The sequence below is a fragment of the Dendropsophus ebraccatus genome, chromosome 1 (genome assembly GCF_027789765.1).
Source record: "Dendropsophus ebraccatus isolate aDenEbr1 chromosome 1, aDenEbr1.pat, whole genome shotgun sequence".
Classification (NCBI taxonomy): domain Eukaryota; kingdom Metazoa; phylum Chordata; class Amphibia; order Anura; family Hylidae; genus Dendropsophus; species Dendropsophus ebraccatus.
This window is the reverse complement of record NC_091454.1, coordinates 74,906,073-75,027,968: the sequence shown is the minus strand read 5'-3', so window position 1 is coordinate 75,027,968 and position 121,896 is coordinate 74,906,073. Positions and strand designations below refer to the sequence as shown.

The following is a 121,896-nucleotide window of genomic DNA, read 5'->3' as shown; positions in this document are numbered from 1 at the left end:
ACTGTGTGTGCTGGGGAGGAGGGTGTGCAGGGTGGGAGGGCATGGAGGAGGACGCTGAAGGGACTGGGCGTGATTCTGTGTATGTGGGACTGTATACTGGATGGACCAGGATAGGTGACCTCTTTTCACACTAGCCCCAGCATTAGACTGGGTTCACACTTAGGTTTGGGTCTCGGCCCGTTTTCTGCTTCTGATCATTTTGGCATATATTGCATCATGTGATGCACGATGGAGCCTAAAAATTGTTATATATCCAGATGAATCATGTGACATTATGGCTCCATTCATACATTATCTCACACGTGCAGTTCATATGGCCCCATACACACATCTGGAGGTGTTACTGATCTGTTTTGGGACATGTTGCGTCACACAAAAAATTGTGCATCTGTGTCACCTATATGACAGCTACTGAAACACCTTCCTAATCCTGTGTGCAGGTGCAGGTGCGGGTCCGTAATCACAGACAGGGTTACTGATGTGTGATTGGAACCTAAGGATGCAGTCATACAGGATCTGCTGCAGATATCAGTGTAACTAAATGCATCAATTTACAGCAGATATCAATGGGACTAAATGCATGCATCAATCCCGCCAGCCTCAGTGTCAAACAATGTGTCTATGGGAGGACTTGCGCTCCTCTGCTCTCAGAATTTACATGTCAATTCTTTGAGCAGAGAGTGGAGACAGGCGAGCCCCCCCATAGACACACTGACACTGAGGCAGGCGGGATTCCACGGTGGAGAGCTCCGCTTCTTAATTCCGCCAAATTTGCTCAGTGCGAACATACCCTATGGGTGGGTTCACACTACGGAATTCTCGCGGATAAACTCAGCGGAATTCCGTCAGTTGTCCGCGCGCACGGCCGCACGCCTTTCCGCCGGCTCCATAGACACCATTCTATGGGCCGGCGTATTCCGCTATCCGCCGAAAGAACTGACATGTCACTTCTATCGGTGGATAGCGGAATACACAGGCCCATAGAATGGTGAAGAGTCAAAAAGGCCATTGTAGATCCTTCAACCATACCCTGTCCCCCTCTCTGACATGGGACTGGCCTTTCTGCTCCCTAACCACCATCTGCAGACTACACCTTCAGAAAAAGTGTTGCTTCCCTAGAAATGGATCTTTGACTTCCGTCATATACTGATCGTGTTTACATCTAATTTGTTGTAAAAACAACTTTTGCTATTGGTGGTTCATGGCCATTTTGGCTAGCTGTTTGCATTTTCCCATTTTTTTCTACTTTATTTCATTTTTATTTATTTATCCAGTTTTTTTCTTTTACTTTTTTGTGAAGCTGTTTAAATAAAAAAAATACTTTGCTTATCCAACCTCCTTGCTGATACACTAGAGCAGTGCTTCTCAAACTGTGAGGCGGGCCTTACCAGTGAGGCGTCCCCTAGTTGTTGGTGAGGCCCAGCTGTGGAGGCAGTTTTCACAAAAGTAACTATGATCTGCACAGTCCTTTTACTGTTTGCAAAAATCTTCATTTTAGCAACATTATTAATTCATTTCATACTTGCTTTATTAGTATATAGAACTTGGGAGATGGGTGAAAGGTAGCTCTGGCATTACTTTCAGCTTTTAAATGGACTTTCACCACGGATAGTGAGGCCCAGACACCCTCTTGGTCAGTCTGGTGAGGCCCCAGCATTGCCTTGGTCTGTTGGGTGAGGCTCCAGTAGAAAAAGTTTGAAAAGCACTGCACTACAGTAACTGTACCAAATTGGTCCTACCCTTCTACCTATTTCAACCACCTGATACTTTATATCATTGGGTCCCTTGATGCCATTGCTGTATACATTAAAGGGAATCTGTGTCTAGGTTTATTTTGCCTTAAATGAAGACAGCATAAACTAGTGACAGAAATGCTGAACAGATTGGTGTATTACTTGTATAATTCTGTTCAGCCGTTCTCCTAATATGCAGGAGAATAGGATTCTTGCCACACCCCTCCCCCTAGCTGCTGATCGACAGTTGACTGCCTGTACACAGAATGGATATATAACTGCCAATCAGCAGCTGGTGGGCGGGGCTTTTTGCTTCTCATGAATATCCAGGACTAATAAATGGTTGTGCACTTCTGAAGGGGATCAAGTCTATGGATCCTTAACTCCAATTGTGTCGGTCCTATTTTTTTTATGGAATGGGTTTGTCGCCACACATGGATACATTTTAAAATGGATGTGTGGATGGCCCTATAGAAATCAGTTAGTGCTTTTTTCTGTCCCTAAATCAGGATCCTGACAGAAAGTACAGATGTATGGATGAGGCCTAACTAATAAAAGTGTTATAAAAAGGAGACACATGATACCTTACTTAAAGTGACACTGTCACCCCCTTTGTGCATTCTGACATCTCTACACAGGTGTAAAGGGTAAATTTAGCGGTTTTCATACCTTATTTTATATCATACGTCATGGTGCTTGTTCAAGTAAAAAGTCATCTTTTATCAACTGCAGATTGTGTTAAGTGGGCGGGGCATAGCGGCATTATCACCACTTAGCCCCGCCCACAACGCTACAGTTGGCTCCGCCCCTTGTCGGCCATTGGAACAGGCTGGCAGAAAGGTCTAGACCCCACCCCCTTTACATCGGCCAACCAATGGGCGACGAGGGGGCCAATTGTGCTGTTGTGGGCGGGGCTAAGTGGCGCTAATAAAAATCTTTTTAGTACATTCTGGGAGCACAGACATATAAAAGGTACCATGTTTCTTCTTATGGATTCTCTTTAGGGGTTTAGGCTACTCCCTCTATAACTGCTTATGAGGCCCTTAATCTTATACCCTCTCCACAGGATAGAGAATAAATAAGAGATTGTGGAGGGCCTGACCTCTGTACCATAAAACTCTGTATAATGCCATATACATGTGTATACCCTTTTACATGCTTATTTCTTTCAATAAAGGATTAAAGAAAAAAAGCTCATATACTATAGCTAATGTAGCAGAAATAACATTGATAACAATTCAGCAAGGTTTCTTCTCACTGATTGAAATCATTCCTGATTGTATAGAAAAACACATAAACATGGAAAAATGTTCTTTTTTATTGTACATTGACTGAATTACACATTTGTTTTCCAGCTTTGCACCAGCAGAATCACTTTAATAAGCAGTCACCAACATGTCTAACAGTGAATTAAATATTGCTGTAGTTTTGCTTTTTTGAAGAAAGAAAACAGTGATCTAACATTCTTGTAATCTATCAATGTTACGTAAGCAGTTCAGTTCATTGCCAACAAGTCAAGTGCTGTGCTTCTCCGAGGAAGGATGCCAATAATCCATACCAAGTCTTGAAGTAGAAAAAGCCCCAAACCAAACTTTAAGCTCATCCATCCCTCTCTAGACCAACTCATGCAATAATCATATTAACACAGAAAGACAGCAGACAGAAATTGACTACATTTCTATAGATGCGGCATCAGAGTCAAACACGTTCACACTGTTGTCCAGATTAATGCAGTAGAAAAGCAGCTGAGTGTCTGGACTTGCTCATGCTCTCTCCTTCTTACTTGCATCTAGCTCTCGCATATAAGAGTCGATGACAGACAGTGGTACACCTTGCATTAGAAGGCGGAAAAATGTCACTCCACCTGCAAACCAGAGTATATAAGGGGTTAGCATCCTCCTGATATCTCTGTATAATCACATGCTGATGGGTTGTTGTCCTGCTCGGTACATGACATTAAAGGAGAAGTCCGGCTGTTTTGAAAATCCAGCAGCTGGCAGGCCAGGGGGAAATTTGAGACAACAAATACTAACTTACCTCTCCCCGTTCCCGCGGTGAGTGGCAGGATCGGGCTTGAGACCCCCACTGGGCTCCAGGATCTCCTCCGTTGACACATCACAACCTGGCTGATGGAGTGGCCGCTCAGCCAGTCAATGACTGGAGGGGGACGCCCCTCTGGTCACTGATTGGCCGAGAGGCCACTCTATGAACCAGGACAGGCCTTTTCCCCCCGAGTCGCGACGTCATCACAGCGCGGGGGAAAATGCCTTCCGGCATGGGTTCCGCCACTCTCTGCGGGCATGAGGAGAGGAAAGTTCATACTTGTAATCAATTTCCCCCTGTCGGCTGCCGGATTTTCAAGACGTCCAAACTTCACCCTTAAATATTGTAATCATAGATTATTTTATATAACTTAGTGTCATGTCCTAAAGATCCATCCAGTCCATGCAGTTAAGAAAAACATATCCATGCGGAAATTTCCCTTGGAAAATGAAACCTAATCCTCACAAAGGTAATGTAGACAATTGCCCAGGATTATTAATCTGTCTGAAGCCAAAACTGTACTTCCCCACAGCAACCACAGCTTAGGTTTCATTTTACCAGAGCACATTTAGCTAGGTAAGATAACAAGTGGTTGGCTGCTATGGGCAAAACCAAACAGTTTCAGGTAAATTGATAAATCTGGACCATTGTCTAATCGTAGCAGAATAAATTGGCCCACATTTCCAAAGTAGCTAATGTCTCTATGGCAGTTTTGCTTAAAGTGACTCTGTACCCACAATCTATCCCCCCCAAACCGCTTGTACCTTCGGATAGCTGCTTTTAATCCAAGATCTGTCCTGGGGTCCGTTCGGCAGGTGATGCAGTTATTGTTTTAAAAACAACTTTTAAACTTGCAGCGCTGTGTCTAACGGCCGGGGCTTACATTTGTATATGCATTAGGCACCACCTCTCCGTCCTTCCTCCCCACCCTCCTCATGATTAGGAATGCTCCAGGCAGATTGCTTCCTATTCCCCAGCTTTGTGCATAATGAACATGGGCTGGATCGTTAAGACACCTGTGCAAAGCTGAAACAGCAGTAAATGTTCCTGGATCATTCCTAATGCTGAGGAGGGTGGGGAGGAGGGAAGGAGAGGTGCGCCAGCCTAATGCATATACAAATGTAAGCCCCGGCCGTTAGACACAGCGCTGTAGGATTAACCCTTTGAGGACCAGGCCCAAAATGACCCAGTGGACCGCGCAAATTTTGATCTTAGTGCTTTCGTTTTTCCCTCCTCCCCTTCTAAGAGCTCTAGCACTCTCAGTTTTCTATCTAAAAGCCATGTAAGTGCTTGTTTTTTACAGGAATAGTTGTACTGTGTAATGGCGTCATTCATTTTACCATAACATGTATGATGGAATCCCAAATATATTATTTATGAAGATATAAATAGGTGAAATCGTAAGAAAGAATGCAATATGGTAACTTTTGGGGGGTTCCTGTGTCTACGTAATGCACTATATGGTAACAGCGACATGATACCATTATTCTATAGGTCAGTCTGAACACAACCATATGCAGGTTACACAGATTCTCTAATGTTATATATATATTTTTTTATGAAATCCTTTTTTTTGGCAATTAAATATTAATAAAATGGGCCTATTGTGACGCTTATAACGGTTTTATTTTTTCACCTATGGGGCTGTATGGGTTGTCATTTTTTCCGCCATGATCTCTAGTTTTTATTAATACCATATTTGTGAAGATCGGACGTTTTGATCACTTTTTATTGATTTTTTTTAATATATAATGTAACATAAAATCGGTAATCTGCGCACTTTTTCCCCTCTTTTCGTGTACGCCGTTTACCGGTCGCAATGGCGCTTGTTATATTTTAATAGATCGGACAATTACGCACGCTACGGTATATTATATGTTTATCTATTTATTCATTTTTATATGTTTTATTTATATAATGGGAAAGGGGGGTGATTTAGACTTTTATTGGGGGAGGGGCTTTGGGGTAGTGTAATAGTGTTTTGAACTTTTTTTTTTTTACACTTTTGAAGTCCCTTTGGGGGACTTCTACATACAGTACTTTGATTTATACACTGATGAATGCTATGCCATAGGCATAGCATTGATCAGTGTTATCGGCGATCTGCTCATTGAGCCTGCCTGTGCAGGCTCAGTGTAGCAGAGCGCCGATCGGACCGCATGGAGGCAGGTAAGAGACCTCCAGCAGTCCGTTTCAACGATCGGGACCCCCGCAGTCACACTGCGGGGGTCCCGATCGGTAAGTGACAGGGGACTCCCCCTGTCACTTACACTTAAACGCTGCGGTCGCGCCGCGATCGCGGCGTTTAAGGGGTTAATGACACGCGGCAGCGCGATCGCTGCAGCGTGTCATTACCGGTGAGGTCCCGGCTGCTGATTGCAGCCGGCCCCCACCTCCTATGAAGCGCGCTCCGCTCCGGAGCGCGCTTCATAGCGGGAATAACACCCATGACGTAAGGTTACGTCATGGGTCGTCTGGGGACAGACTTCCATGACGTAACCCTACGTCCAGGGTCGTCTAGGGGTTAAAAGTCGTTTTTAAAACAATAACTGCATCCCCTGCCGAACGGACCCCAGGACAGATCTTGGATTAAAAGCAGCTATCCGAAGGTACAAGGGGTTTGGGGGGTCAGATTGTGGGTACAGAGTCGCTTTAAATGTACTTGAAAGGAAAACTAACAGCAGGTTAGAAGAAACAGGAGGTAAATGTTTTTTTTTCTGTCTTCATTTTCCCTTACTAAGAAAGTGTTACACTTACCTTTTGCAGTGAACTCAAGCTGAAGTATTTGGCAAACCTGATGTAAGTGTCTTAAAGGGGTACTCCAGCGGGGGGGGGCACTTTTTTGCTGGGACTGGTGAGGAGGTGGCCGAGGGAAAAGACGTCCACTCACCTCCCCGGTTCCAGCGGCGGGCCCCGCTTCGGTGCCCGGTTCCTTGCCGCTTTCGGGTGTCTGACTCTGGCCCGAGACGTGACGTCTCAGGTCCGCTCAGCTACTCAGTGAAGGAGGAGGAATCCGTTTCAAGTCCGCTTCGGTGCCCGGTTCCTTGCCGCTTTCGGGTGTCTGACTCTGGCCCGAGACGTGACGTCTCAGGTCCGCTCAGCTACTCAGTGAAGGAGGAGGAATCCGTTTCAAGTATCGTCTCGGGCCCGCGTCAGACACCCGGAAGCGGCCGGGCACCGGAGCGCCGCGAAGCGGGACCCGCCGCTGGAACTGGGGAGGTGAGTGGACGTCTTTTTTTTCCTCGGCCACCTCCTCCCCAGTCCCAGCAAAAAAGTGCCCCCCCCCCGCTGAAGTACCCCTTTAAAGTCCTTTTATACGGCCCAATATGGGGCCATGCAAGGAAATAAATGTGCGCAGTGCCATCAGAATTTATTTTGTGTGGCCATTTAAATATATTGCTATCGGCTGCATTTCCCCTGTTTACACATGTAGATGTACGTTCGATAACTATAAATTTTGAAGCCACACAAAAGATGCGATCACCCGATGAGTAAGCGTTTTCCCACCTCTTGGCTGATCGCTAACACTTTCACATTTTCTAGCAACGCTCCATGCCGATAACCGACTTGTATAAGAGGGCCCTTAGGGTAGATTCATACGTAGCAGATTTTCTCACAGAATATACAACTATTACATCTGGCAGCAAGCACATAAACATCTGCAAGCTCCAATCAAATGAATGGGACAGTCAAAGTAATCTTTGCATCCACATGTCTTGTGAATGCATCCTTATGCTTCTGGGTAAAGGCTCTTCCATTAACAAAAATCCCTTTCAACTATTGTTTTTTTTATATCTGATCAGAGCTTGATGTCAACCAGTACGGTTGTTATTACAGCCCTCAAAAGTATTTTACTAGTGTTGAGTGGATCTGTCAAAATGTTAGGGAACAGCAACGTTATCCAAACCTGAGCGCTTGACATTTAATTCCATGTGCCTTCAGAAGTTGGATGCTGCCCTAGCTAGTTGTGCTTCTCTGGTGAGTACTTTATTCATACTGCTGATTATTTGGAGGGATAAAAATCTAGCCACTAGAAGTGCCAGCCTGATCAATGGTCCAAACACCAGCCTAGATCCCTAGATTAGGATATTAAAGCGACTCTGTACCCACAATCTGTCTTCCCCCCAAACCACTTTGGATAGCTGCTTTTAATCCAAGATCTGTCCTAGGGTCTGTTCGGCAGGTGATGCAGTTATTGTCTTAAAAAAAACAACTTTTAAACTTTCAGCCCTGTGCCAAACGGCCGTGGCTTAGAGTATCTGCGCCCTAACTTTGCACCACCCCTCTATCCCTCCTCCCCACCCTCTTAATCATAGGGAATGCCACTGGCAGTATTTTTCCTATTCCTCTGCAGTGAACACTGCACAGGTGCATTAACGATCCAGCCCATGTGCAGTGTTCTCGCAGCTGATAAATAGGAGAAAATCTGCTTGGAGCATACCTAATGATGAAGAGGGCAGGGAGGAGGAAGAGAGTGGTGGTGCAAGCCTAATGCACAGACACTCTAGGCCACAGGCGCTTGGCACAGGGCTGCAAGTTTAAAAGTTGTTTTTTAGTACAATGACTGCATCACCTGCTGAACGGACCCCAGGAAAGATCTTGGATTAAAAGCAGCTATCCAAAGGTACAAGCGGTTTAAGGGAGTCAGATTGTGGGTACAAAGTCGCTTTAAAGTTAAGTAATAAAACTTTTGCTGCATGGTGGAAGTTATAAGCTTACTGTTTCAGTATTGAGTTAAATGTAGACCTCATATACAGTAAGCTACTAATTTATCACTAATGATGGCTGCAGGCAGACAGAAGTCTATTATTTACAGGCTATGTACACTTTTGAAATGGAAAAAAAAATGATTTTTCCATATGTTTGTGCTTACCTTTAGTTATAAATGCTGCACTAAGTTTGAAGCCTGAGACTCCTCTTAGCCTGCTCTCACAGTAATATATGTTGGATAGAAAGTCTGTGTGTTCAGTAGCCTACAGTTTGCTATTGTTGCTCTGCTTTCTCTTTACAATTTTTCAAAGCCCATTGGATTCTCCCATGCAAGTGCCTTTTGTGTGCTTTACTTCCTATCTACAGTGTTTATAAAATACCTTCCAAGTATGCTCTCCCTTCTATCCACACTTTGTGCTGCTTAATACTACTCTGTCCTCGATTGCAGCTGTTCTTAAGGCTGGGTTTATGCATCTGTGATGTACGGCTCATTTAATACGAACAATAAATTAAACAATAAAAAAAAATCAGTGCAAAGGGGATAAAGAGACTATGAGTCACTTGCTTATGTAGTTTTGTTGTGTGAATTTCCTATGTCGCTTCACAGAGCTCATTGGTTCTGATACATGGAAAGTATATGTATTTAGGAATTAAGCTTAATCTACTGTATGCATATACTATGGTATATGTATATGTCTGTGTATTACATCTCAGCAATCCATTGCTAATATCATTACATGTAGATTAATCGATTAATCTACTATTATTATTTCATGTGGATGATACAGCTATTACATACACTACATGGCACATGTAGATGTACAGTATCAGCTGTCATGTACACATGATCTGTAGATTAATCTGCTACTTTAGATATCACATGTAGCTTACTTTGCCATCATGTCTATATCCCAAGCAGTAGCAGAAAGTTTTATCATCTACATATGTAAATTAAAATGGACATATGAAGATAGATAATTTTAGTTGAGAAATAAAGAAATTAATTTTAGAAGCAGGGTGTGTCATTAGAATATATAGTCTTCTTGGGCTTGTCTATATCAATCCAACCTGTAGAATGGACACGTAGCTCTTTTTAGGTAATATTAAAGAGTCTGGGGTCTTACTTGTACCTGGCCACCATTATGGTTCTGAAATCTATGGAATTTGTAATAATAGATAATTGAATCTGATTCTAAATTATTTCTAGAACATATTCATATTTATCTGGAGTATTCAGATATTGTGGAGGGAATATACAGAAATTCAAGTTGTCAAGTTTCCACATATTGTAACTTACTTTTGCAGCACCTTGTGACTGAGAAAACCAGAGAGAAGTAGTATTATTAGTAGTAAAATGTTGGATCATATTTGTAACAGTGATGCAACATCAACACTATGTTAGCTTATGATGCTGGCTAATGTTAGGTATGGAAGCAATGTTTTGCATGAAAAGACATAAGCTTCATATGACATGACCATATGAAAGCTTACCTTAGGTGACAATATACATTCAATAATCCTTATTGTGCAACTAAGGGAGAGAGAAAGAGAAGTAATGAACATTTAGATGCTAAGAAAGAACGTAGTGATTACTGAATGGAGCGGGCTATGATGTCATGAGAGCTTAGTAAGTATGGTCAAAGCTTATGAACAATGGAACCCAACAATATTTCATAAATTAATAACTGATATTATTAATACACACAGATAAAACTAAGCACCAGGTTAACCTTTCAGAAAAAGGTGAGTTTAATAAGATTTTATATATATATATATATATATATATATATATATATATATATATATATATATATATATTCTATTGTATAGGGACACACATCAAACTTAATATTTAAATATACATATATACTGTATTGTACTAATAATATATATGCATAATTTAAATAAATATATATATATATATATATATATATATAGATTCCTTTGTCTTTTAAATTAGAATTTATTTACAAAGACTGCATTTAGATTACCAGGGACTTGCTGACACTGTCTGACTTCAGTTAATTGTGGGTCAAAGTTATAAAAAGAAGCCAAATACAATTCTTTGGGATGGACTGTATTATCTTCCAAATTTCAGGTATTGTGCAAAATAATAGATCAATTTAACTTGATCAATAGTTAGGCTATGTTCACATAACATATAGTTTTGTAAAACCACGCCCGTTGTACAACGGCCATGATTATTATGAAAATATACGTGCCTTTGCTGCCTATGGGATCCCTGCCGGAGCATATGCACATAGTATACGCTCCAGCCGGGATCCCTAGCGGCGCCACAAACAACTGACATGTCATGGCATGAGAACTCTGCGGTCCAAAAGGGATAATGTTTTCAGAGACCGGCCGTTCCATGACCCGGCCGGGGTCACGGAACAGCCGGTCTATTACGCTATATGAACATAGCCTTACATTGTGACATTACGGGCCTGATATAGCATAAAATGTTTCCTATAGTAACCAGCCTGATTAAAGGGAACCTGTTGCATTGCACATGCAGTCCTGTCTGTGGGCAGCATGGTATGGAGTTTAGCAGATTGATCTATATATTTGTGGGAAAATATCATTTATATTTTGTTCTTTCTAATCTTAGGAGTGAGCGTTCCCACTTAGTAATATAGGGAACTGGACTCCTAAGCATAGAAAAGCAGGGATTTAAATTAAAAACATTTTTATGAACGTTTTCCCACAAAGGTGTATAATAATCATCATTTGCTTACCTGCTTCTGCTCTATAACATGCTAAACGTAGAATAGACACCATGTTCAACATGACAGGTTTTTCTATGTGCAGTGATGCCTCTAAACTAGGCTTGGCACATGAGCTTTATTATGTATTACTCATAACTTTGAACAAGGCATTGTCAACATGAATTTATTTGAAGCAATACATGTTGTGCTCATTTTTGCTGTTAAGAATCATACCAATTGTTATAAAAATTGTTCATGGTAAAGTAATTCGACAGATGGACACGTTTTACCATGAAACACGATTTGTAATCTGGTCTCGGATTACAAATGCCAATTTTACATGCAAGGTATGGCTTAACGTGAGCAGAGATTATTTATTTGCGAGGTATCAATGAATGTAATATTTGTGTGGTAAACCTGCTTCTGTTTCCATAAGCCGAATGGTTCTCCGCCTATTGAGCCTGTAGAATTAGAACATTTCAAATGATATATATGGAATTGTTTTAGTAGTTTCTGGCTAATAAGCCATTTTCTATAGGATTAACGTATGCCATCTGGAACACTCTATTTCACTCTTAACATGGGTAATCTTAGAAGTGCATAGCTCAATAAATTAGTAAATAAAATCTGAAAAAATGGGGAAGATTTATCAAACATGGTGTTAAGTGAATCTGGCTCAGTTGCCCCTAGCAACCAATCAGATTCCACCTTTTATTTTCCAAAAAGTCTGTGAGGAATAAAAGGTGGAATCTGATTGGTTGCTAGGGGCAACTGAGCCAGTTTCACTTTACATCATGTTTGATAAATCTCCACCAATGTGTGTTGAACTACTACATTCCTAGATGAGGTGATATTCTAAAATGGGGATAGTAGACTTTTTTTTTAGATTCTGTTTACACTTCTAGTCTATTATCTCGAATAGAACAGCCTAGTATATAACCTAGAAACCTAGCAATTTATTGGTGAATGGGATCTGTCAAGTTTTGTAGTATTTGATATGGATCCTATGAAGAACAAAAGTCTAAACAGATCCTTAAATACATATTTCAAGCAGGATCAGGTCCCTTAGCATAAGACGTAATAACTGAAATACTATAAAAGAGGAAAAGAGGGAAACTCTAAATATATCAAGGCAAAGATGGCTCTGAAGCCTTTTAGTTAAGTAATGGTTTAAATATTTGCATAGTGGCCATTTATCCAGTGATTCTAAGCCTGGAAAATGGCATTTGACCACCCCCATAGGGATAGTTTTCCATACCATATTGGGAGTAAAATCTCTAGAAAACACTGTGGGTTTTTTGCAGGTTAGTAGGAAAAGTGTGCTTGTTATATAGTTTTGTGTAGCTACAGGAAAAATAAATATTGCCCCGTGCATACAAAACATAGCATACATTAAGCAACTTGATATATTGATATTTTCACCACAAGAGACATAACCTGTCAAAATATATTTAAAACTGATATTAAAAAAAAAGCATTCAAAAGTTACTTTTACATGAAATACATTGTTAGGGTATGTTCACACTGAGTAAAATATAGGATACTGGGGCAGGCTGGATCCCAAGGTGGAGAGCTCTGCTGCAGAATTCTGTCGAATTTTCTCAGTGTGAACATACCCTAATAGAACTGCACTTAGCAGGGACCTGTAAAAGGAAAACAATGTCTACAAAAGATTGCTACCATGGCCAGATGCGAGTAGTGTTCAGTGATGGTATCATGCCTTTAGGTAGAAGGGTTACTAAAGAACCATATTTATTGCACAAAATATTAAATATAATTTGTCCCCTTCTTTGTAGCTATTTGGCTTAAAAAAATTCCTTCATGTAAATGCACAATTAAGAAGTGACATATAAATGGAATTTTACAGGAAAAATAACAAAATTCTATAATACTACCTAAATTTGTATGCGTCTATGCCTAAGATAATTGTGAGACCATTAATCTTAGAATAAATCTTACCTTTCACTTCAAGTTTGCAGTCAACCTCAGCCTCACCAAAATCATTGACTGCCTTGCATGTGTACGTCCCACCATCATATGGGCTTGGCTTACGTATCTCCAGTGTGCATACACTTTGGTTGCTAAACATTCTGTATCGGGGGTCATTCATTATAACCACTTTATTTTTCATCCAGGTAATTTTAGGCTACAGGCAACAGAAGAGATTACTTGAAAGATTATTATGTTTTTTCTGTGTATCTACACATGAGCCACACATGCTTCCCCTTATGTACTCTACAGTAAACTTTTTGAAAAACTTTTAATCAACTGAATGTTCATAGAAAGCTTGTGGCTTTTTTGATGTAATGTTTGTTTCTTAACACCTATTGTCTAAATCCTAAGTCACAAAATTTAAAAAGCTAACAAATATAAATGTGTAAATTTAGAAAACAAAGAATAAAATACATTCATAAAAGTTACTTTATATTTTACCTTTGGATTTCCACGTACGCTGCAGTTTAGTGTTGCATTGTATCCAGCAATGGCAACTGTATTGACTAAGGGGTGAGTAAATTGTGGAGCTTCTGTGAAGTCAAAATCGGAGTACTCTGGACGCTTATAAGGTTTACCTAGTAGAGAAAGTAAAATATGTCCATGGAAATCTACAAAATGTTATGATACACAGGTTTAATACTAGGGAAGTTCCAGTACCAGATTACATAGCTAGATTGTAGTAGGAATGATCCACATTACATAGGTAGATTTTACTAGGAATGGTCCAGACATCATAGCTAGATTATACTATGATTGGCCCTGACTACATAGCTAGATTGTACTAGGAATAGTCCAGACTGCATAGCTAGATTGTACTAGGAATGGTCCACATTACATAGGTAGATTTTACACGGAATGGTCCAGACTGCATAGCTAGATTGCACTAGAAATGATCCTCAATACATAGGTAGATTTTAGTAGGAATGTTCCAGACATCATAGCTAGATTATACTATGATTGGCCCAGACTACATAGCTAGATTGTACTAGGAATGGTACACATTACATAGGTAGATTTTACTAGGAATGGTCCAGACTGCATAGCTAGATTATACTATGATTGGCCCAGACTACATAGCTAGATTGTACTAGGAATGGTACTCATTACATAGGTAGATTTTACTAGGAATGGTCCAGACTGCATAGCTAGATTATACTATGATTGGCCCAGACTACATAGCTAGATTGTACTAGGAATGGTTCACATTACATAGGTAGATTTTACTAGGAATGGTCCAGACTGCATAGCTAGATTGTACTAGGAATGGTCCACATTACATAGGTAGATTTTTATTAGGAATGGTCCAGACATCATAGCTAGATTATACTATGATTGTCCCAGACTACATAGCTAGATTGTACTAGGAATGATCCACAGTACATAGCTAGATTGTACTAGGAATAGTTCAGACTGCATAGCTAGATTGTACTAGACACAATGTATGAACAACGGCTGTTGTTGCACTGAAAATCGAATTGATAATTGAATAATTGAATATTTCCACAGCCGTAACGAAAAAATGTGTTGCATTGAAGTCAATGCAAACAGAGGTCTGACAAGGACGGCGGTTGTTTTAATTGCAATAACAATTGCTTACCCACACTACTGTCCAACATTGTGTCATTGTGAGATATGTAACCAGACCTGGTGCAGCTTTTTTATTGAAGATTATTATGATAGAAAACTGATTATAACAACAGCAAAAATTTGTCTGTTTGCAATTGCAACAAGAATAGAACAGAAGTGTCAGCATCCACATGTATAATAGTTTTGTTTAATGACATTATGAGAGTAACCAAAGTCTGACCTTCCTTCTCAATAAGTGCACTGTTTGGTGTCTTTGTTGCTGTCTCACTGAGGCCACACATATTTTCGGAGAAAACTCGGAAGTAGTATTCATTTCCTATCACAAGATCAGAAATGGTTGCACTTGTTCTATGGTAATGCTCCAGAACTGTAAACCATTCCTGAAAATACAGCACAATGGTCAAACATGACAGTCAGTAATAAAGGAACATATAGTCATAGAAAGATGATTTTCAAATGATTATGATGCCGTGTCAAGGCATCCATAAAAAAGAATTTCTCTACAACTAGTGAACCTAGAGCCTCAGTCTATCTGAGTTAAGCAAGGTCATATCATGGATTGCACAGTCTGGGAGCCTAGGGTGAAAGTGCAATGACCAGATACCCTGTTAAGGCAGCAACACTACATAGTACATGTTACCACAGCAAGACTTTAAAAAGAGATGGTGGCAACTAGTGTCAGTACATTGTTGGCCAGAGTAGCATCTAAGATCTAACATTTGTCGGGATCACCTCTCCTATATCTGACATGTGGGATTCTGCTCTGCTTACACTGAGAAAACATAATGAGGGATGGCTACACATAGTGAAAATGGATGCAATCACGGATGGTTTTGAACGGATCTCAGATCTAGCTAACGACGTGAATAATGCCTTAGGGTCCTATTAGAAGAAGATATTTTTCCTTTTCTCCGAATAACAATAAACGATTACAAATGAACACTTTTGCTAATGGCCTAAAATCGTTCAACATAATACATGGAACGATAGCTGTTAGTTACTACGGTCATCATTACAATTATTCGTATACTTTATACTTCTCACTCCATCAAACAAACAAATGAGGTGTACATACACCGAAAGATTTGCGAGTGATTTTATGGTCAGCTCAAAAGATGCGATGAACGACATATGACCAAATTTTTATTCATTTGATCATTGCCTGGATAGACAAGTAAAAATTATTGCTTAAATTCTAACAATATAATGATTTTTCGCAAGTTAAATTTTCTGTGCCATAGGGTTCTTAGAGAAAGATTTTATATGCAGTTTACAATATACCATAAGATGTTATTTGCAGTAATTGTAAAGATTTATGTATTTATGAAATTGTATTGATTTCTTGCTTGTATTAAACAACAAACCATTGTTTTCTTATCAGCCTTCTGAATAGTGTATCCAGTGATAGCAGCATTGCCATTGTCTGTTGGTGGCTTCCATTCTAATGCAACATTCTCTCCCCAGACTTCTTCAATTACTACCGATTCCGGAGGTCCAGGCCGATCTAGATAAATCAATAAAGTTTTATTGATATTGGTTGTCTCCTCTACCTTTAGATTGCAAACCTGACAGGTCAAGGAACACTTTCAATCCATTTAAACTAATTAAATATATCTAAAAGATACAGGCAAAAGAAAGTAAGTCGAGAATTTTAATTTGTTTCTACCAAAACTATAACAAGAATATGTTGTAGGGTTAATGCATTGTCCATACTCCCATATTATGCCTCACTACCGAGTTGTATGGAGCAGTAATACAGCACCAATATAAGTCTGTTGAGTCTTACTGTACTTTTGTATACCACTGATCTGATACAAAAGAATACAGAGGTTTTTTTCAGATGGAATCCCAAAAAAAAACAAAAATCATGTTTTCCATATTCCATTGCTTCTGGTGTGGAAGGTTTGTATAATTCCATGCTGTACAAAGGCATCAAAAGGCCAGTAAATGATGCTTATGGGTTTATAGCTTTGGAAAAACAGTTCTGTAATATATAGCATATTGGTAAGAGTAAGATAAATACATACCAACAATCTGAATGTAAATTGATGCCTTATCTTGGAGGTTCTCAACTTTCACCTTCAAATCATATTTTCCAGAATGACTTTTCTCAGCTTTGCGGATGAAGATGATAGTATCACATTCAGTGTTGCGAATACTTATTTGTGTCTTGTCTACATGTGATCCATTCTTTTTCCAAGATACCTTAGGTCTAGGTTTACCCTGGTAATGAATTTATAAATATCATGTTACCCCCTGTGATCTATGATTCGGGAAGTGAACTAGAATTGCTGTGAAGCGCAGAGCTAGTTTTATTGGCCCATGCCATCTAGATAAAGATACTCATTGCACATCTAACTGAAACAGGCAGAGGGGACCCGCTGCAAGTGTATTTCCTATGGAAACTAGGCCTGGGAAAGAGTCATATTAAAATTTAAAACATGGTGTCATGCACAGAAACTATGCCACACTATTGTGTGTGAAAATGTGAACCTGCTGCTTCCCTTAAGATTTGCACATTCAGATGCTGCCACTTAGCAGCATTAGTGTCTACCCAACATATTTAACCACAGTTGTGGTGTCATCAGGGGTATGTGACACATGATACAAGATAACAGGTGTGCAAACTATAGTTATTATTTGGATGGCAGATCTGGCAACTAGAGATTTACAGTAATAATGAAGCAAAGCACTTTATTAGCTTGGCAGTAAGCTTATTGCTGGCTGCCATTGAAGTCCATGCAGCTCCGCTTGGCTGCTAGGAAAAGCTGGATCCAGTCCTGGGAAGAAGTTTCCCAGGACTGTGTCCAGCTTTACCAGGCACTCAGGGAGAAGCGGCACTTCAAAGGCAGCTGGCTGATAAGTTGACTGCTGAGCTTACGAAGCGGTTCACTTCGTTATTACTGTAAATTCAGTCATCTCTACTGGCAACTGTTGGAGTGATAAAAGTTAGAGCAATGTATCAATGCTTATTCAAGGAGATTGGAGAAATTGAAAAACAAAATACCAATGACCATGTTATTTTATCTTAATTTGGTATATGACATTGGTCACCACCCTCCAGTATTCAAGGTGATTACAAGAGATGGAGAACTGCAGGATGAAGACCATTAAAGGACAATACCGGTGAAAAGCTTTTTACCAGTAATTGAAACACATTACAAAGTTGTATTAGTTACATCAGCCCCCCCCCCTTCCCTATCTTTTCCCCCCTCAACCTCCCACCGGGAAGTGAAGTAAACTTGTTCTTCCCTAATGACTATTGACCCCAGGCTGCTTTGTGGCAGCCATTTTGTGACAATAAGAGAAACAGAATGGTGATCTTAGGGAGACCAGCCAAACAATAACACTGCCGGCTGCTAGTGAAAGTGCTCAATGCAGTGAAATCCTAGGTGCATTGCTCCCTGGGAAACATAAATATGCAAAAGAAGAGCCCGCGGAGCCTCATTGAAGAGTCTCGAAACACAGGACTAGCCAGAAATCCCTCCGGGAAGGGCTAGTTCTGTGTTTCCAGACTCTCCAATGAGGCTCCACAGGCTCTTCTTTTGCATATTTTGTGACAATGACATCATCAAGAGAGAGGCTGGTCTAAGCCCTGTTAGGCCAGCCTCCCTTGTCAGATGATGTAAGCCATCTGACAGTTCTTCAGAGTCAGACATCACAGGAGACAAAGCGCATCATGGGAAAGCCCAGACCAGGAAGTGAAGAAAAAATGAAGACACCAACTGGAGGTTTAGGGACCTGCAAACAGCAGGCTCAGGAGGGATGGTAAATGTGAAAACTATGTTTATGATTGACTGTTTTTTTTTTAATCAGCACCAGAGTTGTCCTTTAAAGCCCTATTACACAGAGCGATAATCTGCCAAATCAGGCAGGCTGATTGTTGTTTTTTAACATATTTAAAAATCATCACCCACCGACCATGCCTCGCTTTGTATAATATTGATGCGTGACTTACAACTGATGCTGGGTAAAGAAAAAAAACATTATATTTACCTGTTGAGGCTCCCCCGATGTTCTGCTGCCTTGTTCCTGTGTTCTCAGCTCACCACAGTTGCCGCCAGTACTTCCAAACCTGTCTCTAAAGTGACTGACTGCTCAGTCAATCACTGGCCATTGAGTTGGCTGTTACTTCAGAGATGGGATCAGAAGACCTCAAGGCGGCTGTGGGGAGCAGGTAACATAGGACCAAGGCTGGAGGACACCAGGGAAGCATGGACAGGTAAGTACTCTTTATCTTTTTATTATTTTTACACCAAAGCAAGGGCTTGACGGACAAAGCGATATCGATAATTAAAGGACAAGTGCCATGAAAAACTTTTTCCCAGTAATTGAAGCACATTACAAAGTTATATAACTCTGTAATATGCTTCAATCACCTATCTGCCTCCCTTCCCTGTCTTTTCCCCCCTCCACCCCCCACCAGGAAGTGTCCTGACTCACACAGACCTGATTACTGTCGTCACCGTCACCAGGCAGCTCCTTCTTGTGAGGATGAGTCATCAGCAGGAGGGCTGCTCTAGGTCCTGTTACACCAGCCTCCCCCTCCCCTCCTTGTCAGGTGACTCTGCTTGCTCAGCTTATCTTCTCTAGTGACATGACTCCTTCACTGAGTCCAGGGCAGCAGGAGAGAGGGTATGAGGGGAGGGGGGAGCTGCCTAAGTGCCGTAGTCAGTCTGAGGGAAGATAAGCAAGTGACATGTGACAAGTGATGGCTTGCAGTTGTTCAGCCAATGGGAGCTGAGCAAGCCTGTCACCTGACAAGGCAGGGGAGGGGGAGGCTAGTGTAACAGGAGAAGGAGCTGAGAGAAGAGCTTGGTGACGGTGACGACAGTAATCAGGTCTGTGTGAGTCAGGACACTTCCTGGTGGGGGGTGGAGGGGGGAAAAGACAGGGAAGGGAGGCAGATAGGTGATTGAAGCATATTACAGAATTATATAACTTTGTAATGTGCTTCAATTACTGGGAAAAAGTTTTTCATGGCTCTTGTCCTTTAAGCCGTGTATCAGCTCAGTAAGTGAACAATGTATAGCAGAACAATGTATTTAGTTTGAATTTGGTAAATGCATATTATAAAATATAACATATAAAGATGATCTAAACTTACTTGGAAAGGTATTACCAGATTTACAGCCTCTCCTACTTTTCGGATATAGGTTTGCTTTAGGTGCCTTGGAAGGCGGATCTTTGGAGGCACTAACAGAAAAAGGTAAACATACCATTAGAGTACAGAAAATTTTGTTAAAAAAAAAATCAAACATCTTTGCAAACCTAGGTTGACTCTCTGAGAAATGTTCCTAGAATCCACAGGGTTAGAGTCAAATCCTGTTTTCTTGTCAAATATAAACTCATGTTGTATAACTAGTTACAAAAATACAATTGCAAATTTACTTAAAGAGTCACTGTCGTATTTTTTTTTTTTTGCAGAAATCAATAGTCCAGGCGATTTTAAGAAACTTTGTAATTGGGTTTATAAGCCAAATCTGCCATTATCTGCATGTAAAAAGCCTTTTCCCAGGTCCCCCCCTCCTTCCTCTTTTTCATCCACTCTGAAAAATCTGAAAATTGTGACTTGTTGCAGGAGACGTCCCCTGTCTGCTCTAGGGAGAGGGGAGGGGGGAGGAGGAAGGAGGGAGTTAGCCGGCAGCAGAAAGCAGATAACAGAGGATTACAGGCACGGAGCTGGGTGACAGCTGTAATCTGAGCTCAGACAGGTCACTGGGGACTGTCACAGGAGATATCCCGTGAGGGATTTGTAGATTAACTCTTTGTTGTCCTGTTTTGGTCTTTTCTTTAGCTCTCTCCATAGGAGAACAATGAAGACAGGGGGGAGAGCTTCAAACTGCTTTTTCATGATAAAAAATGCATTTTTCGGATAATAAACCCAATTACAAAGTTTCTTAAAATCGCCTGGACTATTGATTTCTGCAAAAAAAAAAATTCACGACAGTGACACTTTAAAACATCATTAAATGTAAAGTAGTATTCACAATATAAAAATGAGATCTGTCTTTATTTTCTCACATAGGGTGCATAACGTCTTTATCTTACACAGGAATTCTGTCCACTTAAGAATATCTCTGTCTATAAATATGGATGCAATAGAGGGGACATCCTGTGGGGCCCTCCTCTGTCAACAACTTTGGAGAAACAAAGTGCTGCTTCCAATCTGCCTGGCAGTTTTTGCCAACTTACATTTCTACCCATGGGAAATGTGTATTTGTTGTAATAGTACCATGGCCCACCTATTTCTTACTAAGCCACTTACCTGAAACACCACCAGGTACTTTTACTAATAACTAATGGGCCTGCTCTCCATTCCCACTCCTACCTACCACTATGACCATAACACCATTATATGCACAGTACAAGCAGAGTTAGTTGTGCTACCAGCTGATAACCTTCACAGACACATGACTGACCATAGTCTTGATCGAGAATTTACAAAAATAGTATCATTAGCTTAACAATTGTAAAATTGTGTCTAACAACAAACTAAATTAATGTTTTTATTTTCACAACATTAAATCTGGTAATTACCTATAATTTCCTTTACCAGGATTGGATTTGGGTGTATTCTAGGATCACTATTGCCAGCAGCATTTAAAGCTTTCACACGCACAAAAATCTTAGATCCAGTAGGAAGCCCAGTAATGGTAAACCTTGTTTTGTCAGTGAGTTCTGGATTGGCAACAATCCACTCTTCCGCTAATAAAAAAAATATAGTGTAACAAAGTAAGGTAACATACTATGTAGACAATTTCAACATGTATTCTTTGAAAACAAATAGTACATAAAGAAGGTATATTTGTCACTGTTAATACAGTACTTTAGGATTTTAAATGTAAACAGTATGCAAAGTGTTGCTTTAAGACTAAATTCACACTGTGTTTTTGCTGTCCATTTAATGTGTATGTTTAAAAGAAAAATATGGATACAAAAACAGTTGGTAAAACTGGATGTTGTGGTAAACCATACTGATGGAACCAGTTTTCCATTAACTTACATTATTAAAAAAAGAAACTGATTATTAAAAAATGAAATTGATCAGGTTTTTTTACATACACAAAAATGTGGTTGACCACAGTGTGAACCAAGCCTAACTTGTCTACTGCAGTACACTTCTGTGCATAGAACATATATGTAGTGAAAAGGACTGGATCGGATTCCATCCTGGTAGCAAAGGATTTTCTGTACTCCTAGGACCATAGTCCCATACTTGATCTAAAGTATATGACTCTGCATGGCTCTGGTTACCCCTCATGGCCAGATAGGGGTTCTCATCAGGATTCTGGGCAAATCTTTTCTTTCTCCATAGTCCTTTCCAGTACTGAGATATAAGCTTGTTTGTTAATATGTAAATCAGGTTAAAAAGCTCAGGGGTCGGTCCCCAGCACACTAAAAGTCCAGGTAAATCCAGCCCATGTACTGTTTTTTACACTTCTGTACATGCTTGCATTTGCTTACCCCATTTGGCTGCCACTAGATAAAGAGAACACATTGACATCCCTTTCTTGGTGGGATGGTGACAGGTAGCTGTGAAGAACTGCGTAAATGCAGTTTTAACCTAGCCTTAAAGGGTTATTCCAAGATAAAACAAAATTGTCCCCTATGCACAGGGTAGGTGACAAATAAGAGATTGCTGGGAGTCCGTTCTCCGCACCCCCCCCCCCCATCAATCTCCATATTCGTTTTAAATAGAGCTGCGGGTACGGCACGTGACCTGCAACTCTAGTCATTCTCTATGGAATCAGAAAGAGAATATTGCTATTATCTTATATTATCTTGGAATACCCCTTTAAACCATTTCACTTGGTAGTATTTAAGTAAGTTTTGCATCAGTATGTGGAAGCTAAAACTAGGAGTGGGTTCAAAACACAAAGAAAACTATATTGGAAATATTTCTACTTCTTTGGTGCTTTGGACCTAGCTCTTGTATCGCCTCACAAATCCTGATGCAAAATACTGACTTAAATACTGTTGTATAAAAGAGGCCTTAGGCTATTTTGTTGCAGAAATTAAACTACCACCAGAATGCAAATTATGAAGCAATTTCTGAATGAACACTGACCATTCATGGAATGTGAGTTGACCATAGGTTGTTTTTAAAGGGAGTCTGTCAGGTCCATACCAGGTACAGAGCGGCAGTCACAGGCAGATGGGGAAAGGAGGATACAACCAATAATGCCTTTGTCTTTGCTGATGGCCATTTGCAGAATTATAAAATTGCATTTTTTCTTGTTAGCTGAAGTGCCACAGGAGTGATGCTGAGCCACAGCATGCACGCTCCTCCCCTACATCTCTCTGCCTTGACCTACTGATGTACATGGTTGCAGGCTCAGCCCTGTAGTTCAATCAGTTGAGACAGGAAGGTCGTGGGAGGAAGAAGGTGTGCATACTGTAGCTCAGCATAATTTTTGTGGCACTTCAGCTAAAAAGGAAAAATGCAATTTTATACAGTAACTCAACAAAGTTAAAGGCACCATTTGTTTTATCTCCCTTTCACCTGTGTCTGCAGCTCTGTACCTGGTTCCTGGAACCTCTAAATTGTGTAGAGTGCAGCTGTTCATAAAAGTAGATCATAAGGGGCCATCCACACGTACAGGATCTGCTGCAGATTCAATGTCATAGACTTCAAGCTATAGATTTGATGCTACAGATATCAATGTAACTAAATTATTAAACACAACTTCAGATCTGTGGCTTCAAATCTACAGCAGATCCTGTATATGTGAATATACCCTAGGGGAAGAATCACATGTGGAGTATTCTGCAGTGGATATTCAAAGAAAATTGTGTTTATTTCACCAAAGCAGTGCAATGTTTCAATGAAGTATTTTTCAAGCAAAATATGTGCTTTTTACAAATATTTATCTATCTCTCTATCTATCTATTTATTTATCTTCTATCTATCTATCTATCTATCTCCTATATCTATCTATCTATCTATCTATTTATCTTCTATCTATCTGTCTATCTATCTCCTATATCTATCTATCTATCTATCTATCTATCTATCTATCTATCTATCTATCTATCTATCTGTCTATCTGTCTATCTATCTCCTATATCTATCTATCTATCTATCTATCTATCTATCTATCTATCTATCTATCTATCTCCTATCTATCTATCTATCTATCTATCTATCTCCTATCTATGAAAGAAAATCCGCAGCACACCAGCGTCAAGTGAGAAGGAGTGGTATTTATTGCATGTAGCAAGAAACACAAAAAGGGATGCAACGTTTCTGTCTACTCCAAGACCATTGTCAAGAATGGTCTTGGAGTAGACAGAAACGTTGCATCCCTTTTTGTGTTTCTTGCTACATGCAATAAATACCACTCCTTCTCACTTGACGCTGGTGTGCTGCGGATTTTCTTTTGTATTTGTTGGGATCCCGAGCCAAGGGACTTACTCCGTACAGCACCCGCCACTTGGATTCGGAAGTGCGGCTTTCTCCTTTATCTATCTGTCTATCGATCTATCTATCTCCTATCTATCTATCTATCTATCTAGCTCCTATCTATCGATTTATCTAGCCTAAAAAAGAGCAGCACAGCTTTGATAAGAGAGTGGGTGCCAGTGGACCTCAGTCTTAATTTCAGACCGCAGCTAAATAGTACACGAAAGTCCATGGCACTCCAAGGGTCAAGTGGAAAGGAAGCTGTGATTTATTTAGTAATACATAGTGAAGCAATCCATACACACAACGTTTCGATGGCTTCACACCTCGAAATCGAAAAAGGTGGCGTGAAGCCATCAAAATGTCACATGTATAGATTGCTTCACTATGTATTACTAAATAAATCACAGTTTGCTTTCAACTTGACCCTTGGAGTGCCGTGGACTTTTGTGTACTATTGATCTATCTATCTATCTATCTATCTATCTATCTATCTATCTATCTATCTATCATCTCCTATCTATCGATTTATGTAGCCCAAAAGAGAGCAGCACAGCTTTGATAAGGGAGTAGGTGCAAACAAATCTTCTGCAAACAAAAATATGGACCATTTTTACCAGTGCTGACTTAATTCTCTCACTGATCACTGTGTACAAATGCTACATACTATTTAAAATAAATTGTAAGAATCTAAGTAGAGTTATAAAGAGACTACAAAATGAAGGTCAAAACTATTCCATAGGTGTAACAATAAAAGGTTCAGGAGGTTGCGGTGATACAGGTTGGCTGAATGTGCCCAAAGGCTCCTTTTCCATATACCAAGTTAGTAATATAAATGGCACATGATAGGTTGCGAGTCTTTTACAGATATTGCAAAGGGGCCAAAAGTTAAACTTCTACCAGTTTATCATTAGTTCTCATTCACATCTATCTTAGAATTGCAGCATTCAAGTCAGTGTGGATTTCAAATTTCCTGCAGTTAAAAGATATGCGATTGTCATTGGTCGCATAGTATTAGGGTGAAACTATTGACTATTGTAACTGCTGCACTCAGTTTGAAAACAACACCGACCTACATATTGGTTGTGGCTGAATCATTGGCTACAATGACAGGTTAATCCAGCCTATTTTGTGTGGTCATATAAAATAGTATTCACTATACATAATACAGTGACACCTAATAATTTGATCTTGTTTTCTAGGTATAACCATATAGCACCACATCTTTCAGTTTTGCAGTTTTTTGTTTTTTTTTACAAGACAGGCCTGAAGAGATGTCATTTGTGCTCTTCTTCTAAGATTTCGTGTTGCTACTGTAGTCCCATGAGCCTCTTGGTCATCATAATAGCTTCCAGATTTTCACTTAAAGTAAATTAAAATGATCAAAAGCATCATATAGCGGAGGAACTGGTGCCATGAAGTAATTGCTCCAATCACATAGCAAAAACACTGGTCTTCTTGAATTCTGTCTTCCATAAGGTCTTCAAGTATCTTGCAGGCTGAGAGTCTTCTTCACATTGTATCATCCAATGCTTATTGATAAGCTACTCAAATGTATATATAGAGAGAGACAGGAGCAAGCAAAAGCATATGACAATTTGAAGCAATGACAAATGAATGTTGTTGTATGGGCGGTTATGTGAGATGGTGGAGCAGCTTTCTAGTAGAAATATAGCCATTCTTAAGAAAAGCTGATACAGGTTACTTGGTGACGTCTTCTGTTTTTGTTTTATACATCACATTCTATCAGCATAAATTACTTGGATCACTGTGGTCATTTGGGCCAGATATGACCAAATTGGGGGTAACAATAACCTGATGTCTATGGGTCTGTTAGTTGGAGTTTTTAGTATATAGACTTAAAGCGACTCTGTACCCACAATCTGCCCCCCCCCCCAAACCACTTGTACCTTTGGATAGCTGCTTTTAATCCAAGATCTGTCCTGGGGTCCATTCGGCAGGGGATGCAGGTATTGTCCTAAAAACAACTTTTAATCCTACAGCGCTGTGTCTAACGGTCGGGGCTTACATTTGTATATGCATTAGGCTGGCACAACCTCTCTGTCTTTCTTCCCCACCCTCCTCATCATTAGGAATGATCCAGGAACATTTACTGCTGTTTGAGCTTTGCACAGGTGTATTAACGATGCAGCCCATGTTCATTATACACACAGGTGGGGAATAGGAAGCAATCTGCCTGGAGCATTCCTAATGATGAGGAGGGTGGGGAGGAAGGACAGACAGGGTGTGCCAGCCTAATGCATATACAAATGTAAGCCCCGGCCGTTAGACACAGCGCTGTACGATTAAAAGTTGTTTTTAGGACAATAACTGCATCCCCTGCCGAATGGACCCCAGGACAGATCTTGGATTAAAAGCAGCTATCTGAAGGTACAAGTGGTTTGGGGGGGTCAGATTGTGGGTACGGAGTCGCTTTAACTTCCATAAAATTGTCATTTTAATGTTTACTGTAAAGAAACACTTTATTTTATTTTATTTTTTTGCTTTTATGGGGGGTTATTAATCCCATGGCCAGTGTATGTTTGCAAAAAGTTGCAGATGTTTGCACAAACCAATCCTGACTGATGCATGCAGCAAGGAGTGAAGGAGACAGGCTTCCCCTCACATAAGATTTATGTTTATTTATGGCTGCTAGCAGGTGTAAATTATGACGAAAATCTACACCAGCTCCAGAGCCAGTGTAGACTTTTGAGTGCTCCTCTCAGTAATTCCGGTCTGGGGCATGGGGCTTTGCCTTTGCCATTGCCATTGTGAGTAAGGGAAGAGAAGTCAGGAACTCACTAATTTATCACTTGCTGCACTTAGGACTGCAAGTACAGTGATGAGACTCCACTCCCTCTACCCGAGGTATTATGGGAAATTTAGGCTACAATAGAAAAACATGTACAAGGCTAAACAGAAATACAACTGCATTTGTTTTTCCCCTATTATTTTTATTAATTTATTTTTCTTTTTACATCTGGCTTATGTTGTACTTTGTATTCTAAATTTTTTATATGTAAAAATATGGACCATAGCCCAAATTGAGTCACAATAAATATTTACCTAAATTACATACATGATAAAAACTATGAATCATAACTGGAAATGGCAGGCTTCAAAAAAGGTGTTTTTGCTGAAATGCGTGTCGGGGTGCATTGCACTTGGTCACCCTGGGCTTTTTTTGCCACTAGAGGTAATGTCACTTTGTGGACCATATGTATGAATACCTGCTGTTATATATAGGCAGTGGTTAATTTGTTGCATGTATTTGTTATATGCAAAAAATTTTAAATTTAATAAAATACATGATACCAACAAGGGCCTTGTCTGCTTTTTTAAAGGTTACCTGTAACTATAATCCTGTCCCTAGATTGGCGTGCAGTTATTTAGGATGGCCGTCATTTTGAGGCCAATTAAGGGCTTCAAATTCTTTAGGTGGATGGCAGACCGAGCTTGAGAAATGCATTCAGTCAATGGGACTGGCGGAACTTCAAGTGGAGTCCACTGTGTGGCCTCTGCTTGAATTTTCCGTGATAAGTCTGTAGTGTGAACATACCCTAAAAGGAGCCTTGCTCCACATGTAAATTATAAGGTCTAACGGGAACCACACAATTTGTGTACAGTGTACAGTGGTGGGCCTTTAGAAATAATGGATAATTGGTTCTCAGGTTCTAAAGACAATGTTTTTTTTTTGCATTTGGAAATGTCCCCCAGTGCCTGGTGAAACAAGCTTTTTGTATTCGGGTAATAATCCCCCTAGATAACAATCATTCAGCACTCAAATGACTGGATAATCTGGTTGGACATTGATTGTATCTAAGAATGTTTGATGGCCTGCCTTCAGCATGATGCCAAGTAAGTTTTACTTCTTGTTCATAAGGCTATGTTCACACATAGCATTTATTTAGATGTAATTAGCACTATTTTGCAATGAATTATGCAACTCACTGCAAAAAAAATAAAATTAAAGCTAATTAAACACTGTTTGTACATAGCTTTACTATATAGTATCTTATAACTACATATTACATATATTTTACAAAATCCGAATATGTATTAGGCTGGGTTCACAGTGCGTTTTTGCAATCTGTTCAACGTATCCGTTTTTAATTGGTTACTTTTAACAGACAGAAAAACGTAGTCAATACTACTTTTGTGTCTGTAAAAAAAAGCATCTGTTTTGATCGTTTTTTTTTTTTTAATTCAAGAAAAACAGATCCAAACGAATAACACACAATTGCATCCTTTTGTTCCATAAAATGTATACGTTAAACGGATTGCAAAAACGTAGTGCGAACCCAGCCTAACATACCAACCTGCCCTTGGGAAAGATTATGTATAATGAAATATGCAAACAGAATGATGATGTTAACACATTGCACATGTGACCATTTTAGAAATACAGACAGCTGATAGAATATAATCATAGGTTTAAAATAGAGGTAATATAGCAGCAATGGTAATAACCAGTGAGTAGTAATAATCACGTTTTTAGGGGAAAGATTATTGCTTATTTTGGCAAGTCAAATTTTGTTGTAGTATAAGGCTATGTTCCCACTAGGAAAACATGCCATCCTATATCAGGGGAAAACATTCATCTATTCATGACAGCCGCTAATAATGATCATGATTATTATTAGCGGCCTATATTGTGAATAGCCAGATGCCTTTCATCAAAATAGTGTAGGACGGCACGTTCCCGTAAGTGGGAACATAGCCTTAGATTGTACATAGATACATCACTGGCCATTCCCATTAGGTTTAGAGGCTGTATATGTATTAGTATTACTGATTGCCCTATTGGAGCCCAAGGAATATTACTAATATTTTTAAGTCTGTCTCTGGTGAACCAGTTACTTGAAGCATATATACACCTTTGAGCACAATCATACAACATGTATATATATATATAGACATAATCTATATAAAACATTAAGTAACTTTGATTACATTGCATTATTTATTTTGCACTGATCGTATGTCACAGTCTGTGTTATATGTGAACCTTCTATACCTTTAGTAGAGAAAATAGAAGAAACAGGCAGAGCGCGCATACACAGATACAGAGCAGGCTGCAACTCCAAAAACCGTAGCTAATATTACAGATCAATAATCCAGGGGGAAAAAATAGAGAACCCTCTGCACAGGCCGTAAACATACAAATCAACAATTTATTAGTCTATAAAAAAATGTGTTTCAAGGCATATGCCTCCTTCTCAGATTACCAGGACATTCTGAAGTATACAGCAAAGGGGCATCTGCCTTTTAATTGATGTGACATCATGGCACAGACAAATAGAGGGTGTTACAACGCTATCTAAGGCTAAAAACACTTGTTGTAACACTATTTATTTGTGCAATTATGTCATTTCACTTAAGTGGCAGATGCTCCTTTGCTGTATACTTCCAGACTGCTTAAGACACATGGTGCAGGATTTCAGCTTTGGAGATTGCAGAATTGTGAACATGACTGTGGCTGTTGCTCAGGATCAGTACAAGATAACTAGTTGTTGTTACTCAACTTTCTATATAGATCAATTCTATATGTATATCAATGAACTGTTGTACAAAGGTTAACATATGGTTTTGTTGTTTTTGGAGTCATCTATTTATGGACACATTTGAATGAATTTTTTATTCTTGCATTGTACTTTCCTAATTATGGTACTCCAATCATTTTCCTCATAGGTTTTAATTAACATTTTGCTTACTTTTTCTTCCACAGCCTATTCATTTTTGTATATTGTGTTGGCCACTGTGTTCTGTTTTCAGTGAAATCTGGGTTGGTTCGTTTCCATTCCTTATCTATACCTTTCTGAATGAACCTCTATGCTGATTTATGACCAGACCAAAAGTCAATAGTTATAAATCATCTTACAAAATTAGTTTTGAAGAGGCGGGATGAAGGCTACAAATTGAATGTGGCTTCTCTGATGAATTTTACTGATAAAAGAACACAGCACCCCAGCACTATATGTGAGAACAAGGAGGCTGAAGAAGAGAAACATAGAAATATTTTTAATATCGTAATAAGGGCAAAGGAAGATAACATACATTCAAAGGTGTCCTCAGCCTTTAAAGGACTTTGCCCAAATGTTTAAAGTCAAACTGCCTGATCATTTATGCCCAGAAGAAAGCTTGCATATAGGGCTACAGAGATCAAACATTCATATTACTATATTACATCAATATGGAGGCCTGGTAGAATTTCTTTAGACACGGGCAAAGAACCTTTTTTTAGTGGTTGATTGGCATGATATTTAGTAACAGTAGAAAACAAAAGCATGGTAATAGTGAACACTACAGGTGCACAAAGGATAATGTAAAGCATTTCTCTAAATCAAAAGTATAAAATATAATAGTGATCAAACATTTTTTACTTTTGCATTAGAGATAAGCTTTTGCATGGCCAGCTATGTGTAAATATAGAATCAATGTATGAATGGTAAAGCACATGTATGCAGCAAGTAGTGTTTGGGAATATGAGCATTACCTTCGTCAGGCTCCTCTTGGAAATCTTCAGAAAAGATTTGCTTGTTTTGTAACAAAACTTCTACCCGCTGCTCTATGGGTGTTAGCTCGATCAAGTCGGGTTCTTGTCCTTTGCTTTCCAATAACTTCTGAGTCTTGTTGTGATCTAGTTTTTTCTTTGTCTGCCTTTTAAGATTTTTCCAAGATTTTTTGATCTCATCAATTGACATATTTTTGCCCCCCACAGCATTTATCTGCTTTTGGATGTCGGCCCACAGTTTATCTTTATCTGCAGGACTTGTTTGGGCTCCAAAGAGCTGGGACCCTAGTTTGGTAATGGCATCCACTAAAGTGCTCAGCTCCTCATCAGAAAGTTTCGTCTTGTCTGCAGTTCCTGGTAAAGACGGGGCAACCTTAGATTTATTCATTGATGCATATATTCTCCAGGCTATAAAAATCTGCTTTAATAAGGACCACTTGTTGGCCACTGACAAGATAACATTATATAGCATGCTGCACATTAAACAATGTATTTACTGACTTTCTCATGCCTTAAAGAGTATATGTCACTTTTTTAATTCACGTTACTTTACAATATTTATTGTTAGTATCCTAATAAAGGGGTTGTCTGAGAGTTTAATAAATTAACCTGGAAGCAGGAAATGTTGGAAAAAATAAAAAGTCATACATTACTCACCTGTTAAATCCCCCATTGCTACAGTGCTGATGACTAAATGGTTCATGTAGGTGTTTGTTTACTTTGTTCTTGCCAAACATTCACTTGGCTTCTAAAGTAAATTTTTTGGCATTAATGGTGAAGTAAGCATGGATGCCACTTCACCGCTAAAGCCAGTGATTAGTTGCTGAGGTCATGTGGATGTACAGTATGGCAAAGCTGCAGGAAAACAAACAGATGGATGGGCCCTCTTTGCCTATCTATTACTGAATAGAGTAATACCTTTTTTATTTAGGGCGGACTACTGCAATAAAAAGCTAAAGTGTTTTCATTGCCTCATACTAAATGGCTTATGTCAGTTCTGATAAGTTACTATGTTGCCATGGCCAACACAGGCATAAGGCTGCAGGCTAGTAGAGTACCAAGGGGTTTTTCAGAATGTGGCTATTCAGGTAACAGCAAGTAGAGTTCCAGAACAGTGGTCAAAAACAGATTTTTATTAACTACTTTTAACAGGATTTAGTAATGGCTAGTGATGAGCGAATACTGTTCGATCGAATAGATATTCGATCGAATGGTGAGATATTCGAATATTTGATATTCGTACGAATATCCTGCGAATATTCGCCAAATATTTGATAAGCGTTCAAATCCCCCAGCTTCCGGTTTCACCCTCCAAATGGTCAAATAGATGTTTTTTATTAATCGAATACTTGTTCCCATAGACTTTAATGGGATCGAATATTCGATTGAATATTCAAATATTCGCGGGATATTCGTACGAATATCGAATATTCGAATATCTCACTATTCACTCATCACTAGTAATGGCCACATGGACCATAGGAAGCAATACTCTGGAGATGACTTATTGACTATAGGAAAGTTTTTTAGGCAGGCTATATAGAGGTCATTGTACAATGGATAGGAATGTATAAGCTCTGACCATCATCTATTGGGATTGGTGTGATTTTGTGTTATTTATATATAGGTGTCACTTTTAAATTGAAAACTGCAAGTTTTTCAGATATTCTTTTCACAAAATAGGCAGTGGTAGTCTTAAAATATGTTTGACATATAAACTTTACTTCACTAATAGATAGGCCATTACCTGATGATCTATTACCTTTAAGAAGGACAGGTAATAGGGATTATAGAGGGATTATACTGTAAATTGTGTAAAAACCCTTAAACAAAATGACCCTGTTACTTTTTCATTCTAAAACTATTGACCTAAAACATGCAACGTTATTTTGTTGACAGATGCTCTTAAAAAGGAACCTGTCATTGCTTTCATGCTGCCTGAACCATGAGCCGTAGGGGTGGTCCAGCAGCCATGACTGATAAATCCTATATCCAAGCAGTGAATGATCAATCAATCAATCAATCAATCAAGTCTGAAGGAGTGGGGAGAAGCTGCCAGGGATCAACACAATGGCTGATGGCTCAGGCAGCATAGAAGTGATGACAGGTTCCTTTTAACAGTATGCCACATTTTACTTTTATACACGTTAGTAATATATAAAGCCGCTAAATTACAATTTATGTGGGATGTATATATATATATATATTAAGTAATATGATAAAACTTAGTTTAATCCATATGAACTCAAACTCAAAATAATTTCTAATAATGCAATGGGACGGAATGTAATAAAAACGGTTTTAAGCTTTTGCATAGTCAGTAGCCTTGGAGAGTAGAGTCACTAGTGTATAAACCATATTTCCCATAACAAGTTGGATATTTTAAAACATCAGTACAATGAACATGGTAAAAATGTAGTCTTGCCATTTTACCTCCATTTATATCATCTTGTAGGTCATCTTCGATGTCAGGGAGTCCTGCCAGTTCCTCAAGTTGTAGCATAGCTTCCACACGTTTCTCCAGTGGAGACAGGTTCTTTGTAGGCTCAGATTCTACAGTATTCTCATCGCTACTTTCTTTGTGGATTTTCTGTACTTTATTCTTGGTTTGTTTTTTAAGCTCATTCCACCGTTTTTTCAAGTCTGCAACGGACCTGTTATTGCCACCCGTGGCGTTGACCTTGGCTTGGATGTCTGCCCATAATTTACTCTTCTCTGCTTTGGTGGTTTTCGCCGACAAAGCACCACATATATGTGGTCCATTCTTAGACACACAATCCACTAACAAATCCAACTCCTGATCTGTAAATTCAGGCTTCTCCTGCTTCTCATCTCCTCCTGGTAAAGAGGCACCAACCTCAGACATACTTCATTCAGAGTTAGGGTTGGGCCTGCAGTTGGGTCTGATGTGTGCATTAGTTTTTTTTTTTTTACTTTGGAGTTACACAACAAACACAATTATTCGATGCTAGCATTAAACCAGGCACTCATGCCAGTGTCCGCTTTTTTGGTACTGTGCATCAATTGCTTCAGTGTGTAGTTTAGTAAATTTTCGAAATGAAAGTGACTTTTTGGCTCAAAAGCAAGACATGTGTAAGGTAATAAGCCATTCCAGACTAAAAAGGTGCCATCTACAGCATGCTTCTATTGAATATCAGTGTAACTTGCTTGTCATTATCTTGCAGCCTATGTAATGTACTTACCTGACATAGGACTCATGTAACAATATAAAAGTATCAATCGATCTAAAAACATTCTGGTTAATGCTTGCATTATGACCCAAGAGACAGTTGAATGATGGTGAAGGTTAGTTTAAAGTGTTATTAGTCCATTTAATTTACAATGTGCATTCCATGGAATATATCACTAGGGATACCTTTCTGAAATGAGCGACTCATTGTACTATGTACTGTAGGTTACGTGGATATAAAGGTGCAAACATCATATACTCACCCCCTTCATAGCAGTACTCAATGACATAGCCGTCCAAACCTGCAGCACCAATGTGGTCTGGGGGACGCCATTTCATGGTCACTGTGTTGTCAGTTACAGCATCTACTGTTAACATAGTTGGAGCACTTGTGACAGCTAGAAATAAAAACAACAAAAATAGATTGGAGCAGTCTAATATAATAAGAATCATTCTGTAGAATTGTAAATGGCTCATTTGTCTACCTAGTAAATTATTACTTTTCTGCATTTTTAGTGAGAACCTCTGATTCCATTAAAGGGATATCCCATGGATTAATTTTATTTTGGAACTATGCCCAGGCAGGCGGAAAATAAAAAAATAACAAACATCTGTCATCCCCAACTATGGCTGTCACTGAGCTCTCAGCACCAGGATCATGCACATGCATTTGCCAGCTAAGCCAATCAGTACCCCAGTACTATGCAAGAAGTGATAATTCACTGCACCATCCAAACATTTACAGAGTTACTGTAGACAGAAAACAGTAAATGAATACATTTTATAAAATGCATTTTTTTCCCCTCAGGTTTTGCTTTTAGCATATTTATACAAGTGTATAATATTGCACAAATATAGTGATTGATATTAAGGCTATGTTCACACACCATCAAAATGACGGTGGTTTTTATTGGACGACAGTAATTTTACAGTAAATGACGACCATTGTTTAATAAGAACAGACGTTATTGGGATAATAATAGTGTTATAAAATAACGGTAACTATTTGTCGTTAAATCACAGTAATCTACAATAATAAAAACAGATATCATCACACATCAGTGTGTAAAAAGAGTCTTAGTATATCAATTTAAAGAAATAATTTGAAGAATTACTACATTATAAAGGAAATGTATAAAAAATAGGGCCCTGTTCACATCTGCATCAAAGGTAAACACGGAGAGAACATACAAACACTTTTTTACTACTGGGAACAGTGTTCCAAATTATTCCTCCCCCCTTTTTGTTAACAGATCCGTTCTGGAAGAATTTCTCTGGGACATCTTATTTTACTGACGCTGCCCTACTCTTTATCTTATCTCTCCCTCTCATAAAGAGAGAGATTTCAAAGGTACACATTAATATGTAACTATGCATCTCTTTGTAGAAGGAAACACATTACTGACCACTTCATGGCAGCATCCAAAAAAATGCAAAGAAGTATTGCTAAGTGTAACATATACAGCAGGCACCTACCCAGTGGGACAAAGGGCTTGGAGGGCATGCTTGGTTTAGAAATTCCAATTGAGTTGACTGCGAAGACTCTGACTTCATATGCAACACCTTCAATCATTTTTTTGGGTTCAAAGTTTGTTTCTTTGCACAGTTCAAAATTAAGCCTCATCCACCTGGAGCTTTGCTTCTTCTTTCTTTCAATAAAGTATCCTATAAAATGGATTGTGGTTACTCTCGTTTCAGGTAACACATTGAAAATAATGTATAATTCAGTGCTGCACACTGTCAGATATTGAATGTTTTCTAGATCACACTGTGGAATAGTCTTACAGAGGACAGATTTCCTTATGAAGTGTTATAAAATATACCTTGTGTTGTTCCTACAGGTATAGGTGATGTATATAGGTGATGTCACAAGTAATTATAGGTAGGTAAATATGATAAATATGCTGCAATAGAAACCCAATTACAAATATAAATTGAGGTATTGAGGACTTGTTTCTCTATTTGGTTATGATGACACAGCCATTAACCATGGGATTTTCGACATGAAAAACGCACCGATTTTCTTTCATTTAAAAAAAAAAAACAACACTCAGAGAGATGGTGAACCACATGAAGGCAAAGGATGGGTTTATCATACCTGCATTTGTGTACATTGGCAAAAGTCAGAATGTGTGACTTTTTGCTGATGAACTTCCTGCTTGCCTTATGGCCTGGAGGGGGGGGAGGGGATCATGAAAAGTAGCAGAGGGAGTGTGGCCTCCTCCTCGTATTGATATACCATCATCTACATGCGTAAATCATTATGAAAATCATCTCAAAGCTGGCATGGGTTTTGAAAACTGCTGCCTAAGATTCACACAACTTTTTGAGAGGGGCTTGCCTCTCAATAAATTTGGTGTTAGGCATGGGGTGTGAATTTAGTTAGGACCTCCATACAGATATTACAGCCTTGATACACCCCCCCCCCCACACACACACACACACACACACCATGGTGAATTTTAGATTCTTTCCATGTGGTTCCACCTTAAAGATCCCTTTGAAATCAGAGGGAGTTCTGGACAGGCCCCCTGAAAAAGCCACAGTGCAGCAATGCCCAACTAGGCTTTTGCCTATGTGCATATGCTGTTTATTGCTGCCCCTGTAGCACAGCCAGATTGGTAGACTTGACCAACCTAATATTGGGCATCCTCCATCATATAATGGTGGCTCCCATTTCATAGTACACCAGTCCTCTCCGACCTCTGTCACATCTGGAGCTAAAGGAGCATCAGGGATGTCTGAAAGAAAAAATAAGCCAGATATAAGAGCAATATACAAACATAGTTACAGAACATACACAGTCTTTGTCCTTGACAGCTCTATATATGTTTAGTGATGGGCTAGGTTAAGTACCCTGCACATGATAATGCTTGCCATTTTGGATATGCACTTTTTTTTATCTATTGTATATGTTGTATTAGAAGAATGTCTATACCAGCTCGTAAAGAAATTAAGGAATTATCCACAAAAGGGTGCCACTTATTTTGTGATTTTAGGGAGTTGGTAAATAAAATAGAATAGTCCATTAGTCTACTTGCATTTACTTAAAGGGACAATGTCATTAAAAAATATTAAAAGTTTTGATAAATTGAGTTCGTAATATTGGGACCCTGACCAGTCGCTAGATAAAGCTTAAAGGAGAAGTCCGGCGAATTATTTAAGTATTGTATTGCCCCCCAAAAGTTATTCAAATCACCATTATACACTTATTACGGGAAATGCTTGTAAAGTGTTTTTTTCCCTGCACTTACTACTGCATCAAGGCTTCACTTCCTGGATAACATGGTGATGTCGCTACCCGACTCCCAAAGCTGTGCGGGCTATGGCTGCTGGAGAGGATGATGGCAGAGGGATGCTCAGTGTCCCTCAGTGTCCCCCTGCCATCATCCTCTCTAGCAGCCACAGCCCACACAGCTCTGGGAGTTGAGTCGTGACATCACCATTTTATCCAGGAAGTGAAGCCTTGATGCAGTAGTAAGTGCAGGGAAAAAAGCACTTTATAAGCATTTCACGTAATAAGTGTATATTGGTGATTTGTATAACTTTTGGGGGCAATACAATACTTTAATAAAAAAATTTGCCGGACTTCTCCTTAATAGAAAGGCACACTTAGTACATTCTCTCTGGCTATGAACCTTGTAGTCTAAACAGGGGCGTAGCTAGGGGTTTAGCATGGGGGGGGGCGAGTGAGTCTGAGTGGGCTCCCAACTGATTATGCTACCCATAGGGAACCTCAGTAGATGACAATGCTTTCCGAATAATAAAGGGAATATTCTACCACATTATTCATAGTGATTAGGGACTGAGAACAGTGGAAAAGACTTTCTACATCTAACATATATAACCATGTAAAAATTAAAGGGGTTATCCAGCATTGCAAATACATAGCTGCCTTTTTCCAGAAACAGCGCCACTCTCCCCCTAAGCTTGGATGTGGTAGTGCAGCTCAGTTCCACTAATAGAGAAAGGAACCAAGTTGTAATACCACAAACAACATAGAGGAAGCTGTGGCGCTATGTTTGTTTTCTAATTATCCATCCATTCTTCTATCCATCCATTCTTCCATCCATCCATTCTTCTCTTTATCTCATATCTGTCTAATATCTATTGGGCAGCATGAGGACTACGAAATAGCTGATGGTCAATGACCAAATAGGCAACACCAGAAGGGTATACCCGCAGCACTGATGGATAGTACAAATGCTGGGTAATAACAATAAATAGTCCCATGCAGAGCAAGGCAAATATACTAAATAACCTGTATACAAAAAAGCCAAAGTACTGCAACATAACTAAATGGAATAACTACTTTATTACTCCATAGAAACAATACATGACAATACATTATATATGTAGGAGAAATCAGCATCGATAATCCTGGTGTACAGGGTCTATAAGAGCAGCCAATTTATGCCTCCATGTAGGATTTAGACCCCAATTTTAGCCTTTTATAGTTTGCAGGGTCCCTCTATGCTCTCATATAGTAAAAAAAATGCCACCATCTACACCCTAACATAGTAGATTATCCCCCTTGTTCCTCCATATGGAAGATAGACCCTCCCTGAGCCCCCCATATAGTATTAAGGCCCCTCTGTACATTCATATTGAAATTCAGCTTCTTTGTGCATCCATATAGTAGTTAGGCCTTCTGTGCCCCAATATAGTTATTATTTCCCTCTGCATCTATCTAGTATTTAGACCTCTCTGTGCAGACAATCCCCCACCCCCCCAAAAGGTAATATCCTCCATGTAGGCATTGCCTCCAGCACCATCTCATGTAGGTAATCACCCCGGTATGTATTCCCCATCCAGCCACTTCCTTCCCCAGCTGTAATCTCCCTGGTAATCCTCCTGGTGGTTAGACACCACCACCACTGTGAGTAGACTGTACCTCCAACTTAGGTACCCCCTTTTCAGTTAGCCAGCGCATCTTATACCCCAACCCCCATAGATGACATCCTTCCCAGGAGTTTGCCCCACCCACCCCCATAGGTCTCCTCCTCTATAACTAAGGAAAAAAGCCAAACTTACCTGCTGTGCTGTTGCCGTTCTGTAGTTATCACTTGTGTGCTCACAGAGCAGGGAGAGAGTTATCACTATTGTTCCACAGCTCTAAGGGAGAGAACGGCCTCTTGTGGCCACAACAGTGATTGGCAGGGTGGAGAGCCAATGCTCTTCTCGTCTTGTCAATCACCCTGCTGCATTCAACTATATGTTCTCTTCACATACAACTGCATACAGCTAAATGGTCAGACACAACATCCAGTAGCCATGTGGGCCTCCCAGGAGCACTGGTTACTGGCCAGGTGTCACCTACAGCCAATAGACATTTATTAAGTCTGTCTGCAAAAGCAATAGCATTTGCGGACAGCAGCAACTGTCGAAATCTTCAGTGGGCCCCCTGCCTGTGTGGGCCCTGGAGCAACCGCCCCCTCTGCCCCCACCAAATTACGCTACTGAGTCTAAACGATGTCATAAAGCAACTCTTGGTCCCATAGACAGAGAGCAAGGAGGTAAACTGTGGGCTTTTCTGCCTGCTCATTCTAATGATCAGTCAGGTATAAACACTCAGACTGTGACCAATAAGAACTTTTGACATGTTTCTAGGACATGGCCCACTGTAAGAACATTACTTGATTATAACTTACCAACAACTTTAATTTTGATGTGAGCTACAGCTTCACCAGCCTCATTTTTTACCATAATCCTGTATGTTCCGGTATCATCTTTCTCAGCATTGTCAATGACTAGGAGCCCATGATCAGGGTATGATTCCGCCCTGACACGACCGCTCAGATCTGTAATCCACTGAAGAGGTATAAGGCAGGAAAACCAGTTTGTATGACAAAAAGGGTTTGCTAATGTACATAGTATTAAAAGTCATTAGACTCTGCACATCTACTGTTTGTTAGCAGCAACAGTTTCAAACAAAACTTACCTTGTCACCTCTGCTCCAAATGATTTTGGGGGCTGGTTCTCCAGTAACAGGCACCTCCAGCCTTAGCTTTGTTCCTGCTACAACCACCACAGTGTTATCAGGGTAATTTAGACTATCAAAATGGATTTTTGGAGGATCTGAAAAGAAATCACTAGTTATGGCATAATGTATCCATTTCCAAATTTTCAAAAAGCGGTATAATCAGTAAGTGGGTATACTGACCGATAACATGTATGTTGGCTGGAATATTGATTAAATAGAGATCTGGAACAAATATATAGTCCCCTTCATCTTCCACTAGAGAATTTTCTATAACTAATCTGTGATTCCTATAAATATGATAGAAAAGTTCACTTTTAGTGTAGAATTTTTTTTTGTTGTTGTTTGTGTAACATTCCAGTAGTCAGATTTTTTTTTAATGCATGTGAGAATGATTATACATACAATGAAACCTAATAAGTTAGATTTAACAATGTATTTATGCAAGTTCTCTATTGTAAAATCATTGAAACATCTATTATTCAGGCCTAACACCATATTAAGCTTTACTTATTCACCAATCTCAGCTCATTTATCCAAAATACCATCACTTTTCTGTTTAGAACACCCTAGGAAAACGGGTTTGACCTGGCATTGACTTTTTACTTAAAGATTATATCAAATTCATTTGTAGGGCATGTCCCCATTGATGGCACTTGCTCACACTGTTTATATGGCGTGGCAGAGGTAAGACATCTTCTTAAAGGGGTTATGCAGGAAAAGAAAAATATAGCTGATTTGAGAAACAGCACCACTCTTGTCCTCAGTTTGTGTGTGGGATTTAAGCTCAGTTCCATTGATGTGAATGGAGTTGAGTTGTAATATCACACACAATCTGAGCACAGGGGTGGCACTGTTTTTGATAGAAAGCAGCTGTGTTTTGCTTATTCTAGATAACCCCTTTAAAACAGATATGTGTTTTATAAACTGATCTCAATACTCAATGTATTCAGTGATGCATGGCATGAGATTACCAGCTTTTCACTTGAGTGTGACCTTCTCGAAGTTTATTTTTTCCTTATTTTGAACAGTATTTTACCAAAATCAGAGGTGAAATCAATTAGCATTTTATTGTATATTTTGGAACAACTCCTGGTTTGGTCAAAATTCAGACCTAAATAAAGCTCAAAAACTGATATACACATTGGCCCAGATCAAAGTGTGTAAAATGGATAGTGGTGTAAGCTGCACACAGCAGCCAATCACAGCGAAGATTTCAGCTCTGGTAAAATGATAGCTTGAGCTGTGATTGGTAAATCTGGACCACTGTGTTTGTCTATGTATGTCAGCCTCATATTTGTTATGTAATTGAAGCCTTTTGAGTGTCCTGAGCGCAAATTGTGATACTGTGTTGAAAGGATTACATGAGCAATTGCAACCCTTAACTAAACTAAAGGTAAGGGTGGACACAGCTGTATGTATTTTGCCAATAAATACAACAATAAAGTATACAAGAAATGTTAGCCTTTTTGATGACCTCTACCTATAATGGGAAATTGCACTGGTGATCCCGTATTTGGTATATTCCTATCAGTTAATAATATTATTCATTCATAGAGGACTTGTTACTGTTCTTGCCCTGTCAATTTTATTAAATTGCTTTTCTCATAAAATAACAATTCTGCAAAAATTTCTTCTTTAACTTTTTCCTATTAGGAGCTATCAAAGAATACATTGGACTTACTGTATTTATAAAGGGAATGCTCTCTCTGGATCTCCCCGTCATCTGCTATGATCAGCAGTGACTGATGGGTGCTTTCACCCCCTATCCTTTGTACAGCACTCTGGAATCAAGGGAGCTTTAAAAATAAGTAATCATAATAATGGCTGACATGAGCGGGAGGAGGTAGGGAGAATGGACTCCTTGTGAATACAGTGGACTTATAAATATAGGTCTACTGTATTTGGTGGCACACGTTTTATGCCATTTGGGCTAGTAAAAGTGTAGATGGGCCTCCAATGTATGATGAGAGTTTTTACCATACCTCAGCCAAGTATTATAAGAAAAAATATTGTGAAAAATATACTTTTTTTTAAATTGACTAGTGAATCATTGAGCTCTATTAGAGTGATCTCACCTTCCCTTATGAAATATTTTCACACGGTCACTGCCATGAAGAAGCTGGCCATTTCTGTACCATCTTCCAGACACATTCTCAGAGATTTCACACTTCAGATTGATTTCCTTGCCAAGATTCACAGTCATATCAGTAAGGGGCTGTAATATCTTCAGAGGTCGCACTTAATTAAAGAAACAGAGATATTTTCTAAGGGATAACTAAACAGTGTCACTGCTGGGTTCTGCTTGATGGGTTACATGTATGCAATACAAAGAACTGAAGCACAGCGGAATAGACATCAGTCATACCTAAGAAATATAACCTGGTAAAGCAAATGACTAAAATAATAGCAGAGAAAAGTCCTTACAGTCCACCTGAAGTTGTGCTGCTGATTGACCTCCTGTGGTCATGACAGAATAGGTGGCCGAATCTCCTCTATCTGCTTCATCTATAATCAGTGTGTGCTTTTTACCGTCCACCTTTAGCCTGTATCTTGACCTGGGCTCATTTGTAATTTCCACACCATTTTTAAACCTGGAAAAATAGAAATTTTACTTGCACCATTTAAACATGTACCTCAACCTTTCCCATCTAATAGCATAAGAACTATATTTCAGCTACAGTCCCCACTGAGCATTGTCAGTAAGTGACAGCTACAAAGATTTACACATACAGCCTTAGGCTTTGTTCACACTACGTATGAGACCAGCCGGTCACACTACAGCCGGTCACACTACGGAACAGCCGGTCTCTGCCTGGATCATCCCGGCCGGTACTTAAGTACTGTCCCCATGATCTTTCCGGCCACAGTGTTCTGATGCGGGCGAATCAACGCGCACCCGCATCAGAACCTCCCACAGCACACAATGAAACAAGCGGCCGGAGCCGCTGGCATGTCAGTTATTTGCGGGTCCGCACGGGATCCCGGCCGGAGCATATACGATGTGTAAACCCTTCAGCCGGGATCCCATAGAAATGTAGGCAATGTTCCACACTGCATAAAGTACGGACGTTGTTGCCGATGGCAACAACGGCTGTACTCTTACATAGTGTGAACATAGCCTACACAACAGTACCATGTCTACACAAACAGTACCATGAGAGAATAGCTTGGAAAACTCTAATAAATAGTAAATATTATTTCTGTTTAACTGATGATAAACTTTATGTCTTTGCAACATGCCAAAAGTTTGATTAAAAAGACAGTAATACTGTAAGTGTTACATAAGTAATACTCAACCACAATTTTTTACACGATTGTAAAGTATGTGTTTTTAGATGGAACCACTAAAATGCCCATAAACATCCATTAAAGGAGTACTCCAGAGGGAATAAAAAGCTTTTATGTCAACTGGTACTAGAAAGTTATACAAATTATTTTTAAAAATGCAAATCTTCCCTTACTTATCAGCTGATGTATGCTCAGCAGTAAGTGGAGGTTTCTTTACAGACTGAAGCTGAGTTCAAACGCTGTAAGGCAGGCTAGGCAATAGATTGGCCGATGTCTGTCAGGTTCACCCCGGCCGATACTGCAGTATCGGCCGAATGAACATCACTTTATGTTAATTGAACTACAGAGTGTATACACTGCAGCCATTGTTCCATAGAAAACAATATTATATCAGAGTTTCAATAAACAGCCAGTGTTGCAATCTGCAACAACAACTGTTATTTCTTGAAAAAATACATTGTGTGATTTTCCTGCTGCCACCTCTGTTCATGACAGGAACTGTCCACAGCAGTAGAAAACCATTATAGAAAACCTCTTCTGCTCTGCACAGTTCCTGACACGGACAGAGGTGTCAGCAGCGAGGACTTTGTCAGCCAATCACCACTTCCTGCAGGGCATACAGCAGCTGATAAGTACAAGAAGACTGTAGATTTTTTTAAAAATAGTAATGTAATCTGTATGACTTTCTGACACAACTGGATTTTAAAAACCATTTTTTTCGGAGTACCTCTTTAATCTGTATGAGACTGTTGTACTTATTGAACATGTTTATTCTGGCTGACAATTTACCATTTTACATTTGCCTCATTATCAGATACTTCACATTCCATTTCCACCCTTTCTCCACAGTATGTGCTGATATTTTCCAGTTCTTTTGTAACCAGTACTGGTGGCTCTGCCATAGAAACAAAATGTTACTTTAAAATCAGAGATTACTTATTTGTCTTTAGACATGAACATCTGGCAGCAGAAAAAAGCATTGGAGAGATATAAAACAGGCTGGAAAATGTTCTTTAAAGGGAACCATTCACCCCGTGGCCCCAGGCAGAAACTGACATACAGTGACATAGAGGTCAATATACTTACGGTCCCGTCCCGGATCCCGTTGTTGACAAGGAGAAATCTCTTATTCTTCTTCTCGCACCCATTATGGTAATGAGCGCCGCCGGGCCTGAAGTCCAGCCTTCTCCCCTCCTCCGACACTTGATTGACGCCGGGTCTTCTTCCTCCTCGTCTTCTTTCTTCTCACCGGATCCCGGGGCAGGCGCCGTGACAGTCGTTTTCGGCGCATGCGCAGTTCACAATTGAAGCCGCTCTGCAGCTTCACTGTTTACTGTGCGTGCGCCGATTGTCTCGAGCAGGTATCCTGTTTACCGCGCAGGCGCAGAAGAGGTGACGAGATCATCGCAACGGCGCCTGCGCGGGAATTCGTCAGAAGACTGAAGAAGTCAATCAAGTTCCAGGAGGCGTGGATGAGCGGCAACGAGAAGAGGACCTCATGAATAAGTTGGACTCGTCCGTCGTTTCCTATGGACGTTGGACTCATCTCGGCTCATTACCATAATGGGCGCGAGAAGAAGAATCAGCGATTTCTCCGTGTCAACAACGGGATCCGGGACGGGACCGGGAGTGATGTGGTAAGTATATTGACCTTTATGTCACTGTATGTCAGTTTCTGCCGGGGGCCACGGGGTGAATGGTTCCCTTTAAGTGCTTAAGTTTTATGGTACATTCACTCATTCAGGTTTTTAAAGGGGTAGTTCAGCAAAATAAGTTTTCTTTCAAATCAACTGCTGTCAGAAAGTGCCAGAGATTTGTAATTTACTTTTCTTAAAAAATCTCAAGTCTTCCAATACTTATGAGCTGCTATATGTCCTGCAGGAAGTGGTGTATTCTTTCCAGTCTGACACAGTGTTCTCTGCTGACACCTCTCTCTGTGAAAGGAACTGTCTAGGGCAGTAGCAAATCCACATAGAAAACCAGACTAGAAAAAATACCACTCCCCGCAGTACTTACAGCAGCTGATAAGTACTGGAAGATTTACATTTTTTATAAGAAGTACATTACAAATCTCTTGTCTGGCACCAGTTGATTAGACATTTTTATTTATTTATTTGGGGGGGATGTACTACCCCTTTCATTGCAATTAATGAAATCAAAGTCTCAGTCTTTTCTTTATGACCTGTCTTCCATTTATAATCTGTTCCTGTCTTTGGCTTTTGACAATTGCAAAACCTGATTGTGTGAACATGATGGCCATTTTTATTGGACCGCCGTAATTTAGGCAAATAACGCCCATTATTTTAAAACAACAGCCTTTACTATATAAATTATTTGCCATTAAGGGGTGTGTTCTACAGTGATTTAGTCAGGTGTAAAAAGATTTATTTTTTATTAGACACCCAATATTATGCCTGTTTCACCCAAAAAGTCAGTCCATTGCAAGCCCTGCCCCAAAGGGCTTCCAAGATACACCTCAATGTCTGAGCCAGAATGACCTGAAGCGTTGAGGACAGGTGGCCTCCCTTTGTCGAAGCTTTAGGAGAACCCATCTGTGCCCTGGCATCCCTTGAATTGCAACCAAGATGGAAAGCTTTGCTAAAATAGGGGTGAATAGACTCAAATGAGAGAAACAAGAAGTGCATAAGCAAGTGCGTTCTGCACATCAAGTGGACTTTCCATTCCTAAGTTATTTTCAGGTGCCCACTGGGACACCACTCAGACATAAATCAGGTGACCCTAAAAAAACAGATGAGAACCTACCTCTGACAAACAGCTCAGTAGAGCACTTTTCATCTCCGGCGCACACTTGATAAGCAGCATCATCATTCAATGTGCAGTTATTGATAAATAATATCCTTTCATTTCCCTTGTGTTCAAATATGTATCTAAAAGAAAACCATCATGATTATTTATATGGATTAATAGAATGGTAATGTCTATGTTCTTACGATATTAAATAGAAGAGTACTTTTTACTTACTTGGTACTTGGACGGATTTCCTGGCCATTCTTATACCACTTGAGTTCAACCGTTGGATCAGCAAGTTCAACAACAAATCTCACTCGTCCTCCTTTGTCAATCTGATAAGCTGGGTCTAATTTCTTGGAAAACGCTTAAGACACAAAATAAATTCTAAGAAAATGACTTTTGTTGCTACACTAATAGAATACTGTATCATTTTCTTATACTATTCAGATTACCTGCGCTCTTCTTCTCTTCCCGTTTCATCCGTTTTAACCTCTTTAGCATGCCCCTTAGGTCAGTGATGCCGTACTGAAATGCAATCTTCTCATACTCATTGGGGCTTGCGCTTTTCAGGATCTCCCACACATCAATCTCTGGCCCTTCTTCAGGTTTTACTTCTCTAGCATCAGAAACAAAAAATAAAAGCATGAAACGTGTTTTCATACACGAGGATTGTAGGGATCCTAATTGTCTTTTTTCTTTATAGCAATGGGCATGTTTTACAGAGTGCTTGTAACAAATGCAGGAGAACGGATTCTGTTTTATGCCCTGTAAATCTATTTGAAATGAATGTTTATTTTAAAGACCTGTATTATAGTTATAAAATTTCACATGGTTATTTATACCTGCAGTTAATTACAGTTATATGATGCAGGGCTTTCCATTTATGTAACTACAGTTATATGATGCAGGGCTTTCCATTTATGTAACTACAGTTATATGATGCCGGGCTTTCCATTTATGTAACTACAGTTATATGATGCCGGGCTTTCCATTTATGTAACTACAGTTATATGATGCCGGGCTTTCCATTTATGTAACTACAGTTATATGATGCCGGGCTTTCCATTTATGTAACTACAGTTATATGATGCAGGGCTTTCCATTTATGTAACTATAGTTATATGATGCAGGGCTTTCCATTTATGTACAGTAACTACAGTTATATGATGCTGGGCTTTCCATTTATGTAACTACTAGGGATAAGCGAACTTTTGAAAAGTTCAGTTCGATCTGCCAAACCTTCGTGAAGTTCGGATTCGTACGAACCGAACCTTGACCGAACCTTGCTATAACGGCTGAATAATTGCAGCTACAATAGTGGGAGTCTGATAGGGTATAGTTTTGTTTAGTTGCAGTTGCTATTATGATGAAAAAATTGGAAAAAATCGAAGTGCAAAAATAGGGAAAGAAATTAGCCAAGGTGTAAGTGATTACACAGGACAGAGGACACAAAGTTCCTTGGACCCAGTAGGGTGGAAAACAGATATTTCACAGTGGAACCAGCAGCAGTAATGGTACTGTATTGGACCCAGTTTGGTTGAGAACAGACAATTGACGGAGGAGGAGGAGGAGGAGACAGTAGCACTTGATTGCACCCAGCCCAGTATGGTTGAGAAGAGACTATTGGAGGAGATGGCACCACTTGATTGCACCCAGGCCGGTATGGTTGAGAACAGACAATTGACGGAGGAGGAGGATGTTCAGCCTTGGAGTGCCGGCCTGGGAATCCTCACTGATGATGTTCAGTGCACTTTCCAGAACACAGTCAAGTGGGATGATGTTGTTGATCCCATAGTCATGCCTGCTCACAAACAGAGTTGCATCCTCAAAAGGGATCAACAATTGGCAGGAAATGTTAGAAGAAACCTGTGCACTATGAGGTTTATCACATGTGCCATACAAGATGTATGACTCAGCCCTCCCTGCTGCACTGAAGAGACAATGTTCCTCCCATTGTCGGCTACAACACTTCCCACCGTTAGCTGACCTTGGGTCAGCCATTCATATATCTCCTCCCTGATGGTCCGGAGGAGCTCCTGCCCACAGTGGCTCCGTTCACCCAGACTCACCAAATAGAGGACAGCCTGAGAGCGCTGGGCCTTACATCGTTGGTAAGACACAGAGGCAGGTTGGACTGCAGTCAAAGCGGTGGACGGTTGCAAGCTGGTGGAGGCATAACTTGTGCAGAACTGGCCCCCTAAAGCACCGGGGTGGTGACAGTGGCAAAAATGGGCCAACTTCCTGATGGTCTTCTGGGAGGATGTTGACCCAATGGGCAGTAACTAGGGATGGTCCGAACCCTCCAAGGTTCGGGTTCGTATGAACCCGAACGCTCAGCATCAGATTCCCGCTGTCTGCCCGCTCCGTGGAGCGGGTGGATACAGCGGGAGAGCCGCCTGGAAAACTGGGATACAGCCTATGGCTATGGCTGTATCCCAGTTTTCCAGGTGGTCCTCCCGCTTGATCCGCCCGCTGCACGGAGCACGCAGACAGCGGGAATCACTATCGAGAGTTCGGGTTCTTACGAACCCGAACCGAACTCGGTTCGGACCATCCCTAGCAGTAACAGACATGTACTGCCCATTGCCCATAATTAAAGGACCAGACATCAGCACTTGGGTGCACAGTCTTGGACACCAAGAATCCCAATGAGTCACCAACTTTTTCTACACAACTGTTCAGAACCGAACTTTTTGCAAAGTTTGTAATGAATCTGGTTTGTTATGGTTCGGTTCGCTCATCCCTAGTAACTACAGTTATATGATGCAGGGCCTTCCATTTATGTAGCCACAGATGTATGATTCATGGCTTTCCATTTATTTAGCCACAGTTATATGATGCAGGGCTTTGCACGTATTCACAAGAATCTCAGTTTGTTGTCAATGTGCCATACTAACACATACCATTTGATGACAATCATCTTTTTTGCTGAGCAATCAATATGTGTTAAATATTCTGTTTGGGTGGTAAGGCGATCAGTTGTAGAATGCAGGGTTAAGACATTTGTTATAGATACAGGATACTATTGTTAAAGGAACACTCCAAGATAAACATGAAAAAAATAAACTTTTACTGAAAGAGTAGTAGATGCTTAGTACAAACTGCCAGCAAATGTGGTTGGTAATTCCAAAGTAACTGAACTTAAGAATGCCTGAGATAAACATATATCTATCCTAAGATAATAAGAAAGGAAATATAGGGTAGACTAGATGGACCAGGGGGTCTTTTTTTCTGTTGACAATCTTCTATGTTTCTAAAATAAATATATAGGGGGTTATGCTTGTGGCAGGATCTGAGAGGTCTGTGTCTGACTTTTTTTTTTGTTTAAACTGGAGCCGATGTATGACAGATACCACAAGTGCATACACATTTGGGAATTCTACTTGACATGTACATAGTATATCACAATAAAGAAACAAAAATTTGGAATTTTTGTGATAAGATTTGTTTATTATTGTAATACAAAAAAAATATAAGCCATACATGCAGAACAACAGAGTATGTTCTTTTAAAGCTGTGCCTTGCATGTTGTATGATGCCACTGCTCTGTCATATGTTATCTGATACTTTACGGCACAATTATGGTCATGCCAGATTCACGTAGAATCCCAAGTTATGCACGTAATTCTGTTAAAGGCTCGTGAAGTAGTAGCATGTCTTTCCTATGTTCATAAACCTTATGTCCCTATGCTCCATACTATGGAATGGCAAACACTCCACATGCTGCCATATGGTATCTCCATAAAGCATTGTTTAAAGGGGAAAATACATTTGCAATGCTACATCTAATGCAATCCATATGGTACTGTCCAGTAGAGTCCCAGATTTATATGGTTATGCTTACTATCAGTTAAGGATCATGCATTGTTTCTGCTAGTGTTAAAGGGGTTATCCAGTGGTACAAAAACATGGCCCCTTTCTTTCAGAGGCAACACGACTCTTGTCTCCAGTTCAGGTGCGGTTTGCAATTAAGCTCCATTCACTTCAATGGAACTGAGCAGCAAAACCCCGCCCAATCTGGAGACAAGAGTGGGGCTGTCTTGGAAAGAAAGTGGCCATGTTTTTGTTGCGCTGGATAATACAACTTAACACCTAAATACGTATAACTATTATATATACATATACATACATACAGTCCGATTTTTAGATGGAAATGAATTAGAAATCAGGAAATCAGACATGCAATTTCATGCATTAAACTAATAGACATATGTATATATATATATATATATATATATATATATGTCACAGAAGTGAATAAGGAAAGGTACAACTATGGAATGATAATCTTCAGTGTAATAGGTGGTAGTAGCTGTCACTGCATTACATGACTTCATTCCTCACCTACGTTTCAGGAGACCACTAAAGTCAAGCTCTCCTGCATCTTCTTGTCCTTCTCCACTGTTATTAATACAAAGACATCAATAATAGAACATTCACAACACTCACCAAGAACATATGATCACACAGAGATGTCAATGTAAAAGTCAGGATAAGAAAGTAAGACACATCTCTTTTGCTTGTGAAAAGTAAGCACAATATGGCTTATTAAGCAAAACGGTGCAAACAGAACACGTGTTTTGACTCATAGCAAACAGTCAGATATTAGATTTCTAGATAAGAGATAGATAATCTAATATCTGGCTCTGTTGAGAAAACATGTCTTCTCTTTGCTTTATATAAATAAGCTTTCAAATATTGTGTCTGTTCAACATACTATCACAAGACTATTTTTTTTACATAGTTTGTGCATGTAGAAAAGTTTCTTCCCAATTTGTGTTCCGGACACAAACTGAAGTTAGAGAAATCACCCACAGCAATGAAAAAGTCAGCAACAGCTTGGGGTAATGAGTTTTTCATTGTGGGTGCAACATGCTATTAAATAAGATTGTAAAGGACATACTGTAGGTTTTTTCATTTGATAGTAAATTGAAAAATCATCTGGGAAAAATCGGAAAAGTAGGCAAAAAAGTCAAATACATCTCTAATAATTCTGTTGTTACATCTTTTTATAGGTGAAACCAAATATAATTGATAAATTCTGTGTTAATCTGTAGTAGACATTTCATCCAGATGTGATGTCTGAAACTCCCTTCCATCTTTCATTGATTTCAAAACATCTCTTGTTTTTGTCCAGTATATTGACCATAAGGTAATTGGCTCTGCATAATGTAGGGTGGGATCTAACTTATGGAAGGCAGCGCGGTGGGTGATATTTATTTATTTTTTTGATTGGGGATTTGCTTTCAGCATATGACTGCCGACTGCTGGAGAAGTTGGATACCGCCCTAGGGAGTCCCGGAAAACATGGATACAGCCAAGTGCTCTACCCATATTTTCCTGGCAGCCATAGGGCTGCATCCAACTTCTCCAGCCACCGGGAGTCAAATGCTGAGTGTTTGGGTTCAGAGAACGTTGAGAAAACGGAACAGTTGAGTAAGTCTGCTCAACTTTACTCAGGAATTAAGAATATCTTAGGCTGCCATTCTCTTTTTTTATATAAGCCTTATTTTTTAACATGACTTTTTGAATTTAAAGGCTTAAAAGACCAATACAAAAATGTACCTTCTTTTGAAAGCAGATCGGATGTCTAAGGCTTGCGATGCATCAGGAGCAGCTAAATAGTGGAAAAAAACCTTATATGTAAATAATATCCTAAAAGCTTTATATTGATTAATCATAGGGGGCATGGCTGTTGTCTGTAGCCTTTGTCTTGGTACTCAAAAAATCTAGCTATTGGATTCATATTTCATACCTCAATATGCCCAGACTGATTGCCCTTCTCCTATATATCAAAACATACATCAAATTGATACAAACTTAAATTTTTCATATACAGTACATACATTACCGTTCAAAAGTTTGGGGTCACCCATACAATTTTGTGTTTTCCATGAAAAGTCACACTTATTTACCACCATAAGTTGTAAAATGAATAGAAAATAGAGTCAAGACATTGACAAGGTTAGAAATAATGATTTGTATTTAAACGCCTTTGGCATTCTAGCTATTAATCTGTTGAGGTAAGCTGGATAAATTGTACCCCACGCTTCTAGAAGCAGCTCCCACAAGTTGGATTGGTTTGATGGGCACTTCTGGCGTACCATACGGTCACGCTGCTCCCACAACAGCTCAATGGGGTTCAGATCTGGTGACTGCGCTGGCCACTCCATTACAGATAGAATACCAGCTGCCATCTTCTGCTGTATGTAGTTCTTGCACAATTTGGAGGTGTGTTTAGGGTCATTGTCCTGTTGTAGGATGAAATTGGCTCCAATCAAGCGCTGTCCACTGGGTACGGCATGGTGTTGCAAAATTGAGTGATAGCCTTCCTTATTCAGAATCCCTTTTACCCTGTACAAATCTCCTACCTTACCAGCACCAAAGCAACCCCAGACCATCACATTACCTCCACCATGCTTAACAGATGGCGTCAGGCATTCTTCCAGCATCTTTTCATTTGTTCTGCGTCTCGCAAACATTCTTCTTTGTGATCCAAACACCTCAAACTTGGATTCATCCGTCCACAACACTTTTTTCCAGTCTTCCTCTGTCCAATGTCTGTGTTCTTTTGCCCATCTTAATCTTTTTCTTTTATTGGCCAGTCTCAGATATGGCTTTTTCTTTGCCACTCTGCCCTGAAGCCCAAAATTCCGCAGCCGCCTCTTCACTGTAGATGTTGACACTGGTGTTTTGCGTGTACTATTTAATGAAGATGCCAGTTGGGGACCTGTGAGGCGTCTGTTTCTCAAACTAGAGACTCTAATGTGCTTATCTTCTTGCTTAGTTGTGCAATGTGGCCTCCCACTTCTTTTTCTACTCTGGTTAGAGCCTGTTTGTGCTGTCCTCTGAAGGGAGTAGTACACACCGTTGTAGGAAATCTTAAATTTCTTAGCAATTTCTCACATGGAATAGCCTTCATTTCGAAGAACAAGAATAGACTGTCGAGTTTCAGATGAAAGTTCTCTTTTTCTGGCCATTTTGAGCGTTTAATTGACCCCACAAATGTGATGCTCCAGAAACACAATCTGCTCAAAGGAAGGTCAGTTTTGTAGCTTCTGTAACAAGCTAGACTGTTTTAAGATGTGTGAACATGATTGCACAAGGGTTTTCTAATCATCAATTACCCTTCTGAGCCAATGAGCAAACCATTAGAACACTGGAGTGATAGTTGCTGGAAATGTGCCTCTATACACCTATGTAGATATTGCACCAAAAACCAGACATTTGCAGCTAGAATAGTCATTTACCACATTAGCAATGTATAGAGTGTATTTGTTTAAAGTTAGGACTAGTTTAAAGTTATCTTCATTGAAAAGTACAGTGCTTTTCCTTCAAAAATAACGACATTTCAATGTGACCCCAAACTTTTGAATGGTAGTGTATACACTGAAGCAGATAACAGAGGGCCACTGTGCACAAAAAAAAAAAAACTTTTGTGCCACATCTAGTAGTAATTGATGACTGTAAATGACCTCTATTGTCTCGTAATAGGAATTTAATCTTTATTTCACCTGCAGCATTGGGTAACATTCCTAGTAGTCTGGTAATGTCCTTGGGTTAATGGTACCATTCCTCGCCTACACACTGAAGCTATGTTTACACGTTGTAAGAGACCAGCCGTTCCGTGACCCAGCCGGGTGATGGAACGGCCGGTCTCTGAAAAGATCATGCTGGCCGGTACTACAGTACCGGCTGGATGATCTTTATGGTGCATCTGCTCGCTCCACAGTGTGCACTGACATGGTTTCCTATGGCCGCTATTCAATGAAGGAAAGGTAACATATATTTTCGTAATAATCACGGCCGTAATAATATACGTTGTGTGAACATAGCTTGATACTGCATCCTGAGCTATCAGGGACATCACTGTGTAGTTGTAGCTCTTATTAAGCCTATGTGACTGGCTTACTGGATCAACACAATGTATGGATATAATCTTTGTGCAGAGTACAGTAAGTGGGAAAAGCAGGATACTTATTTTCAAACTCCTTTTTGGCCATAGTTGCCCGCGCTACCACCCCCCCCCCCTCCCCCAGGCCCCTGTGCAGCTGGACAGGCATTATGTCCCTCCATCTGACTGATAGCCACATGTAATGTGAACTTAGACTAGGAAACACAGCAGTTTTATATGCGCTTGTACTTACCAATAACTTCAAGATCAAATGAGCAGCTGTCAAATTTATCTTTATAAGTCACTTCACATCTGTAGTTCCCAGCATAGTTCTCTTTTGCTTTTATGATTTGCATTTCAAATGTATATGTCTGAAAAGAATAAGTTTATTGTTTTATGATATGATAGATATGATATGATAGATGATGGTAAGACATGTAAACGCACAAATTTCCCTATGCAATTTCTGTTTTTATCTAAAAGATTTGAAAACATGGTTGTTCCATGTTACACCTGCTTTCTAATTCCTTTGTAGTGACCTGTGATATCTAAGAATATGTTCACTACAAATGAGACTGAAAACAGACTGTTAATAATTCCCACCTGTTAGTTTTCTCACCTCTTCTGCTTATTCTGTAATATGTATTTTATCATTATAGCCCATCTCCAATCACACATTGAAAATGTAACCCCCTTTTCAACCCCTAAGTGACTTATTTTAGGCCTTAGTGACAAAGCACTATTAAATATCACATAGTAAATGTATGCCATTCAGGGTGTGGTTAAAATAATATAATAAATATATACTATGGGTCCCTGTGAGTACAGTGATATCAAATGTATGTATTTTTAAGTTTTACTACTTTGTCACAATAAAAACTATCTTTATAAAAATAAAAGGCCAGTTGCCACATTCTAAGATCCATAGCTTTCATATTTGTCTCTTTGACAAATAAAATATATAGTTTTTGTTGATGTCATTTTTTTTTAAATTATATATGACTTTCCAATCATTTTTTCCTGTAGAACATGTCAAAATATTAACCGCTCACAATATAGCCTAGAATGGATAGAATAAATTAATTGCGAGTCAAACCTTGTTAATGCGATCAAAGGTGTCCTTGAGCTGAAGATGTTTTCCAGCCTTACTTGCCAAGTCCATCCATTTTCCTTTCAACCATTTTACAACTGGTTTACGCAGAAGATCCTTTGCCTCCACTTTTGCTGTAAACTTTATATCGCCACCTATATCAAAATGAAAAGCAATCTTTTTTATTTTGTATATATTCTTTCTAATTTAATAATATACGTGATTTTATTTTAAACCATGCCATATCTGTAATGGGCCCTCATAGTCTATTCCCACTATATAAAGTAACATCCATTTATATATTTAGAAATGTACATGTTTGTTTTGAAAAACCTACGCCATTCCTATTTTTCAGAGCATTAGAAAGGAACTCTAAACCTAGTAAAGAATGATAATGGGTTGGGTTGCACCACCTACACCCCCACCAATCATAACTTCTGAAATCTTTAAATTACTTTGTTGTGGCTGCTCAGCCATGTCATCCAAAGCAGTGAGAAGAGGACAGCAGTGGGTACTGGGAGACTGGAATCATATTGCAGGTTAACTACTTACCTACACTTACTGTTCCACTGTTAGGCTTCTCAATAAATAAAGTTGAACGCTGAGAATTATCCCTCTTATCTGCATCATCTGGCTGTCCTTCACCAAGTGACCAAGCTATGTAAAATTAACAATATTACATGTTATTGGCTTGGGTACATAGTTTTTTTTTACTAACTGCAATGCTAATGAAAAGAGAGGATTTAGAAGAAAATGTTGAAAATTTAATTTCTGGAAAGAAAAATCTGCAAAAGCAATGAAATATGTTACGTACAAGCTCTCAGGCATTGTTATTATTAATATTAGTTCTGGTTGATGCAGGTTCCATGTTACCTATAAATAAAGACCATTAGAATGTAAGCATGCAGATCAGACTGTGCACCTTAGTATGGTTTGAACTAACTATATTACTAATTAAGGCTGGGTTCACACATAGTATTTTTGCTCAGTATTTTGGTCCTCATATTGCAACCAAAATCAGGAGTGGATTGAAAACACAGAAAGGCTATGATCACACACTGTTGAAATGACAAATAATGGCTGTATTTTATAACAACGGCCAATGTTTACCATTAAATGGCGGCCATCCACTAAATTTCAACAGTGTGTGAACATAGCCTTTCTGTGTTTTCAATCCACTCCTGGTTTCAGTTGCAATATGAGGACCAAAATACTGAGCAAAAATACTGTGTGTGAACATAGCCTAAAGGAGGAGTCCGGGGTCAGTCTTTTTTTTTTAAACAGCCGGGGAGATGGTGGCTGAACATAACCACAGGCACTTACCTCCCCGGCTCCAGCGCAGCAGTCCACTGTGCCCCACTATGGTTCTTAGTCCCAGGGCCACTTCCTGGTTTGAGGAAGGACCCGTGACATGATGTGTCAGTGCTGCTCAGCCAGTCAGAGGCTATAGCGGAATCCTGCCTTGTCACTTCCCAGGTCCATGCTCAGACCAAAAAGCGGCCAGGGGACCAGGAACCGGAGCGTGGGACAGAGGACTCCTAGGCTGGAGTCGGTAAGGTACAGTAGGTACATGCTGGTATGTTCAGCCACCTCCTCAGACCCCGGACTTCTCCTTTAATGTCAGCCTATGATTAAGACCAAGCAAAAAAATCTTCTAGCTCTGAAAAGTTAAAGAGTCACTGTCGTATTTTTTTTTTTTTTGCAGAAATCAATAGTCCAGGCGATTTTAAGAAACTTTGTAATTGGGTTTATTAGCCAAATCTGCCATTATCTGCATGTAAAAAGCCTTTTCCCAGGTCCCCCCCTCCCTCCTTCCTCTTTTTCATCCACTCTGAAAAATCTGAAAATTGTGACTTGTTGCAGGAGACGTACCCTGTCTGTTCTAGGGAGAGGGGAGGGGGGAGGAGGAAGGAGGGAGTTAGCAGATAACAGAGGATTACAGGCACAGAGCTGGGTGACAGCTGTAATCTGAGCTCAGACAGGTCACTGGTGATGGTCAGAACAGATAACGGGTGAGGGATTTGTAGATTAACTCTTTGTTGTCCTGTTTTGGTCTTTTCTTTAGCTCTCTCCATAGGAGAACAATGAAGACAGGGGGGAGAGCTTCAAACTGCTTTTTCATGATAAAAATGCATTTTTCAGATAATAAACCCAATTACAAAGTTTCTTAAAATCGCCTGGACTATTGATTTCTGCAAAAAAAAAATTCACGACAGTGACACTTTAAGATCAGAGTCCTTTTAGTATACCTCAAACCAGATTTGTGCACCAAAGATTTGGTCTAATATGGTGCATATGACCATGCAGTTTTACAGAAGGTCACACTCATTTTGTTAAACCCTTTTTGCCAGACCTGGCAGAAGTGTGCCTAAAAAGTTTGTAAAAAGTGCCTAAAACCCATAATAAATGTTGTGCAAGTGATGTAAGTTTTTTTTGCCATAGATTGCACCAGAATTATGGCCCAATGTATACTTCAGCAAATTTGGGCCAATGTATTATTTATCAAAAAGCTGATTACTGGGTAACCCACCCGCAACTGGGAGTCACTGTGTCACACTGCTTGTCACGCTGCCCAGTCATGCAACTTCATCCCTTATACAAGGGGTGAGACGACTGTGGGGTCACGGTTATCAGCAACAGCAGCTTGTGGATTACTTGTGAGGACCTTGCGGCCCTCAACATTCATATAGGTAATGGAGTCGCACAATAGGTAGTGCAACACAGTAATTACTAGTCCTGCGGCCAGAAATCACTGTGTGGCCCCTGCATACAGCTGTGTTCACATTTTTACCATCCAGATTTAGCATACAGTAACGACAAAGTAGATCTTAATTTTAATTTCAAGTCCATGCTATATAAAAATATGGATATGAAATCTGCAAAATGTTTAGGCTGTTTGCACACAATAAAATAAAAGCAATACGACAGTAAATTGGGTATAAAATGCGTCTGTATTTTGATTAAAAAATGTGCTGCATTGACGTCTATAGAAAAATTTCAGTCTGTGCACACATTGTAAAAAATAGATATTATTTTACAATGTGTGCATAGACTGCTGTTTTTCCATAGACCTTATTGTAGCACATTAACAGATTCAAAATATGGCTGCATTTTATACTTATTTTACAGTGTTTGACAGTAAAAGTCCAAGAGAGCAGACTCCCCTTTAGAATCAGATGATTTCCATGTCAGGTGTCAAACTGGGGCCCTCCAGATGTTGTAAAACTACAAAAGCTTTAGCTGTCAAGACATGATGGGAATTGGAGTTTTGCAACAATTGCAGGGCTGTGCGTTTGACACCTCTGATCTACACTAACCCGCATACATTCCTAGTCAGCTCCTGTTTTTATGATTGGGGTGTGATTTAGAATTCACCCATTTTCTGACTTAATGTTTTGTAGAGCACAAGTTCCAGATGCTGTGAAGATACCATGGTGACTTACCAGAGTCTTTCCTTTCCAAAGAACGAGAATCTGGAAAAAATGAATTGGTTGGGATAAAAATTATAAAATGAGTTAATGTATGAATATGAAGTTGTAGAAGTTGCTGAAACTGGACTGCAAATTAAAGCATTTGTAACTGTTTTCACCAAAGTCTTGTATGGCAGCCTAAAACTAATCTACAATGTGACAAATAATTGTGTCCATATCTATGAGCAATTCAACGATTCCTATAGATATTAGAATCTTTAAAGGGAAACTAACAGCAGGTTAGAAAACTCAAACCTGCTGTTATGTTCCTATAAAGCAGAGGGCGCTGAGAATGAAGATAGTTTCTGTACCTTGATCCATTTTTGGGAAATCTTAGCTTTATTACATATGCAAATGGAAGGGTTTGGTGCACTGGGGCTGAGACTACCGTCCTCAGTGCACGGATCGGCCCTGTCGGTCCGCCCTTCCTAATGAATATTTACGGTGGCGCTCTGCAGTGACATTACTCTGGTGCTCATCACTGCAGGGTACCGGATATTAGGAGGGGCAGGCCAGCAGGGCGGATGAGAGGGTTTGCATATAGAATAAACTTAAGATCTACCAAAAACTGTGCTGAGGATCAGACAACTAGTACTGAGGAAAGACAACTACTTTCATCCTTAGGGCCATGTGGGCTATGGGAACACAACAGCTGGTTAAAGATTTTAGTTTCCCTTTAAATATATTACTAATCTGCTTTTTAAATGGATTGTTTGGGATGTATACTGTTTTAACAAACAGTACTACTTTAGTTCATTGGTGGTGTGTAGTATTGTAAGGCAACCTATTTCAACGGACTGAAACTGAGCAGCAATACTATACCAGTCACATGGACTAACAGTGACTGTAGCAGTTCTGACCCATGTAGATTCAACCAGAAGGATTTTTTTTTTCAATATAAGGGTATGTTCACACTGAGTAAACCATGTGGAATTCTGCAGTGGAACTCTCTGCTGTGGAATCCTACCTGCCTCAGCGTGCCATGGCCTGTCTATGAAAGAGCGCACACTCCTCCGCAGGAGGGATTCCTTGGCGGAGAGTTCCGATGCAGGATTCTGCCCGATTTATTCAGTGTCAACATACCCTAATGCTTCAAAACACATACTATTCTTTAGCATTATTACTTGTTAGTGTTAGGGCAAAAACGGGTAGAATTCCGCAGCGGAGGATCCTGCCAGCCTCCGTGACCAATGGGCAATCTATGGGAGGGCTCGCACGCCTTCTCTCTCCGCACCTCTCCGCTCAAAGAATTGACATGTCAATTCTTCCAAGTGGAAAGGCATGTAAAGAGGAGGCGTACATATACTTAGTTACCCAATCTTCTGGCAGCAAAAGTGACTGTATACCAATTGGGAAAGCTTCATAATGACAGGTATGCTTTAATGAACCTATATTTAGGGCCTATATATGATGTGATTTCATTAGGTTCTTACAATTATTCATGAACTGCTGATACTTTATATCTATAAGTATTAACCTACTAGAGAAATCTTGCATTTAGGTAAACAATTATTTCCAAATGCAATTGAAAAGTTAATTCATGAATGTTCCGGGTCTTAGAAGCTATTTATTCCCAGCGGAGTAGGTGTGATGTGCCATAGCAGGGACCTCATTTCCTGCTCTTCAAATGTGACGTTTGCGTAACTTAGCTTTAATCCTTTCTCTGGTGCACAGGAGTGTTAATAGCTTGGATCTAAACTTCTTTAAGCATCAAATGTCTTTTCATAGACATATTAGTCTCTTAATGTTTTAAAGTATGTGTCCTCATACAACACCTAATAAATTAATGAAAGGACAATAAATAATATATGCCTAACCACGAGACTTACTACTAATCTGACAAATAGACAGATGCCTTTCTATTGACTAAGGCTATTGACTAATGTATCCATTTTTATTTGGTTACTTTTAAATGACAGAAAAACGTGGTCAACCCTATTTTTGTGTACGTTAAAAAAAACGAATCTGTTTTGATCTGTGTTTTTTTTTTATAATGGAAGTCATTGGAAAAACGGATCTAAAGGGATGGCATACAATTGCATCCGTTTTATTTTTCATAAAACATATACGTTAAACGGACAGGAAAAAACGCTGTGTGAACCCAGCCTTATGGAGGTTTGTACAGAAAAGTCATTAAAAAGCCTTTTCCAGTGACTGATTGACAGCTAGCTCATCTTCGGCTACATTAAAAACCTGTGCAGCCGAAGATGAGCCAGTTGTCAATCTTTCTCGGAGGAGATGAGGGCATTCTGGAGACAGAAATATTGCCTGTATTAAGTACAAAGATCTCCTACACAACTCTCCTACACTACAAAACTATGGTTTGGTGAATCTGTATAAAGGGTAAATGTAGGCTGGTTTCACACATGGCAGTTTTTTTGACTGCCACTGCAGTTTTTCTGCCAAAACCTGAAGTGGATTCAACAGGAAAGATAAATACAAGTCCTCCCTTTGTATTTTCCATTCCATTTGAATCCACTTCTGGCTTTGGCACAAAAACTGCAGTGGCAGTTTAAAAAAAACCTGCCATGTGTGAAACTTATGATTTTGCAGCTGTATGAGGTCTTGTTTTATTCAAGATGAGCTGTAGTTATTTTGGTAAAAAATTGCCTTATCTATAAGCATTCATTTTGTATTAATGTTGGGAAGTGTTAAATGCAAGGGGATTTTTATTTACAGCATTGACTAATCATAATTTTTTTTCACTCTGTTGTATTAACTTGGTACTTATGAGGATGGGAGATAAAAGTTTCCTATGTAGTGAAACTACACAGAACATGAAAATGATAAATGGTGGTGAGTTGTCGTGGACTTTCTTCTTTATCCCAAAATATAGGAGAAAACAGGTTCAATAGTTTCTGCAATACTCAGCTGTATGGATCAGGTCTTGCAGTACTTTGATGCAATAATTCTCATTATTCTAATGTGGTCAGGAAAAAGTAAAAAAATGGAAGTACAGAAAATTCTACCTGTAGGAGGAGCACTCGAAGACTCATCTTCATCTGCAAACATAAAATACAGTTAATGATCATCAATGGTAAATGCTGTTATTTCCACCTTACTCGAAACGTTTCGTAAAACCCCTGCAAAAAGAAATTAAATGTATAGCAAAAGCCTGAAACACTCAAAACGCTGAAAATTATGGGAAGAAAAGCTTTCAATTTTCAGTAGCTGAAATGATAAACCAGCTGTCAGTGAAAAGGAAATGAAGGCAAAAATGAAATGTAAACCAAGTGTCCCGGTATTAAATGGAAACATGGAGAGCTTTCAGGAGCCTTGGAGATGTTAGGAATGTACACAACAGCAAAAAAAAGGAAAAGTGATAATGGTCAACCACACATCTGACCTTCTGAAGAGGATGTCACATCACTGTCTTCTATGTCTGCAAGTAAATGTGTACCACATGCACAGTGAATTGGTCTTCTACATATTAATAACACGTAAAATGATAAAAGTAGACTAAACACAACACATTTGGTAATTTGGCATAAAGTGTGTTTGGTCTGGAGAAATATAGGGACACATCTCTGTAACATGTCAAAAGTTTTGTGAAACAATAGTAATGCTTTAACACTTTCATGGCAAGTAGATCATAGTAACATATTTGTCCTCCAATGGAAAATCCCACAACCCCCCCCCCCCCCCCCCAATGAGGTAGAAACAAATATCTTCCTTCCAGTCTGACACCTATGGCTGTAGTAACTAAGGGTACTATTACACGGAACGATAATCGGCCGAATTGGCCCGATTCGGTCAATTATCGCTCCCTGTAATAAATGCAACGATCAGCCGATGACAACGATCATCGGCTGATCGTTGATATAGGTTAGAACCTATTTTTGTCGGGCGCTGACCGCGCACCGCTGCGTGTAGTAGCGATGCGTGGCCAGCGACTAACGATATACATTACCCATCCACGTTCCAGGGCTGCTCCTGCTGTCTGCTTCTCCCGGGGTCCCGCGCGCGCTCTAGCATCACAGCGGCCTGTCAGCTGATAGGCCGCTCAGCCAATCACAGGCCGCGGTGGTCCCGGCCTGTGATTGGGTGAGCGTCCAATCAGCTGACAGGCCGCTGTGAAGCTAGAGCGCACACGGGACCCGTGGAGAAGTGGATGGCAGGAGCAGCCCTGGAACGTGGATGGGCAATGTATACCAGTTTAGCAAGGGCTGCAAGGACATCGGTAACAATGTCCTTGCAGCTCTTGTTAAACGATTATCGGGCTGTGTAATAGGCCCAGTAAACGAGCAACGATCTAGCAGATCGGCGCTCGTTTACAGGTATTATCTGGCCCTGCTCGGCCCGTGTAATACCACCCTAACATATAATGGAATTACACTCCAGACATGTCAACTTCCTCTGGAAGAGAGTTCCATAGTATCACTGCTCTGACAGGAAAGAATTTACTTCTATGTTGGTATAGAAAGCATTTTTTTTACATACAGTAAGTCTCCTTGCCATATATACATTCCTGGGCATAAATATTTTATATTTATACATAGTAATTAGTAGTGTTCAGCGAACTTGCCAAACCTGAACGTTTGGTACTTGTCTCCTGTTGGCTGGAGAATAGTGCTGCCAGGAAAGCAAAGGTACAGCCTATGTATCCCATAGCATCCCACTTCTCCAGCCGCCAGGAGTCAAAGGCTGCGCATTCAGTTTCCGCTGGACAAGTTTACTCAGCACTAGAAATTAGGTCACCTTTTTCGAAATAAAATAAAAAAGTCAATTTATTCCACCCATTTAGACTCTACTACTGTATGTCTTTCTATAGCACTAGTGTCCAAATGTGTGGCAGTAATTAGTAAAATGGTACAGATTATTTGGATACAAATGTGCTGTCTGAAAAGAAGGTTAAAAAAATTAAATAAGGGGGGAAAATCTAAGAAATTATGAAAATAACACAGGAATAATTGAAATGTGGTGTCACAAATGTTGCATAGAAGGTTACATGGCTGCTTCTGATACTGCTGCTCATCCCTATTTAATTGAATCAGGCTTAACAGTCCTCTGCTTCTGGAAGAAAGGTGTCATGTACTTTTAATCTTGTACAATTTCTTTAAAACATTCAGTTTTCAATGTATTAGATAAAATCAAATAACCAAGTTCCCTTTATTTTACATATAAACATATAAATATTTTCCATTTTTAATTACTATAGGCTTCATGTGCTTTTTAATATAATTTTTTTTTTATTTGATGTGTCTGTAGTTCAATCTGACATACAGTAATATATAATATTCTTTTTCTTAAGATGAATTATAAGACAGGGATTTCAACCTCAATGAGCGTCTTAGAATATTTGGTTTCCTGCAGTGTAGATTTGTAACAGATGGGACTGGAAACCTCTAGCCGTAAAAGATATCCTGACTGTTAGGGCTTTCAAGTATTTGGTCTGTCAATAAAGATCAGTGAGGTTTAGTTCCAGATTATCACAGAACATCTCTGCCTTTGTGAGATATGTGCCACTTCTGGATATGTGGTGAAGTGCAGTCTGGAATATAACTGTAATACAATATACCCACAGAGAAATAATAGTGTTATTGCAATATACTGTAATGTATCCAAAGTAAAAGACACATTCTAAATGCAGAATAAATATCTATATGTCTTCTTAAATAGGATAACTTCTTACATGATGCAAAATAAAGCAAAAACATATGTACCCAATGCTGTTAAGTCAGCAAAATTTAAGGGTGTAAAATAATATAATATTGCACATTACTTTGACTTTCATTTGAACTAAAGTTGTGCTCATGAAGTCATCTGTTCATGTCCATGAGTTGTTCCTACTGTTCCACTTACTAACACTAGGAAGCACTTTTGAAATGGCACAAGTGAAATCATGTCCCTCCAATTGCATGTTGTTGTTTTTTTTATAGAGATGTCCCCACTACTTTCTTAAAGGGCCATCACTTTATAATAATAAGGATCTGACTTCTGAGACCATCATCATTCTTGAAACTCCAGAATTAGACAGAACACAACATTCCCTTTCAACACTGATCTAGGCTATGTTCACACAATATATAAATCAAAAAGGTAACTGTAGCACTCAAGCTCGTAAAATCGGGGTCCTTTATTAGTCACGAACACATATAAATCCAGCGATACACAAGGAGTGTGCAGCTGCACACTCCTTGTGTATCGCTGGATTTATATGTGTTCGTGACTAATAAAGGACCCCGATTTTACGAGCTTGAGTGCTACAGTTACCTTTTTGATTTATATATTACCCGTCCAGCAAGCTCCTGGATGATGTCTGCACCGCTCCGGATCCCATTAGACACATGGACATAAGGTACAAACCAGTACTATTGATTAAGCATACGTTTGGTTGAGAGGTGAACCTACTCCCTATTTTTTTTATGTTCACACAATGTCTTTTCCTCTATGTTTTTAAAAAGAAAAAATGACATCCATCATTTTGAGTTTAAAATGACATCTGTCATCTAGCTGTCTCGCTGCCTGTCAGTGCAATGACAGCTGTTGGTACATTATTTTAGTTTAGGTGGACTGATTGGCCTTTGGGTGTGTCTTTAATTGAAAAGTCCATTGCATTTATTAGTAAAAATGGTGAAAGGACGTTGAAAAAAGAAAAACTGTGCGTGAACAACTAAAAAAATAACGTCCGCTGTTTGCAAAAGACGTCCAAAAATTTACATGATCATTATTTTGAAGTCTGTGCAGACAACGTCCGTCATTTTATACACTCCACCGCGGAATTCCGCCGTTTTTGCTCAGTGTGAACTGGCGGAATTCTACCAGATTCCAACTTTCATTTTCCAAAGAATCTGTGAGGAATGAAAGGTGGAATCTGATTGGTTGCTAGGGGCAACTGAGCCAGTTTCACTTTACACCAGTTTGATAACTCTCCCCCTGTGTGCATTGGACATTCGTCACTCCATTGACTTCAATGCATTGCATTAAAACCAAGTACATTGCGGCACCTTTTCTCTTTTTTTGCCGTTGTGTGAACATAGCCGTACAACGAAAAAACACACCTTTGGTCCATCTACAGCTAAACATCACATACAGTATGACAATATGATGCACTCATGTTTAGCTTTGGGAAGTATGAAGTCACAGCGAATACTTACTGTGCAATATGGTACATGTCAGGTCAGAGGGAAACTACCCACAAGCCACCATACTTAACATAAAAGTTGCAGCAAGCTTTTTTCACCACTGTATTATAATTTTCTTTTTTTTTTTTATTGTGCAGAGACTTTATAATTGAAATTGTAGGCCTATGTGCCTGACACTCCGCAGATAAGACCCTCATGACAACACCTTCTGTCCTGTGCCCCAGCAAATATGAACCCCCAGTGCAGAGCAGGAGATTGGTGATATCATTCAGAACAATAACTGATATCTCTGATGGGAACTTATATAACATTTCTAGTACTTCTTTTAAAATGACATTATTATACCATGATAAAGTTCTGTACAAAACTTCCTACTGTCCAGAGAGCTTTCCTACACAGTATGCCGCTGTGATGACTGATCAAATCTAAGGTGGTAAAACATGCTAGCACAAGTCTGATCCTCCTGGTCTTTCTCTTTTAATGCATGCATATTCCTATGTATTAACTGATGATGCCCATGGATATTCTTTCTAAAATTAGCAATTCAAATCAAGAAACTTGATGAGATAGGAGAACTAAATTACATAGCACTAATAGGATGATATAGAAGAACGATTAGGCATGTCATATCCTGCAGGAAGCTGAATGACAAGAAGATGAACTCATTTCTTATATGCATCTTCACATGTTCTTTTCCCTTCATTCCCTGGAATGAATCCAACATCATGACTGAAGAGACAGCCAAACGTTACTTGGGAGTATATAAAACTTACCAGTGTTTTTACTTCCATGCCGCAAGTGCCCAAGATTTTTATAGGACTATTATTGGTACAATGCAATACAAACAGATTAACCTTGAACTGAGAGGCTGCACCAAGGGACACATTTTCTGACAAGTGTGTCACCAACAAACATACAAGTCTAAAGTAGCGACTGTAAGTGATATTTTGGAATGTCAGTGAAAGGCTGAACCAAAGGTCAGTGATTTATGCCCCATAAGAAGGTGCCAACTAAACTCATCTATCAAGTTACCCATCTACTAGAAAATGTCAAATCAGACCCCTTATGGCAAAGTCTTGATGCTGCAGAACCACCTACATAAATGAAGTCATAATAAAAATTAAATGACTTGGAGGATATATATGACTGTAGTGGGGCAAGAGAATACAGGTATAAGGCCCCGTTCACACGGAATCAGTGCCGAGATTTCGGGCGGACTCGGAGCCGACTCCTACCTTCTATCAGATACAAAGGGAGAGCATGGGCGCCTCCGCTCTCTGTGCCTCTCCGCTCAAAGAATTGACATGTCAACCCCTTTAAGCGTAAGTGACAGGAGCAGCTCCTGTCACTTACCAATGGGGTCTGATTGCTTCCCCGGACCGCTGAAAGAGTTCTCCTTACCTCCGTACAGTCCAGCCAGCATTCTGCTCATAGGGGGACATGTATGAAAAGGCGTAATGCCTTTTTTAGACGCAGATGGAGAAGATCGGCATAAAAATATTCGCAAATGGTATTTTTGCGAATATTTTTGTTCCCATCTGCGCCACCTTCGCCAGTGGGACGGAAAGGTGGCATTACGGGGGGGGGGGGGGGGGGTGTTGCGGCAGCATTCAGAGGGGGCACGGCCTCTGCGTGCACCGCATTTATCATTTTTCCGGATGAAAAATTATACTGAAACCTACGCCAGCTTTGAGCTAAAATTTTTGCATGGACGGGCTCTGCGCGATTGGGATATGTGTAGATATATGTATATGTGTAATGCGCCTCTACATAACTCCCCTGAGCTCCGGAGCTGCGGGGACATTTGTAAGCCCGCTGTAAAAAAAGGCTCCCATAGAGTCTACTACAGGCAGACTACAGGAGTCTACTACTACTATGTGCAGAATGCCAATAACACTGATCAATGCTATGCTATGGCACAGCATTGACCAGTGTATCATCAGATTGTATGTTAAAGTCCTCCAGGGGGACTTATAAAGTGTCAAAAACTAAAAAAACAACTGTGAAAATCTGTGTAAACTTGCAAATTTTTGGAGTTCCGTCATACATGTTAAGGTAGATTGAAAGGCACTATGCTAAAGTACATTTGTTTCTGAAAAAAACAAGCCCTTACATGGTGCCTTAGATAGAAAAATGAAAGCACTATAGCTCTTAGGAGGAGGAAAAACTAAAAATGCAAAAATGAAAATTGGCCTGGTCATTTACGCCATTAAGATGTGTGTCGGACAACGAAGAGCGTGCTCTAAACAGACGATCAGCTGAGGATCTGGTGTTTTCCCAGTGCTCAGCTGGTCGATGTCACTTCTACATGGGCCGATTATCGGCCATAGGAGTATTTCTAGCAATGCTTCTGCCCGATAATCAGCCCATGTAAAAGGCACTTAGGAATAACACAGCTGTAGTTAATCTTGGCCAGAATCTATGCACCTTTTTTAAGCTAAAGTGATCAGAATGTTCTTTTCAGTTCAGAAAACCTTGGGCTAGTTGTATCAAAACTGGTTCAAAGTGGAATACTGTAAATGCTTCTGGTAATGGGATTAGTTTACGTATATTTATTTGCAGCGTACAAGAATACTGATATCTATTCCTTCAAGAGTACTTCAAAAATATAAAAACAATTCTTCAAAAGTATAAACCAACGCTGCACCGAATATATAAACTGACGGTACAAACACACGCACATAATCATTTTGTACTCAATACAGAGTTACTTGATCGCAGAATGAAAGCCGGACAAAAAACAGCCATCAAACGGACAAAAAAGGAGATTGTGTGGTCATGGCCTTATGGTGATCAGTGTAAAAAATGCATAAATAAATGTATCACGATTTAACGTTGCTACACAACAAAGCAATTAGAGAGTAATGGGTGCTTTAATAGACACTGTGGATAAGCAAAGTATCAATTAAAAACTGAACTAGAATTTCTACTATTAAAAGGCATGCATACACAAAATCCAGAAACTTCAGGCAAACCACATTACATTCAGTAAGGTAACGTCAGGCAGTTCTAGTCCGCTACACAGACATCTCATAGCTGCATTGTACTCACCTTTTGCCTTTTCAGGCTCAACATCACCAGGTTTACTTTGCTCTGCACAGGAAGTACAGTTATTTTCTATGTTACAAAATCTTTCAGCTTCCTTATCATATAAATTTCATTGGTTGCTGCTTTTTATGAACAGGTGATCTATTGTATACATGGCCATGTTAGGATTGTATTGGGGATTCGAATCTAGCATCACTCATACACAGCCACTATTGCTAAGGAAAGCCACTCTAAGTGTTCTACATTGCACTTTGTCATATGGACAACAGATATTCAGAAGGCACAACCGCCTCGAGCAATGTTGGAACATCCCTATACAGTAAGAATACTTAACAGGCACTGTATTCAAAGTACTGCAAGACAACTAGAATTTTACTACTAAAAGGCATGCATACCTAAAGTACAGAAACACTAGACAATGCAAGGACTATTATTAGCTACTAGCATATTCTGAGAGGCAATCACAGGCAACACCAACCCCATACACAGGCATTATGCAGCCATTGTCCACTTACCAGTTGCCTTTTCAGGCTCTACATCATTAGGTTTGCTTTCCTCTGTACAGGAGGTACAATTATTTTCTATGTTACAAAATATTAAGGTTGTCATATAGATCAATTAAATCACTGTACTCTTTTGCTTTCTACAAATAGGTCATCCTTAATATACAGGGATAAACATTTTCAAGTTGCAACTTTGTTGCAGAAATGTCTATGACGTTCCCATTTATTAAATTGGGCTTGCATAAATAACCCCACTCAGATGCATGCAATGCATGAAATTTTTGCAATGAATGTGCTAAGTGTGAATTCACCCTCCTCCGTTACAGGCCTCTTCGCCTGTCAATCATCCCCACGGAGCGCACTAACAGCGACCCAGATGAATCCATGAAAGTTGCCATGTTTTCTAATGCTGGATAGTCCTTGGCTATAGGTTTATGTTCACACACATACTTTTTATGAAAAGAACAGCTATTCTTTTCATGATGCAATAATTTGCATTGAAGTTAAGGCAAACAACGGCCATTGTTACACATAATATATTGATGTCATTTATTTCCAGACGTTTTCTGTAGACTTCAATGACATTTTTAATTGCCATTGTTCTGAGTTCCAAATAACAGCCATTGTTTATAAGTAGTGGGAACATAAGTCTAAAAGTGGTCCCATCTTGCATGCATCCATGACCACTGGAGGCTTTTTCATTAGTATTAATGTTTCTATGTTTCTATTATAGAACTTAATAGAGAGGGTTTCTAAACATGGAGAGGGTGGCTCAAAAACAACATCTCCTCTAAAGTCTATATGCATTGTGGCGTAGATTTTTAAAACTGGTGTAAAGTAGAATTGGCTCAGTTGCCCCTAGCAACCAATCAGATTCCACCTTTCATTTCCCAAAGAGTCTGTGAGGAATGAAAGGTGGAATCTGATTGGTTGCTAGGGGCAACTGAGCTAGTTTCACTTTACACCATGTTTGATAAATCTCCCCCAATGTGTCAGTTGAATGGGAGTAATACAGGATCCTGTCACCTTTTATTGCATCTATCATGCATGGATATGGTATAAATGTATAAGATTTGATGGATGGATGGTATAAATGTATAAGATTTGAACACTTCTTAAAGGACTCAGTTTGGTTATGTAAAAAAGCAGGCAAAAACAAACATAATAATTGAAATATACACAATATACTCTATATGTCTGCCATCATGCACAAAGAGTTGCAGAGTTGTGCAAAATTTAAACTAACCCACTACTGCCCTCTACATGGTCTACGTCAGTGCTTCTCAAACTGTGAGGCGGGCCTCACCAGTGAGGCGCCCCCTAGTTGTTGGTGAGGCCCAGCTGGGGAGTTTGAGAAGCACTGGTCTACGTAATGCAAAACAGATAACCAGGCACCACTCACCTTTTGGTTGCTCAAGGACTTGATCATTAGGTTTGATTTCCTCTGCTGAGATTAAATTATTTTTTTTCAGATTTAGAAAAAATAAATCTAAACTTGCTAAAAACATGCAGATTTCTATTTATGTTGACTGTTAATTTTATGAAACTAAAGACATTCTACAGTATGACAAAAATGGTTACCAAGGCCACAATAGGGAATCTGTGGCATACTCTTACACCTAAATGTTAGATTACATATTGTCTTCACTCACAAAATGTGCACTGCCACTCTCACAAATTAATGTTCATATTCCACACAAAACTAGAGCCATCTTTTATATAGAGGGTGGAAAGGTAGACCTGGAATAAAGCCATGATTCAGCAGCACTGCTGGTACTTCTACTCTATAAATACTAATCATTAAAGCGACTCTGTACCCACAATCGGCACCCCCAAAACCACTTGTACCATCGGATAGCTGCTTTTAATCCAAGATGCCGAGAGGCATTAGTGTCAGCCATAGGTGTGAGGTGCAGCGGCTCCTTTCTCTTTTTGTCCGTATTAATCCAAGATCCGTCCTGGGGTCTGTTCAACAAGTGATGCAGTTATTGCCCTAAAATTTTTTTTTACCTGCAGCCCTGTGTCAAATTGGTGTGGCCTACAGTGTCTGTGCCCTAGGCTTGCAACGTCTCTCTTTTCTTCCTACCTGCCCTCCTCATCATTAGGAACGTCCCTAGAAGGATTTCTCCTATTCATCACTAAACTCTGCACAGGTGCCTTAATGATCCAGCACATGTGCAGTGTTCAGACAAGTGATGAATAGAAGAAATCCTTCTAGGGGAGTACCTAATGATGAGGAGAGCAGGGAGGAGGGACGGAGGGATGTCGCAGGCCTAAGGCATAGACATTCTAGGCCACGCCAATTTGACACAGTGCTGCAAGTTTCAAAAGTAATTTTTTAGGACAATAACTGCATCACCTGCCGAACGAACTCCAGTCAGATCTTGAATTAAAAGCAGCAATCAGGCGGTACAAGCGGTTTGTAGTTAGAGAGTTGCTATAGAGAGTTGTATAAGAAATCAGCTTCCGTCTTTTCTCCTGCTTCACCATAAATATTTACTAGTTCAGCCCTTAAAGGGGTTATTTGCACACCTACATATTTTTATATTTTGCTAAGGGTTATATAAAAATAAAAAAAGTCATAATTATAGTCACACTATCTTGACCTCCCTGGAGCTCCTTGTGTCATCCAGCCCCCTTCCTGTAAAGCTACTTCACATTTCTTAGACAGACTAGTCTCAGCAGAAACTGCCTGCTTAAGCAATCATTTACTGACATCACCGCAGGAGCTGTTAGGAGATGAAATAGGTAAATATGTTTTCTTTTTCTTTTTTTAAATATATTTCCCATAGCAAAATATAAAAATAAAGAAATAAATAGGTGCCCAGAGTAACCCCTTTATGCAATTAATGGGAGTGCTGTCTGTTGCAAATAATTTAATTAGCCAGGACTAAACTAATGGCCTATTCATATGGCTAATAAAGTGAATGAAGGAGCTATGGTGTCTACCAAGTGTCACATCCCCTTATTTGTTTATATGTTTTTGGCTTTGTCTGGTATAATAGTTCTGTCCCATTCACATGAATGAAACTCAGCTGCATTACCAGGCACAGCCAACAAAACATAACAAACCACCCGTATGCTATTTATGGATTATCCTAAGGAAAGATCATCAATATTGTAGTCCAGGACAACCCTTTAAAGGGAACCTGTCACATTGAAAATGCAGTCTAATCTGTAGGCATCATGTTATAGAGCAAGAGGAGCATACTGACGATCAGTTTTGTGGGAATACTTCCAGGATAACCTGTCATTTATACATATAAATATCCACTCATTCTGGGCTATGCAGTCATGTGGGTGCTCCTACTCAGTGATTGACAGCTATCTGTGTATAAGTAGGCATATAGAGAGCTGTCGATCACTGAGTAGGACCACCCACATGACTACATAGTCCAGAATGAGCAGAGCTTTATGAAAAAAGTACAAGTTAGCCTGGAACTTTTTCCACTAAACTATATATCAATTTTCCCAGCTCCTTCTGCTCTATAACATCACGTCACATGCGAGGGGACAGTCGGACGGAGCGGCGTTGCGTCATCGGCGCGGTGACGTCAGCCGCTTGGCGGAAGCGTCCGGAGATGGGGGGAGGATCCTTATACATATAAATACCAGTGGGCAGCCAGTCTTCATTAGCCCCGTGATCAAGCTGCCACGCGAAACGTGCGTTGGGGAGAGGGAGCCACTATAGACCACCGGACAACAGGTATACGGAGCACTTTGCCATTTACACTTTTGGAAGCTGGGCATTCTATATGTTTACATACTCTGACTACACTTTAGCGATTGTATTTAGTATATATCTTCTGCACATGCACTTTATATACATCCAGTGTAACTGTTTACCCAGATTTTTCTGATATTATCTTGTCCAGGTGTGATCTGTGGTTTACCGGTGCCATTTTCTGCATGTCTTACCATTTTTAACATTGTGTGTCCTATTATGTTTTTTGAATAAAGGAATAATATTTATTACCTTTGGACTTACAGTATATTTATTGGTGTGCACAATATTTGTAGGATTTATGTGGTTGGTTAGAGCTGCACCATGTACATAGAATTTGGTCATATAGGATTTATTATTTCATGTTATAGAGCAAGAGGAGCATACTGACGATCAGTTTTGTGGGAATAGTTCCAGGATAACCTGTCATTTATACATATAAATATCCACTCATTCTGGGCTATGCAGTCATGTGGGTGCTCCTATTGACAGCTATCTGTGTATAAGTAGGCATATAGAGAGCTGTCGATCACTGAGTAGGACCACCCACATGACTACATAGTCCAGAATGAGCAGAGCTTTATGAAAAAAGTACAAGTTAGCCTGGAACTTTTTCCACTAAACTATATATCAATTTTCCCAGCTCCTTCTGCTCTATAACATCTTGCCTGTAAATTTAATTACATTTTAAGGTTCCCATTGTTTATATTTCTCCTATCCCTCCTTGCTGAAAGGCCTATCCTAACACTGTAATTTTGCTCAATCAGAATATAAGGCTTTCACGTAAGAAAAACTCAAATGGGAAAAAATTAATCTTTTATCATATAGGGGATTCTCACATACAGTCGGGGTCAACAAAGGATATTTAGTCCTACACTGTAGCCGATTTTGTCAGATATGTGAAACTTTGTCTATCATAATTCTAATTGCCGGGTCTGTGGGTATTCTTGCTCCTTCACCCTTCTATCTGTCAAGTCTCCAGCCTGCCACAGCTTCAAGCATGCAAACACTAGATCAGCTTTCATCCAAGGTTGAAGGTGATATGTATTAACAAGTGTAAGCAAAATTGTCTTCAAGATGCTGACAGCCAAGTGCATACATTCAAGAGGAATTTGTGTCAGGAAACATATACAAGACATTTAAATCATTCCTCTAGTTTTATGGCACTGTATAGACTTGATTAGGAACTACATAACAGGAATTCTCAGAGAGTTAAATAGTTAACAAGGTTGAGAAAAGACAAGAGTCCACAATGTTTAACCTATAGCCCTACTGTGTGGATCTAGAGGAAGGCAAAAACTCTCATAAGGCAGATGCCAACTGCGCCATGGCAGGGAGAAAAATTCCTTCCTGACACCAAATACAGCAATCAGAATAAATCCCCGGATCAGCGTTCTTTCACATGAAATCTGGTGACCATAACTTATAATATTATATTTATCAAGAAAAGCATTCAGGCCTCCCTTGAACTTGTTTAATGAACATCATAATCATATGGCAGAGAGAGAAATATAAAAAAAACGCTCCTATTCGGAGCCCAGTACCAGTGTCCCAGCTTGGCCAGTGATTAGCTGAGCAGGCAGGTCCTGCTCCAAGCACTCTTCTCAGAGGCAGGAAGAAGACAGGAGCAATGAAGGAAATGCAATAGGACCTGCAGGGACTAGGGGTAGGTAAGTATAGTAGTATATAGTAGTGTAGTAGGTAACCAGTTAGTATAAGATTTAATAATAATAATAATAATAATAATAATAATAATAATGATACTACAGTATATTTACTTAGGTGTGCCTCATTTTTAGGCTATGTTCATACACAATATATTGCTCTGTTTCTTGAGCTGTAAATGGCTGGAGAAATGCCTGGTGATTTACATTCTTTAAGATTTTACAGCCATAATTTTATGGCTATATTTTAACTTAACTTCAACTTTTCAGCAGTTTTCTTATATCAATATATGAAATATTATTCAGACTTTTGTTAGCTGGTGTCTTGTGCATTTGGCCCTGTGAATTTCCACACTATATTTCAGTTTCATGCTGAATATACGAAATGCTGTTGGTTATTTGCAAAGGATGGAGAAAGCCCCAGACTTCTGATAACAGGTTAGTAATATATTATTTCATTGAGCCATTTTTCTGCACTCACCGCCCTATCAGTTTTATGGCTGAGGTTATTAAGCAGTAAACTGGCATATTTTGGCTGCAACACATGACATTCCACCCTTACAGTGCCAGCCACTGGCATCCCTGCCAATTTGTTGTGCTAAGAATGAGTACATTTATCACCAGTCTCACATTCCACTGCCAGTGGCAGTCTCTCAAGTGCCACCCTGTTAAAAGCTTTCAGGAAATTTAAGTAAGCAATATTTGCTCCTTGAAGGAGAGATGACTTTGCCTCAGATCCCAATTGAACATATAATTTATTATGCTTTTGTTTATTACAGCAGTACTGTATGTACAAGACAAGAAGCTGCCATTTATACATGTGCAGTGTCGGGATCATTTCATCTGATACATCAAACAGTAAACTAAATGGATTAATTAGAAGCTACTTGTCTCCGATAAGACAACTGGCACTTGGATTATGCCAACAAATATGCTTTCATGTCTCATGCCATATCTAGGATGGGATTAATAGGTTTGCTTCACAAGTAACAAGCAGACATGTGATGCTAAACTTTTATTATGCCTACTCTTGCAGATAATCTGGCAGGTGTTAAAGAGAAAAATCATTATCAATGATACTATACTGGGTTTGTTAACATCTCAATTATCCAACAATGTCATTCATAGAAGCGCTAATGCAATTGTTTTCTAGGAACTCAGGTCATCCACATGCCTGTCCCAAATACTGAGAATTTATAGTAGGCTATAATATCACACAGAAACCGCCTTTTCTTAGAAAGTGTTAGCTACTTTGTTGTAAACTCTATATTATCATCTAGGTACACTAAGACCCATATTTGTCAATGAAACCAAAAAGTACAAATTTGTCTATGAAACAAAAAACTACAAATTTATCAATAAAACAAAACAACGAAATACTTTCCGATGTATAACACAGAAGTTATTGAGACCTCACGGATAGGTTCAACATATGCACTCGCAGAGTCTTGGTGCATGCGCTGAACAGACATTACAAACAGTGCTAACATTGTGCCAATAAAATTCCACCAATAGTAATAATATATTTCAACATACATCCACATATTAATACAATTATTGTGGCTGCATAGAAAATAAAAACAAAATCCATACTCACCTTGCTCCCTTGGGGGGTCTTCCTATGTCATCTTCTGGTCCCTCGCTAAATGCTCTGGCTGCTACTACCAAGATGGATTTGTCTGGGAAGTGACTGTCTTTTCATCCAGTCACTGGCTGTGGTGGTGTCCCACTTCAGTCAGTGATTGACTGAGCAGGCCATTACTGCTGAGACAAGTCTTGGATGTAGTTGCCAAAACGGTCAGCGGGGGACCAGAAGATGTCACGCTGGACCACAAAGAGAGTGAGCTAGGTATTTATTTAGTTTTTTATTTTCTTTGGAAGTATATGGAATCATATAGTATATGGGTGGCATATTCCAGACTGACTCCCATTGTAATAAGAAAATCCTATTCCTTATTCTTCCTCACTGTTACCGTATGTGAGCAGGAGACAAAGAGGTGGGCGGGGGTGGGGGGGGGGGCTGCAACCTAGTGCAGTATCCTCAAGTCCTGTTTCTCAGCACAGACACAGTATAGTGCACACACACTCACCTCATATGGTTGTGCATGAGCAGGCTCAACACTACAAAAAAGCACTAAGTAAAAAGATGTCATCGCTGCTCACCTAGGACTATCACAGTATGACACTGGGATGTAAGCAAATGGACAGGAAGATTGGCTTGGATTAGACCAATACAAGGATTCCCTTTGGCACATACGTGAGCATAGGTGACCATTGAATGGCTGTTGATTCAAATGTTTATAGCGCGTAAACCACAACAGTATAGTATCCACAAACGTGTTTAATGAAAAAATCATAATGCATTTCGGCAGCTTGGTACATATGGTCTTTTCTTAAGTTTCACCCTAAGTATCAAGGGGCTTAAATGCAATAAACACTTGTTTTCAATAAACACTTTTGTTGATACTATACTATTGTGGCCTACACAGTATGCACGTTTGGATCGGCAGCCATCTGGTGGTCGTCTTAGCTCCCGTATTTGCCAAAGGGGAATCTAAGAAGTAGTAGACCCCTTTTTTTAATTACGTGTTCAGTCTCCCAGACTTCCTCAGTACTCAGTATTCATTGTATTACATTGTTATGTTGGCTTTAGGTAGCATTTGCTATATCTTTACATGCACTTTGCCATATTGTCTGCAAGTCTTATATATTGTGGTTGCCACTTAGTGTTATGTATTGGTGGGTCAGGTCTCACTGGACTGCATCGCGGTCTTTGAGTTGTCATATATGTTTTTAAATGCTTTTATTTGTTTGTCCCTTGCTTTTATGTCAATAAAATTTTCAAAGACCATGATTTATTTGTGAGGTGCAGTTGGATTCGGTTCAACTTGGGTTTTGTTTTGCGTAGTACATATTTTTAAGTTGTTAGGACTTTGCACTCCCACATTATTTGTCTGCATGGTGCCAGTCCAGTTACTAAATAAAGGTTCTTTGAGCTTAGTAATGCCCCCAAAAAACTAGTTGGAAGGTAACTGATTTCATTAGAGCTGAACATCAGGTTAGTTATCCTTATAGCTTTAAGTGTACTGACCTTGTCCAGGAGGGGGTGGAATTACATTGCTCTCTTTAAGACTCCCTTCTGTAAGACAAAAAAAGTCAATGTCTATATAACATATAATTTAGCTTCCCCCCCCCAAAATCTGAGACCATTTAAAAATCTTAATCTACAAAATATGATATATTTGAAATTGCTGAAATAATATTGCATTTCCATCCACGCCATATTTTACCTCCATGTAGCAGCTTGCCAATATTCTTTCATAAGATATGACAAAAGAGAATGTGCTTGCTGGTCCACAGTATAAGCTGAAGTGCCAACAGTGTGGGGGTGTACTGTACTTATTATCCATTTCTACAGCTTTATGAATACTGTATTACAAAATATCATTCCAGTTATCTTACACTTGCTTTGTCTTACTACTGGAAATGATTGTTACTGTATTGCATCAAAATAGCTACATATAAATGTATTAGTATTACACTTACCTAATGAGTATTATTAGTAAGACCAACACATATAAATAAGAGACATATATTATTTTTATGATGATGTTTCTGCCCTTTCTCTATTTTGTAAACTCAGTGTTAAGAGATACTATGTCTCCATTACTACATTACTTATTTCCAGCACTGTGGCTGTGCTGATCAACTCATCGATGAGTGCCGGGTGTCTGCATCCCACCAATAAACTATTGATAACCTATCCTGTGGGAAAACCATTAATAGTTTTTTGCCAGAAAAACTCTTAAAAATCTATAGCTATGTGCACTACAAAAATAAAAATACACTTCACATATTGAATACGTTTGCAGCCCTAGGAATGTTCTTTAGTAATAGAGACACAACACTGGTTTACTGAAACCTAGTCATAAAAATATATGTCTCATACCTATATGTATTAACAAATGTATAAATGGATACAGCATGTATATTGAAATGGAAGGGTGCTAGAATTCGTCTGCATGGTAAAAGCAAATACTATAATACAGAAACAAGCTCACACAGAAAAAAATGCTGCACTTCCAAAAAGTGCTAAAATATGTATTTTTTTAAATTAAAAAATTGCCAGTATAGACAACAAACATTAAAACATTTTAAATGCCAATAAGGTATGAATTTATTAACCTCTGGTTAGGACTCATACTACCAGTCCCAGTATGCAGTTCATATGCAACTGCCATTCCTGCAACCAGTGGGCATCTAGTCCTCATGAATACTGAGGACCACTGAGCACAAGTACATGATGGAGAGGACTAGTGTTCAGTGTTCAGAACACTTGTTATTCAGGAGGATATCACTGAATCAGCTGCACAGAACAATGTAAGTGACACCTCATTCTGCTGAGCTTCTGTCACTAGTTTCTGCTACCCTTAGAAAGGACAACATAAACCTACTGACAGTCTGTGTGGTTGTCATACACAATTTCAAGTTTCACTGACCAACCGTGAATGACAAGTAGTGCAGATAACAGCTGTGTGAAATCACTAGTACATGTAATACCGTAGTTTTGAGTTTGACCTCTAAGTGATAACAATGATGAGTTAGGGTAGGCTCAGACTTACTAGGCTGCAAACTCGGTAGTAAATGTTAGCAACCTGGGAGAACGTGATGATTATGTGACAACCCTGGATCATTTGAATGTGTTGAACTTAGTCTTAGGCCATGTTCACACATCAGTTTTGCTAGTTTACACAATGCATAGAATAACAGCCGTCAATTTGTTGTTCAGGACATTTATTGGCGACCATTATTTAGCGAACAGCGGCCATTATTTTAAGTTATTTACACACAGTTTTGGGTTGGTTTTTTTGCCATCCTTTCACCATCTTTTTAACAAAATTCAATGGACCTTTAAAAAACAGCCACATCCAAAAGGGTGTTGAAAGCGGCCATCATTCCACCTAAACTTAAAGGGGTATTCCAAGATAATCAACTTTTCCCCTTTCCACAGGAGATTGACGGGAATCCGATCTCTGTACCCACCGCCGATCTCGGTACAGTGCTCTTCCGGCATACCCGGCTCTTTCCGTAGCTCCATTGGAATGAATAGAGCCGAGGGTCATGTGCCATACCCGCGACTCTATTCATAATACAGAATACAGGGTCCAATATGGAGATCAGTGGGGGTACAGAGGTCGGAACCCCCACAATCTCCTACTTTTCCGCTATCCTCGGAAGAAAGGTTGATTTTCTTGCAATACCTCTTTTAATAATGTACCAACAGCCGTCATTACACTGACGGCCACCAAAACAGTGGTTGTTATTGCAAGTATCAAATAACGACCGTTGAAAATCATGTGTGAACATAGCCTAAAAGTGACTTTCTGTGAATCCACAGCTCCCACCAGTGATAATTAGAAACAAATTGGCACAGTGCTCAGCTGAGTGCTGCTGCCCATTTATTTTAAAGAAGTCCGGCGAAATTTTTTAATAAAGTATTGTATTCCCCCCCAAAAGTTATACAAATCACCAATGTACACTTATGGGAAATGCTTATAAAGTGCTTTTTTCCCTGCAGTTACTACTGCATAAAATGGTGATGTCGCGACCCGACTCCCAGAGCTGTGCGGGCTGTGGCTGTTGGAGAGGATGATGGCAGAGGGATGGTCAGTGTCCCTCTGGTGTCCTGTGTCCCTCAGTGTCCCCCTGCCATCATCCTCTCCAGCAGCCACAGCCCGCACAGCTCTGGGAGTCGGGTCGTGCATCACCATTTTATCCAGGAAGTGAGGCCTTGATGCAGTAGGAAGTGCAGAAAAAAGGACTTTATGTGCATTTCCCATCATAAGTGTATATTGGTGATTTATATAACTTTTGGGGGGCAGTAATAAAAAATTTTGCTGGACTTCTCCTATAACAATCTCTACGGGCCTCAGCACCTGGACACTTAATGATCAAAACGTCCAGCTGGCACATTTCTTTTTCTTATTTTTTTTTAGAAATGATAGGTCCTCTTTAATGCTCTCACGTTTTATTCAAAATTCATTAATGTCTCCACTGAATACTATGCCAAAAGCCATTTGCAGCACAATATAAGCTACAAACAATAGTCTCCATGGTGTTCTTTGTGTCTTTCTGTATAATTGTGGTGTCCTACCATGGGTGTTGCTGTTTGATACACCCTTTGTAAAAGCCTGTACTTATTGTGCTTAAGTGGTGATGAAGGTAATGATAAAATTTTGCCACTAGATGTAGCTATCATAGATGTATGTATTCAGATGCTGCACAGCTGAAGTGCGTAAAAGGTTATTGTTTGTTCGTGTGTCACATGGATCTGTAAACGTATAGGAATCTTTTCTTCTCCTATCATCTCTTCACTTTTTCTATTTGCACTCTTCACCCACTCACAGCGCACATTAGTTATGCTGAGGAAGGAAGTCACGTGGGAGACAGGAAGAGTAAGTCAGTCTTTGTCAGAACCCCGTATGGGTAGGAATCAAGACAAGACACAGCTCACAGTTTCTTCTCAGTAATGCTACAAAACACTATGCAGTGTTAAACCCCTTTTCAAGGGTCAGAGATAACCTCAACCCACGCCATGGACTAGGAGAGTCACAGAGAAGGACAGTGATCCAGATAGAGCAAAGTTGTGATAAGCCTAGGAACTCTATCTCACAGCACGGTTGTCAGCAAGAAATCCTCAGAATTCAGCTCATCCCAGGTAACAAGGTCTGGGGCCTGTGTCACCCTCTAGGATGGGTCCTCAAAATCTAGTTGGCATAAGGTGGTGTGAAGACCCAAAGGTCAATACACGAGCACAGGTATTCTCTTCTTCTTCTAAGTATTCTTCCACCTCATCCTCCAACATCCCGGCAGAGCACAGTACTACTTGGGTTGGGACTCTCACAATATCCTCCTCTCTGCTACTCTGCTTCTTTGTATCTCTCAACACGCTACTCAGTCAGCACGACTGTTCTCCACTGCATTTCTATCACAGATCTGGTTGCTGTATTGTTAAGTATTCGTCCATAAGTATTGTTAAGTGTATTTGCAAGTGCTTTATTAAGGGAAACGTATACTTTCAAAGCAAAGCTGCATAACTTGCTGCACACAAGTATTTTCCAAGTAAAAACAAGCTTATTCATGCTGAAGAGACTTTGTGATTCTTCTCCTCACACCGACATAGTGTACACCACAACCTTGGGACACTTACTCTTTCTGTGGGTGGCAATTCCGATAGTCCGGGAGGGTCATTACACCACTTTGGTCATCCGTGACTATACTAAACCAAGGCACCCAGTAGCAGCCCGGCAGGAAACTGTACACAGTGGAAAAGGATACAGCCGGTCTTATAAACTAGAAGCAGGTAAGACACCATACCTATGTGCCTAACCGGCACTGGCATCACAACATAACATCCTAAGGCCCGGCTGTATCTCGGCCAACCACCACCGGAGTGGAATTACACCTCACCATCTAGTAAGTGACCAGCCGAACTTCCGACACAACACCCCGGGGGCATACCACAGAATTATTATTTAATATTCTTGTTTCTGCTTATTTCAAATATTATGAGAGAGAAGGTAGTGTAGATGTTTATTGTCTTTACAGAAAAAGTACGCTGTCATTACCTGCTATGTCATATGTAATGACTGTACTGCTGCTGACAGGAGTTGTGTTAGTTTATCCATGGTGACATTGTGAATGTGTATGCCTAAACCTCACTGCTGTCAGCCTATTGTCAACTTTAAGCAACATCACATACAGCATGCCATGACATATTATTAGGATGTGGTATTGGTCTCTGTTAACAGGTCACATCAGGGGCATAGCTGTCTTGGACCCCCATGTATTGTCTTATTAATAAGTTCAGGCCCATACAGACTTATGTAGGAGAGCAGGATCTGGCGACAGAAATCCATGAGTTGTTATGCTAATCTAGCCCCAGCCATAGCTATGATTAGTAAAACTAATTTGTATAATAAAGAATTAAAATCATTTTTTTTAACCCTTGTTTTTAGACTGTATAGCTAGATACCACAGATGACAGCCACATGTAGTTGGGAGAAGAGAGTTAACACTTTTCTGCACCTCTGCACCTATCAATGCAGCCTTTTGTTTTATGAATTTACTCCTTTGACCTCTAACTTTTGTGACACCTTTAAGTTTTAGCAGATCATGTCATCATGTGGTGAGAGGCCTCTGTGACCCCCTGTTTTATGGGCCCCATTGCAGGTGCTACCCTTGTGACTGCTATAACTAAGAGTCTGTGTTACATACTACTATGCCTCAACAATCCTCACATATTGTTCACACTATGTATAACACTGTCTGTTGCATAGCAACGGACAGTGTTGTACTGCCAGATGCAAGGCGGCGTTCGGCACATTCCTGCAGCCAACATTATTGTTTTACAATTGAATTGTGGGCACAATTGGGTGTGCCAGCAATTCAATTAACCGCGGGTGAATTCTAATGGCGCAGGGTTTTCCTCCCACTGGGGGCGGGCCGGTCCGCCTCCAGTGCTTTAGCTCTCAAGTGCTTTAGCCAGTCCGCCTCCATTGCTTTAGCCAGTGCCCTTCTATTCATGTGCATAACTTAAAGCAAATTTACCTTATGGCACATTTGCTTTAACAAGAATCCTGTGATTGGTTGCTATGGGAAAAGCTGTGATCTTGATGTCTATTTGTATTAAATAACACTCTCTATCCTTTTGTAAGGCCACAGAGATAAAATTGATGCACCTTAAGGCTATGTTCACACAATGTGAACAACCGACCGTACCGTGACCCCGGCTGGGTCACGGAACGGCCGGTCTCTGCCCGGATCATCCCGCCGGATGATCTTTTCGGCCGCAGAGCTCTGATGCTGGCGCATCACCACGCCCCCGCATCAGAGCTTCCCATAGCACACATTGAAGCAAGCGGCCGGAGCCGCTCGCTTCACTGTGTGAACTGACAGGGTTTCATTGAATTGCGGCCGCAGAAAACTGACATGCCAGTTATTCGCGGCCCCGCAGTGGATCCTGGCCAGAGCATGTACAATGTGTATACACTCCGGCGAGATCCCATTGAAAATAAGGCATTGTTCCACCCTGCGAAAAGTACAGCTGTACTTTTACGTAGTGTGAACATAGCCTTAGGCTATGTTCTCACACAATATTTTGTTCTGTATTTTGGTCAGTATTTTTTCAATCAAAATCAAGAAAGAATTAAATACAGAAACTCTTCATATCTCTTCATTATAATTTTCCTGTAAGTTCCTCTCCTGATTTTGGCTAAAAACTGACTAAAATACAAACAGACATATCGACCAAAATACCATGTATGAGCATAGCCTTAAAGCGACTCTGTATCCACCAATCCACCCCACCAAACCGGTAGTACCATCCATTTGATGAGAGTAAATCCTTTGCGGTCGTGTCTTTTAAAATGTGCCCGGTGCCAGTGGTTATAGCAAAAAATTATGTTTTAATCGGCAGCGCTGCATCATACTGGTGTGGCCTAGAGTCACAGACCTGGGGCACAGACACTCTAGCCCACACCAGTATGACCCAGAGCTGCATATTAAAAGATCATTTTTTGCTCTAACCAAGGCACCAGGCGCATTTTAAAAGACACAGTAAGGATTTAATCTCATTAAACGGATGGTACTAGCAGTTTGGTGGGGTGTTTTGGTGGATATATAGTTAATTTAAAGTTAATTTGTCAGCTGCAATTCATACCTATTAGATAGCTGTTAAGACATGGAGAAACATTGTACCTGTCATATATCTGTCTGTGCTTCCATAACAGAAAAACAATTTTATTTTCCTATGTAAAATGTCAAAAATGTTCCCAGACTCCTGGTCCTGGTGCCGGGTGCTTAGAACGTCAGTGCCTTCTATAATATTTGTAACCATAGAGGAGCATGTGACCCTTTGCTGTGTCCTTTTGCTGCACAGCAAAGTGGCAGAGCTTCCTATAAGATCACGGTGGGACACAGTGGGGGCAATTGCAGGTGCTTTTATGGCATAAAGTTAATGATGCAGGAAGCTACAAAATTTTGCCATAGTGTTGCATCCACTTTAACACCTCCTCGCTCTCCCTCACATGCCTATCCCTGCTTGCTTGACAGCTTCCAGTGCTGAACCCTGCCTCCAAATCTTGGCTGTGCATTTACATTTTGTGCAGGTGCAAGATTTGGAAGCAGTGCTGAGCTTCCAGCTGACTAAGTAGCAGGGATTGAGATAGGAGGTGGTATGGGGAGGAATTCTAACTGCTCACTTAAATGGCTTAGAAACACCTTTTTCACACTTTACACCAGAGAATAAAAGCATTTTTCCATGTTATGGTTGCAGCAATGGATAAATAAAAGGTATCATGCGTCTCCTTGCCTTTACAGCTAACGGTGTCAGCGGTTGGAAAGGCAAATTTCTGTTGAAGGATTCACCTTAACTAGGTTTGAATTTAAAGAAGTACCTAAACAACTGCCAGATAGTCTCCCTAAATCTCTGCTCCCAGTCATGACTTTATGTAACCAAGAGAATGTCTTTTGTGTTGTTTGGCCACCCCGGCTGCTAATGAGTTGGAGAGGTGGGATCTTCCCTCAAGCCTCCTCTGATGACAACCTCCCCACCTCTCACCAGTTATTACTGCTGCATTACTATTTATTAGTGAATTCAGAAATATGAATTTCTATTTTGTTTTTGTTTTTGACCATTGTTTTTCATTTTAACAGTATGCTCAGACACATTAGTTTATTGAATTAGCCTCTCAGCAACTGGTTCTTGATTACTATATATGTTATATTCCCTCTTGGAAATATGGGTATGGGTATGTTCCCTCTTCGAAATATGGCGGACTCCGCTTAAAGTTCCGCCTGTCCAATTGACTCAATGATATTTTCAAGCTCAATCTGCCCTCCGGCCAAAAAATTTACATGTCAATTCTTTGGGAGGACCTCGGATTTCGTTTGAGGATAGGAGGAACTTTAAGTGGAGTCCGCCGTGCGGCCTCCACTTGAAATTTCTGTGCATATTCCATAGTGGGAACATACCTGCACACATCACATTGACAGAATAACAGTTGGATTTTACTTTCTAAGAAGCTAAATAATTGGGGGGAGGAGGGGGGGTTGTCAACAAATAGAACTGTAAATGCAGCTCCGTCCTGTAAAAAAGGACCAGTACATGCTAAGTAATCTAGCAGATTTACAAAGACACTGTTTGATATGGATTTACTTTATAAATGATATTATAGACGTAATCATCAGTGAATAAATACTTGTGATTTTCCAGATATGACCATAAAAATTGTACATTCTTAACAACTTTACGTATCTGGTTATTTTCATACCTTCTTTATGGTTGACTTTTACTTTAGCGTCTCCACTTACAACTGAAAACTCTTCCTCATGGGTGACTTTATTATCAACGATTACTGTGCGCTTTGTGTGCTCGGTTTGGCTGACTGTCTTTTCCGATTTTCCATCTTGCTGCCATTTGACTTGTACCCCAGTCTTGACGGTCTGGGTTGTGATCTCAGTTCTACTCCCACCTGCTACATGAACAGTCTTTTGTTGGTCAGTGAAAGTAGATCCTGAAATATAAAAAGAAAGACCTTGTCTTGTCTACAGAAGGGACAGAGCTGTGTTTTCAGAACTATATTTAGATGTTTTAAGCGTCAAAAGGATTGTCTGCTTTATTAGTCTTTATGACAGGTGCAGTACAGACAAGTGCCAAATTCACTTTTTCATGACTGCTATTCTGATAGATACCCTGATGTTATTACCAAGTAGCACAGACAGGGCCTCTGTATACTTGCTACTTGTCAGCTTTAAGACAAAAGTAGTGCACTGTTATAATGAGACCTGTTAGTATGCGTTCATATGGAAGTATTAATTCTAGCATGGCTCTAGCTTTTTATATTTATGCAGAGACAAATTGTATGGAGCGTTAAAACATTTACATATATCATGGAAGATATAATCAGAAAAATTACATGCTAAATGGTTTGCAGTAAAAGATTGTCTTAGACAATCATAGGCAGCATAAAAAAAGAACAAAAACAATCACTGCTGCCTACATCATGCCCCCTCGGAAGTGGAGTGCGGGAGAGTAAGGAAAGGTAATAACTTTCCTGCTCCTGGATAATCCCTTTAACTCTTAGAAGACCCCTTTAAACTTCAGAACTGAACAATAATAAATGTATTGTATTTTAAAATATCAATAACGAGATGTGTAAGATTACATTTGTGTTTGCATATGTTGTAAATTATTGCTTTTCCTTTGCTGTGGACAATGCTTGATTGTTAGAAAGAAGTCGATCAGAGAATGTTCCAATCAGCTCTAATCTACTGCGGAATCTGGCAGATAGTGCTTAAAGGAACCTGTCATTACTTTCATGCTGCCTGAGCCTGTCAGTTATGGTTAACGGCCCCTGATGGCTTCTGCCTCTCGCCAGCCTTGATTCATAAATCTCTCCCTACATCCAAACAGGAAAGGATCAATGAATGAAAGTGGGTTTTGAAATGAAAATGGGTTTTCTTTAAATTTTCTGGTAACAGCATCAGAAGAGAAATGAAGTGTTATACCACACTAATTGGCACAATTTGGAGGCATTCTGTGTTCTGGCTTTTAAATATAAAGAGATGAGGATCCTAAACCTTTAAAAGCAAATTATTTATTTAATGCCTCTATACTCTCAGATATTTCATGGATGCACAAAGGCAGCCAGACCGTATAGAAGGAAGGAGGGGTGTGGGGTGGCGGTGCAGTGTTTGGAAGAGAGGACCTGGATTATGTCATCCTCCAGCCCCCTCTTTCTCCGTCTGCACAACCAATGCCTGCAGGCCATGGTACTGCCTCATCCAGCACAACACACAGGAAGAGAGGAGGCAGGAAGCTGCATCAAGAGTGCACATGTAATATTCTTCAGATAGGAATACGAGGATGGAGGAGCTACTCTCATAGAGGGGTGGTTGCTGAACTTATGAGGGGGGAACATGGGGGCAGTCTAGATAATCAGGCAGACAAGGAGAACAGAAGGGCAGATGCCAGAGAACACTTTAAGAAAATTCTAAGGCACACAGTATAGGCACTGTATGAGGAGTGCATTAAAGGAGAAATCCTTTAGCCAAAAGTATTTTTTGATATGTTATTACTGGAAAGTTAGACAAATTTCTAATGCACATTAATTATGGGAAATGCACATTTACTGCTGTGTCCCTTAATTTAGTAGTTCATGGAGACTTCAAATTCTCAAACATTCGTTGACGTCCTGAATCAGGGTGTAATTACAATGCAGTGTCCAGCAGGGGGCGCACTGTTTAGGGGTACCATTTAAAGGGAATCAGCATGGTTGGCACTTTATGCTTACACAATATGGCTGCCACTATATAGATGACACACTGTTGATGAAATCGGGGCCAACTGTGGCTGTTATAAGGATCAAATTTTAACTGGCACTGTAATATACATATAGATCAGTACTGAGAAAAAAAAACATTAACTGGGTAACATAGGCAGAAACATAATTACAGTAATTGATATAAACTTCGCAAATTAATGGTATGAAATATTGTGCAAAGTCTATGAGGTTTGCTGAAGCACTGCCAGGAGGCAAAAACCAATAATAAATGCCGTTCATGATTCATCAAAACAAATAGCTGGTCTTGTAACACTTAATCTCTTCCCTTATTCATTATAATTGTTCTGTTTACGAGGACTTTATTTTTGGTATTCTTAGAGATTTTGGGAAGATTAGCAAAACAATTCAATAAGGTGAGGCATGCTGTATGGTTGGTAATGGAATAATAAGTGTTAATACTAACTGAAATTTGCTGTCAGGCTCGTGAAGGTTTTTTTGGAATTGGCATGCATTTCCTACCATACTACCAAATGGTTTTTTGAGAAATACCAAAGCAAGAGTAAGACTAGAACAGCCAATCAGATGACAACTCTCATTTAAGACCCTTTGACAATTTTGGCAAATATAACCAGTCAACCTGACAACCTTCTGAGCTGATGGCCCCGCTGAATATATAATAATAAAAGCATTCAGGACATACCTTTTTTTTGCTTGTATCTGTGTTTTTTTTTTTTTTATATATATAAAGACACCTCTATTTAGATGATGAATAGTGTCAGAAGGTGGAGCCTATTATTCCCTAGGACAGGGACAGGAAGACCAAATGCAATTTTATTATGTTGGTGAGCTGTGACATACTTGAGTAACTTTAAGTTTTGTTTATACTGTATGTAAATGAGCACATTCGGTGCACTGGGGCCAGTCCATAGCCTTAGTCTACCAATCTGCCCACCTATTGGCTCTTGCAGAATGTCTACTGATGAATATTCAGCTCTGCAGTGACATCACTTTAGGCTGCTGTGTACTGCACAGTTACAGGTAAATATCAGTAGGTGTTCTATAGAAGTAGGTAGGCAGGTGGATCTGTTCACCGAAGGATAAAGGACCAGTGCACCAAACATCCTCCTTTACATGCCAACAAAAGTTAAACAACACCAAAGAAATTTTTGCTCTAAGACCCACATTGGGTTCTAGAAATAGACGCGCAAAAATGTATAAAAAAAATTTATAAACCCCAAAGAAAAACAAAACATTTGAGCCACACAATCAATTTTAGAAAAAAAAAATCATAAATTTTATTGCAAAAAATAGAACAGGAACACCCCAACGCAGGTTTTGGTCATGTCTGATGAGGGGCGTGACCTAAACGTGCGTTGGGATGTTCCTGAGGGTAAGAGAGCTTCCCGGCTCTGCTGCATGTGGTAGTTGTTTTCAGTCCTATTCCCTTACATTGTGAGGCATTGATTTACCTATCTCCAGTTCCCTGTATACCATTTCACCTGCTGTTTATGGGACTCTTTGTCTGGTTTGGTTTTTTATATGCCTACACATATGTATGTTCTTTTTTTTCTCCCTATATTATTTTGATTATTAGGTCTGGGGCTGACCATATTTAATATAAACACACTTTGCCTCTGTCATTTTCTATTCTGGCACTATGCACATACCACTTGGTCAAAGTGTGGGATTCACTTAGTACAATTTACATTAATGGATCGTGCAGTCTCTCCCCCTATGCTGTGTTTGTTTGTCTTGCTTCCTTTGAAAATAGTAATCCTGTATGTGATATATGGATTCCTTTTCTATTGTTTTGCAATAAAATTTATGAAATATTTTTCTAAAAATTGATTGTGTGGCTCAAATGTTTTGTTTTTCTTTGGGGTTCAACAAAAGTTAAAGTTACATAGTTACAAAGTAAACGGAAGTGGGTATGAGTGGGTATGTGTCAGACTACTTCCAATGTAGATGAGAAAACTGATAAGGTGTAAAGGAGAAACTGGTGCATAAAGGGCGACCTATAATCCTAGACTATTGATCCAAAGGAAGGCTCCAACCTGCTGGATGCCAATTACTCGTATTGGGGGGGGGGGGGGGGGTCCTTCCTTCCTGAATAATCCATAAATGATTTAGTCATTCCCAAAAACATAGTACAATTATATTATTCTAGAAAGGCATTGAGGTATAGATTTGTGTTTTGATTTACACCTCCTCACCTTGCCACACCCCCTCCTGCCTGCCCATCAGGTGAGCGGGGTATACAGCTGGTGTACACCACAGAGAAAGGCTGAATCTGTCCCTTTCCGTGGTGTGCGCCTGAGGTGCATTTTGATAAATGTTCCCTAAAAAGTTGGACATTCTGCAATGGGGACCCCTTTGCACCCTTTTATGGAGGGATAATTTTAAAAAGTCATTTCTTTTTCTTTCTTTTTTTTATATTAAACTTACGCTATTCAGTGTCCATAACAGTGTCCATAAACTTAATGAATACCATGTATAGTTACTATGTACATAGTTTTATAGACTGGGTCATGACAGATACAGCGATACTAAACAGGAATACATTTTTTGTGTTTTTTAATGTTTTATGTAACAATTTATTTTGTAAGGGGAATGGATGGATGGATGGATGGATGGATGGTAGGATGGGGGGATCTATTTCATTATGTTTAGTGCACATTTTTTCACTTTAACACAAGTGTACATTGTTGATCTTCAATGATACAATGCACTGCACTACCTTCCTGGAATGCCCCTAAGTGACAGACCAGTGTTTCATTACCAAAGATCACTAAAGTCTCAACAATTCCTCTTTCAAATGTTAGGAGAATATAGATGACTAGCATTACTGTGCTTTAAAATTTTAGCTTTTTTAACATCTCTAAACAGAAATCGGCTTTCTCTTCAATATAAAGTAATTTTTGCTAGAAATGGCAATGCAACATCATTTTATTACGTACACTGTACCCAGGGCTGTTTCTGCCATCAGGCTACATGATTTTTTTGCTCAGACAGCAGATTTGTAGGGGCACCATGTTCTATAGAGTTGCCCTAAATTATACTGTCTGCAACACACCACTGACTTCATTGACCCCATGATCTACAAATGATAGCTGGATACATACATAGAATGCAAGGAAGTCAGGACTGCAAACACTTTACAGGTATTGTTACATGCTTCAGACATCCCTACATTACAAGTGATCACTACCCCTAGAGCTTAAGGTGTTATAGTAGTATGAGCATGAATAGGATCACAATGAGTGGTCACAAAACATTGACTCTTGTATATATCAGGTGATTTTCTTCTTGGAGAGGCAATAAAGATGGAAGAATTAGCTACACACTGGTGGTATTGGGAACTTTGAACTTGTCCTCATCAAGGATGGAAGATAGTGCTTTAGCAGGGCAATTTATGGTGGTGCTAAATTGTGTGTGCAGGTTTTCTGCACAAGTCTTTTTTATGATTTTCTATAGACTTGGGCGGCCGGGGAGGGGAGGGAGGGGGGGCGGTGATGGGATCTACTTCTATGTGTGGACTGATTCACACTAATATACATTTTATTTGAAAAATAGGAAAGTATAGACGATCTCATAGAAATGTATAGACGAAACCAAACATGGTTGTATGTAGATTTTGTTTGGTCAACTGAAACCTATGTATGCTACATTATATGTGTCAGGATGGTATCTTTGCAGAGCATTATGCGCCCCTCGGCTCGTGCTGTGCGGCCGAGAAGGCGCTGATATTCTTGTATTCTGTTTCTGTGTTTTTGTTTGCAGTGTGTGAACACTGGTTTATATGCTCACTTTTGTTGGGAGACACACCCGAATTCACCTGCTGAGTTCTGTCTGGCCATTTCAGGGTTAATCTGTGTTTTGGTTCTGCTGTGACTGACAGGTCTTCCTGCCAGTGGATCTGTTTTGTTCTCAGGTGTCTGTGCTTGGAGATCAGGGGGATGGTCCAATTATGTTCTGGACCAGAACCCTGGCCTCCTTTATAACTAACCCCAGTCTGTGTTCCCATTGCTGGTTATTCAGTATAGCTTCCCTGTCCTGCATTCCAGCTCTGCCTGCATCTATCTGCGTTACCTCTGGTTTTCTGTCCCTTGCCTTGTTTTCTGACTACCCTTGCTTGTTGCCTGCCCCTGACCATATTGCCTGTTATTCGACTACTCTTTTGGATCCTGATTTTGTACTTTTGCTGCCAGACCGTTGTTACCCGGATTGCTGACTATTCTTCATTGTGTTTGCTGTCTGTCTTGTATTTGTCTTACACCTACCCAGTGCAGGGACTGCCGCCCAGTTGCTGCCCTAGGGCTTAGCCTAGGGGGGCAAGTAGGTAGAGGCAGTGGGCGGGGCTGAGCTTAGGGCTCACTGTCTTGTCTTGTCCTGCTTTCCGGTTCCTAACAATATGTTTGAATACTTTTTTGATGGTTTGATGGTATTTTTTGAGTATGTATGTAATAGATAGTATTACTGTTAATTTGTTGACATGACTGGTCTGCACAGTATTTACTTCTTAGATCTGATAAAAAAGTGTACATGTAGACATCATTAGCAGGAGCAACTGCAAGGCAGCTGAGTGTCAGAGCTAGCGTGCACTGTTCATTCATCCACCTATTTATTTGTGGTGAGTGATGCACATTGGGTAAATGGTTTTATGTTGTTCCCAGTTTAGATACCTCAAAGGAAACCATTTTATGTTTGCCATCTTTCTGTGAATCTTGAGACTTTATCTTAATATAAAATTTACTGGAGGTTTTTTAAGGTAAATTTAGCTCTTTTAGGCTGCGGAAGGTGAATGCCTGTCCTGAATTAATTCCACGCCCCCCCCCGGCATGATGTATCAACAGGGAAACTGTTCCCTCTCTACTGTTCGCACTGAAATGACTTCTTTACTGAGCCTATTACACAGCTTAATTATCATTTATTAAGGGCTGCATGGACATCGTTAGCGATGTATGTGCAGCCCTTGCCCTAAACTGTTACATTACCTCTCCATGCTCCCAGTCTTCTCCTGCCCTCTGCTTGCTTCCCAGCAGCTGCAGCTTGTCTGAGCTGACAGGCCGCTCTGCCAATTACTGACCAGGACCACAGCAGCCAGTGATTGGCTGAGCAGCCTGTCAGCTCAGAACCCGTTTGGAGGCTGCAGCTGCTGGGAAGCAAGCAGAGGGCAGGAGAAGTCCGGGAGCATGGAGAGGTAGTGTATAACAGTGTATTCGATTGTTAGCTGGCGGCCACACATTGATATTACACGTAGCGATGCGTGATCGGCGACCGATGATTTAAGGTCCAGATCTAAAGACACGACCAGCCGATGATCATTGTCTCTATTACATGGAGCGAGAATTGGCCGATTATCACTCTGTGTGACAGGGCCTTAAGGGTCCTTTTAGCCATGCAACCCTGTGCCAGATACAAGCACCATTAGTACATTGGTGATCACTGTTCACACAATGTATTTTGGTTAGTATTTCTGTCAATATTTTGATCAATATTTGTAGCCAAACTTTTTTTGGGATAATTGTCATTGAAGTTTTTGTGCCAAACCAGAAGAGGATTCAACAGAAAAGAGAAGCACACATCTTCCCTTTAAATTCACATACTATTTGAATCCTTCTCTGGTTTTGACACAAAAACTGCAGTGGCAGCTTTACAAAACAACTTCCATGTGCGATTCCAGTCTTGCAAACCACACCTGAACTAAGTAAGAGTGGTGCTGTCTCTGGTAGAAAGTTAGCTGTTTTTAAATGCTGGATAACCCTTTTAACCCCTTCAAGACAGAGCCATTTAATGCACAAAAGTCCAGGTCAAATTAATGCAATGCATAGCATAGATCAGTGTTATCGGCAATCTATGTATAGAGCCTGGCTGAGAGCAGACTCTATACACAGATCGCCGAACCGACAGGACGGAGGTAAGGAGCTTACACCTGCCTGTCGGCACATGTGATTGGGACCCCCACAGCACGGCTGCGGGGGTCCCGATCACTCAGTGACAAATACTTGATCTGTCACTGAGCACCTTAAACACTGCGATCGCTGTAGATCACAGCGTTTAAGGGGTTAATGAGAGTCGGCTGCAGGATCGTAGCTGACTCTCATTACCTCCGGCTCGGACACAGATGTAAGCGGGATCACTTTCTCTGCAGCGATCTCGCTCACATCAAACTACCGTCAGTGTAGGAACGGATATATACAGTCATGGCCAAAAGTTTTGAGAATGACACAAATATTATATTTTCACATGATCTGCTGCCTTCTGGTTTTTATGTGTGTTTGTCAGATGTTTTTATCACATACAGAAATATAATTGCAATCATATTATGAGTAACAAAAGCTTATATTGACAGTTAGAATGAGTTAATGCAGCAAGTCAATATTTGCAGTGTTGACCCTTCTTCTTCAGGACCTCTGCAATTCTCCCTGGCATGCTCTCAATCAACTTCTGTGCCAAATCCTGACTGATAGCGGTCCATTCTTGCACAATCAATGCTTTCATTTTGTCAGAATGTGTTGTTTTATGTTTGTCCACCCGTCTCTTGATGATTGACCACAAGTTCTCAATTGGATTAAAGGGGTTATCCAGCGCTACAAAAACATGGCCACTTTTCCCCTACTGTTGTCTCCAGTTTGGGTGGGGTTTTGAAACTCAGTTCCATTGAAGTAGATGGAGCTTAACTGCAAACCGCACCTGAACTGGAGACAGCAGTAGGGGGAATAGTGGCCATGTTTTTGTAGCGCTGGATAACCCCTTTAAGATATGGGGATTTTCCAGGCCATGGACCCAAAATCTCTGTTTTGTTCCCTGAGCCATTTATTTTGTCACCTTTGCTTTATGGCAAGGTGCTCCATCATGCTGGAAAAGGCATTGTTGATCGCCAAACTGCTCTTGGACGGTTGGGAGAAGTTGCTCTAGGATGACATTCTGGTACCATTCTTTATTCATGGCTGTGTTTTTAGACAAGACTGTGAGAGAGCCTATTCCGTTGGCTGAGAAGCAACCCCACACATGAATGGTTTCAAAATGCTTTACAGTTGGCATAAGACAAGACTGGTGGTAGCGCTCACCTCATCTTTTCCGAATAAGCTGTTTTCCAGATGTCCCAAACAATCGGAAAGGGGATTCATCAGAGAAAATGACTTTACCTCAATTCTCAGCAGCCCACTCCCTGTACCTTTTGCAGAATATCAGTTTGTCCCTGATGTTTTTTCTGGAGAGAAGTGGCTTCATTGCTACCCTTCTTGAGACCAGGCCTTGCTCCAAGAGTCTCCGCCTCACAGTGAGTGCAGATGCACTCACACCTGCCTGCTGCCATTCCTGAGCAAGCTCTGCACTGCTGGTAGCCCGATCCCGCAGCTGAAACACTTTAAGGAGATGGTCCTGGTACTTGCTGATGTTTTTTGGGCACCCTGGAGCCTTTTTGGCAACAATGGAACCTCTCTCCTTGAAGTTCTTCATGATGCAATAGACTGAGGTGCAATCTTACTAGCTGCGATACTCTTCCCTGTTAGGCCATTTTTGTGCAGTGTAATGATGACTGCACGTTTCTTTAGAGATAACCATGGTTAACTGAAGAGAAACAATGATGCCAAGCACCAGCCTCCTTTTAAAGTGTCCAGTGGTGTCATTCTTATTTAATCATGACAGATTGATCTCCAGCCCTGTCCTCATTAACATCCACACCTGTGTTAATGGAGCAATCACTGAAACGATGTTAGCTGGTCCTTTTAAGGCAGGGCTGCAATGATGTTGAAATGTGTTTTGGGGGATAAAGTTTATTTTCTAGGCAAATATTGACTTTGCAAGTAATTGCTGTTAAGCTGATCACTCTTGATAACATTCTGGAGTATATGCAAATTGTCATTTTAAAAACTGAAGCAGTAGACTTTGTAAAAATTAATATTTATATTTCTCAAAACTTTTGGTCATGACTGTACATTCCTACTGCACGGGGTATGTGCAGTAGCAATGTATATATACAGATTGCTGATGCAAAGCGGTTAAGGATCAAGAAAAAAAACAAAAATTTCTGCACTTGTTTTTCCTCCTACTGTTTAAAAGGCCATAGTGCTTTATTTTTCACCTACAGACCCATATGAGCTCTTTTTTTGTGACACAAATGTGCTTTGTAATGACACACTTAATTTTTCCACAAAATATGCTGCAAAACAAAAAAAAAATATTTGCATAGTTAAATTGAAAGAAAAAAACACCTTATTTTGTAAATCTCAGGGAGGTCGTCTTTACGTTAATTGCCAAGTGGTAAAATTAACATGTTATCTGTCAACTTATGTAGCTTTTATTTTATATTACTGCTTTTTAACAATTAAAACTTGTGTTTAAATTTGCCATACCAAATATGTTTATTTTAATGTTTACATTTTTTTCATTACCAAAATGGGAAAAGCAGGATGAATTTAACATTTAATATGGGATGTTTTATATATTAAAGAATTTTTATTTTTTTAACACATTTGTAGTCCACCTAGGGGACTTTTATCAGCAATACAATGGTTGCTCATAGAGAACAATGCAATTACTATGTACTGCATTGATAGATGTTTTCTGCATAGATCGCTGAGTTGAGACAGCGTCATTAGGACTAGGATGCTTGTGTTGTCAACAGGTTAAAAGAGTTATCCGGTAAGAGAAATTTGTATTTAGAGAAAAATATCACCCAAAGCTAAATAACTTACTAAGGCTATGTTCACACAATGTCAAAAATAAAGAAAAGGCGTCTGCTTTTGCAATTTAAAATAACATCCGTTTTTGCTGCTATTTAACTGACTGCAATGGCAATTCACTGCAGGAAGACGGATGTCCAATGCACACAATGTATTGAATAATGGACGTTATCGACGTGGACGTCAAAAAAATGATCTTGACAATTATTTTTGGACGTCTTTTGCAGGTAGTGGATTTTTTTTTATTAGTTGTTCACACACAGTTTTTTTTTTACCAAAATGTTCTTTCTCCGTTTTTACTATTAAATTCAATGGACTTTTCAATTAAGCCACACCCAAAGGCCAATTAGTCACAGTTTCAACCTCACTGGCTGTGCTTTGAGTGAGTAACTGCCAGAAGTGCTGTGGGAGAAGAGTAGGCAGAGCGGGAGGTCTGTGATGAACAACTTAAGGAAAGCAATGCATTCTGGGAATTATAGTACCAAGCAGCTGTGCAACCAGGAAGTATAACCACAAATGTTTATTGTTTTACCTAATGTTGGAGTATCCCTTTAAAGTTGGTTTAGTGTAGTAATTTTCCAGAGCCATTTTAGCTATTGTATTATATCTAGATTCAGATTACATCCAGATCACACTATTTCCTGATATTGTCTTTGATATTGCATCTTAGTGTATTATTTTTTATATTGCATCTTTAAGTATAAGGAAGCACATGTGCTTACTTCAAACTTCTCATTTTACATCTTTGTACACAGTTGTCAGTAGATTTAGGAGAAATAGTACAGGATGTGATACAGTGTTCTCAGTAATGACATGTTTAATAATCACTTGGCTTTACATCTGAGACATGTCAAGATGATAGTCTGACAGATTTTTGCCCAGATTCTATTTAGGGACACTTATAATATAAATGTTACTACTCCAGTACTATTATTGTGGTCCACAAGGAGAGATAAGTCTTACTTTGTGCTCTATATTGCTACATTTACATTATTCTTATTGAGGGTTCGGTTGGCAGATTACACAACCCTTGAGAGGGACAGCTTAGAAACATGGCTCACTCTAGTACAGGAGCAGAGAATTCTCTGCTCCTCTACACATATTCCCTGTTTTGTCTAACAATGGACTCCCTGCTTCTGTATTGAATGGGGGGGGGGGGGGGCAATTGGGTCAACATAAGCAGAGAAATTGTCTTTCAGATCTAATGCAGCCTGCACTCTAGATATGATCTAGAGCAGCTGGTTATGTCTGCCACAGCAACGTGGAAGTGACTAGAAAGGTAAGTAGGGGGGGGGGGGTATTACTACTTGTTGGCACAGGAGAGGGGGTTATTGCTACTTGGGGGTACAGGAGGGAGGATTGTTGCTACTTCAGGGCACAGGAAGGGGGAATGTAATAGTGTAGAACCACAGAAGAGGTCTTGTTAAAGTTTGAGGGCAAAAAGGGTCTAATTATTGTGTGGGGCATAAATGGGGCACTATGGATAGGGAGTTTATACAGAGGTGAGGAGGGTATTGGAAAAGTGCAGCCTCTAAAATGTTTGTCCGTGTTTGACCTTATAGAGGAGGAAAAGGGAAAAAGGAAGATGAGCATTGCCGCACAGTCCTCCTCCCGCTCAGTGTCAGTGTGAAGAGATGTGCTCCACAGACTTGCATTATGAGGCCGTCTTCTCATGTGACACAGAGCTAGGAGAACTATATGCTGAATGCAGTCTTCTCCCAGCTCTTCTTCCAATCAGTCGTGGTTCGAACGTCCAGACCCCAACTGATCAAAACTATGAGGAGGGTGTGGTTACCTCATTTTGGATTGCACTCCACCCATCTCCTGTGGGTGTTTTAAATGGAGATTAGTTGGGTCCTGCGAGGTGAGTTTTGTAGGCTTTGTATTGGCCAAATAGAGGCCATTGTTAGCGTAGGAACCACCTCTGTCACCTCAATGTGGTAAGACGGTAAATTCTATTTGATTAAACGCTTTCCTAAAAACCTCAGTTTTTCCATTTCAAATATCGGTCAGCACTCGCTTGCTCCTCGTTCCCCGCTCGCTGCCGCCGTCATAACACGTGTTGGCACCGAGTAGGTAAGAGCTGGGGCCCCGCGGGGAGCTGCAGGGTTTGCTGCCCAGGTGATCCCTAGATCTTCCGGGCAGCCCATACAATTGTCCCTAGCATTCATGTTCTGCAACCAAGAGTTTCTCCTGTATCCTGAAAGCCCAGGGAAGTGTATAGTGCGTGCTGTATTTCAGCAGGGCGCACATCTGTGTGCACATCTGTCATGGAATGTCACTCATATTACTAAGCCAAACCAAGCCTCGCCTGGATATTTCAAAGGAGCAATGAAAATATGATCTCTAGTTTGTAGCATGAAAAGGTCTTTGTAGTGAGAGACATATCATTGCTATAGTACAATCACATGTGATAACTGGCTTAATTGCATGAAAACATTTCCCACATTGAATCTGATAAATTTTCATTACATTTTAAAGAAGCCATTGCTAGAAATTACCTCAGATTTAATAAAATACTGGTGTGACCACCAAATAATTCCCTAGTAATGTAAGTGCAGTAACCACGCTATAACTAATCTGACCATGGAGCCTTAACAGCAGCTGTCATATCTCATGACTGACTGAATGAATTAGTGACAGTAATGAAAGCCCCTAGATGTGTAAGCTTTCCTGTGGAGACCCATGGCAGCTGCATGCTTTGGTATGGGTATTGCTATTCTCATGATTTCAACTGTACACTATGAAAGCTCTACAGCTGTAAAGATCAAAACTGTCTGACTTCCCAGAATTCCATCACAATGCATACACTATTGTCAATGTAATGTAGACATTTTACACTCCCTGATTTTTTGCTTAAAATGTCCCTGTAATTATAAAAAAAATAATAATTAGAGTTTACTGATTATATTTCATTATTATGCTTAAAGGGGTTCTCTGTTTTGTTCAATTCCTATTTATTTAAAAAGTTTGCCTCTAAGAAAATCACAAAGTATCCCCCTGTAGTGAAGCCTGGAGGAAAGTGTTCAGTTATCCTACAGTACCACCACAGGGGAAATTAGGCATTACAATGGCACTTAAAATCAATGGGTTGTCCGTATACTATATAATGTTATAAAGCTGCTCTTTATAACTGCTCTTCCCACTGGACAAGAAATCTACTGTAAATGAATGAAAATGGGTTTTCTAACATGACATTCACTTTAAAATATAAGCAGTATACAGAAAGCACATGTGCTCCCTCTAGTGGTGGCTACAGGCAGACAGAAATTAATCACTAACTATAAAGGATATATGGAAATCTTTATCAAGTGAATCCTGGCTGTTATAAAGAAATATTAAGAAATTAATCAGCACAGAATGTTGAATATGAAAATTACAAGGTCAGTGTTCATCTTAAAGGAGTTGTCAGTAATATTTTTACATAAAAATGCCCAGGCTACCTGATAGAAAAAAAGCCTGTGTTTTGCTACTACACCACCTTCCGGTTCGGATACTGAACACACAGACCCTGACTAATCAAAACTTTTGGCATGTCTCCAGGACATGTCAAAAGTTTTTAAAAAGCAGGTATGCTTTAAAAATACCTAGTTGGCTATAAGGATGGAAAGATGCTGGTGTATTTGCCTTGAATTCCAAAACATCTTGCTCTGCTGATACTTTCTACATTTTCTAAAAAAAAATTAAAATAAAAAATAATGCATAAGGAAACTGCAACACTATAGTGTATGTAGAATAAATTCTACAACAGATTTGCTCCCCACATCCTGCAATGCCAACAGTCTGCAGTCTTTCAAAGGTCATTCACATTTTGTAATCTATTTAAATCTATTTATACTATGATATCCTATCTCCTAATTATACTATAGGAACTGCAACATGTGACTAGGGTAGCCCCATGAGTTTTTAGTTTTTTTACTAAATTGATCAATTACAATGTGGGGCATTATGTGTAATGGAATACTGTGTTTTTATTTATTCATTTATTTAATTTTTTAAATTTTTATTTTTTTCTACTGTCTCACTAGGGTACAAAAAGTGTAACTGTCATTTAAATGTCATTTTTCAGAAACCAATAAATATCAATAGTACAAGCAATTTTAAGAAACTCTGTAAAAGGGTTTTATTAAAAGGGTACCTCGGGCTGGGGTTATTTTCATTGTATGGCCGGGGAAGAGGTGGATATAGAGGCCGCCGGTCACTTACCTCCCAGGTTCCAGCGCCGGGTCCCGGATCAAACCGCCCCGTTCTCCCATCCGGCTGCCGCTGCTTGGTCGGAGCTGCGGCTTGAGACGTGACGTCTCAAGGCAGCTCAGCCATTCAGCGGCCAAGGCGGGACCCCGCTACAACCGCTAAATGGCTGGGCTGCATTGAGACATCACATCACATCTCAAGCTGCAGCTCAGACCAGGGAGTAGCAGCCAGACAGAAGAACAGGGTGAAGCGATCCAGGGCTAGGCACTGGAACTGGCGAGGTAATTGATCGGTGGCCTCTATATCCACCCCTTCCCTGGCCATACAATAAAAATAACACCAGACTGGAGTACTCCTTTAAGCAAAAGAGTTTCCTTCTGTACTCAAAAGGCTGTTTTCCTACACCCCCGCCCTCACTTCAGAATAAGCATGATTTCTGTGTCCATTATGCTCTGTGGAGAGGGGAGAAGTTAAGTGAGCACAGAGAGGAGAAAACTCAGCCCTCCAAAACAATACAGCCTGCAATCTTATCTAACCAAGCTTATCTAACCAACCCAGATAAGTGCTGACCTTTCTGACCTCTAAATCCACAGTGCTTTAGACAGGCTCCAAACTGCTGGGCTGTTTCTCTGCTCTCCCTGATTTCTCATCCCCCTCGACCCCTCCATAGATTATATTGGACTCAGCAAACCTGTCTTCACTTTGCTTCCCTGTAATGAAGACGGCTTTGCCTGAAAAATTAGTAGATAAGAAGTGAGGGTGGGGGTGGAAAACAGCTTTTTTCAGTACAGAAACAGGCTTTTTTTTGCCATATAAAACATACTACAGTGTTTCTTAAAATCACTTGTACTATTGATTTCTGGGGGGAAAAATGCAAATGACAGTTACACTTTAACTGTGCCATCAGTTGATACTGCAGTGTATTATGCCTGTCAGTATTTCACTGACAGCTAAAGCTGGTTAGACTCTGCCTTAGGGAAGAGCCTGATTGGCTTCTTTAACAGGACATGAGAGACCCCAGTGAGACCTCATCACATCACAGAGCCCTGATGGTAAACAGATGGAGATTTCTTTCTCTGTTCTCCCTATAGATGCTGTGGTTGCACTGACCACAGCATCTATAGGGTTAACCGTGAGCATTGGAGTGCAGCTCTGTTGCTGACAGTTGTGGCCAGTCCCCGGCTATTGCTGACAACTGGCACCTGTGGTAGATAGCACGGGGACAGCTTCTGTCTCTGTGTCATCCTCAACACGTTAGTTAACATCACTGCAGCATCAGCCACAGGCTGCAGCAACATTAACCATGCAGCGGCAAGAGGGGGGTTAAAGGGAATGTACCATAAGAGCAAAGAAAGTTTTTAATACTACCAGATTGGCAGCAGTGCAGTTCATTCTTCATTGCGACACCGGTTCCTGTAGTATCCTTCTTTTTTTAATGTGCAAATAGGCTAGCTTAGTGCACTGGAGATGGGCCAAGCTGCCCCCAGTGCACCTTCTCCCATCTCCATAGCCAGACCTGAATAATCACCAGGCGCAATAGTGATGGGCAGAGAAATTGGTGCCCTGGGGTTCACCTCCAGTGCACCAAGCTAGTCTATTTGCATATGCAATAAAATGAGGATACTACTAGAACCTGGTGGCGCAATGAAGGATGAACTGCACTGCTGATCTGGTAGTATTAAACACTTTATTTACTCTGCTGGTATATTATCATCAGGACGGGGGAGGTCGATGCTGTAGAGCAGACTCTTCAGGCTGTGCAGTGGGGAGATCAGACCACAAAGACCACTTACTGTTGGCCACCCCTGCCAGACAGTGCGGAATGTTCATTTAAAAAATAAATAAATAAATAAACCCTCCCCCACCCTCGCAAATTAATCAAATTAATTGCCCAGCCCTACTGTACATATTTCATTTTGTCAAAGGAAATGCCTCATTAAATTGGGACGATAAGGTGAGGTATTGTTTTTGGGAGGAGGACAATGGGAAGGAACAGTAAAATGGCCTAATGTAAAACTATGTGTTCTATTTCATTATGCTGCATACATCTCCAACCAGCTAACACTAGTTAAATATGTCAATGACATTTCAGGCTTAGTAAGTCCTATTGCAAAGTATGACAAAAAAAAAGACAACAGACAAAAAAACCTAATAAAAATTACAATACAATACAATAAAGTTAAACAGTAAATTCCTCTAGTCTGGCATCCATGGGACTTGAATGGATGTCAGATATGCTGAACATCTTAAAGTCATATAAATATATATGAAACTGCCCTGTAAGAGCAGAAGAACTATATTTGGGCAGCCCTAAAGAAAAGGTTATCATAAATCTATTTACTATCACTTAGTTTGTTTAAGCTAAGTGAATTTTCTTAATATATTTGTCTATTGAGTCTATTTTTTCAACTTGTAGAAAATGATATTACATTGTGCTCTATCAGATGCTGCAATAAAGAATGTATGTGAGTGTCAGTAGTAGAATATCAGATACTTACAGAAGAGAAACATTATAAAGCATTGCCCTATAGGTATCACTGCTATTGTTAAACCAAGACATGAATGCAATCTCTCCACAGGGTGTATGTGATGAACAATGTGGCAACATTTATAATAGTGATCAACCTGGCTATGTTTGGTAAGAATTGAGAGCCAAGAGATTGCCTGTTACAGATATTTTCAGAGTCATAAAGCTGGAGCTGAATATTTAAAGTTCCAGTGTGGGATATAAGGATTCTGAAATAATCTCCTGGAATGCTTTGCAGTGGAAGATACTCCCAATGGCATGTTCTGGAAGATCACTCGCATCAGAATGCGCTCGCTTTATTTAAAACATAAAAGCATAAAAGAAGAAAGTAAATGCTTGTAAAATAAATCAATCCAAACCTGATCTACAAATGGGGTAAACATCTTACTACAGATAAAGAGATGATAGCTATATGCACATCATGTAGATGGACACGACCTTTTGTGGTGGTGAGAATTTATACAATTTCAATTACACAATTAACCCTATATGACCTTAACTTTGACTATTTCTATACAGATTTCAAAGTCCTAAGTAAAATGTATGGTGGAAAGTATTTCATACCAAGTAGTAGTTTAATATTCCTGAGCTGAAGAAGAAATATTGTCTTATTGGTTGTTATAACGTACAGCATGCATTTAGTTTATCTTTTGTGATAACTCTTGATTACTAATGCAACTAGCAACCTTTTAATGTTCTGACTGCCCATGAGGAATACAGTAAAAGTGCTAAATCTCCAGTGAAACAAAAATGAATAATCTGCAGCATTCCTACTACTGTATGTGTGAAAACAAATTACATATATATATATATATATATATATATACATACATACACACATATATATATATATATATATATATATATATATATATACATATATTAGAGGAGATGGCGATCGAATAGCACAAAATACTACAAAATTACATTATACATACAGTCACTGGCTTGGTATTTAGTGGCAATTCCCTCATTGTGAATTGTGCAAACCCATAAAGACTGAGATAAAACAGACTATACCTGCACACTAAAAAGGTGGAGAAGGTGCTAAGAGTATAAGGAGTTCTATGCATAGAGAGATGTCCAAGTATTGTTATGCTGAACAGAAAAATGCATTGCAGAAGTAGGAGTAAGACTATTTTGAATCTTAGAAAACAATGGCATAGGATGGATGCTGAGGGTTCCCCCTTTATGCACAGTTAAGCTGTTGTTAATAATGGATGGGACTGGCAACACAGTAATGGTATTATTACTCTCTCAGTTCTATTCATAAAGCTTGTGCTGATGGGTCGACATGTATTAAATGCATCTGTAATATTAATACTGCTACTTTGCAATCTGGCGTCTCTGTAATGAGTTGATGGAAATGTTAAAGTGATGTGATGACCAGTGAATGTGGCAAAGATACCACAGATACTCACCAGTTTTCTGGGTTGGTTCTGGCATTTTATCAATTACTCTTTATTCCCAAAGAGTATTGAACTTTCCACAAAACAAAACCAATTTACCAGCAGCCAGGTAGACACAGAAGGGAGATGAAGAGCAGATTGAGAGCAGAGGGGGAGAGGAATTCCTCCACTTTATATACTGCTTTCAAATATCAATCAGATGGCACCTCCTCTGTTTACTATGCAAATATTTAGAAAATTGACAGTTATGGGAACTCTCCCATCTGTTGTCTGAACGGTCTGCTCTTTCAGCTTTTGGAAAGAATCTTTGTTGCATCTCATGTGGCCGATGAGAACATCTCTGAGCTTCTATATTCAGCTGCTCACTCAAGCAGATAGGAATCAGTGATGGCATTAAAGGGTACAGAGCATCCCTAGCTCTGTCTCTCTGACTGGACCTGCAGAAGCATGTCATATCTTAAGTTTCATTTATATTTGCATTACATTTGTTTCAATTTAATTTTTGTCAAGTGCATTAGAAAATCTAGAAACGGCTTAAATTTAGTTGTTTTTTTTTGTATAAACTTTTTATTCACTTTTAAATATATAATACAGAAAACATGAACATATGCGTAGACAGCGCTCCATTTAAGGTAAAACAAAAGTGAAATTTAGTTTTTTGACGGCTCGTGCATACTGCAAAGCTGTGTGTATGAACTCTGCGCTGCAGCACATAGGGTGACTCTGCACGCCATTTTATGCTGCCTCTGTGAGTCACTATATTTTTCCATAGAGCCATTACCCTTTGATTACAAATATTGGAAAGATGTGAAAATACAACCACCCATGTTTGGTGGATCTGATATTTAGTGATAGAAGCAGCAAAAAAAAAAAAGAGCAGGTATGGTATGAGACTTCCAAATTCAATTTTTTTTTAAGTGTAACTGGGATTACCGGTAACTTTCTAGGATAACCTTCCCTGTGTATACATGATGATTACCACCATTACTGATCATTATGTAACTTTTATATGGCATTTGCCACCCAGTTAGCCCTCTGTAGGTTCCATCTCTAACTGTCAGTTTTCCATAACCTCAGCTCCAGAGTGGATGGACATTTGCCTCTATGATGGCTCTCAAACTCTTCAAACATGAAACCCTCAGAGGTAGTAGCAGCATGGAGGACATTACAGATCAGTATTTGAGCACTCTTCACTATGGGATAAAACATGTTGGATAAGACATGCCTGCATAGTCTATGTCTACTTTTCTCACTGCATTCTCTCTCCTCCTGTTTTATCCCCATTCACCTACCTACCCCTCCCCTTTTCATTGACTTATATGGGCAGTGTAACTGATCTCTGAGTAAAACTGAAAATGTGTCTTCAATTTGCTAAAAAAGATTCCCCTTAGTGATAAACAGATAATAAAATGAAGTTTACTTTCAAAGTGGTGTCTTCCATAAACTAATCTCTGACGCTGCCAGGGCTGCCAGGGACATAACAGTCCTATATACTTGCCTGTCCCGCTCTGCAACAAATGCCGGTTTCCAGGCTGTCCACTGTCTGCCACTCTCCACGCTTTCATCTTACTCACAGTTTCTGCTGACATCCCGCAGTATACTGTCTATGCTAAGCAGCCATTTCCTGTCAAAACAGGAAGTGTCATTTGCAGCAGAGCGGGAAGTTTATGCCAGAAAACCCCTTTTAAGCTCTCACTTTATCATCTCGATGACCAAGAATTTTTCCTTGTTTTTTCATTGTCATTGTCATAACTTTAAAAAAAACATTTTGCTGTAGGTTTTTTTATTTTTTAAAAGTGTCGAGCCTAAGATGTTTGTCTTTCAGGTTCTGCAATAGATATGATCAACAAATTAACAGTTGTGTTTCTTGGATGATTTCTGGCCCTTTCACATGGGGCAATATTCAACCCATTTAACTAATAATTACCCTATGTAAAAGGGATACAATTTTTAAAGCAAATTACCATCACAACTACTAAAACATTTTTTTTTTGCAGTACCTGCTTGGCCTGGGAGTGGGGAGGCCTGTGGCATGGTCATTTTTTCAAAATACCGCCCAGTGCCCATGCTCTGCACGGTTCTCTGCTTGTGCAGAGCATATCTCCAATTTTCAGCTGGGGACTGGTTAAAGTGGTGGGGCTTTAACCTCGAGGGCAAGGCTTACCAATAGTTTAGTCCTACTGCAGACAGAGCAGTAGAGGAATGCTTCTACTTTCAGCCAGACAGATTATACAGTAATAAGAAGGATCTTCTTATGATCTCCTGTGACACAGAGCACATCTCCTTTTATAATTTTCTTTTTTACTTGTAATTTGAGGAAAAATAGGATCAAAGGAAATAAGGAGGTTAAAGAAGGACAAGTACAGCAGCCTTTTCACTTCCTACCAGGCACATCTTCATACATTCAGAAGTGGATGTACCTGGTTTTGCAGCTAATCCTATTGGAATCCATGGGATGAACTGCATATTCTGATGCTTGCCATCAGTAAAGAAGAAAACCTTATTAAAAATCGTTTTTCATATTTACACCCTATCTAAATATATGGCCATTAACAGTATAATCGCAAATCCGGCACCTGAAGGGCATTGTACTGTATGTGTGCATGCTGCAGGTTCTTCATTGTTTATATCAAATTTTGCACTTTCTACTTTTATTTCATGATTATGTAATAAAACACTAATGATCCTTTTACACTGAGCAATTATCTGGCAAAAACTCGCAAAAACGACTGAAACCCATAGCCGTAGCTACAGTAGAGGCAGGGTAGGCAGCTGCTATGGGGCCTATGGAGGAGGGGGGCCCAAGAATGCACAGAGAAGATAAGAGCCAACCTGTGTCCTTCTGCTTAACCCCTTATGTAATGCTGTGTGTAAGTGGCCCAAAGTTCATTTACATGCTGCAACATAAAGATGGGTTAATAAGCAGAAGACAAGGCAATATCTGCATCACTGCTCTGATAACCCCTGAACTCTGTTCTTTTGAGCCCTGCAGAGGTCAGGGGTTATCAGGGCACTAGTCATCTCCTTCTATTCTGCTTTTAACCCTTTTTTTTGTGCTACAGCATGTAGGTGAGGTTTATGTCACTTACACACTTCAGTACATAAGGGGTTAAGCAGATGGTAGTCTGCAGTGGACTGACAGAGCAAGCAGCGATTGGCTCTCTACTCTGCCACAAGAGACTTTATTCTTTGGCCACATCACCGAGTGTATATATATATATATATATATATATATATATATACACACAGTCTCCTTTTTGTTGTGCGGGGGGAGGGGGGGCCCTGTACAGTTTTTTTTGCTATGGGGCCCCATGAATCCTAGCTACGCCCCTGCTGAAACCTAACGATTATCTGCCTGTGTAAATACAGCTATCGATCAAACGACGAGCAATAAATCATTAATTGTTAACTTTCAACAAATTATCGTTATTTCTTCGATCGGCCGCAGATTTTTTTGTGTAAACAGCCATTCAGAGCAAAAAAAGGTCCAGATAACGATCTCCCAATGATCAAAGTAACAAGATTATTACACGATATATCTCTTTGCCTAAACGTTGATTGTTTAAAAGGCAAAAACAATTCACGATCGCTAAAAAAAATCGCTTGAGTGATTTATATGTATGTGTAAAATGACCTTAAGGACCTATAGAGATAACTCCTGTTATCATCCAGATTGGTCATCTAGGGAGTGAAGAGCATGGCCACAATCTTCCCCGGGCTATAACTCACGACCATAAGTGGTCTTATTACTAAGACCCGGTTCAAACTGACTTTCTGAATGACATGTCAAAAATAAATACAAAAGACAGTACCACTTTTGTATGTCATATAGTGCCAAAATTTTTAAAAAAGTTTTACTTTTTTAAAGAGGGATAGATTAAAAAAAAAAAAAAGAGAAAAGAAAAAAGAAAAACTGGGACTGAACACAATGCATGCTCAGCTGTTGGATGCTTGAGCTGAAACTTGTACACAGTACAACATGACCCAACTAAGAATTAATCAGGTGCTACGAATAAATTGGTCATTAGATCTATGCAGAAATGTCGCCAAATACATCTGGGTGGATGCAAAAATTTATGCATTGGGTGCAGCAACCACACTCAGCTGTAATGCTCATTAGCATCGTGTGCCACGGTACACTGATTCTTTGGGTACCATTTTGAAGAAGAGTTCCTTCGTAGAAGAGCATTTCCAATACTGAGCTTCTATGAATTTTCTGTGGTTCTAGACCAGATAGAAACCAGGCAGAAACCTGACGGCCTCACCAGCGAATACTATAAAATCCTGACCCAGGAGGTGACCCCCTACTTGACCAGGTTATACAACCTTATCTATAAACAAAATATGACAGTCACTGACTTTACAGACTCCAGAACCATTTTGCTGCCAAAGCCCGACAAAGATCTGACACTACCCCAATCATAACGGCCTATAGCACTATTAAATCAAGATTATAAACTTTTCACAAAACTCATAGCAACCAGACTCCAGCTAATCCTACCCTCTATCCTCTCCCCTTCCCAGCAGGGTTTCTTGGCGAACCGACACTCCACAAAAACATCCGTAAGGCCATAGCTGTCACAACCCATGTCTTAGACAAGTCCCGACTCCCGACCATGCTGTTGAGTTTGGACGCCGAAAAGGCCTTCGATAAAGTTTTGTGGGCTTTTTTATACGCCACGCTTACTAGACGCAACTTTGGACCAGTCTTCCTCTCCCTTGTTCAGACGCTTAACGACCAAGCTGCGACGACGCTGACGATTAACGGTAAGAATACCCCACAGATTGATCTCTTCCGAGGAGCCCGACAAGGCTGTCCACTCTCCCCCCTACTCTTCAACATTACAATAGACCCACTGCTTAGGCACATAGAATCTTCCTCACTCTACCCAGGGGTGCAGATAGGGCAACACGAAATAAGTCATGGCTTTTGCTGATGACATCCTGCTAGCCCTACAGAATCCCAGACAAGCCCTCCATGAAGTACTGGCGGACCTACGGAACACGGGGAACTTGCTGGGCTATACCCTTAACATGGATAAGTGCGAGGCTCTCTTACTTAAAGGCCCGAGCTGCCCATTGTGGACCACCACCATACCACTGTGCTGGAAAACGACATCCATAGCTTACCTGGGCGTGACTATATCTAAATCGCCAGTTAAACTATACCCCTACAATATAAACTCCTACATCAAAAACCTAGAAAACTCCCTCCTTACATGGAAGAAATTCCCTCTTACCTTTATGGGCCGAGCCAATTTGCTAAAAATGATAGAAGTACCCAAACTATTACATCTCTTCCAATCCCTGCCCATACATCTCAGGCCCAAGGATGAGAAGAGAATAAACTTTCTCTACAGAACCTTTATCTGGGGCTTAAAGAAGTTAAAATTGCATTTAACATCTTGCAACAAACTAAACTATACGGCTGACTGAATTTTCCCAATATCAGAGCCCTCAACTTATCCGCCCAATTTCGCATTATCAAGGACTGGATTCAGCGCACAGGGATTCATGCAGACGCGCAGCTAGATAGCCACATGGCACTGCCATATTTCCTACCCAACCTGTTGCACTGTACTTACGCAAATCTCCCCACTTGGACAAGGGAGAACCCGCTCCTACTCTCCACTTGGAAATCCTGGAACAGAATCAGAACCTCACTCCACCTGCACCCCTCCCGCTCACTGTTCATAACCCTGTTGGGTAACCTAGACTTTCAGGACAGTCACCCCCATGCAACATTCAAAACCTGGCACCAACAGGGCCTCACTACCATATACCACCTGGTCAATGTAATGGCCAAAGTGCCCCTGACTTTACAAGAACTCCGTGACCGGTTCCCCAATGTCACCTTTCCCCAATTCGCATACCTGCAAGCCGTGAGTTTTCTCCGCAAATACCTGAAGGAATTGCCGCCAGAAGAGTGGGATATCACATTCCATACAGCCCTATGCCATTCCACGTCCGCCAAATGACAGATATCCCAAGCATACCTCCATCTCCACTCCTCACTAGATTATGCCGTACAAACAACAGGGCTGCTTCAATACTTCCCTGACCTTGCGATACCCGACCATGTTGGAATATTCCGTAAAAATGCTTCCGGCTGCAAGATACATGGAAATGAGCCTACGAATATTCCACCGTTCTTACATATCTCCGGTACGGGGTCACAAGATGGGACTGTTCCCTACCTCCTCGTGCTTTAAATGCGGAGCCTGAGACGCAGATCTTGCCCACTGCTTGTGGCATTACCCTATCATCCAAAGCTTCTGGTGGGTTGTGGAGAGATTTGCAAAAACCCACCTGGTGAACTACGTACCTTACGACGCCCAATGGGGTATATTCGGATTCAAATCTGGGTGGGGACCAAGGAAGCTCCTCCGCCTATTGTCAGCCGCAGCCCGCAAAGCAATCCTCCAAATGTGGATATCCCCTCAGCCACCATCCCGCAAATTATTCCTAGAAAAACTATTATACATATTCCGCATGGACTGGGTGGAAGCGGCCATACTAAAGGAACACAGGGTGGAGGGTTTCTTCTTGGTTTGGGAAAGTTTCATCCAGACACTACCTGATAGAGTCCAGACACAGGTGAAACGGACCTTCTCTCACACAACCTGGTACTTAAACCGTGAAATTGCAGGAGACCCCCCGATCTGACAAGATGGCTGTCACACGAGCGTCCACTGGGAGCACAGAAGACCTGCGGGCACCCCCCCCTTCCTTCCCATGTTCTTTGTGTGTGTTTTTTTTTTTTTATTTCCCTTTCGTTTGGAGTTTGGTTCCCTGCACCCGTCACATATGCCAACCCATTTGTCAGGGACCGAAGTCTTTATCAACAGACGTTCTGATCCCTTAGGGTGCTTTAGGTTCAGGGAATCTATTGTTCTATTGTTTTCTTGCTTGTTCCATCACACCTATCTTGTGGAACCACCTGATACTGTGTTTACTACATTTGACTCCCTGTATGTGCTAAACACCCTCTATGTACCAAATGCCTTTGTTTGTCTATGTGTTTTTACTTAAAAAATTCAATAAAAAACTGTTTTAAAAGAAACCAGGCAGAAGTGCAGTGAACAAGGAAGGTTGTGCTTAGAGATAAGGAAATTTACTATATTAATGAAGTGAAGCACTTTATTAGGCTCAGCAGTCGGCTTATTAATTTAGGAATCTGATTTTAGACTTAGGTGCGCCGTGAGCCCGCTCACCAGAGATGAATCCGACGCCCCATAGAGAATGACTAGAGCAGTTATTCTCTATGGGCGTCGGACACATTTTTGGTGAGCGCGCGCATGGCCTCCGACGGGGATTTCTCTGTGGTTGGACGGGGTTTAGACCGGGACTTCAAGGAAGGGGTAAGTATAAGGGGTTCCTTCGGTGGGTCGGACGGGCTTCACCCCAGCAGCCAGGGTGACAGGCTTCCTTTAACTGTGGGCTCTGACAAATGGTACTTGCGTCACAACCATCAATATGATTTTGGCAATAAAGTGATGATGTTAGATCATGTCTGTGCCTCAGGAGACATAAGGACAGCCCAGAACATGGCGACTACATCTCGGAAGTGCCCATCCAAACGCCTACTTGCAGGCAAGTTGCATACAGCATGCACTGATAAAAGACATTTTTTTATTATAATGCAATAGGTTATAATGTTATATATTTGTTATATAGGCCATATTTTACTAACAGGTTCCTCTCAAATAAATTAGCTTGGTTTTGTGTGGTAGCCACTTGTTTTTAGCTATTTACTCTTTTTTGAAAAAGAAAATCATTTGCAGGGGTTCTATGAAACAAGATTTTCTTTCAAGGGTTTCCCACTGCTAAAAAGTTTGGAGAACTCTATTGTGGAGGTTTTGCTATTAGAAGAACTCCCAAAAGAGCATGCCACTGTTTTTCCCCTGTTGTATTTCATCTGAATGAATAAGAGCAGTATATTAGCATATATAGATCTTCTTTAGGCTAGGTCTACATGGTGATTCCTGGTAGCACAGCCAGGAACCACTGCATTGCACTGTTTGATTGGTCAACTTTGCCTCTTATTCAAGTGAGTAAGGTCAGATTGTGGCCCCTGAGTGGCTGCAATCCTGCAGTCTTGGAAAATCTATTGTGTGACTAGTAGCCACTGTGTAGCCCTATCCCTAGGGTTAACAAATAGGAATAAGTCAGTAGGTGGTGCCAAAACGTAATGCTAGTTATGGGATTGTTTCCTAAAGTGAAGGCGACATGATTGATGACTGAACACCAGAGCAATGTGGACATGGTCCAAAGTAAAGTGACTGCAGAGTGGGAGTGGTGTTGTTTACACAAATCAATATTAAAAAGTGTAGGAGGAAAAACAAGATGTCCAGTCTTACATAGGTTTAGTTTCAAGTAGAGTTAAATAATATAAACGAGACAGCTGAAAGACATCAGTCATAGCAAAAAGACTGCTTTTTTAATATATCCTGCCACTACAACTGGGCAGATTTATCAAAAATGTTGACACTAAAACTATTTTATTTGCCCTTAGTAAATATTCAGAGCTCATCTTTTATTCTACCAGAGCTGCTTAAAAAAGCTAAACACTGAGCTGTGATTGGTGGCTATGGGAAAGTGATAAATTCCTTTTAACCTTCTAAATTCCAAACAACTAACCTGGTAGCAACCAATTAGATTCCAGATCTCATATCCCCAGGGCCCCTTTGAAGATGACAGTACTAATAATCTGTGCACTGCCTGCTTCTGCCAGATAAAAGGAAAAAATAAAGTGGTAGATTTACCCATAGCAACCATTTAGAGATCACCATTTATTTTTTAACTGCACTGTAAAATGGGAGTTCAGTTTTGATTGGTTGCTATAGGAAAAAACACAGACACTTTTGATAAAGCTGCACTAATAACGGTTAACCTGTAAACTTTGAATATAGTACAGATACAGATCCTCTGCATGTAGGTAAGGACTAGTGATGAGCGAGTAGTGAAATATTAGACATTTTGAAAATCAATTTGAAAAGTCTGCGATGCTTGACTATTCAATCGAGTATCGAATACCATTAAAGAAGATGTACCATTAACGGAGTGTATATTGGGGATTTGTATAACTTTTGTGGGGCAATAATTTAATAAAATTTTTCGCGGTACTTCTCCTTTAAAATCTATGGGAGAAAAATGCTCGTTTCTTGGAAAATTTAAAATTTGACCACTTGGAGGAAATTATGTCAACACCTCTGGAATGCAACTGGGACAGCAGGGAAGGCATGTCTATGTACATTAACACACCAAAGTTGCAGCATTACGCCACTATCACAGCCAACTATACACTCCAAACACAATATATAACCTCTCTGTAAACTGTAAAAAATACATGGAGGCATTGAACTGGTTTATGTTATGCACAGAAAGCAAAAAAGTAGTACCAAACTTTTTTTTATTTTGGCACACTGGCAGTATACACCTGTATACCCTATATCTGAAGTTTTGAACAAGTAGATACATTGCAGCCTATTCCTCACAGTCTGAACACACTAATGTGCTGCTATCCGGTTTAATAGCTGTTTAATAGCTATTTGTGTGATCAATCTCTGCTGTCTATAGTTTTAGCCCTAACAAGGGCGTTTGGGGGTCCCCCCTGCCTAAAATCACCTAACACCTAATGGTCCCTGCTATACACTGTCTCCTTGTCTAGCTCCAAGAAGCATCTGAAACCGAATCTGAAATCCCTTATACATTTACTCTGGAGGTCACATGGTTTAGCCAGCCAATGAATGTAGATGCTTTTTTTCACTGCCTGTGTGCTCCTAGTGCCTGTCCCCCCTACTATTTGAAATACTATTTGAGTATTTTGAATAGTGTACTATTCAATCGAATATCTACTCGATCGAGCAGTACCCGATCATCTCTAGTAAGGATGAGTGTTGATCGAACTGTTCGAGAAAATTTAAGTTTGAGTTTATATCACTGTGTTCTGGGCGCCATTTAACTAGTGATGATCGAACAGTAAAATGTTCGAGTTCAAGCCAAACACCACTACCGTTCGAGGTTCGACTCGTTTTACTGTTTGATCATCACTAGTAAAAAAAAACTTTCCTGGAAACACAATGTACCTATGTCAAATCTGGGGTCATATGGTTTAGTTGTTTGGATGCATATAAAGGGCAGACTGTAATGATGGCTGATAAGATTGAACAATGGCGAATGAGTGCTGTATATGTCTAGCAAAGACAAGATTTACGAAAACCTTCTTGGATGCCTAATGTGCTTACATGGTTCAAGTGTTTTGATGCCTATAGAGGATGTACATACATTCACTTATCTCTGCATCTCCCTTAAACTACTATAGCCATTTTGCAATTTTGATCATTTACTCACAGAGTAAAATACAGAACACAAACCCGCTACAATAGATGCTTTAGCGAGAAAACATAATGTCCACTGAGAGTTACATTCCCATCCAGAGGTAAAGCTATAAACGCAAAAGTAGGTCCTGGTGTGGTATCCCGCCATGGGTGTTGCTAGTCTTTACACCCTTCGCAAAAGCCTGTACTTTTTGTATGTAAGTGGTGATGTAGTAGTGTTAAGGTTTTGCCACAAGATGTCGCTATTGTAAGTCTATGTACTTAGTTGCTGCACAGCTGTAGTATTGCAAGGGTTATCATTTGTTTGTATGTCACATGGATCTGTAGACCAATGAGCGTGTTCTATCATTTCACTGTTTACTTCTTACATATGCACTCTTCACCCATTCACAGCACACTTTACGGGGGCTGTAGCTAGGAAGTCACATGGGTAGAGGAAGTGTAGAGGTCTTTTGTCACTAGACAGGAAGGTAACAAGCTAGAATGCTCTCTATAGTAGTCCAGTTGGGCCCTGGCCCTCTGCCAGGTCCCCAGTCTCAATGTGCAGTCTAGAAACAGACTCAGGCACATGAAATTAACCTTTTCTTCTCAAGTAACTCCACTCGACACTATGCAGTGTTAAACCCTTCACCAGAGAGGACAAGTCACAGATCATCTCAACCCCCGCCATGGACAAGGAGAGTCACAGTGCAGGACAGTCCACACCACTGTACTACTCTCTATCCGCTCACTACAGATCTGGATCCTAACTTATCAAGTGTCTTATTAAGTATAAAGTATTATTTCAAGGCAAAGCTGTATGAACTACTGCATACAAGTGTTTCCCAAGTAAAGCAGATTTTATTTATAAAAAAAGAGACTCAGTGATTCCTTACCCTTCACCAACACAGCACACAAACACTCCTTGGGCCATCTCCTCTTTCTGTGGGTGGCAGTGCCCATAGTCTGGGTGGATCACTACTCCACTCCGGACCACCGTGACAACAGCCCAGGGGACCCCACAACAACCCGGCAGGTCACTGTCCACAGGGGAACAGGGTGCAGCTGGCCCTTTAAACTAAAAGCAGGTGTGCCACCATACCTGTGTGCCCAACCCGCACTGACATCACAACACAACATCATTGGGCCCGGCTGTGTCTCAGCCAACCACCATGGAACTAGCGTCACACTTCAACATCTGGCAAGTGACCAGCCGTGTTGCCTCCACACCGGGGGTTTACCAGCACCAGCACACCTGCAGTCACCACATCGGCACATCTGCCACGTATGACTACACCGCTGTTGTACATATCAGATGGTATCTGAGAGGCCCCATTACAGATTTAGCATATCATGAGCATTACAAAATTAAACTCTCTTTATAGTTCATTCTTCGGGCTAGCCGCAATAAAACTTAATTTGTACCAAAACTCTCATTAACATGGTGACATGACAGAATTTGTGATCAGTTGGAGTCTAAGTGCCAAGTGCTCCGACAATTTCTAAAATAAAGAGTCAGAAGCGCTCAACTAAGAGCTGTGTCCTTTTTTTTCTTCTTTGTTTTCTTCAAAAAGCTGAGCATGTGGTCTATGGATTCAATTGAAGTCTTTGAGACTTCTAATGCACCATGCAAGCCAAGAATAATCAGAGTTTAAAGGGCTTATCATGCCAGGATTTTTTTTACTCTATTGCTTAGACCTGGGCTACTTTTGTGATCCTAATGACTCCTAATGTTTGTCTCTTTCCTGCTGTTTGTTTTATACCCTCCCCCATGTCATATATAGGACTGTAATAATAATCCTAACACAGTGCAAACCTGTTCAGTCAGAGCAGAGCACCTTTCTGTAAGCAATACCTCTATGCCCAAATTCTCATCCTCTATAAATTGGAATGTATTTCTGACTTCTTGATGTGACTTTGGTTTTACATTTTTTTTTTCTTTATATATTAATATATAAATTATTCCTTAAACCTTCCATATAAGGTATTACATGTATTCCGGTATTACCTTGCTTTTATTGCTGATCATTTACATACATACTGCTGTCATACTTATAAATACAATGGCTATTTACAGATAGAAATAAACATGCAATACTAGAGATATCATGAAAAGAGAGCCCGAGAAATCGCCCTGTAAATCATATGTTTTTAATGGAGACTCATAAAACAGATCCACTGAGACTGATCGTTTGAGACACTGGATAAACCAGTTAATTATAATATCCAAGTGGGTTAAACTGACAGCATGCAGCTGCGTTCTCGCCATTGCATAACAGATTAAACCAATCTTCTTAACATCCAATTTTTTTGTACGTTTTTTTTTTGTACATTTGTGTCTAAAAAATGTCTAGTTTACATAATGGTGTTTTCTTTAGTAAAAGAAAACAGACCACACAACAGAAAAAAAGCATTTTTTTTCAGGCATAAAGTATAGAGTATGCACATTGCCTTAAAGGGGTTGTCCGGCGATAAAAAATTATTCACAGAATAACACACATTACAAAGTTATACAACTTTGTAATGTATGTTATGTCTGTGAATGGCCCCCTTCCCCGTGTCCCACCACCCCCACCCGTGTACCCGGAAGTGTGGTGCGCTATACATTACCTGTCACGTGCCGACCACGGTCTCCGATCCTCAGCAGTGACGTCTTCTTCGGGAGGCCGGCGGATCTTCCCGAGTGCCGGCCGCCCTCTGCAGCGTCATCCGAAGCTCAGCCGCGATTGGCTGAGCATAACTGTGCTCAGCCAATTGCGGCTGAGCGGCTGATGATGCGGCCACGTCATCAGCTGCTCAGCCGCGATTGGCTGAGCACAGTTATGCTCAGCCAATCGCGGCTGAGCTTCGGATGACGCTGCAGAGGGCGGCCGGCACTCGGGAAGATCCGCCGGTCTCCCGAAGAAGACGTCACTGCTGAGGATCGGAGACCGTGGACGACACGAGATGCGGTGAGTATAATGCACCACACTTCCGGGTCTAGCGTGGGTGGGGGGAAACACGGGGAAGGGGGCCATTCACAGACATAACATACATTACAAAGTTGTATAACTTTGTAATGTGTGTTATTCTGTGAATAATTTTTTATCGCCGGACAACCCCTTTAAGGTAAGGTCTCACAATGCAGAAGCCTTTTGGAATTTTGATGTGGTCAGAAAAAAAAATACTGTACAACTTCTTCCACAAACAGTCATAGAAAATACCTGGCGTGACATGCATCTCACATTAGCTGTCAAGCTATGTGGGAGCACACCTTTCTGTGGTTTTAAAAACACAAAACTGCATGCCGCTTCCACCGTGTGAGACCCTACTCTAAGGAGGTTGTGTCATAAAACCACATGCTTTAGTAGGGCATGTAGATGTCAAAGAGTTGGGTTCTAATAGAGCCACAATGGACATTAGTGAACTTCAAGCAAGCCTTTAAAGCGACTCTGTATCCACAAACTGACCACCCCCCCACCCCCCACCCCCGCCACAATCACTTCGGATAGCTGCTTTTAATCCAAGATCTGTCCTGGGCTCCGTTCGGCAGGTGATGCAGTTATTGTCCTAAAAACAACTTTTAAACTTGCAGCCCCATGCCAAACGGGAGTATCTGTGCCCTTACTTTGCACCACCCCTCCGTCCCTCCTCCCCACCCTCTTCATCATTAGGAATGCTTCAGGCAGATTGCCTCCTATTCCTCACCTGTGTCAGACCGGCACATGGGCTGGATCGTTAATCACCTGTGCAATGTTCAGCATGAAGAAAATGTTCCAGTGGCATTCCTAATAGTTTCACAGGTACCAGATCCGCAGCGGATTTCACGCTGCGATTTGCATCATTTGCACCGCTGCGGATCCTGGTATAGTGAGGTTCTATGGGGTCCAATACCCGCAGCGGAATTTTCATTCCGCTGCAGATATGGAACCCCGCCGCCCTGGCCGAAGCATACATTACCTGCTCGGCGCCGTGGCTGTGTGAAGTTCCCGGCTCCCCTTGCTCCTCATCAGCCAATCAGTGCAGAGGAGCCAGGGGAGCTGAGAACTTTACACAGCCACGGCGCCTAGCAGGTAATGTATGCTTCGGGCCGGGGGTTAAAGGGGCCAGGTCCCATATCTGCAGCTGAATGAAAATTCTGCTGCGGGTATGGGACCCCATAGAACTTCACTATGCAAGGATCTGCAGCTGATTTCGCTGCAAATAGCGGATCCGGTACGTGTGAAGCTACCCTTACTTGATGCCCAAATACACCTTTAAAATTACACGATTCTACAGAAATACTACAGATTGAGGGTGTGTTCCCACATGCAATAGCACAATGAGAATGTAATGTGATGCATCATCTTATTGCCGTAATTGATTATTTTATTGCAGTGCTGCCTCATTTCTCTGCATTGGTGCATCCCTTCATTGCAGTAATTTATCATGAATTTCTGTCCAGTCACCCTTTATTGCATTAACCATTAAATGAAGCTCCAATGTGTGTGAACATACCCTGACTTGTAATTATTCTGCTATTGTGATATAAGAGATTCATTGAGCAGATCGGGTCCAGCTGTTGACAGCTGAGACCCCCATCTCTTATAATGAGCTCCCATTTGTGCCAAAAACAAAGCCTTTGATATCCAGGCAGTAAATGTATGCCCACTGACCTAATGACTTGGCAGAACATTCAGTTTAAGGCTATTTAGGGGAGACATAGAGAAGTCAATTTACCTGACATAAATACTGCTGCATATCTATCCAAATTTGAATTTTTAGAAAAACTGATTACTGTAGATTTATGGTGTCTCACTCTAACCAGCTAACTGACACAAAATACCTGCAAAGGTTATCCAGAAGACAGTCACCCTCCAGCATGCCTCTCAGTAAGGCTGCACTCACACATCAGCAAATTTTGCAGACCTACAGATGGTGAATGCCTGTCCTGGATGGTTTCCCCGCCCGGCATGATGTTGATACAGCCGGGGAAATGTTTGAGTCTCCGTGGCACCGTAATGACACAGCCACTCGGCTCTGTTACTAAAGTGCCCGGAGATCCAAACAGTTCCCCCAGCAGGTGAAGCCACACCTCCTCCCCACCTTGCCACACCCCTTTGCCCCCGCCCATCATGCGAGCAGGGAGTATGTCAACAGAAAGGCACAGTGTTGTGCAAAAATCTATGCCTTTTTGCTGACAGATGCCAGGCTATGGGTTCATAACCCCCCCCCCCCCCATGAGTCTATGCTAGTGAACTGTTTCACAGTATTCTAATTTTATGAAATTTTCTGAGACAGGCTGACTTTTCAATAAAGTAATATTTTCTTGTGGGTTTTTTTTAACAATTGTGGCAAACTTCTACTACTTTTGCACAACAAACACACCTAAAATATTTTGTTTTTGTTCTCCCTTAACAAATGTTCTCCTATAACATTTTAATATTTCCTTTAATAGAGCTATATGAAGGCAAGATAATTTAGATAATACACTAGATATAAACAGTAGTACAGTGAATGTTCCAGTATTATACTTACAGACAGCCTGTTACCTCCTGTGGCATAGCTATGCAGCCATAGTAGACCTAGGGGCCTATGGTAACTCATGAGCACCCAAAATCACATTGTAGGGTACCAATGTGCTTATGAAGGGAGCGCCCTTTTTTTTTTTTATAAACCACTTGTTTGCCGTGGTCACTACTGAGTGCAGCATCTAAGGAGTTAAACAGCAGGGATGTGCAGCTTTCTTTGATCTAAGCAACTGTCCAGTTCTGCTATGAAAAGGCACAAAAAATAATGTATATAATGAAAACTTCATTTTAACTCTAGGTCATTTACTGAAAAGCACACTAGGTTTCCCTGAGGATAGAGTCTGTATATATAGGGGGGTAAAAGACGTATTAAATGTTCAAGAGACTTAACCTAATCCTGCTCTTAGACAGCCTTTCGCAATCTTTCCTATGTGCAGTTATAAGATTTCCCTCACCCAGACTGCACCCACAGGCAAAATCTTACAGAGTTTCTATTGACAAATGCAATCTATTCTAATCCAATACTCTGCTAAGGAAATACTTGCATTGTTTTTGTTGTTTAGTATGTTCTATAATTTAATTTCCATATTAGCCTTATCTGAAGATCCCAATAACAAGTCTCACAAATAAACATGAATTAAGATCTATAATTAATATGACAACTGGTCCCCTTTACTCCCATAAAACTTGTACTAGCACCCACCCATTTGGTGTCAGAAATAATTAATTAACTGATGTATAATTCTTTAGCAGTACTATAACAGATGTAGAGTAAAACAAAAATAAGATGTTGCTTAAATTGCATTCTCTATCCTATTGGTGCAAAATTCCTTCCCTAAAATAAATGGTCCCTTTGGAGACAATGCAAGGCTTATGGTCTTAGGAGAATGGAACGGTATCAATACAAACATGAGACCAAATGAGGCCTTGGAGCATTCATGTATAATGTGGTCATGCCGTTGTTATTAGCAGCTCAGTGTCTGACTTTTTTCTGACTTTGCTGAGTTATTTTAAGGATATTGTTTTGAGATGTAGAAAGCCTTGGAGCCACCTACTGGCAGCCACATAAGCACCTAGATCTTCCTGTCACACCAGGTAATGGATGATAAAATATGGACAACATATGTTTAACGTTTGTCAGCCTGCGGATTAAAAGCATGAGCTGTCACAAAACTGAATTAAAGTGTTAGAATATCCAAAGCAAACCAGTGCAAAAAGGGAGTTTTACTTTTACTTCTTATATACTGGGTTTATTATCACTTTCAAGGTTCCAGAGCCCATAAATGATGTTGCACAATACTGTTACTACAGCATATTGTACATAAACAAGGAATACACAACTAATAGTTACTGTAAAAAAAATATATCTATATTTAGCAGTCAAAGCAGTGTGGGTTTATTAGCTCATTGAACAAACGTACTGGCATATCCTGCTGCAGATGGGAAGGTTCAGAGAGGGGCCTCACCTTGATCCCGCTCTGAACCGCCGCAATCCCAGCTGCTTTCTGCACTCTGGGACCACGGCAATTAGCGGGTACG

General features: G+C 40.2%; 1 protein-coding gene across 13 annotated transcripts; it reads right to left on the bottom strand.

Moving 5' to 3' along the window:
• Positions 1 to 3,031: 3,031 nt before the first annotated feature.
• Positions 3,032 to 104,708, bottom strand: MYBPC1 (myosin binding protein C1). Of its 13 annotated transcripts, XM_069973293.1 has the most exons (37): positions 104,562 to 104,708; positions 85,720 to 85,962; positions 77,478 to 77,525; positions 70,401 to 70,445; positions 69,011 to 69,076; positions 68,499 to 68,540; positions 61,332 to 61,364; positions 58,336 to 58,365; positions 55,445 to 55,549; positions 54,899 to 55,047; positions 54,056 to 54,173; positions 51,474 to 51,525; positions 50,253 to 50,309; positions 46,361 to 46,524; positions 46,140 to 46,272; positions 45,921 to 46,045; positions 43,947 to 44,052; positions 42,294 to 42,460; positions 41,945 to 42,107; positions 40,050 to 40,156; positions 39,828 to 39,964; positions 39,538 to 39,697; positions 36,523 to 36,627; positions 35,363 to 35,551; positions 34,150 to 34,284; positions 33,130 to 33,534; positions 30,679 to 31,050; positions 21,317 to 21,484; positions 19,884 to 19,972; positions 16,804 to 16,999; positions 16,141 to 16,280; positions 14,997 to 15,156; positions 13,628 to 13,764; positions 13,154 to 13,340; positions 11,612 to 11,655; positions 9,978 to 10,017; positions 3,509 to 3,597 (listed from the first exon to the last, which is right to left on the bottom strand). In XM_069973293.1, exons 1-36 carry the CDS (start codon positions 104,584 to 104,586, stop codon positions 9,997 to 9,999), a joined length of 4,623 nt encoding a protein of 1,540 aa, XP_069829394.1. In that variant the 5' UTR covers positions 104,587 to 104,708; the 3' UTR covers positions 3,509 to 3,597; positions 9,978 to 9,996. The 13 variants fall into 13 exon arrangements, with proteins under 13 accessions (XP_069829371.1, XP_069829374.1, XP_069829459.1 ...); XM_069973330.1 differs by lacking the exon at positions 11,612 to 11,655 and having other exon boundaries at positions 3,538 to 3,597; XM_069973270.1 differs by lacking the exons at positions 9,978 to 10,017; positions 11,612 to 11,655 and having other exon boundaries at positions 3,032 to 3,597.
• Positions 104,709 to 121,896: the final 17,188 nt, after the last annotated feature.

Coding starts and splice junctions, on each gene's coding strand:
- MYBPC1 (XM_069973270.1), bottom strand. CDS start 104,586: ATGCCAGAACCAACCCAGAAAACTG. Junction 40,157..41,944: donor AAAATATTTCATAAGGGAAG/GTGAGATCACTC, acceptor TCATATTTATAG/GAATCACAGATTAGTTATAG. Junction 13,765..14,996: donor TGCACTTATTGAGAAGGAAG/GTCAGACTTTGG, acceptor TTTCTCTACTAG/GTAAACCTTATAAGCGTCCA.